We start from the raw sequence: 115,662 nt of genomic DNA, 5'->3' as shown, positions 1-115,662 counted from the left end.
GTTGATCAACTCTTTCTAGTACGTAATTTTACAAATTCACATAGATATTTAACATGTATGATTGGAGATATATTGGCTTTATTTAAATTACTAATTATCACGTAATAATAAGTAGTTAATTTGAACTTGAATTTAACTTTCTCAAATTTATTAAAGAGTAGTACACAATCACTAATGCTCAATTTTATTTTTTTATTAAATTAAAGTTCAATCACTAAATATTTTTTTTTTTAATAATAACCTTGTGATGGTGTATATTTTTGTTATGAACTTTTACTTATTTGGTAAGATTGTATAAAGATTGAGGTAATTTTAATAGTTTCACAACTTGTGAAATTTTAATATTTATGAGCAAAAAATTAAAATTGCATAGCTAAACAAAAATTTAATTTCATCTCATATAATTTTATATCATGATTTCATATCACATGATCAAATAAGCCTGAAAATTTGCCTTTATTCTATAAGACGTTGATTGTCTTTTAGAGAATCATTTAACCATTATACTCAAAAGTCTTTGACGAGATCTTTAGACATTGTTTTGCTTAGTTGCATATATACAATAAAAATATCATTAAGTATAATAATGTAATCATTTATGAATACAATAATGTTACGTTTACTAATGGTTGACAAACATGGCCATGCAAATAAAGACGTCTAGCAACACAAATGATTTTTGACTTTTCCTTCTTAGTTAGCTTACCAACTTGTAGAAAAGGAAAAATGCTTATTTAGATAAATATTTTTTTCACCGTCATTTAAATAGTCTAACAAGCGAATTACTTTTTATCATGCTCAAAAAAATTATTTAAATTTTGTTTGCTTCTTTTGTTTTTATTAGTAGTTCATGGCGAGGACCAACATATTATTAGATTGACATTCCAAACGAGAAGCTTCACCGTATTACAGAAAAGCAATTCAACCTAATTGTAGAGGGAAAAAAATGCCCTATCTTAATATATAATCATTGGAATGACAAACCATTAAATTATAATCTAATGTCAACAAAATTTTAGACTATTATTTTCTCAAAAAAATTCAACTTCTTTTTACAAGATCTTTAAATTGTGATAGTTGTTCGTAAAATTATACAAAAGAAATCTTTGGACCATAATATAAAGAGTTGATAAATTACTGCCAACTCATAGAAAAGGACTAGTTGTGGATAGATCAAAGCCACAAGTTGCACCAAATGGGATGGTACAATGTGAAGTCGCCACATACACTTTGTACAAAAAATAATAATGCAAGAAATAAAGCACGTGGAGTTATGAGGAGGCTATAATGTTAGTACAAGTTTTGATAAAATTCAATAATTTTTGCTCAAACATTATATATTTGTATCAGAAATTTTATTATATAAATATAAATATTTAATTACAAACTCAATAACTAAAATAAGTTATTAGCTAGTTTAAAATTCATTAACTTTAATTATTGACTCAATATCAAATTCGGGGAATAGTGTCCTAAAACCAAAAAAAGAACTAAATGAAAGAGAAATACAACATAGTGAATAACTGGTCTATTCACTATATCAATAATCGAGTCAGATCTAATATATCTTAATGAACATTTCATCGAAAGGGGCCACACAACTATAATGGCCAAAGTTGACTTGTCTCCACGTTTCTTAAAGGAGGAATGAGCTCCATTATTTTTAGGGCAAATTATAGAAATTACATAATATTACTGTAAAATTACAATATATTCCTTAAAATTTTATAATTACAAAAATCCCTCAAACGAATACAATAATATAAGCGTTGATACATTAATCTGATGCGCGAGATACAATAATATAAGCATTGATACATGCGCGAGATATAATAATATAAGCGTTGATACATTAATTTGATGCGCGAGATACAATAATATAAGCGTTGATACACTAATCAGATGCGGGAAAATGAGGGATTTTGGAGATTTGTAAAACTTATAGGGGATAATGGTAATAAGTAAACTAAAAGGTGGAATTTCTGTAGTTTTTTCTTTTTTTAAAAAATTTGAATTAGAAACATCTTAATCATAATATTTAACCTCCAACATAATTTTGTTTTTTCCCAAATAAAAACGAGTTTTTACACCTCTTTGGATGTGCGTGTTGGGCCAATTATAGAGGGCCCAAGAAGTATTGGGCTCTTTGTATCAAGTGAAAGCCAATGGCTGGTCCAGCTCACTAGTACGGCCCAATATAGAAGCCTTTCATACTGTTAGGCCCATCATTACACTGGGCACCGAGTGGTACCTTATAAGAAAAAATAAAATTGGATGAGTATTTTTTAATAAATATTTATTGATTTTAACGATATTTTATTTATTTACTATAATATATAACAATGCATAGTAATATTATGATAAATCTACTATGTATTAAAAATGAATTATGTATGTAATATGGATGTTATACAAGTGTTTTAAAATGTATTATGCTTGTTTGACAATAAATTTATACATTTATAAGTATCACATGAAGAAAAAGATGTTATTGTTATAAATGATAAATATTTTTTTAATATAACATAAATATGTAAGTTTCCCACAGAAAAATATCAGTTGACCATACAACATATTTAGTATAATCTCACAAATGGAATCTAAAAAAGAAAAAAAAGAGTGTATGCAGAAAAATAGTACGTAAGCATTGTGAGTATTTAATTATTAATAATCTTGTTCGATAATGTTTTTGATTTTCTTAAGTTCGTTCTTTAAAAGTTTTAATTTTTTTAAATGAAAATAAGATTTTTAATATTGAGAAAAATAAATTCCTTTTCTACAAGCTTTCATTTTCTTGCTTTCTTGGTGATTCAAGCGTACGACCTTGAGGTGTATTCTGAATATAGCGTAAACAATTAAATAAAGCAATAAGTACTTCTTTTTTTTGCCTTCGTAAAAAGGACAAACTAATGTTCAAAATCTAAGCAACATTCTATTTAGATTTGAAACTTCAGCCCCCCAACTATACAGTGCGTGCACGCTAGATATTGCGTTAGAGTTAAAAAGTAGCATTTAATATTTTTCATAGGGGTCAGTTTTAGATATTATCGGTTCGGTCTATCAATTTTTTAATTTTTAAATATGCTAAATTAATAAGATATTCTTTATCGGTTTTCGATTTATAAATTTTTGGTTATTATCGGTTCGATTTTCGATTTACTCAATAAAAAAATGCTCATAAAATAAATTTATGATTTCTTATTTCTCTAACGATTTGGCACGATATAGTGAGACAATCAAATCAACTATTATTAATGTTTGGGATAAGGGTTTGAAAATTGATCAGATTTACTGTTGCGATACTAAACTTTCATGAGGACCTATTACCTCCCTAGACTATTTAATATCGTATTTTAAACATATATATTTGTCCACGTGGACATAAAAAATAATGCAAAATTATAGATAGTAATGTGTCCCGTGGCCACATATATACCTTTAAAATACACTATTAAATAGTTAAGGGGGTAAAAAATACGGTATTAAATAGTCTAGGGAGGTAATAGGATCTTATGAAAGTTTAGTATCGCAACAGCAAATCCGACCAAAGTTGGGATATTTTTCAGACTCTTATCCCTTAATGTTTTGATATAGTGAAACAATAAATATAATGAAAATTTTCATCAATAAGAGTATATGTAGTACAAAGGCTACAATAACATATTACAACCAAAACATAATATGAAATTTTTGATGTGAAGTAGAAGTATTATGACGTGTGAAGTGTGTAGACCGTAGTGTAGAATACTGATATAGTGTTTAATTATATTAAATTATTAATATTTAATACTTATGAAGGGTATAGTAGTAACTTACTATCCTCTTAGGGGTCGTTTGGTGTGAGGGATAATACCAAATAGTCCCGGGATTAAATTATAGTACCGCTTATTTTGTTGTTTGGTTGGCAAGTTCGGGATAACTTATCCCGGGATTAATAATTAGTACCGGGACAAGTTATCCCTCTCCTTGGGTGGTATAGTAATCCCGGGATAACTTATCCCGGGATAAAATAGGTAAATGACAAAAATGTCTCTTTCAACCCTTTTGTTATATCACTTTTTACATTAATGAAGGGCATTTTTGTAAACAAATAAATTGTTCTTAAAATTTATTATTTTGAATACAACAAACCAAACACTGAATAACAAATAATCCCAACACAACTTATCCCATCATAACTAATCCAACATAACTTATCCCAACATAACTTATCTCATCATAACTCATTTTCAAACAAACGACCCCTTAATGAGTTATAATAACCCAATAGTAAAAATCGATAATCTAATAATTAAAACCATTAAAAATTCGTTAACCCGATAACCCAATAGCAATGACCCAATAACATTTTTGTTCGTTCGATTTATTGATGGATTGGATTTTTGCACACGCCTACTCAAAGATGTTGTCAATTTTTATATTATATGATTTTATGTTAATTTAATTTCAAAAATAGTTTAACAGAAATAACTATTATAATGTAGACATTTGGAAAATAATAAAATTTGAAAACTTCTTTTTTGTCCTTTTTCTTTTTTTACAAACAAAAAATCCACGACCACGAGCAAAGAACAAAATTAGTACTATTTCCTTTTCTTTTTTTCTTATTCGATTTCTTTTTGTTTTTCCCAAGAAGATATAAATATTCTCTAAATAAATCCCGTATTTCGAGGTACATTGATTTCGACTTCATCCCTTACAAATTGGAATTTCAAGTTTCTCTTCTTTTCACTTCGCCATAGCAGAGTTTCTTGAATGGGGTCTCTAGAGCAAGAACAATTTCTTGATTCTCCGCTTAATGTTGACAACTCTGCTTCTGGTCAGTTTATTCTCTGTTTTCGGGTCCATATTTATCTATCTTTTTCTGGGGTTTTCTTCAATTTTTGTAAGGGTCGTTGGGCGTGCAGATATCTCTATTTTTAGTGATTTTTTATTCTTTAAGGGTTTGTGGGTATGCAAATTTCTCTAGCATTCGTGGGTTTGGTTCAAATTTTTATTTTTTTTTCGTATGGTTTCCTTTTGGGTGCATCCATAAAGTAATGTTTGTTCTAAAGGTTGCTGATAATGAAAAAAAGTACATTGAAGGGTTTTTAATGCATTATTTAAGAGGTATCTGGGAATGGGAATAAAAGGAGAAGGGTTGGTCTGGGACTAAACTTATTCCACTGACATCAGATTGGTTGATGAAAAGATGAATAATAGTCAGATGTTTGAAAGAGTATAAAGTTTAAGATGTTAATTTGACTTATATAGTATTTTGTTAATGACAAAAGAAGAAACTATTAAAGTAATTGTTGAAAAGTTAGTGTGATAGAGCAATCATGTTTAAATTCTGAATAGTTTAATAAATTAAAGTTGCATAGTAATTGAATGGTTGCAATTATTTCATGATGTCCCAAAAACTAAAGTGTTACATAGTAATTGAGGTGGGTGGTTACTTGAGTTTATTGAAAATGAGGTGAATTTATGGTGTCATAAGCTATTTGAATTTTGAATGTTGTCGAGCATTCTTGTAATAAGTAAAGTGCTTAATCATGGCATGGATTGTGGATGTATAAATTGTCTAGTTGAAATTTTAACTGATTGGTAGTGAGTTTACTTAGTATTTTATATTTCTGAAAATTGATGGATGTGCTTAATCGGGGGTTGGTTATGAGTTAATCTCAGGAGGTCTAGTTTTGAACTTTAACCACAATGCCAACTCCTTCAGGGTAATAGAGTGATATCTTGTTCAACTTCATTTTTCTAGTATAATCGGTGAATCTGGGCAGAATGTATTACCAATAAATATTAGAACACGACTTGTGAAACCTATGTGTCTAGTGATTTTTATCATGTGAAGGTCTATTTTGAATTTTCAATGTTGTCAAGCATTCTTGTAATCATGGCATAGATTGTGAATTTTGAATGTTGTCAAGCATTCTTGTAATAAGTACTCCCTCCGTCCACTTTTATTTGTCATGTTGTGCTTTTCGAAAGTCAATTTGACTTATTTTCAAAGTTAAATTAGATTACATTAATTCAATTTTTTAAACAAAAAAATTAGATATTCAAAAACTATATAAAAAGTACTATACATTGCAATTTTTTACATATCAATATGATGAAAAAAATATATCATAAAATGTTAGTCAAAGTTTTTATAGTTTGACTCTAAAAATGGAAAGTATGACAATTAATAGTGGACGGAGGGAGTAACACTTTTTCCCAAGATGTTGTGAATGTGTGCTTTTTGGTTCAATATATATACTAGTAATATCCTCATTCTTCTCTTCTCTCCTAAATCTCGCTAAAAATGTAAAAGTTCAGATACGTAATAAATTGTGCTATATATTAATATTTTCCAACCCCATTTGATGTGGCTTGTGAGATAGATTCATGTATTTGGCGGAAAGAAAAATACTTAATATATTTTTACGAAAATAAGGAAGTTTTTTACTTATTTTGCTATATTCGGTGTTGAAGGATGGTACACTATACGTTATAGATTCATCCTCATCCATGGCCATTCGTTCATCCTCCTCGTGCTAATTTACATCTTCATCCATGGCCATTCGTTCATCGATCCACCCATGCCCGCGGGTGGATTTCATCCTAAGTTTCGTTATTCATGGCTATATACTCGTGCATCCACCACCTCCATCACCACCTAAAGGAGACAACTCAAGAAGGAAGAATTAAGAATATTCACTAAAGAAAACAAGTGTTGGATCAATATCATTTTGATTACATATTTGTGAGTTAATTATATATTAACGTCTTTAAGATTCATTGTTCTATGTAGTTATTAGTTTCTATCAATTTTCAATTAAGTAGTTTCGTTTAGTAGGAATGTTGTTTGATTCGACTTATTAAGAAATAAAATCTTGAGTTTTTATTTCTATATGAATTGTTCTCCACTTTAACTTCCTTACTCCTCTTCTCTCTCACGTGACATTTTTCTTTTTAACTAGTTTCACGGCACGTGATATGATGTTGTAAAATAGAATTAATATTACTAAATTATTTTTTTTTAGTAAATAATTATAGTTTAAAGAACATAGGACAAGTGCTTTTAAATGATTAATACAAATTTTTATAGAGTTATTTCAAAATACATTCAAAGTTTAAATATGGGAGAAAGTGGCATTTCTTTAGTGGTATTATTTTTTACTTCACTAAATTTTGCAAGCAAATCTAACCAACAAAATTTTAAAAAAATATCAATACAAAAAATGTCACCAATAGTCTTTCCTCTTGAGGTTATGAACATAAATTATGGACACCATTTAAGTATAATTTTTCTCTTAAATATTCATACTTGAAATTTAGTATGTGTATGACACAAATAAGGATTACCGTAAATATTTCAATATTTTCTCTTTATACACAATCTATCTTTTACTTGTTGTCTAATAAAAGTATCTAGTATCTTATAGAAGTTGTATCGTGATATAAAAATTAAACTTTAAAAAAAATAAAACTTAATAGATGAACAAAATTTAAAGTATTGTTTATAGAATCTTTATTTTGATTTAAGATTATTTTATGATCAATCACTATTTTCCTATCTATTTTATATAGCTAGCAAGGAGTGTATCTTGTGACTTACAATTTTCTCAAATTAAAATGAACACAAATAACAGAAAATTCATACTTAAAAAAATTTCATAGTCAATATAAATATTTTAAAATATATATATGGAACGATACATAGCCAATGAAGAAGGAAGACAAAAATATATGATCATGCTATATTCACTATAGTGTTCCATTTGATTAAAATCTATTGCCACCACCACTTCACTTTCTCCGTTCATTTATCTATTAAAAAGTAATTATTATCATGACTATATTATCATATTATAAGTAAAAGTGAAAATCTATTTTTGAAATAGTGGAATTAACATCAAAACTAATGATTTAATAGACTACATTGATGCCCGTTGTTTTAGCAAAATTAGAAAGAAACTCCTTTATTTGAGGGTAAAAAAATAATTTAAAAAAACAAAAGGAGAAATATCTTACCAAAATCATGTGACTTTTTTCATAATTTTTTATTATTATAGTCTTTCCCACAACTTTTCGTCACTGTTAACTCATGAAAATCGTAAGAAAAAATACGAGTGTGAATTTATGAATGATTTGCTACAATTTGTTCACCAACTCTTTCTTATGTGGTACCTCGAATTTTGTTGAACTTTGAACTTAATCAAATGTTGCAAATATCCCTGAGATTTTTTAAGAAGAAGAAGAGTAGAAAACTTTTAAAAAAATCGTAGTTTAAAAGTGAGAGGAAGTCCCTCTATTTATAGCTAACAAATAGTAATATGAATAGGTGTTAATTGTGCCTTATCAGAAAAGTTACAACCTTTCAAAAAAGTTACTGCTCATCGAAAAAGTCACAACCTTTTGCAAAAGTCACAACTCATCGGAAAAGGAACAACCCTTTGAAAAAATCATAACCCTTCAGAAAAGTCACAACTCATCGAAAATGTCAAAACCCGTAAAAAAAGTAACAACCCTTTGGAAAAGTCACAATTCTTTAATATGAAAGGGTAAATACTTTTAATATAATACAAATAATTAAATTAATAAATTAAATACTTTTAATTAGAGGTATTATAGTAATTTAACATTCAATTTAGGAGTTCATGCTTTTAAGGTAGTATAGATTTAACTAATGTTTAAAACTAAATTGTATTAGATCTAATTCTACATAAAATTAAAATTTAATATTTAAAATCTATATAAAAAATACTTTTAACTTTTATTCTTATGTCAATAAAATTGTAAACATAAAACTTAAATTTAGTATTTAAAATCTATATAAAAAATACTTTTAACTTTTATTCTTATGTCAATAAAATTTTAAGAAATATTTTACAATGTGATCAAAGTTCAATTATTTTCTTTAATAGCTATCTAGAAAATGCAAACTTTGGCTTTCAAGAGTGAGCCTAGCAAAGCAAAAGTTTTTAATGGTGAAGCATTTTAGAATTTTAAATTAAATTATTCAGATTTTTATAGTTATAAATAATATTTTTACATTAACATCTAAGGTAATTGTAATCTTTTTTTAAAAAAAACTAACATCTTATTAAACTAAATTGATATAAATAATCCTTAATATTGTTATAAATAATAATATTATATTAATACTATATTAAAAACAACGATTATGAAAGAAAATGATAATAATTTTATTTTAAGCCATTAATTTTATTGAGATATGTCATGTTCTTAGGTAAATGAAAAGTTGGAAACAAATCCACAAGTTTTCGATAACTGTCGGCCGGAAGGGTGCATCGTGGAAACAAGTTAAAATTAGGAAATGAATTTCTTTACTTATTTTCATAGAGAGCTTAGATGGCTGGGCGACACGTTTATAACTTTTTCATACACGGTTATAATGAAATTAGTAGATAAAACATACTACATAACATCGTTTTATATAGTTATAACTTATAATATAATGAATTAGTGGACATCTTTAATTACTTATTTTCTTCAGCATAAGATATAGTTACATGCACAACATTTGTTTTTTCTTTCCAATATGATATATAATATTTGAGTTGTCCTTAATCTATTGGGGCAGAAAACTCTTGATTGCTTACTGATATTATCAAAGAGATTCGGTATGAGAAAAAAATTAAGAAACACCATTAAATATTTATATAAAATTTTAAACAACACGTTAAGGAAATTAAATAAAACAATATTTTACTTCATTTGCTGATCTTTATGTAAGCAATTATTGGAATATTCTTTCAAAATTAACACCATACTATATGTTTATTTTATTTTATTTCATAAACATTTATTACAAATGTAGATAATGATAATTTAATTATTTTCATGGCTATTTCAGAAATTCCTTAGCAATTTTTCCATTAGCACCCTTAGGATAAAATCCACCAGGCACATGTTCATCTCCAGAACCGTATACGATCCTTAAAATCTCAGCTGGAGTTCTTTTGTAGGAAAGTGAACCAAAATTAGCTGATAATACATTACTTCTAGTCCGATTCTCTGCTCCGAGTGGTGGTTGAATGTATATGCCTTCATCTTTGATCCCGCAATTACCTAATTTATTTCTTAGTCCTGATATACGAGATGTGAAATCAGCCACTGTGTATTGGTAAGGGGAAACTAATTCCGTTGCTCTCTCGTAGAGGTACATCCGGATAACTGCGTCTTGTCCTGATTCAACACCTAATAATCCTGCCAAAAGCTACAAAAGAAAAAAAAGTATTATTTGTAATGAAAAAGGTTATACTTTTTCAATATATTTGTCATTTTTCATCTAACTTTAGAGTCATATTTGTTCGAATCATTTGCTTTTGAGGGTGTAAAATACGTTCTTGTATCTATTGTTCTAGTTCATATCATGCTATTTTCGGGAAAAATAGGAGTCGCGAATCGGAGAAGAATAAGGAAGGTTGTCTTTCTATTAGTATGTAGTTTTTTCTAAGGTTATTTACTATTTCTAGTTTTCCATCCTGGCATATAGGAAATTAATTTTAAAAATGAGCGATCTTGAAGTTTTGACCGTTGTTTGACTCAAGGGAAAACCTTTAGTGTTAAAAGTTAAAATTGTTGAACTTAAAGTTTTGCCAATGTCAAAAGTTTAAGATCACCCGCCTATAAAATCATTCTTCATAAATCATCTAGGGAGGGGGGTGGAGGATTAATACATATATATTTACTTACCCTTTTGGTTTCGTAGCCATTGATATTGGGATTTGTACCAACATAACCAACCAATCCAACATATGGAATTACATAGCAAGATAACATGTAGCTCAAACTGTCTCTGTATGGATCAAATGGAGGTACCAATTTGTGTCCAAAAGCATCGTCAAATATCTTTGCAAAATTTTTAGCAGTAAGATCTAACAAAGGTCTTGGAAAAACACCAACTGTCGAGTTAAGTGACCTACAAAACAACCAAACACACATTACACGACCTAATTATATAAATACTTCGTACCATGGTACATAAAACTTAGTTTTCGTTTGAACATGCAATTTAATATCATGATTTGAAATTTGGATATGCGATGTCAATACTCAAAAAATTTGAATTCACCTTAGATGACCAACTTCTTGATTAGCAAATTCCTTAATAATATTGTTTGTAAGTTGATCAAGATTTGCTTTTCTAGCACCAATAGGAGGAGGCCCAGACATAGGCAAATTTGGTGCAACTACATCAAGCCCAAATCCATAGGAAGCCCATAAAAAGTACTCTGCTTCCAAGAACTCTAAATTCACTGCAAATTGCATTTTGTCTATATCTTCTTTCTCTATTGCCACTCCCTCCTCTGGGTACCCAGATGGACAATAAGTATTTGTTGTATATGAAATTGACATCAAGAAAAATTCATTAAGGACCATGTACGTGACTAAGAAATGGATAAAGAGTAATTTAGAAGACATAATTAAGCTTAATGAAGAATAAGAAAATAATGTTTTTTTCCAAGATGTTGTAAATCTGTGCATTTTGGTTCAATATATATACTAGTAATATTAGTTGGAGGCTTATTCGGGAAACACCAAGAACAAGGTCCTCATTCTCAAAAATTTTAAAATGATAGAGGCACAACAAACAATAGTTGTGTAAGTTTCCACTCAATTTTTGACATTTGGATTTGTGGGTCCATTTGTACTCTTTTACCTCCTACTCACCACCTCACCCAGTTCCCTAATCCACCCACCCATCTTTTTTTTTTCTTTTTCACTTTTCTTTCTAATAATAAAAATAAAATTAACTTCTAAATACAATTAAAAGAAATCAATTTTAGATTGAATTCATGGTACAAATACTTCATTTTATTTTATAGATTTGTCCTACAAAATAAAATCGAAACAAAAAGGAAAAAAATGTCTTCTTTTTCTTATTTTTGTTTATGAGTTTGCTTGTAATTTTTGAATAAGCAGTTATGGAGAAATTTATTTTTTTGTCAAATTGCTAATTATTGCATGCTATTTAGATAAATAGTTTATATTTATTAAAAATAATTGCATCTAATTAATTTATATTCTAAAGTGAATGAAACACAATTAATTTGAGTTTTGACTGACTTTAATACTATTATTTGTGTTTGATTGATACTATTAAAAATATTGGATAATGAGTTTATTTTTTAATATTAACAATTTTAAAGATATTTTAGTTATTCCAACAAATAAGTTATTTATCAATATTCTTTTTAATAAAATACATTATCTCTGCTTCAACATTTTTATCTTTTTATTTCTAAATTTAACTTAAACACTTAAAAAGTGTTTTTAAGTACGTATAACTAAAAATTACTTAAATTTAGCTGAATCAATCATCTTTAATTCTAGTATTTTCATTAATATTTAGTTACGATTAAATATTCTCAGAAACTTTATGAATAAAAAATAGTCAAATAAAATAAATAACTTCTATTATATCGTTCAACCTCATTTATTTATTTTTGTACATAAGTGCATGCTTTAATATATCATTTATTGTCTTTTAGTTTTAACTTTTTTTCAATTACCAAAAGAAAGAATATATTTTTATCATCTTTTGCATTTTCATTTTAAAGAACTGCATTTTGTGGAAAAAAATAATTAAAAAGACAAAAGTAAAGAAAAGGAAAAAAAGAATAGGGGCACGGATGAGGAGAACTGAGTGGGGTGATGAGTGGAAGGTAAAAATGTATAAATGAGCCCACAAATTTAAGTGTCAAAAATTAAATGGAGCCTCATACAATTATGGTTGATTGTGCCTCTACCATCTTAAAATTTTCCCTCAATTCTTCTCTTCTCTCCTAAATCTCGCTAAAAATGTGAAAGTTCAAATACTCAATAAATTGCGCTATTAATATTTTTCAAACCCCATATGATTTGACTTGTGAGGTTCATGTATTTGGTGGAAAGGAAATTATATAAAAAAAGATTATGAAAAACGTTTTTTAGGAAAATAACGAAGGTTTTTACTTATTTTCTTATAATCAGTGCATAAGGGGTGTTGAAGAATAAAGAGGATATAATTAATATGGTATATATGAAGATACGTATACGTTATATATTCATGACTAATATTAGGACAATCATAATTCCACTATTAATTTGTGAATAATATTCATGAAGCAATATTAGGACAATGATATTATTACCAAAAGATTCCAAGCAAAATAATTGGGTTTATTAATTACTGCCAACACATTGCCACCATGCATATATCCCGGATGTTGAATTAGTATAATGAACGGAGGGAGTAGTACTTTCTCTAATTCAATTTATATAAATTGTTCACACCATTTTTATGGTCCAAAATGGATGAATTTTGCAAAATTCAAGAATATATCAAATTAATTCTTTATATATATATATATATATATATTACATTTAATCTAGCAACAAAGTAAGTGCTTATTACTATTCTATGTTTTTTAACTTATTTATTCCCTTATTTATTTCTTATTAAGTTAAATCATCCATAATTTTCAATTTTACAAGCTTTTAGAGGTCGAAAAGTATGATACTTTATTCAAATAAATAAACTTTAAATTTAAATGTATATAATTCTAACTAGCCCTACTAAAGGCTAATCTTGAACTTTAAAAAAAAAAAAAAAACTCAAAAAGAGCATCCATAATTAATTTTCATATGTGTATTTCTTTGTTGGCCTAACTTTAATAAATATTGGCGTACTTTAATGCTGGTCCCTTATAACCTAAGCTGTGTAGATGTCTAGATAACGTACCTCGGACGCTCTAATTAATCTACATACACGCAATCATTTTTCGAGAGGTAATTTTATTAATTTTAAAAACTGCATTAGATTAATTTTGATATTTAAAATTAAAATTAAATTATTCAAAAACTATATAGAAAGTGCTATATATTATAAATTTTCTTATATTAATATGATAAAAATATATTTTAAAATATTTATCAAAATTTATATTATTTTACTCTAAAAAAGAAAATTATAACAAATATTTGAAACAAAGGTAGTATAAGATAAGCTCACCAAAAAAGATATTCCTAAAACACTTCTTCCGGAAGATAATATATATTCGTTTTTCCAACACTAAAGCTGATAAAATTTTAAAATATAAATTTATGATGTCCACATGGGCACATATATATCTTTATGTGTCCACATGGATAAATTACTATTTATAATGATGCAATATTTATGATATTCACGTGGACACATTATATTTTTAAAATACACTATTAAATAGTGCAAGGGATAAAATGTCCTTCCCAAAGTTTGGAATTGTTACGACAATTTCGATCAAAATTTGAATATATATTTCAGACATTTTTCCCAATACATTCTTTACAAGAATATTTTTTATATCTAGAAATCAAATTTCAGATATGTATATTTTGTTAAAGCTAAAACGATAATTAAAATGGATCGAAGTAATATTTTTTTTTTCCAGAAATTTTCCTTAAATGTCACTATATTTTACTAATTAAAAAATTGATTTTATTTGAAAAATACTCATTCAATTATGACTTGCAAAAGTCATTTGTCATCGTCTTCTCAACTTTCAAACTTTCCCCTTTTCCTAGTAATAAATATTACTTCATCTAACATTAATTTGATATTTTAAACAAAAAAAATAGATATTTAAAAATTAATTCGAAAAGTACTATAAATTGTAATCTTTTATAAATCAATATAATGAAAAAATGTATTATAAAATGTTAATCAAAATTTTTATAATTTAATTCCAAAAACAAAAATTATGACAGTTAAAAATGGACGGAAGTATGACTCTTTCTCTAGTAGGATAATTAGAAGACGTGATTAAATGCATTCAAACTAATTTTCTCATGCTGTCTATGTGGCCAATTGTATCCCACAAAAAAAACTAGTGGACTAGTAAAGTTGAATCCTAATTTTTCTAATATTATTAGTTTCTGTCTTGCATTGGAAGAATTTACCTTTTCTCGTCAAATTCCTCACCCTTTTTCTATTTCTATTTTAAAAAACATCTTGTGTTGAAAATTGAAATAAATCATCCATTTGTTGATCAACTCTTTCTAGTACGTAATTTTACAAATTCACATAGATATTTAACATGTATGATTGGAGATAGGATTATTCATGATTATGGTTATAAAATCAAATCGAATGTAATTTTACAAATTCACATAGATATTTAACATGTATGATTGGAGATAGGGTTGTTCATGATTATGGTTATAAAACCAAATCGAACCGCAATCCGAACCAAACCGATTAAAAAAATCGATATTTGGTTTGATTTGGTTGGATTTGGTTTTAATTTTTAAAAAATCGATATTATTTGATTTGATTTTTGTTTTACTAAAAATTAACCGCAAAAATAACCAAACTGAACCGAGAAGTTATATATATAAATTTTACAATTATTTATAAATAAAATATAAGTATTTTACTAAATTTTAATTAACTTAAGTCTTTAATTTTACTATATTCTGAAGCCCAACACTTAAATTTTAGCCCAACTATTAACACCTTAAGCCCAACTTAAATCCCTCAATATGCGTTACTTTAAAGATTACACTTTCTCTGTTCTTTATAAAATTTTCGAACGCAACATTGAATAATTTAAAGCTCAAGCTAAAGAAGATGGTAATTGATTAGTTTTGACTATGAAATATTGGTTTTTTTCTTTTGAGAAGTAATTTCTCAATATTTTAAGGTGTAATTTTATTAAAAAGTCTATTGATAAGATATTGAGATCTCCAGAATATTGAACCAACTTTATGCTATTGACAATGAGTTTTTTAAGTTTCTGAAACTTGGTACATTGGATGAATCACTTTGTTCGTGTAATAGCTTATTTGTGAATTATTCATGCACTAAGTGCTTTTGTCTATCGAGATGCGTATATCCTCAACAAACTTATTACTTTCTAACCGAAAAAAATCTAACCAAACCGACGGTTATTTTTTTATTTGGTTTGGTTTGGTTTTAGAAATTTAAAAACCAATTTATGTTGGTTTGGTTTTGATTTTAATTAATGACCGATCTAAACCGAACCATGAACACCCCTAATTGGAGATACATTGGCTTTATTTAAATTACTAATTATCACGTAAAAATAGGTAATTAATTTGAACTTCAAATTTAACTTTCTCAAATCTATTAAAGAGAAGTACACAATCACTAATGTTCAATTATTATTTTTTATTGAATTAAAGTTCAATCAGTAATTATTGTATTATTATTTTTTTATAATAACTTTGTGACAATGTATTATACTTTTGTTAGGAATTTTTATTTATTTGGTAAGATTGCATATAGATTGAAGTAATTCTAATAGGTTCACAACTTATGAAATTTTAAATATTTATGAATAAAAAAATTAAATTGCATATCCAAACAAAACTTTAATTTCATCCCATATAATTTCATATTAAGATTTCATCTCACATGATCAAACGAGCCTGGAAATTTGCCTTTAGACAATAGAGAATCATTTAACCATTATACTCAAAAGTATCTTTAGACATGCATGGTCTTGCATATATACAATTAAGGAGTCGTTTGGTAGGATGTATTAATTAAAATAGTCCTTGGACTAAAATTTAATTCATTCAATACAATGTTTGGTAGCACATTTCAACTCAAACCCACCTAATACATGGATAACTTAATACACCATATGTGGTCTTATCTAATACCAAGGATACCTAGGGATTACTAATACCATGTTTAATAAGTCTTGGATAAGGCAACAAAATGACTGAACTGCCCCTCAATTTCTTTATACAGTGTTCAGAATTGGTAAAGAAACACAGGATGCCCCTCAACTAAATTTATCATTAATTTTTTTTGACATGACAAAATAAATTATTTTTTATATTATATTCATAATTAAAATAATAAATAAATAAAGTGAACGCAACATATCAATGGCTCTCAAAGTCGTCACTAATCCAGTATTGAATTACGTCCCAATTTATTTACTGAAACTGGCTAGGACAGTAATGAAATTGGCTTGCAATATAATATTAATGGCCTTGGCTAGCAATATTACGCCCCATTTTATTCAGGTAAGGTACTGTTCTTGCTAGTCTGAATCAGAATAATTTAGATCCGCTTATAAACTTCAATTTGTCGAATTTAGTTTAGTAGTTAAACTCTATTAATGTATATATGATATTAAAAATAATTTATTTTACCATATTAAATTTTTTTAATGCTAAATTTAGTCAAGTGATTTTATTGATACAAAGATTAAAGTTGAGTGATTTTATTGATACAAAACAAATTTTAATAACTTTGTTAGCTAAATTTCCCAAATTGAGTGACCTTTTGAGATATTAACTCTTAAAAATGAGATGTATCATTTAAATAATGTCAAAACCATCCAAGACAAATATTGGGGACTATAACAATTCATTTCTCAAAATAATCATATTTGAGGGGATAGGATAATGTGATGAGTAATATTGGCCAATGGAATGCACGGAAGCTCACCAACGGAATGAACATGAAAGTATGTCATAATGCTATACATAAAATAAAAAATCACATAATAATTTAAGGGTATAATTGGAAATAAGCTTCTTGTAGAGTCTTAAACCACACACAAGATTAGGTTAGAAATAATGAACCAAACATTTGATAAAAAATAATCCCTGCATTGCTAATCCATGTATTGCTAATCTCTGCATTGTTAATTCCTGCATTACTAATCCCTGCATTATCACTCTTTCTACCAAACGACCCCTTAAAAGTATCATTAAGTACAATAATGTAATCATTTATGAATACAATAATGTTACGTTTATTAATGGTTGACAAAAATGGATTCGGCTCCTCTTCATTTCCCTTTTCTCTATTTTCCCAAGTTTTTGCTTGTATATGAGACACATGGACATAGATAAAAATTAATAGTTAAGATTTAATAGATTAAAATAATATTCTAATTATGATTTAGATAATTAATATTTCATAAGAAAAATAATAATACCATAATCATAAGTCATAACAATATAATATCTTGTCCATAAATATATTATTTCTTTTTCTTACTAATATTATCTTCTGTTTTTGTCCATAAATATGTTACTAAAGTTATTTCTCTTTTTCTAATCATTTTTTCCCTGCGAGTATTTTTTCTATTAATTATATGTAAACTAATTTCAAAGAGAAAGTTCAAAGTTGCTTTCTAAGACTTACTCTTTTTGTTAAAAAAAAAACGGAAGATAAATACTTGTAGGATTTTTTTTTAGAAAAGAGAACAGTTTTTATAATATATTTATGGACAAGATATTATATTGTTATGACTTATGATTATGCTATTATTATTTTTCTTATGAAATATTAATTATCTAAATCATAATTAGAATATTATTTTAATCTATTAAATCTTAGCCATTGATTTTTATCTATGCCATGTGTCTCACATCCAAGCAAGAACTTGGAAAAAATGGAGGGAAGAGAAATGGAGAGTAGCCGAATCCGACAAAAATCGCCATGCAAATCAAGATCGTCTAGCAACACAAATGATTATTGACTTTTCCTTCTTAGTTTAGCTTACCAACTTGTAGAAAAGGAAAAATGCTTATTTAGACGTATTTTTTTTACCGTTATTTGAATTGTCTAACAGTGAGTTGCTTTTAATCATGCTCGAAAATTTTATTTTAATTTTGTTTGCTTCTCTGTTTTGTAAGCAGTTCATGGCGAGCTGAGACTACTGGACCAACAAATTATTGGATTGACATTCTAAACGAGAAGCTTCACCGTATACAAAAAAAGCAATTCAACCCAAGTGTTGAGGAAAAAATGCCCTAGCTGAAAATATAATCATTAAAATGACAAAACGTTAAATTATAATCTAATGTCAACAAAATTTTAGACTATATTATTTTCTCAAAAAATTTCAACTCTTTTTACAAGATCTTTAAATTGTGAAAAAATTTCGTAAAATTATTAATTTATACAAAGAAATCTTTAGACCGTAATCTAAAGAGTATAAATTACTACCAACTCATAGAAAAGGACTAGTTGTGGATGGATCAAAGCGACAAGTTGCACCAAATGGCATGGTACAATGTGTCGTCGCCTCATACACTTCGTACAAAAAAGAATAATACAAATAATGCAATAAATAAATCACGTGTTGATATGGGGAAGCTATAATGCAAGAAATAAAATTTAATAAATTTTGCTCAAACTTATATATTTGTATCAAAAATTTATTATATGAATATAAATATTTCAATACAAACTCAATAACTATAATAAACTATTAGCCAGTTCAAAATTCATTAACTTTAATTATTGACTCAATATCAAATTTGGGGGAATAGTGTCGTTAAAACCAAAAAAGAACTAAATGAAAGAAAAATACAACATAGAGAATGACTGGTGTATTTCACTCTATCAATAATTGAATCAGATTTGTTGTATTTTAATGAACATTTTACCGAAAGGGGCAAGACAACAATAATGGCCAACGTTGACTTGTTTCCACGTTTCTAAAAGGAGGAATGACCTCCATTTTTTTCATTTTGAATTTAAAACATCTTAATCATACTTAACTTCCAACATAATTTTGTTTTTTCCCTAATAAAAACGAGTTTTTACACCTCTTTGGACGTGAGTGTTGGGCCAAAGATAGAGGGCTCAAGATGTATTGGGCTTTTTGTATCAAGTGAAAGGTAGTGACAAGTCCAGCTCACTAGTACGGCTCAATATGGGAGCCTTTCATACTGTTAGGCCCATCAATACACTGGGCCAGGGTGGACAGTACTGACTACTGAGTAGTTTACCTTATGAGAAAAAAAATACTTCGATGAGTTTTTTTAATAAGTAATTATTGATTTAAAAGGCGATGCGCCGAATAAGAAAGGTTATCTTGCTGATCATCGCTGAAAGTGATAGTGCAAGGATGACAATTGAAGGATCGAAAGGCGAACCAAGGTTGTACTTGGCGTTACGCTGAATGTAAAAGGTAGACTCAAATGAGCTCGCCGATTGAAATTTCATGTGTAGGGGTGAAATTCGGAGATCTATGAAGGAACGCTAAAGGCGAAGGCATCTCTCTAGGTCCCTACTGATGCTGAGGTGCGAAAGCATGGAGAGCGAACATGATTAGATACCCTGATAGTCCATGTCGTAAACGATGAGTGTTCACCCTTGGTCTACGCGGACAGGGGGCCAGCTAATGCGTGAAACACTCCGCCTGGTAACGATATTTTTTTATTTATTACAATATATAGCAATGCATGGCAATATTATGATAATCTACTATGTATTAATAATAAATTAGGTATGTAATATGGATGTATTACAAGTGTTTTAAAATATATTATGCTTGTTTGACAATGAATTTACACATTAAAATTGTATTATAAGCATCCCATGAAGAAAAAACTATTATTGTTATAAATGGTAAATATTTTTTTAATATAACATATATATGTAAGTTTCCCACAAAAAAATAGCACTTGACCATACAACATATTTAGTATAATCTCACAAATGGAATCTAAAAAAGGTAAGAGTGTATGTAGAAAAATAGCACGTAAGCATTGTGAGTATTTAATTATTAATACTTTTTGGGTGTGTTCGATAATATTTTCGATTTTTCTCAAGTTCGTTCTTTAAATTTTTTTTATTCTTTTTTATGAAAATAAGATTCTTAATATTGGAAAATGACTTTTTTCATAAAAGTATAAAAAATAAATTCTTTTTCTATGAGCTTTCATTTTCTCGCTTTCTTGAGGATTCAAGCATATAGCCTTGAGATGTATTCTGAATATGGCGTAAACAATTAAATAAAGCAATAAGTACTTTTTTTTTTTGCCTTCGTAAAAAGGACAAACTATCAACAAACTAATGTTCAAAATCTAAGCAACATTCTATTTTAATTTGAAATTTCATCCCCCAATTATACAGTGCGTGCACGCTAGATATTGCGTTAGAGTTAATAAGAAGCATTTAATATTTCTCATACGGGTGTGCATTGATCGGTTTGGTACAAAGATTATTGGTTCAATTTATCGATTTTCGATTTTTAAATACGTTAAACCAATAAAATATTCTTTATTGATTTACATTTTATCGGATTTTGGTTATTATCTGTTCGATTTTCGGTTTACCACATAAAAAAATGCTCATAAAATAAATTTATGATTTCTCATTTCTCTAACGATTTGGCATGATATAATGAGACAAGCAAATCAACTATTAATGTTTTGATATAGCGAAACAAGAAATATAACGAAAAATTGCATCAATAAGAGTAGATGTAGTACGAAGGCTACAATAACATATTACAACCAAAACATAATACTTCATTCGTTTAAAAAAGAATGACCTAGTTTTCTTTTTAGTCTTTTTCAAAAAGAATGACCCATTTCCTTTTTTGGCAACACTTTAACTTCAACTTTCCACATGACATGTTTAAGACCATAAGATTAAAGGACATTTTGGTATATTTGACATAACTTTAATTTAGAACCACAAGATTGAAAAATCTTATTTCTTTACTTAAACTCCGTTCCAAGTCAAACTAGGCCATTCTTTTTGAAACGAAGGGAGTATGAAATTTCTAATGTGAAGTAGAAGTACTATGATGTGTGAAGTGTGTAGACCGTAATGTAGAATACTGATATAGTGTTTAATTATATTAAATTATTAATATTTATGAAAGGTATAGTAGTAACTTACTATCCTCTTAATGAGTTATAATAACCCAATAGTAAAAATCGATAACCTAGTAATTTTTCTTATAAAATCATTAAAAATCCGTTAACCCGATAGCCCAATAACAATGACCCAATAATATTTTTGTTCGTTCGATTTATTGATGGGTTGGATTTTTGCACACGCCTACTCAAAGATGTTGTCAATTTTTATATTATATGACTTTATGTTAATTTAATTTCAAAAATAGTTTAGCAGAAATAACTATTATAATGTAGACATTTGGAAAATAATAAAATTTGAAAACTTCTTTTTTGCCCTTTTTCTTTTTTTACAAACAAAAAATCCTCGCCCACGAGCAAAGAACAAAATTAGTACTATTTCCTTTTTTTTTTTTTTTTTCTTATTCGATTCTTTTTGTTTTTCCCAAGAAGATATAAATATTCTCTAAATAAATCCCGTATTTCGAGGTACATTGATTTCGACTTCATCCTTTACAAATTGGAATTTCAAGTTTGTTTTCTTTTCACTTCGCCATAGCAGAGTTTCTCGAATGGGGTCTCTAGAGCAAGATCAACTTCTTGATTCTCCGCTTAATGTTGACAACTCTGCTTCTGGTCAGTTTATTCTCTGTTTTCGGGTCTATATTTATCTATCTTTTTCTGGGTTTTTCTTCAATTTTTGTAAGGGCTGTTGGGCGTGCAGATATCTCTATTTTTAGTGATTTTTTGTTCTTTAAGGGTTTGTGGGTATGCAAATTTCTCTAGCATTCGTGGGTTTCGTTCAATTTTTTTTTTCTTTTCGTATGGTTTCTGTTGGTCTCCTTTTGGGTGCATCCATAAAGTAATGCTTGTTCGAAAGGTTGCTGATAATGAAAAAAAGGTACATTGAAGGGGTTTTAATGCATTATTTAAGAGATACCTGGGAATGGGGATAAAAGGAGAAGGGGTGGTCTGGGACTAAACTTCTTCCACTGACATCAGATTGGTTGATGAAAAGATGAATAATAGTTAGGTGTTTGAAAGGGTATAAAGTTTAAGATGTTAATTTGACTTACATATTTTGTTAATGACAAAAGAAGAAACTATTAAAGTAAGTTGAAAAGTTAGCGTGATAAAGGAAACAACACTTTAAAGTTTAAATTCTGAATAGTTTAATAAATTAAAAATTCTTTAAAGTTGCATAGTAATTGAATGGTTGCAATTAGTTTATGATGTCCCAAAAACTTAAGTGTTACATAATTGAGGTGGGAGGTACTTGAGTTTATTGAAAATGAGGTGAATTCATGGATTTACGGTGTCATAAGCTATTTGAATTTTAAATGTTGTCAAGGATTCTTGTAATAAGTAAAGTACTTAATCATGGCATGGATTGTGGATGTATAAATTGTCTAGCCTTTGTAGCTTCTAGTTGAAGTTTTAACTGATTGGTAGTGAGTTTACTTATTTTATATTTCTGGAAATTGATGTGCTTAACCTGGGGTTTGGGTATGAGTTAATCTTAGGAGGTCTAGTTTTGAACTTTGACCACAATGCCAACCCCTTCAGGGTAGTAGAGTGATATCTTGTTCTTCATGTTCAACTTCATTTTTCTAGTATAATCGGTGAATCTGGGCAGAATGTATTACCAATAAATATTAGAACACGACTTGTGAAGCCTACGTGTCTAGTGATTTGATAAAGGTTTATCATGTGAAGGTCTATGTAGTCTCTCATTCATTGTGTAGGATACCCAAAATTAATGCATAGTACCAAAATCTCGAATGGTGACTTTAACTTGGAAAAATGATTTATATATTCCAGCAGGACTCCTTGACAAACACAATAGGGAGCTGGAGCATCTGAGTCTGACGAATCAGCCACTAAAGACAGTTAAATTCTTCTGTTTAGCTGTTCTTAAGTGTCTTCACCAATTTTCAGTTAACACTATCAAGTGCAGCTGTCTAGTGGTCATACTGCTGGCTTCCGCAGGTGGGAGTTTGCTTTTTACACGTGGTAGGGCGTATGAGGAGGTATGTCATTTATTCTTGTGTTACAATGCATTTTGTCATAGTGGAGGATACTATGTGACCTGTAGAGCTTCATTAACACATTTCAACATCCCATTAGTCTGTCATGTTTACTACTAAATCTGGGGCTCTTGAACTTCTTAATATCCTTTTTTGTTATACTAGCATGAAGTTCTTTAGATAGTTATCCTTTGAATTAAAATCAGAGGATTTAGGGTATAGCTCAAGTAAGGAACACTATTTTTTTTTTTTTAAGGCAAGGTGGAGGAGGTAGAAAGTAATGAAGCATTTTATGTTTCCTTTGTTTGAGCATGATGTGCATTCTTAAGAATCGTGGCATCTCTCCCTATATGCATGTTCTTTCAAACTAAATCTACTAACGTAGAATTTAGAAAGTACTTTCTATGTCCATGGAATGATCTTCATCCAGTATTCAACAAATAAGTGAAGAACTGATAACAGCAATTTGAAATTGTTCCTTTTCTTAATTAGACTTATATGTTAATCTTTTCTATTTCATTTTTCTTTCCGAATGTAACGTCACAGTAATAACTTACAAGACTTTTGTCTTCATTAGTTAATAGCTGCAAATATTCTTAGGCCGTAGCCAATGAAATTGATATTATTTGTAGATAAAAGTTTTATCTATCAGCTTACGCAAATAAATTTTTCTTTACCAGTCCATTGGTCTCTTAAAACTTTGAAAATTTGGGAGTTTGTTGTCCAGTGATTGAAGGAAAGAAGCTACAAAAACACAACCATTGATACATTTTATTCCTGCACTGGTGGATTATCTTCCAAACCTCCTTGCCATGCCTGAGTTGTATGCATGCGCGCATCTAACCTTCTACTCTTTTATTTTAATTCTATGCCTGCTTTTCTTCAAGACACTGCAGCCTGTTCAGGAGCTTCTCAGGTATCTACGGTTTGGACTCTGGTGGCTAGTTCTTGGTGTGGCTTCATCAATCGGCCTGGGTGAGTGGACATTTGCTCTTGGTATAATGTTATACAATTTAAAGAAACCTGTTCAGTGTATACTTATAAAAACGTGAGGTCTGTTCAATGTTCTCTGTCAAGTGGGTGCTTGGCTGATAGCATTGTCTTTAAGTCACAGGTTTCTTCTTTGAGATAGTATTTGTGTTCCAACTTTTAATAATGTACTACTAAGGTATGGCTGTCACCTGTAGTCCTGTTTGACCCTTAACCAATCATGAGATCATCTCTAGCAGGAACAGACTATTGTAGGTAATACATATTATTCTTAATTTCTTCAATGCGGTATTTTAGCTGAACCCCATTTGTTTTAATGCACTTCTAAGGTATGATTGTCACTGACGGTCTTATTTGACCCTATCTTAACCCATCATGAGATCATCTCTAGCAGCACAAACTATTGTATGTAATACATATTTTTCTCATTTTCCTCAATGTAGCATTTTATCTGAATTCCTTTTGTGTTTTGTCCAAAGTAAATGAATGACAGGAATATAGAAAATAATTGGCAACTGGACTTGAGTAGCTTTTGATCACATTTTGAAGCAGTTCCAGCTTTTTGTATTTGTAGAGATAGTCCTATTAGTCCTTGGGGGAGCTAGTGTTTGAAGTTTGATGTGTTAGTCTGTGTCAAGAGTATTTCTTATGACCATGCTTATGCTGTTACATAGATATCTGGTGAATCTTTTGCATGATAATCAAAATGTTGTCAAATTCAGTCATGTGGCAGGACACTCATATTCTAAATATTTGAGGCATAATATTAAGCAAGCATCTTAACTGAATTTACTGTTTGGGTGTTTTCTCTGTTAAAATCATGTTTGGTGCAGAATAAGGATCATCATATTAGAATATTTTTGAGTGCGCTGACTATTCTACTGTACATGTTCTGTCATGCTTCTGGATGAGCTTTCTTTATTAGAGAGATCATATTCGGACTTTTAAGTCATTTCAGTTCTGGTTCCTTAACCTAATCTCTCTCAACAGAATATTACTGCTCCATCACTGGTAGTTGAAAGTTTTATTTTTTATTGTTTATAGAATTATCTGGAAGTGACTTTGGTGGTAGTTACAGTTGCAGTTTATTTTACTCTCGCTTATATTTTTGCCATTCCTCACTCATCTTTGTCTCTCTTTGTTCTTAAAGGTTCTGGTCTGCACACTTTCGTCTTGTACTTGGGCCCTCATATTGCTCTATTCACAATAAAATCTGTGAGCTGCGGAAGGGTTGACATAAAAAGTGCTCCATATGATACAATTCAATTAAGAAGTGGTCCTTCATGGCTGGATAAGGACTGTTCTGAATTTGGCCCACCATTATTTTCAGTACCTGGTGCACGGGTACCATTGACCAGCATACTAAACCAGATTCAGTTGGAAGCTATATTGTGGGGTATTGGAACAGCTCTTGGAGAGCTTCCTCCTTACTTCATCTCTAGAGCTGGTAAGCTACATTACCAATGTGATTTCTTCCTGTACAGTGGTGCTTTACATCACATTTGATCTTCTGGAAATGTATTTATTCCAAGTAATTGTATTGCAAGATATTTTTTTCTAAAAGGTTTTTGCAGGACATTTTTATATATGTGATCTGTTTCTTCATATGCTGTTGGGACAAGTCCAGTAACAATCTTTTTGGCAATCATACTCATTATATCTATTTATAACCTTTCCTATTTCTAAAGAGCGGCTAGAAAGATCTTACTTCCAGGAGTCCTTGGGGCAAAGCACAGTTACTTCATAGTAAAGGAAAAGAAAGAGAATTGGATGTTCCTCCTTGATCCTTTTCATTCTGTTGGGAGATATTTTCATGTCTGGCTAAGGGCCTGTTGAAAACTTTACAAGTTTTAGCTCTTTATTAGCCTCTTCCCCTTGGAATTACACCGACTGGTGATCATCCATAGCAAAGTTAATACTCGAATAGGGACTCCAAGGCATCTTCTTTGAGCAGTATTCTATTTTCAGTCTTTCTGCTTGGAGTCCTTCCTCTAGATATGAATACCTCTGGAATGTTATTTCAGCTGAAGGTTTGAGATAGACAATAACCCCTACATCCCTTATCTAAGCCCAATTACCATCTTTCTTCCAGAGCAATAGAACTTTCTTTCTTCAACTTGTTGCATTTTTTTCAGTTCTGCAATGTTTCAAGTTATCCACAAATACTAGTTAAGTTTTGAAGTATAGTTCTAATCATTATCTTATGCAGTACTGCTTTATGGTAATGCATTACTGGTGGAGTGACCGGATTCCAGGTTATGTAATACTGATGTTTCCCGTGCTCTTCAAAATTGCAGCTAGTATATCTGGTCGTGAAGGTGAGCTTATGGAAGATTTGGATTCTGCTTCAAAAGAAGATAGTGGAATTATCAACAACCACTTAAAACAGATAAAAAAGTGGCTTCTTTCTAACCGACAGTATTTGAATTTCTTCACAATTCTAGTTCTTGCGTCGGTAAATCCTCTCTCACTTTTTACAGAGTGTTATGTACTTGTGTCATCAACTTTAGTGATTTTCTTCAAATTATGTCTATTTAATCCCTCCTTTTGGTCTCTAAATTGCTTTATTTGTCAACCCTCATTAAGGGTTTTCAACATAAATTTATGCTAGAACAAGACCACTAACCCCCTCACCCTGGACAGAAAAAGAAAAGTGAGAAAGAAGAACCTTTTACTGCTTGACTGCTTGCTCATTTTTATCACTTGGTAAATAGTGAAATATTCTCTGTTACAGTCTCTGCTTGCTCTGCTATATTGCTCCAATTTAATAACAACAAGAACAAACATTTAGGTTTGATATGTTTTGTTTTCTTCACTTTTCTGATGTTTCTTTTTTCTGTATTTTTGGGGACAATAATACTTCTGTGCACAATGCCCCTTTTTCAAGCTTTGAAGTTAAATTTTTAGTATCTTATGTGCGCATCTCGACTAATTCCACAGGATACCTGCCACCTCCCACCAGTAGGTATCATGTATCTCTGTCCACCAAGGCTAGGACAGATGAGAAGAAATTACCTAGTGTTTTTTCTTTTCTCTGCTGGGATTTGAACTTGAGATCTGATGGTTCTCAACACACTTCATTGACCACTAGGCCATCCCCTTGGGATTTCTTTTGATGCATGTTGCATTTGTTACTGCCCATACATCTTTATGTTTGTGTGGATAACCTATTAAGTGTTCTCTTTGTTTGCTGTGAAGGTGCCAAATCCTCTGTTTGACCTTGCTGGTATCATGTGTGGTCAATTTGGTATTCCATTTTGGAAATTCTTTACAGCAACTCTGATCGGGAAGGCAATTATTAAGACTCACATACAGGTGTGCATCTACCAAATGTTATCTTTTTTAACTGATATAAGTCAAGAAAAAGAAATGCTGAACAAAAGTACATCTGCAAGAAAGAGATTATTACAGATCGTGTGGAAAGCTATGGAAGTTAATTATGTCTTAGGCCTCTTAACAGATTGTCCTTGTCCACATTGCCACCAAAAACAAGCACAGATATAAAATTGTGTCTGAGATTTACAATATTGTCATTCTTATTCTACCCATCAAAAAAATAAATAAACATATTGTCATTTCGTATTCTCAAAAGCTCTAGCATTTCTTTCCTTAAAAAGGGTCCACCCAACAACTTCTGCTAGAGTTCCAAACCCCAATTGAAGCCTTTCCTATGCCGCCATGTGAGCTGCTAAATGTTATCATTTGTTGTTAAGCTGTCAATGCTTCCCTGGTATAAGTATTTGAACGCTAGCCAAACATGTTTGCAAACTTCTTTTGTTAAGTTTGCTTACGATGTTTTAAGGTATAAGACAGGTGGATATACAGCTACCTGGCTCTCCAGCTTCTGCTTTCTTCTCCCTCATGTTTATTCTCACTTCCCTCCACCAGTGTTCAGCCTGCCTGTTCTTCAGTCCGTCCTTACTCTTATTCTCCCTCTTCATGGCATAAGAATCATCAGATACTGCACAATCGCATGTGATTAAATGCAGGATGTTGAGACTCTAAATAAACGGTGAAAACACCCTGTTTACAGATTGACATCACTCTTATATGCTGTTAATTGGATTGATTTTGACAAACTTTACCCACAATCATGTGTGAATTATGAGTGTGCTTTTTGGAGCGTCTTAGAGTAATTGGTCTTCGCTTTTGGTCAAGAGCCAAACAAAGAGGATGTCAAAGAACAGAAAAACAAGCACCCAAGGTTGTGGCCTAGTGACTAGTCAATGAAGTGGGTTGAGAACCATGAGGTCTCATATTCAAATTCCAGCAAAGACAAAAACAATAGGGGACTTCTTCCCATCTGTCCTAGTCTTGATAGACCGAGTTACCTAATACCTGTTGATGGTGGGAGGTGGCAGGTATCCGTGGCATTAGTCGAGGCGAAAGCTGGCCCAAATATCACGGCTATAAAAAGAATGAAAAGAAAAAAACAAACAATAGCTAGCTTTGATTTCTGTGACATGTTAAATTTTGGTCGTTGATTTGAGAAAGTTACTCTGCAGACAGCATTTATTATTTCAGTTTGCAACAATCAACTGATGGACTTCATAGAAAATCAATTAGTTCGGGTGCTTGGTCTCATTCCTGGAGTGGCCTCGTTCCTGCCAAACATCATTTCCAAACTACACATCGCTAGAGAGAAGTACATGGCAGCATCCCCTCCAGTGTCTAGTGCTAAGGTATTACACTTGACTAATAAGGAAAGAAAAATAAATGTAGTTGTAATGCTTACTGTTTCATGCATGCTTTTTTCTATGCTAAAGGTAACTTTAGTCCTTTCGCCTTCTGAGCTGGGATGTATCTGGAACTTAACTGTTGCTTTACAGGTGTAGAAGGTTTGGTTCAAAGAAACTTAGCTGTCATCTAGTTGGCATGCATCGAAATATAGCATAAGCCATTTAACTTGTCCGAAAAAAGGAAAAAAAGGCTAAGCCTTATAGTACCATGTTTATGCAAAAATATTTGTATCATCTGAGGAGAAAAAAATGCTGTTTCACCGTCTGAGAGCCTCTTCAACTTGGCTTACAATAATAAACTTTTAACTAAATAAAACTACTAATCAGAGTATCCGTTCACACCCATAACTTGTCACCTGAAGATCTCCTTGGCTAATGATCTATACCATTAATGTGACCTTGTATGGTATGTAAACCTTCCATGACCCGTCAACCTCATTGTGTCTAGAAAGCCTGTTTTATACAAGGATGCCAACTGTTATGTGTTGAACAAATATGTAATTTATGACCGTGCAAGCATACACGAGTCACGACATAAATCACTTTATGAACTAAAAACCTATGTTCTGCTGCAGGCAAAAAAGTGGGACCTTTCGCTTGGTTCAGTGTGGAACACTGTTGTATGGCTCATGCTGTTGAACTTCTCAGCCAAGATTGTAAATACAACTGCCAAGGGCTATCTTAGAGAGCAACAAGAAAAGGAGCTCGCTGCACTTGAAAATAATCGTGCCAGGGAATGACATATTCATAGTAATTCAGTAGGTGCAAGGCTCCGATTTAGTTGCTGGTAGTTCATTAAAAAAATGATCCTTTTAGCTGCTGGCAATAGATTGTGGTGTACGTTTTTGAAGTGCCATAATCTGATTATTGTATTGGAAGTTCGCCGCATATTTAGAGGGAGAGGCTTCTTTTTATGTCCTCAGCCCCTACTTCCTTTATACACCAAAAATACACCACCATGTACTTGAATCATAATTCAATGACGAAAAAAGTCAGTTTGACAGGATCATCTTATGACACTATGATTTAACGGTCCATCTCTCTACCCTTTTCCATTCAATACCAGATTTTTATTTGCCACAAGACTTGAGTTTGTGACATGCATGTAATCTACACATTACGGTTGAGCTCTTGCCACTAAATCAAAGCTCTTTCATTTATTCTCTTGAAATCAGCTTTTTTTGGTGGAAATATTTCTGTTGCAGTGCTTGTGATATCATCTCAGAATCAGATCGGTGTTTCTGTATAATACAGGCTTTTGTACTGTTTTAAGAATCTATTGGTTTCAATATTGCAATAAATGTTTGCTCATATAGGAGAATTGAGGAATAGTCCCCATAGAACCTGAATGTCTCGTGCAGTTCTCTTGTGAAATGGTAAGCATTATTGACATCAAAAGCAGCAGTAAGAAAGTGCTGTGGTTACATCCAAGAGTTATCAGGTGAATGTGTCATCCAGTTTTTGTTGCGCAGAAGATTGACAGAACATATGTCTCCACAAGTTACTGATAATACAAGTTTTCAATCATTTAGGTGTACATTTTACAAGAATACAGATGGAATTCAACGGTCATACAAGTATTAAAACACAATGTATCTGACTATACATAGTACAAAGTGAATAAACTACATGTATTTACTATGCCGACAGCAACAACAATTCTAATAGACAGATTCATTTCCTCCAATCACTTCAAGGAAGGATCATTATTGAAGCAGACCTACCATTATAGGCAAGCAACCAGATGGGTGATGCGGGAGCAACTCATTGTGACCTCACATCCTTCGTCACTAGTCTCATTACCAGGTAGATCCCTACATTCACACATCTTACCAGGATGACCCTTTCGACATGAACAAGCTAAGTCAACCCTGCCTCCCTCTCCCACCTCAGATCCTCCGAGAATTGTGAGAAAGCAGATCGGGGGTCACCATCTGATACTGCAAAGTAATATTGGGCAGTTTCACCATCAACTTGCATGCTTCTCCTTAGGGAGTCTATCACCCTTTTCTTGCTTCTCTCTGAGGTCAATCTATTTAACATTGTGGTGAGCTTTGGATCAGGGCCACCGTCAAGATACAAAACTGCCACTTCCCTTTTTGCATATATATCCAGCTCTATATAGCAAGTGCCATTGATGAGGCAGTCTGGATTGCTAATAGGAATGAGTAACCTGTCCCTCGAGTATATACCATGGTCACTCATCATATTGTTCAAGCGTTTTATACCCATGACCTGCCAATTAAAGGAAATTCTTAACAAAGTTGCTTCTTAGAGAAGCTAGAAACCCACATCATTAAGCAGCACAAACATATTAGTTTAAGAGAATAAGATCAAGTTATAGCATGTCCACTGAAAATTGTAATAATATCTAAAATAAAGGCCTCTATAATTATTTACAATGCTGCTTCTAGTGTCTGGTAGCTTATTGTCAATCTTATTCATTATGTTTTGAGCCCATTAGTGAAAACAATAATTACACAGGTGTATCCCACATGTTATATGTTGATGATACATTGATTGGGTGGAGCTAGGGAGAAGCAACTAATAAATTCAGACGTAGTGCAAAGGAATATTTCTCATGTCCATAGTATTTGGGCCAAATTTGTGCACTTTCACTAATTCACAGGGTAGCTTATCCATCCCACAATCACAAGCTATCAAGGTCCCACCAAGATTGGAGCATATTCACATCAAGTGTTGCAGTTAGGACTCGAACTTGGGATCCCCACTTGGCGATCCCCTACAGAGTAGTAGTGCTAGTGCCATTTGAGGTTAACTCTGGTCTACATAAACAAAAGGCTCTCCTATTCCCAGTTACTGGAGGTACCACTATTCAGTCTTCTGTCCAGTACATTAGACTGCATAGTACAACTTCCAGCTACAGCCAAAATGCCGAAATGTGTACAGAGCCAGCAAAATACATCATATTGAGCAGAATCATAGAACATACTAGTAGGAACTTATGGGATGAGTTCTACGGAGCTTGGTTAAGTTAATGGTACATTGCAGAAAGAAGAAGTTTTGGCAAGACAGAAGGCACGAGAAACATTTAGAGACAGGTTCCCACATTTATTTACCATGGACATCAACAAAGATGCATATTTTGCAGATCACGGGCAGTTTTGGAGCATCAAATTCTGAAGGAGACTACAAGACTGGGAATTTGAATTAGACTAACTCAAATTTTCAATTAAAACCATATCCTGAATCATTAGGGTGGGAAGGATGTACAATTCATTATTCACTGCTAAGTCGTGCTATGATATGCTACTAAGAAACTCGGGTATAGGAAGGCACAGTGATCTCATTGGCCTAGAAAGTTTAACATAAATCTCCTTCAAGGTGCTTCCTTTACACGGATAGCTACATTTGGGGCTTGTCTAACACATTATAACTTACAGAGAGGTGAGATAAGTATATGTTTTCAGCCTATTATCTGCTTTTTCCAGACATGGTTCCTTCGAAATTCTTAACTGAAAATGTGCCCTGCAAGCTTAGTGTGATTAGCAAGCTAAAACATATACTTAAAATGTGTGTTTTTCTTCTCTAATGTTCATTCTTCACCAGTTTTTCCAACAGTTTTATTTATCTAGAAAGCAAAATAGGACCTTGAATTGAAGATAAAAAACGACTCCTTCAAATGAATTAACAAAAATAAACGGCTACATACGTAACATTCACATACATGACACATATGTATATAGAGAGAGAGGGAGTATACATGGACGGAGTACTTGACGGCGAGGCTAGCAACACTATCACCACGGACGATGCGATGAGAAATGGCAAATTTTGAAAGGCTGTTATCTCTCCAGAAGCTGCCGGAGGAAGGATCGCCTATGACGTCCTTGATCTTCCAAGGATCCTTAAATGCCTTCGTCTGCAGTTCACGATCGGAGGCCACAAAGTTCCAGATTCTACTCACACACGCAGCACGCGCCAAGTCAGGGAGAGCAAGTTTCTCGAGGATGGCGCGTAGAGTATCGTGGCATATCAAGGCTGAAAAGTGAGAATTCATCGGGGATATCACGGCTTCTCCGCCGTGTACGACGGTGGTGGAAGATGCCGACGGCGGAATTTGATCTGAATTTTGGATTTCGGAAGGATTCAGTGGTTGGAGAAGCTGTTCGTCATCATCACAGCAACATCCCATCGCTAGATGATGATAGCAGTGGTGTTAGTGCGCATACGACGTATTTGTATATTGCGTGGATTAACTTAAGCCGCGGGTGGGTTTTGAAGAAATTGTAAAAGAGGGAATTTATATATTGGAAAAGACAAAAGTAGGATTAGAGAATCTTAGTAACTCACTTGTAGGCTATCTGAACTCCCACGTTATTGGTGAGGGTTCAATATCCACATGATAATCCCTTTCCATTTTTTGGAAAAATGTTTTATACCAGTCAAATGGTCAAGGGGTGGGAGTTTGATAGCACTAGGTGATGGAAAGGAGGCGGAGGCAATGAACTTAGAATGTCAATTGAAACTTGTTATCTTTACTTCTATTAGGAAGTCATGTTCCTCATTTTAAAGAAATCCTTTTCAACAAAATATATTGACCAATCAAACATGAAAAAATTGGAAACATTTTCCTCCATGGCAAACACACCCTAATAGTCGATAGACTCAAGAATGAAACGTGAGTGGTTGAGTTCACCTTTGATGCTTTGGATGGATGGTCGAAAGCTGAAACAGGACATAGTGAAGTATACAAGTATTGCATCTTAGATTTTACAAAGAGAGACATGTATTTCAAAGATTTGTGTGAAGCAGCCAGCATCAGTCTGGCTACACCTCAAACTACATTACAAACTCTTGGCTTGATCTGATACATAGTGCCAACACTTGTACAATAACAAAAATTAGATAGCAGAAAAGCTCTGAGCAGTCACCACTATGAAACTGCAGCTAGAGGGGAAAAAAAGAGAGGAATTTAAGGGTATGAATCTAGTCTAGTCTTACAGACTTGGAAAGCAATCAAGAGAGTACATTTTCTAGAAAGCAAATCACATGGCCCACTCTTGACCAAGCCCATATGCATCCATATATCCGGCATGAGCATGTCCATGACCATGATCATGCTCGTGGCCATGGCTATCATGACCGTGGTGGTGGTGGTGATCGCCACTCTTCGCTTCATCAAACATCTTCTGGACATGTTCAGGTACAGGTTCTTCAGTTTGTTTCACATTCTTCGGCAAGGAGGAAACAAATTGATAGATACTTTCAGCTATCTCCTCAGAATTATGCTCCTAAAAATCAGCAAAAAAGATGTTTTAGATCATCTTCAAGCAACATAGATAAATAATTCATTAGTATGTCTACTGTCAAAAAGAAATTAGCCCTATAGGCTATAGCATATGCTTTTTTTTTTTGGTTTTGTTGAGTAAGTGCACCTATACCGTATGTAGGGGAGTACAATTACAACTTTAAAGGAAAAACTGGTGAGTCTTGGCTATTAAGAGGAATACATATAAATCAAGTAAAGAAACTTTTGAAAATTATTCAAGTTCCTTTCCGTTAATAAACATCCAGAGCATGCAACTGATGGATCAGTGCGCCTTTTCACATCATTGTTGCACAAAAGTGGTCTAGGCAAACTACTATACCAACAGATAAGGGGTATATAAGATTGCAAATTGCATGTATCTAAAGAGAATATAAGAGGTGGCTATATAGGAAAGACTTAAATTCTTCAAATATTTTCTATCCAAGGCAGACAACCATTGCTTGGAAAGTTTAAAGCTCAGCCGTAAAAACTTATCAGATGGACACCATGTCAAAACTACGAAGAGACTGTTAAATTCATAAAGAAGATCTGTCTGTCTTTCATGTACAGTTCCAAGTATTCATGAATTGATCTGCAAATGAGGTTGGGAGGACTATAAGTCTATAACCATTCAAGGCTACCATTAAGGAATAAAGCATGGAATCCCCTATTTTCTTTTTCTTTTTTGATAGTAAACCATGTCTACTGTAGATTACAAGAGGAAAGTGTTAAGCAAGCATGACCGGAATACATCCATGAGAAAGCAGCCATGTAGGCCAAATTATGAACTTCATTTTTCAAAAAAAGAGACGAACTTCAGTTACATGACAAACAATTATGCAATTAAATGAATGGAGAACAGAATCAGTCATTACAGCATGAATAACATCATGATATCAATTAAGGATGGCATGGTCAAACACAGTTCTAGAATCAAGGAGGATTCAGCTTGAAGGCATGAGCACTAGGGATTTATATTGTTATTTGATAAGGGGAAAAGGTAGCACCAGATCATCCAGTAAGTAATTAAGGTCTTTTTTTTTCTTGCGTCTGCTGCTTTTATCACAACCTGGTATTCTCTCATTACACCAAAAATAAAAGTGAAACAAAAAGGACCTTTTAATGGTTACACATCTGCTTGAATCATTTGGCCTCGAGACACAATTTCAATATTTTAAGTCTTCTTCTAGAGTTCGGTGTCAAGAAATATTGAAGTAACTGATCTTCACCAGCTGAAAATTATTTGGAATGATTATTCAATTGCTTTATGCTGTCTCATCAGAATTTTCAAGATAAAACTAATTGCTTTAGCATGTAAATTAGAAAAAAACTATCAGTTATGCCTACCCTTCCATGTCTGGGGGAGCCTCATAGTGGTATCTTAACTAGAACCTATGACTTTTAGTACATCAAGCAGGCAGCAAGTGAAAATAGTATCATCGAAATCACATCTCTTTGATACTCTCTAAAACAGATTCAAACTTATAGGAATAAACATTTTCAGACAAAATAGGAATGAAACATCCATGTTCTTGATCCTCACCTGTGGCCATCTCCCACCAGAATGACTGACAAATTTTGCCTGAGGGATTGCATCAGCAACTTGACGTCCCTCCTCGGTCCACTCCTTGGACAAGGCATCAGACCAAATTACTTGCATTGGTAGCCCTTTCACTCCATCCGAAGCAGCCCATTCATTCAAATCAAAACTACAATTCAGGCTCCTCCCCATCCCTACAACAGCTCTTCTTCCATCCCTTCCCTTCAAAAGAATCCTATGACCCTCAGCCTCCAAGCTACCAACCGATCTAGAACAGCACGTTCCAAGTAATCTCCTAAAAGCAAATCCCAATCCCAAAACAGCATCCCTTAACACTGGCATTTCCAACACCCATAATGGCAATGCTGTTCCACTCGGCGCACTATCTAGAACCACCACACTTCTAAGCAATCCCTGGTTCTCCGAAACCCAATTAGCAGTCAAACCCAGTGCAGAATCATGCAAAACCAAATCCACAGGTGACAATCCCATTGTATCAATCACTTGCCCCAACACTTTTCCAATCTCTTCAGTACCCAAATCAACAGCCTTGACAACATTTCTTTTTGAAACCCGGATTTTATTTTCCTCATAGTTCACATACCCCTGCTCAACAAGCTGATCAAACCCCCAAAATATCCCCTTTTCTTGAATTTCATTATACATATCCTTAAGCCTCCCTAGAACCCCATCATCCACATGCTCTTCCTCCACAACCATCGTCTTATCCGAAAACCCAGAACCAGGCAGATCGATAGCAACAGCATGAACACCTCTAACACCCAAAAAATTGACAACTTTTTGAAACGCAAAAGAGCTACATCCTAGTCCATGAACAATAAGTACCTGATCAGAAGACTTTGATGGTCCTTCTTGGATAGCAAAAACTTCAATTTGTGGCTGGTTAGGAGCTGTTTGAACTTTGATATTTCGCCCTTTAGCGTAGTGTTGTCGTAGATTTAGGGGCAGGCTAAGAAACCATGTTTTAGGGTCTTGCGGGTAAAGAGAAGTGAGAATCATGAATATGAGGGTTACAAGAGAGACTGAAATGGTGAAATAGAACCAGAAATGAAATGGGTTTGTCGCATTTGTAGTTTTGGTGGATTTAATGGGTTTTGGGGCGGTTGATTCAGAAGGTTTTGAAGTGGGTTTTCGTTGTTTCAGTGAACTTCGGGAGTCTGGTTCTTCAGTTATGATTGCCATTGTTGATGAGTAGAGCAGAGAGATAGCAGCACGAAGAAGAGTGGATTTTCAAGATTTGCAATGGAGATCAACAAGCGTGAGAAAAGCAAAAAGGGTAGTGTAAAAAGCAGCTTTTTTGTGATTTCAAAGGTGGTTTTAGCTGTAAAATACTATATGTACTGTGTAATGATGGCAAATAAGCTGAAGAATAATGGAGACAGAGACCGGAGAGCAGAGCACCTTAAAAGAGAAATATTTTTATGTAATGATTTGAGGTAAAATATTTTTTTCCACTTAGTGTTCGGTATTGTGCCATCATAGTATCTCTTTTAGAAAACACTCTTTTACATTATTTTTTTCATAGCTAAAGCTTGAATTAAGAACTTTAATTGAGAATTGAGGTAAATTTTTTAAATATTCACTCTGTCCAAGTTTCTTGAAAGTTATAAACTTTAAAATATTTTTCTTCTTGGATTTAAAAATATCTTAATAATTTATTTGATCAAGTTTTCTATAAGCTAAAAGCATTGCAAATTTTTTCTAGGTACTTGACAAAATAAAGTACAATTTTTTTGACAAAGAAATTGTAAATTTTACTTTTTTTTAATGAGTGAAAACATAAAAATATATTTTTCAAAGTAAAAATTTCTTACCAAATTATTCTTCATTAATTTAAGCATATGCTCTTGATTCTTATACACGATATTTACAATAAATCAATCTAATAATACATTTATATTTACAATAAATTAACCTAATAATACACTTGTAACTCATGATATTTAGAGTAAATCAATCTAATAATACACTAATCACTCAATCATGTTAAATAATTTATATTCTAATTTAGAATTTAGTAAAAAATTAAATATAAATTATTTTTACCTAAATAAATATTTAAAACTAGATTTCTATTTAAACAAGCAAGTAGAGTATAAATGATATCCCAAAATTGAGTTGAGTATACGTCTGTCTGTCTGACAGAAATATTTGCGTCTCAAATCAAGATTCCTTTTAGCTTTTGCCCAAACACTTTGGAGTTGTGAATACTCTTATCCATTCTTTCTTCTCCATCAATGGATTCTTCATTATCAGCTTCCACCACCATGCTTACTTGCTCTTCCAAACTTCACCATTATCCACCTCGAAGTTTTCGTTTCCTCTCTTTCTCCCTCCCCATTTTCCGCAAACTCGGAATTTGCCCCAAATTTCTTTCAAAATCTCCAAATCTTACTGTCCGAAGTTCCAGTTCCATCACTGCTAAACCCTCCTGGGAATTTCAGAAAAAGGGTAGAGGAAAAGAACAGGATAACAAGCTACGTGCTCTTCGTGAGATCTTTACTAGGCCTGGTGTTAATGTTGATGCTTATATTATTCCTTCCCAAGACGCCCATCAGGTTTATATTCTTGATTTTCTTGAATTCAAGATCTTATTTTTTTGGGGTTGCGTGGATGGTTGGGGATAGTAATCTTGATTTGCTTTGAAGTTGGGTTGTATTAATGGTATGTTCTTGAGTGGTTAGTGTAAAGTTTGTTGCTTGTTTTTTTTAGTGGACTTCAATTAGTACTTCAATTCCCATTAATTTTCGCCTTTTTGAAGTGTTCTTTGGAAAATCTACTGCTATTTCGAGGTATTGATGATGTTTTTATGTATAGGTCTGGTGATTCAGTTTCAAGATAGTGTTTCTATTATTGGTATTAGTTCCCGTTGAATAGCAGAATCTGTTCTTTATAAAGTAGTTGTTTTGCTAAGATTCTCTGTTTCTAACATAATTGCCTGTTTAGGTTATGATTTACTTACTAATTGAAACAACACTTCACTCATTTAAAGTGATCACTTGGTGCAGTGATATGGTGTGATGTGAAGTGAACTTGTTAGTATTGATTTCATTCCTTGGTAGTTAATCTTACATTCGTGGAAGGTATTAAGTGAGCTCTGGAAGTATCATGTGGATGGGAAGATAGGCATCAAATGGAACTATCTGTCAATTCTTTTTACAAGTTTTGCTAAATGTGAATTTTGTTGATTTGTAGAGTGAGTTCATTGCCGAATGTTATATGCGAAGAGCCTATATATCAGGATTTACGGGAAGTGCAGGCACTGCAGTTGTTACCAAGGATAAAGCAGCCTTGTGGACAGATGGGCGATATTTTTTACAGGTTTGTATTATATGCATGGTTGCTTTAGTTTTACTGATCATTTTCTCAATGGAAGCAAGCTGAATGATTTGGTTAGTATCCTCTGTGTGTATCTGCTGTCTTCTAATTATGTTTTTCTTCTCTTTGGTGTGTGTAAACAGGCTGAGAAGCAGTTGAACTCTAGTTGGGATCTCATGAGAGCTGGTAACATGGGGGTGCCTACTCCTAGTCAGTGGCTTAACACTGTCCTAGCACCTGGTTGCAAGATCGGTATAGATCCTGTAAGTAATGCTCAAATATGCTTTTAGATTTGTGAATTTGTTTAAGTATCAGTAAAAGAAAGTATTGGAATGTGGATATTTTTTTTGATAAAGTATTGGAATGAGGATATGTTTACTTATTGTGGGAAGACAAGATGTTTTCGTCAATGAGTCAACAAGTTCACATATTTTCATGCTCATGCTCATGTGTGGATAATGGGCATGAATCCTCCCTCTCCTCTTGTATCATTCATCAGAGTACCCCTTCTAAGTTCCGGGCTTGGTTAGTCAGAATTCAGAAAATTTAACCTGTATTTCAAGTTCAACAGAGTATTAAGCTAAATCAAATTCAAATTGTCAACTCTGATGTTTTTGTATGTATATATGAAAACAATAGCCCATGATAAGTAATTGTCACATTATTCTGATCTTATCTTTTAAATTTACCCTTAGCTGACTTAGTCTCACTCACAAGACCCCAACTACTAGATGGGCCTGTTTTTTTATTATCTGGAATCGACCCAAGATAAAATTATAAAGTTTGTGATTGACATAATTTGTGTAACTTTGAGAAAAGTATCTACTGTGATTGGATTTTAAGTAGTGAAGTTGTATAGAACATCTATAAAAAGTAATGTTATATGGTAGTAACTGTTAGGCTGCCAAAGTAGATCTAAAATCACATAAAAGGAAATCTGCATATCCTTGGAATCAATGCGAACTTAGCTAACGATAGGCACAAAGGAAGAATAAGATCCATAAAGGTGATATCTACCCCTTCACAGGGTAGAGGTAAGGCTGCGTATACATCGTCCTCCTTAGATCCCACTTGTGGGATTATGACGGGTATGTTCTTGTTTGACACTTTTTGAAGGTCTCCATCATGCCCTTAATGCTAAGGAATGCATACTTACAGTTTCAACAAAAGGTGATCTCTACTAGTTGGAGAATAGGTTTTAGACTTGTTAGGGAACTCTAATAATACTTCTATTTTATTTTATTTTATTTGTTATGATGATGACATGAGTTGAGGATTCATATAACCAACCTCAACTTGTTTGAGTCTGAGGCATAGTTGTTGTTGGTTGGTTGTATGTTACTGCCTTCGTCACAACTTATATGAAATTCTTCCATTTTGGGATATTCTTATATGTTTGATACCATAGCACTAACAACTGACAGTCAACTTAAAAGTCTACTTTTTATCCTCTTGACCGTGAAGCCCATTCTGAAACCTTAGCGATGGTGCTAAGTGGCCCAATGTGGTCGATACCTAAAGTTGTTCGCCAGAAACTTGTAGTTAGTCTTAGTACTTGATTACTGTATTATGGTTATCGTCGCCTATAATTCAGTCACTCTTGTGTTTATTGATGATTGGAAGCCTACTATTTCACCTCTTCTAGTTCAAATTCAAAATTTTCAATCTTGCAAACACTTTTCTATTTGCTTTAAACACCATTAAATCATAATTAACCTTGCATTTTCTTTCCTCTTATATCAGTTCTCTTTGTTTTGATGAAGGGAACAGTTTCTTTTTTCATCTGATGCTGCAAAAGAATTCAAAGAAGACATTTCTAAAGGGAACCATGAGTTGGTCTTTTTGTATGATTTCAACCTTGTAGATGAAATTTGGAAGGAGTCGAGGCCAAATCCTCCAAAGGAACCAATTAGATTGCATGACCTAAAATATGCTGGTGTAAATGTGTCGTCAAAGCTTTCATGCTTGAGATCTGAATTAAGAAATGCTGGTGCATCGGCGATTGTTATCTCCATGCTTGACGAAATTGCATGGCTATTGAACTTGGTAATCCTCTTTGCGCTTCTTTAAAATCTTTGTTAAGTTTTTTTTTTTTTGATAACCGAGAAATCCGTCTGTGACCCACCCTTTGGACCAATCGCAGCCTTCTAAACTCGGTGGATAATGGGCCCGCCCCTCTACCCTTCTCCACTTAAATACCGGGCTTCGCTTTGCATGGTGTGGGGCTTGAACCTGTGACCTAAGCCACAAATCCTCCACCTTTTGCCACTTGAGCTAGGCCTTGGGGGCAAAATCTTTGTTAAGTTTTACTTGATCATATGTGCACAAAGAGATCATTTGTAACCCAGATTCATGCTTGTGTGTGATTTTTTGGTCTGAGGGGTAGGAAGAAACTATCCTTCTCATTTGTTATTAATCCAGTTAACTGGGGAAAAAATGTACGGCTATCAATAGTTCTTACATCTGATAATCTTACTCAGTTGAAGACAGTTCAGATGAGTTGCATTTCAGCGTAATTATCCTTTAAGCTGTGTCTCTTTATCTTTCTCTTCAAATTGTGTTTTCTTAATTTCCCATATGACAAAGCTTCAAGAACAATATCTTGAATATTTTACACTTAACCTCTAAATCAATTTTCCATTTTTGCTCTTGATAAGTTTATAAGACTAGTAACAAATTCTACTCCTATTAATTAGTAAAATTTCTGGGAACCAGCTTCATTCTGATAACCAAACCTAATATTTCTAAAACTTGGCGTTAAAAGTTTGTTTTTTCCAGTGAACAGCTCTTACAGTATTCACTGTATGGGAATAATTTTTGTGATTATGTATTGTATATATCTGTTAATCATATTGTTATCAAAAAATATCTGTTAGCATATTTTAATATTTGAAGCAAAGATGTTTGATATAATTTGATTGTACTACAATGGTGCACCCAGCTTAGACCATTCAAGATCTTTTGATTTTTGCCTGCACACTTATTAATCCTTTGAAAAGATGAGATTGACATATCAATATGTATTTTAGTAAGCGTTTTTATTATGATGGCCCTATAAATGGTTAGTTCATGGATTCTTTGTAAATTTAATAGCTAATAATATTCTTTCTTCAAAGAATATTAATTGTTAACTGCCAATAGTTGGTCTAGTTTCTAGTTCTCAAGGATATTTATAACATTGGAAGTCATATGTCAAGATTTCAACTTCTTATTGTGGATGCGCAACAAATGTATTTACATGCTTTGGGTTGCCGTTGAATGATGACTTAAATTGCTTTCAGTTTCTTATTTGATTAGTTATTTACTTGTGTCTCCAGAGAGGTAATGATATCCGACATTCACCAGTAATGTACGCATATTTAGTTGTGGAGATAGATGGGGCAAAATTGTTCGTAGATGATACTAAAGTAACACCTGAAGTTATGGAACACTTGACAAATGCTGGCATAGAATTGAGAGCATATGAATCCATTCTTTCTGAAATTGAAAGGTGACTTTGCTGCATATTTTTATTTGGAATTTCAAATTTTGTCTACTTGTCAACAGTTCTATGTCTTGTATTTGATATCCTCTGTCAAGGACAACTGCAGTGAGAACTGTGTGTGAGAAGCTTGTGTATATATTTATCTCAGCATTTGAGTGTTCAACTCCACAAACAGCACCCTAGACTTAAAGGCTAATGGTGCTGCAAAATTTTAATGGATTCTGTTTCTAATAGAAGAAATTCCTCAAAAATGAAAGCATTACTAATAGTGTGTTTTTGGAGAGAGTTCTTCCCATAATAAAATTTGACTTCAGAATCGCTCTTTTCAGTTTGGCAGCAAAAGGAGCAAACCTTTGGTTGGACACTTCATCAGTCAATGCTGCTATTGTAAATGCATATGAATCAGCTTGTTACAAATATCTTTGGGATTCTGCAACTAAAAGCAGGAAGAAGAGGACTGCCAACCTTGATTCCAATGGTCAATCTGGGGGACCATGTGCAGTATATAGGAGTTCTCCTGTCTCTCTGAGTAAAGCTGTCAAAAATGATGCTGAGTTAGAAGGGATGCGTAACTGCCATCTAAGGTACTGAAAATCCAATCCAACCTTTTAAACATATGTCAATTGTCAATAACTACTGCCTATTGTATCACGATCTATGTGTCCAAAAGCGTACTATTTCACCACTTCCCACTCTATATGTGATGCTGCTGCCATCTTTACCCAAAAATGTAATGTTGCTGCCATAGAAGTCCTCCAACACTTCCATTATATGCCCTCTATAATTTCTCCCCGTGAGGTAGTCTAATTATTTCCTACCTCCCTCCTGTGTTCCATTTTTGTCTGAAATGACTGTCCTCCAGAGTGATCGCTCCTCCGTATCAAATCTCCATATCCATTTACACAGTGAAACTTCGTTGAAGCCTTATTGGGATCTACATGAAGGTTTTGTCGGTAAACATATTACAATAATAATAACTGTGACTTTGGATCAGTTTCTTCTATTCCATGGAAAACCATAACTGTGACTTCTTTTCTGTACGAGAGATAGTTGCATAGATTTATAGCATTCATTCTTTGTGTGGCCTTTTATGGTGAAGCATTATCTTTTGATGCAGGGATGCAGCTGCATTAGCTCAATTTTGGGCTTGGCTGGAGGATGAAATCCAAAGGGATGTTGTTCTGACAGAAGTAGAAGTTGCAGACAAACTTCTTGAATTTCGCTCACACCAAGATGGCTTTCTTGATACAAGCTTCGACACCATAAGTGGTATATTAGTTTCTATTATCATGATTGAGCCGAATTATGAAACGTATATAGTAGTGAAGAGCTAGTGTTTGTCTTTGTGGACTTTTACTGGATAATAATAGCAGCTTTGTCTCGAATGAAAATGTATTAAGAATATAGATATCAAAATTATATCCCATGCTTGTAGATATTTCTTTCAATTCTGTTTTCCTACCAAAGTTTTTTGAAATTTAGAATGCTTTAGATCTTTTGGAGATGAAAAATTGTTTCTTTGACTTTTGTTTTCCATATTTCTGTTGACGTTGTCAGTAGGAGAATCATTCCAACTTCTAAGGCATATCCTTTTTGTTCTTCCCTCTAATGCTTAAGCTTATTATAGTTGAAGAGTTTTCATAGCACTTTGGGCGTTGTAAATGTACTTGTTAAAGAATGACAAAAGTCCCACATCGGTGGTTAATGAGATGGGTGGACTCCTTATAAGGTTTGGGCAATCCTCCTCCCTTTGAGCTAGCTTTGGGGTGTGAGTTAGGCTTAAGACCTAATTTAACATGGTATCAGAGCAGGGCCCGTCTCACCCGATGTTGGGGCCCCCAAAATAAAAAATTGCCCACGCACCAGATGCTAAGCACTGGGCGTGAGGTGGGGTGTTAAAGAATGACAAAAGTCCCACATCGGTGGTTAATGAGATGGGTGGACTCCTTATAAGGTTTGGGCAATCCTCCTCCCTTTGAGCTAGCTTTGGCGTGTGAGTTAGGCTTAAGACCTAATTTAACAGTACTTTTGAATGGTCAAAGACAATAGTAAACATTTGTACTCCCTCCATCCCAAACTGATAATTTCCTTTTTGACTAAGCATTTATATTAAGAGGGGAATTGAAATGTAAATATGTAATACCTTAGTATTAGCTAGCAAAAGGTGTGGGCCCCTATATTGACTTTTGTGCTTCTAAGGAATAAAATATAGGAAAACCTTGTATTGGAAAGAGGTAGTCCAATAATAGCTCGAGCTATATAATGTATTGGTACGTCCCTTTTGAGGATAATGATACTATTTTCATGCTGGAAATGTTGGACTACCTGATTAAAAAAATGTTGGACTATGTTCTAAAAGTTGGACATAGGGAGTAGTTGACGACTTTGGGATGAAATGGTGGATATTTGTTAATGAGTCATTTTGCATTGTCCTTTTCATACTGTAGATTCCAAAAAAATATAATACAATACTCATCTTGATTTGATGTCACCAACACAATTTCTATGGTAGTTTATCTTTCGTTTTTCTCTGGATTCTACTCGTTCAATGGTCCACGTATGTCTTATTGTCCATATGCATTCAAGAAATCTTGAATTCATCCTAGTAATGGAAAAACTTTGGTTTCCATTATGTTCAGAGCCATGTCCTGTGCATTCAATGCCCTGTGGCCATCAGGTAAAGGTCACCATGGAAATTGCTACTTGACAGTTTGTAAAGTATGTACACTTTTTCCTAACTAACTTTTTCCAGATGTCCAGCACTTTCCTGTATTGAGTTTTCTGTAATGGAGTGAGTTTCAATTTTCCTTCATGGAAGCATGTGCACCACAATTTTAGATCACTTGTTATGAGATGCTGATAGAAGAGATGTCTGAGTCAACATAAAATGATCAGTGACAGTGCAGAATTATTGACAAGCTGGTCTTTCTCCCCAGTCATATTCATTTTTACTAAATTTACCTGTAGGTTCGGGTGCCAATGGTGCTATAATTCATTACAAGCCAGAGTCAGATAGTTGTAGCACTGTGGATGGGAAGAAACTCTTCCTTTTAGACAGTGGAGGCCAATATATTGATGGAACGACTGATATTACGAGGACAGTGCATTTTGGTGAACCATCTGCAAGAGAAAGAGAATGTTTCACCCGAGTACTACAGGTAAACTATATCTTTCTGCCAGCAATGATACATTATGTTATACTTAGGACAGGAGTATGGTAGAGTTATTCTTGAATTGGATTGTTCTTCAATTCAAGTTCTTACTGATAGGGAACTTGATCTTGTTCAATGCTGACGGGCAGACTTACATTTCAAATATCTAATGTCTGAGTTGATACTTCTGAACACAAGAATTAGCTTCACCACAGATACTTAGCCGTTTCAAAAAAGATACAATGGTTTCTGATTCCCTCGAGCTTAAGGGTCAATCAGATGGAACTGATGGATTGAGTAGGGAAACAGTGAAAGGAACCTATAAAATACCTCATAATTTTAGCAAAGTTAAAGTAATTAATTTTGTTGATATAAAATCAACTCATCAATTATATTCCTTCCAAGTTGTCAGTTCAAATGTTACCCTTTGAAGTACATGTTTTGGAGTTGTGTTCTTGGTATTCTGTGGTAACTCAGTTTGTGGCATAGAGATAAGTGATTCTGTAATTGTTTCGATAGGTTGTACAGTTGTAGTTGATCAAAACATTTGCAGGGTCACATAGCACTCGACCAAGCAGTTTTCCCTGAGAATACTCCTGGTTTCGTGTTGGATGCATTTGCACGGTCCTCCTTATGGAAGGTTGGCCTTGATTACCGGCATGGTAGGTGTGCTCAAAGTTCTGTTTACTTATGATATTAGGAGCTTTTAGTAACTTACATTATTTCCTTTACATGATCTCTTTATTTATTCTAGGAACTGGGCATGGTGTTGGAGCTGCACTAAATGTTCATGAAGGCCCACATAGCATTAGTTTCCGCTTTGGAAATATCACTCCTTTGTTGACAGGCATGATTGTCAGCAATGAACCAGGTTACTATGAAGACCATCATTTTGGTATTCGAATTGAGGTACTTTACCCATTTTTCTGTATATGTACCTATAAGAACTGAAAACTATTTTCTTTTTTGGTTTTTTCATGAGTACCTCTAGTATTTAAATGTTTTATCATTTGAGCCCACAAACGGATTCCTCGTGAAGCTTCTCTTCCTTTTCTCTTAGAGAAGTTCTCTATACAGGTTCTAGTAGATCGACTGCTATAATTTGATGTTAAAACCTCCACCGATTTATAAGTTAAAGCATATGAGTGTGTGCACTTGCTTATTTTCTGTTGGAACCTAAAGAGGTATCTGAGGAACTTTAGATCTCATCTAAAATTTAGGTCAAGTTCATTATTAAACACTAAAGAAGAATTGTTCGCTAAATGCTGATATTAAAATCTCCATCTTGGTAAAAGAAGAATATGTCACAGAAAAAATAGCGACCATTCCTGTTAAAACTTGAACTATAGAAGTGGCATGTAGAGATTCTTTTTCTGCGTCAGTTTGATTTGATTGTAAAAGAATTCTGTCAGGACGTCATGCTGTTCTTTGATGCTCTATTGGCATTAGTGTGCTATACTCTGTGGTTTGTAATGTAGTCAAGTTTATCCTTCCATGTTCAATTTCTTCAGCCTAATGCAAGTTACCTCTGGTTTTCATTGTGTTATCTGATTTTAACTCTTTCTTGTTATCCAGAATCTTCTCTACGTTAAAGAAGAAGATACACCAAATCGTTTTGGAGGAATAGGATATCTGGGATTTGAAAAGCTTACTTTTGTTCCCATACAGGTAAGACAACTCATAATTAATCTTTCTTTGCTTTTACTAATGAATTTTGTCTCTGCTGTTATACACTAGGAAATTGGTTTTGGCAATTCTAGGTTGTACAGTTTCTACTGTGCACAAAGGTGGCATGGTCAATCTGTTTATTTCTGCCGTAGTCTCTGCCATGTAAAATTAGGAACTGACTTTAGGAAACTAACTAATTCAAAAAGCATAAAAATTATCATTGAGATATGGATGAAACAAAGATGAACCATTGAGAAATAATTACTCTACATCAGAGAGTGCAGGAAGTTAAGTATGCATTTGACATTCCTAAAGAGTAAATACTCATATGTTGTAAGGTGTAACATGACATATCATGTATGAGTATACATAAGCTTAAGTCACGAATTTAGATTTCGTATCCATCTTCAGATAACTAATAAAAGAATCCCATTGTTTACCCTTCTGTTTTCGTGACCTGCACTGATGTCAATCATGTCTAAAATCAACTCATTCCGGAATGTATGCACTATGCTCCAACCTCTTCTGCCTTAATTTCTAGTGATATGACTATTTTGTTGCTTCTTATCATCCAGACTAACTTGGTAGACATATCTTTGCTCTCTGTTGCGGAAGTAGAGTGGCTCAATAGTTACCATTTGCAAGTTTGGGAGAAGGTAAGCATCCAAGACGATTTATTTTGTTCTTCTTTCTCTTCCCATGATCTATAGTATGTTTTGTGCAGAATGAACAAGAACCTCATTTGACTACCAATTGGTGATTATATTCCATGCATAGAAAACCTGTGCAATCACTTTACACCTGTAATCTAGAATATCATAAGAGTCTAGGTTATGTCGTTGTAGCAGGTTACTGGTGCAGCTGACATATGATTCCCCTTATGCTGTTATTGTGCAATCATTTGATTTAGGTTGAGGCATTTTAAGAAGCTGCTCGTTTGTCACCATAGTTGTTTTGGTCCAACCTCCCTCCCTCCCCCCCCCCCCCCCCCCCCAAAAAAAAAAAAAGAAAAAAAAGAGCAGACTTTGTGGTTGCTTTTTTCATGTTTAAGACTGTTATTTGCTAACTGGAGATCATCTTTAGGTTTCACCTCTGCTGGATGGTTCTGCACGCCAATGGCTTTGGAACAACACACAGCCTATTACAAAGCTGTAATTTCTTTATACATGCTGTCAATAATACGTTATTCTATCCTTCATCCATTCTTGTACATAAGAGATCAATAATTTGATAATTTAGAGTAACAGCTACTGATACACAGTATAGACAGGCAAACGAACTTTGTTGTACAATAAACTAAGAACTGTTTTTAACATTATTATTAAGGGATGTTAAAGGACCTCCGCAAATGTACAATATTGTGCTGCACTTTTCTTCTTCCTGTTATCTGCCTCAACCCCCGACCCACCCCACCGCACACACACCATTTTCTTCTTCGGTTTCCCAAACCTGAGCACCATTACTGCCATGCATGTTACCATAGTTTTGCTGATACAAGACTTAAGGCACAGCGCGATCTGAACTATCTTTCCAGGAGCGCAATCACAACTTGATATACAAATGCACAGTTAACTCCCAACACCTTTTTGTTACCCCCATCTTCAACCAACCATAACGTTTGCAATGCCATTCTGCCCTCCAGGGCCTTTGCTGTCTTAGGCTAACCGGCTTGTATTAGATGTCCTTTTGAGTCCAAGCTTGAATAGCAGTTCGAATTCAGTTTTTCTATCGACATGTGTGAGCCATTCAGAGGCTCGATGCACAGAGAGCAGTCAACAGCTACACAGTTAAATTTTTAAAAATTCCATCCCATTTATCTGACCAATTACATGCTTTATTAACAAATTTGCCATCAAAATCCAGATTAAGCTGTCGAGGTTATTATTATTTATATCTCAGAAAAGATTTAGTTGAATTTAAATTATTTGAGCATTGTACATACTACAACAAGAAATCTATAAACTCAAGATTAAAAAAATCCTCTGTGAGCTTACTATTCTACAATAATCATTTTGATTGGTATTTATTTTGAAGGGAAAGTGTGTGGGTGAACAGCTGAAGCTTTCTCGACTGCATTTGGTCATAGTGATTTCTGGGATGCTGGATCTGATGTAGAGAGCTCCTTATACATGTCAGATATTGCTTTGGCAAAATAAGCCTTCGCCTGAGGCCTCTTGACCTGGAAATTGAAACAGAAGAGAAGTACATTAACAAAGACATTTTTACCCATAAAATTTAGAACATTGAAAAATGCAAGTGAAATTACCTTGAACGTGGGAGTGAGAAGGCCATTTTCGATTGTGAAAGGCTCAATAACCAATGTTACAGCTTTTGCAAATTCGAAACCTCTCAACTGTGTATTGCAGCAAAGAGAGAGCATCATTTACCGGATCAATTGAGAGATCACTTCAGCATTTTAAGAAACTAAAAGCCAGGTAAAGTAAAACAAAGCCAAAGTCAAACAGATTACCTGAGCTTCCCTTCCAACTGCATCCATCTCAGCAAGAACAGCAGCCCTTACTCTTGGATCATTGCATAGTTGTCCCAAATCTTCATACTGGAGACATCATATTAAAACCAAGGGAAACAAATCAGCCAGCTTCTTAGAGAATGACAAACAAATATCTTCAACACCACAGCCTAAAATTTCATTTGGTTACAGCTATTCCGTAAAACTAAATTCTGAAGAACAGGTCAGATGACTGAATTTTGTATTGCTGAATGATTTTAGTAACTGAATACCAAGTACTGAAAACATTAGGCTGAACTGTTTGAAACTTACCACTGAACGTAGAACTTTACATCTCCTCCAATGGATGATAGAAAACCAAATCCACAAACTAATGAGTTTAAGATGTCTTACAAGTTCATATTTCAAAAGTTCTGTTTTTTTTAGATGAAGTAATGTATTCCATTGAAAAGCATCAAGAAGGATTTATTGGTTGTGTCAGTTAGATGTCTTATATTTGCTTTAGTGGCTTTATGTAATATCATGACTAGATTAGTTATTGTGCTTAGCGAAATGTGTCAATTTCCAAGATTTTACTTGACCAAGGGAAAATCAATGAGGAATGTATCGAAATTAGCCATCAGCAGGATCAAAAGTTAGCCAGACATTAATTACCAGTATATTTTATGGGAAGCTCTAGAAGCAAGTTGCAATTTATTTTTACAACCGTGGTGTCAGGGCAAGCTTGTGCACACCTCGACTAATTCCACAGGATACCTACCACCAAGGTAGGAACAGGTACAAGGTAACCTTGTCCACCAAGGGCCAAGGCTAGATGGGAAGAAATAGCAAGTTGTAATTTTCTACCTGTGTGAATATAAGCGCAGCTGATGTGCTCTGTGCAGAGTTAATGATAACACACTCAAAATATGAAGGTTAATGTAATGCAACACGAAACTCCAATGATGACCTTGGCACAAGTTTGCTTTAAGTGAAGCATTTCACAAGATGTAAATGCAATGACTAAATGTTGAAAATTAAGAGCTACCTTGATTCCCTCAGATGATGCCCATTCCTTCAAGACATCTGGCTCTACACAAATTATTGCTACTAAAGAGGAATTAAAGCTATCACCTGTGAATGTTGCAACAGTGAGCAGAGGACATTATAGTGAGCAAAGGACATGGTTTAATGATTCCATAAGAGAGAATTCCATTATCTGCTTACCATAGACGAAGCATTGTGCAATAAATTTGCATTTAGCATAAACATTCTCAATTTTCTCAGGAGCTATGTATTCGCCCTGTGCCAACTTGAAGATATTCTTCTTCCTGTCCACAATGACCATTCAGAGATCATTCTACCATGGAAGACAAGCAAGGCACAGAAAGATAGATGTTCTAATATCAAAAGGGGTAAATTAACGTTGAGAACGATGTAACTACATCATAATTTTAAAAAAATTGATGGAAATGGTAGGGTTGACAGAAATCCTCGCCAACCACTAGGTGCCCACAAATAAATGGGTGGGGTGGGAAAAAGTTGTTTTGTATCTCAAATTAAAAATATCTAAGGTTCTCTCCTGATCAACTCGAATAGATTCTACCTGTCAATAATCTTCAAGCGGCCTCCAGGTAACCATAATCCAATATCACCAGTATGCAGCCAACCATCATCATCAACTACCTCCTTCCTGTTGACTACTAGGTCAGGCAAATTATCTTGGAGAAACTCATAGCAATGACAAAACAAGAAATGAAATATCAATGTGTAAGGTATGTACGTCTGCACTTCATCTTTGTAATAGCCTTCAAAAACAATAGGACCTCTAACACAAATCTCTCCACGAGGATGAGGCTGATCCTCTGATGTGTAACTCATTTCGGGGACATCCACGAGCTTTATCTCTGAAAATAGCAGTGTCGTAGACAAGTTAAACTCAGTTACAGCTTGTATTTAGCAATCATTAAGTTAACTATAGCGCTGCAAAAAAGTAATAGAAGTACAGGAACCACACAAAAGAAAGTCGACACACTCTTTAGCAAATTCAACATGGGAATGTGCAGTTCACTTATAGTACTACGACATTTTGTGCAAGGTAATTCTTCATATTAACCTTGTTGGCATTTAAAGTTTTAAGCCTTAATTTTCTCTTGCAAGCTTCTAATTTCGCGGATATACTTATCAGCACAAACTTTTTAGTGGAAATCTTGGCCCTCCTAGACTGCTATACACAATTAGGAACTTTTTCATGAATTTCTCCCATGTTGTTAAGCTTCTATAAACAAATTATTAACCTTCCAATGGTCATGAAAACCTTTTCTATGCCTCAAACAGCCTTTAAATTCAGCTTAACAAGGAGAATAATATCGAAGGAAAAGCAAATCAAGAACCGTAACTAGTAAAGAAGTTTATATGCCATCATTAATTAAAACCTCACCACATGCTGGATTCGGAGAACCAACATGACCAGTTAAGTTATCAGTCTCGTCCATTGAGCTTATGACACATGAAGTCTCAGTCATGCCATACCCTTCCATTACTAGGCAGCCAAAACATCTGCAGGAAGGAATTTATTCAGAGCAAAGCCAACTACTGGAAGTCCTCAGCACCAACAAGAGCCAGAATTTGATGAATAAAATCTCCCAGTACTTTAGAACAGCAATAATGGTCAACTTACACTCTCAAGAACTCCAACACGTCAGGGGACAATGGTGAGGCACCTGAGGTCATAAGACGAACTCGTCCGCCCAGTTTGTCCTTTATTTTGTTGAACACCAACCTATCCCACATTGGTGATGGCTTTCTACCTGAAAATATGAGATTCTGTTAAAAGAGAGATAGAAACTCATAAAGATATGCCACAAAAGTAAGCAAAAGTATTTACTGCTGATATGCACAATCCGTGATAACATCAGATTTCGTCCAAGCCAGTAACACTTATAAACCAATGCATGACCAAATAGCTTTCTAGCACGAGTTAATTATATTGCCTAGGCACCCACACCTCGCTCATTTAAGGTGACCTACTGCTTGATAAATGGATTAGTCCAAGACCCTTACTACTCTCAAGGGATTTGAGATAACTAAAGGAATCCCTTCAGAGTATTAGTAATAATTTTAATTTGCATGCGCTACTCTTTCCAGGTTGTACATACTACACTTACTAGCTGATAGAAAGTAATTCACTTTTCATTTAAAAGCTTAAGCACACTAGACTCTTAAAACCTCTTTCCAGCACAACAGAACAGAATCGGAGAACTCAGCTTTGTGGCATGAACAGTAAATTATACTTCTACAGGGGGTAAATGAGTTTTAGTCTGACCACTCGAAAAAGAAAGTCCTCTTAAAAAAATACAATAAGATAAAATCTGATTTAATTTCTGTTATAACAGCTCAGAAACTGCTACTCTTCCTCAAAGAAAAGAAGGAAAATCTAAGAGCTCATAATCAATTCCCACTGAATGAAATTCCAGTACATCACATCTTTTATGCCCTTAACTTTTAAACATTTCCAACTGTTATTGAAATAAATAATTTGCATTGGATATTTTTCCGGTTATAGGTAGTCACGTGATTTGAAAAAGGAAAATTTCTCAAATGGCAAATACTATAAATAATCATTTGATTAAATGCTCTATAACAGCTCAACCCCTACAACCCTCATCCGCGTCACAAAAGAAAAGATTGAAATAGGTAAGAAAGCCTTTGTTCTTCTCTTTTATGCTTTAACTTTTCTAACAAGTCCTAGTCTTATATAAGGAATTAAAAAAACTTACGGCAGTCACAAACCATTAAACACTTTTAAAATGTTAATTGGCTCGCCATATTATGAGAATGAGACAGGTTTCCAAACAATGTGTTAAATAAGGAAGACGAGATGGAAACTCGTGTCAACTTCTCTCTTTATTATTTGAGAAGTGTTCTAGATTCATGAAGTGTGCATTCTCAATTTGATAATTGAGCCACCAAAGTTCCCTAGAATAATTTGTGAGGCAGGACATAAGTTGTTAAGCAAGGAGAAACAGAGTTCTAGCAGTGATAGACAGAAGCCAATGTGTTGCATATCATCATGCTATTGAGGGATCGTCTTTTTCTAGATGAGTGTATGTTGCAATCATCTAACGCAACCAGAGGAGAATCACAAATAAAATTGAAATAACTCACCGTTCATCACAGCTTGCTTCTTGGAGTTGTAGGCAGCATTAAACAGTCTCTGCTTCAGTACACCAGAAGTTTGTACGGCATTTGCGATCCTATAATGAGGAAGATTGGCAAAATCTAAGACCCCAGTCTACAAAGATATACACTACTTAGCACCCAAGGGGGGTGCGACCCTAGTGGTCGATGAAGTGGGTTGAGAACCATGAGGTCTCAGGTTAAATGTCTCGCGGATACAAAAACACTAGGTGATTTCTTTCCATCTGTCTAGTCCTTGGTGGTCAGAGATACCCGTACATGGAAGGTAACCGGTACCCTGTGGAATAAGTCGAGGTGCACGCAAGCTAGCCTGAATACCACAATTAACCAAAAAAAAAAAAAAAAGGATAAACACTATTTAGCAGATCACATAAATATTACCCAGCATATATCCTGTTGAAGAGACGAGGAACACTGCTAAATATTGTAGGTCTAAGTGTCACCAAATCATCCATCAATTTCAGATTGTCCTGCAAAGTAGAAATGCTAATGGTAAGTAATGCTGTGCAAAACAGATCAATGAATTATGTGATGTCTGTAGGATCCTTTTTAGAGCTTATACTTCATAAACTGAATTAGCGTAGAGCTAAAAGCAACTCATTTAATCTCTACAAAACGTTTACAAAAACTACATATGAATTGAAAAAAAGACACTTCTATTAAACCCAGTTTGCTCGTTGATCATGAATCCAGGATCAGAGGTCTAAGAAAACAAGGCTACACCAAGAAGCTAAGACTAAATAAGTACTTAATATCCAATTAACTGGCATACCCCCTGGTAGAATCCAACAGCAACACCATAATATACCGATGTAATTTGGTTGGCACGTTCATAGATGTGTGCCAGGGGAAGATAGGATATGTATCTGTAAAAATATTCACATAGTGCACACTAAATCAGGAATAAATCAAATATGCCTTATATAGACAAACATTTTTAGGCCAACTCACATGTCAGATGGATAAAACTTGATTGCAAGGGTCATGCCTGCAACACTTGCTATCAGGTTTGCATGGGATAATACGACACCCTTTCAAGAGAGGAAAAAAAATCAGGGCCTGACAAGATCTTGTTAACAAGAGAAATAACCACTACAGGTACTGGTCGAGTTAGAAGATTCTGAAGTTGAAGAAGTATAAGCAATACCTTTGGTGTCCCCGTAGTACCACTTGTATAGCATATGGTAGCAATATCTTCAGGCTTGGGAGGGCAAAAGGGTTGCATACTGCTGCGGCCCTATTGGTAAGCATGTAGATCAGTCATTGTAAAGTTTCTACAGAAGTATAGTTAAGTTGTAGGAAAAGAGCTAATGATGTGCAAGAATGTCCATAATGTAAAATGAAAGTAGAGAGAATACACGACATTAGAACAAATTCTGATTACAACTTTAAAGTAATTCCCAAAATTACTTTAATAGACTCAAAACATGAAAAGGCCTGTCTCTCTCTAACACCCCCACCCCCCTCCCCAAAAATCCCGTAGGTCCTTCACAAAACTTCATATAAAGATAGAAGCAGTGTTTCAAAAGGTGGGGGCGCGAGGTGAGACATTTTATGCAGCACAAGGCGATGTGAATCTACGAGGTGTATATCTCATGTATCATCAATTTTATAATTTTCTTACAAAAAAATAATAATAATAATAAGCAAAAGTCAAATTTTCAATAATTCTGCAAATAAATTCAATTAAATCACCGACAAGATAGAAAAAATATTTTAATTATTATCTGAGAAAGGTAACAACATAAAAAATTATAATAACTGAGATAATCTTCAAAAATAAAATCATCACCATTTCATCATCGATCTCCACATCTATTAGTCCTTCCCCCCCTAACTTAATATTTGCATTGATTATTGTTTATAGATTATAAAGAAGGAGAAGAATAGAAAGTGTAAGAGCAATGACAAAAAAATGGATAAAGTTGCCTCAAAACATAGTACTATGGAATCTCTATCCTATCAATTTCATGCATGATTATGTAAAAACTATTTATGTGTCAGCTTCTATGAGAGTTACTTTCTTTATTTATATATTTTATGAAAAGTCACTACAACATGAAAACATAATAGCCTTAAGTATAAATATCATTACACCAATAATAAAAACATGATTTATAACAAAAATACTTTTAAAACAATAAAAAACAAATTTAATGTCCAAGGGACCAAGGCGTACGCTTTTACTCCCGGGACATATGCCCCAAATTCTAGGGGTGTATGCCTATGGATCTACACCTTTCATTTATGCCCCGGGGAATTTTTGGTGCGCCCTGGACCAAGACTCGCCCCAAAAACACCTTCGAAAACATGAGACATAAGGAAGCATAGGTGACACAAGGTATTTGAAAAAAAAAAACTAGGTAAAACAACGCAAATCAATTTTGCTAGAAGGAAAAAAAGAAGAAATTTCATTGGTGCGGTGAGAGATAGTCACATCACCTAAAAAATAGGGGAGGTCTTGGAATTAACGATTTTAAGTTCTTTAATAAATCTTTATTGGGCAAATGGCTTTGGAGATTCAAGGTGGAGGTACAAGCTTTGTGGAGGAGGTGATTGTTGATAAATATGGGATTTTGGAAGGGGGTGGAGAAACGAGAGATATCACTTTGTTGTACGGTTGTGGTGTGTGGAAGAATATCTTGAAGGGATAGGATTATTTTTTTTAAAACACCGCATTCAAGGTTGGAGACGGAAAGAGAATTGATTTTTGGAGACATAGGTGGTGTGGAGACAAATTTTTGAAAGATGATTTTCAGAGATTGTACAGGGTATCTTGGCAAAAGGACTTGATGATTCAGCATATTAGAGGGGAATCATGGTGGAGGGACTTTTTAGGACTTGAGGTTTAGAAGGGAATTTACCGATTGAGAAGTGACTAAGTTTCAAAGATTGTTAGCCTTACTACATAGGCAGATCAATCCGGCACATAACACCGGTGTTTGGTGAGAGGGCCCAGGGAATAATGGAGTGTTGACTGTGAACTCATTTTATGAGAAGGGTGAAGGAGGAACATGTTATCCCATGTAATGCAATATGGATCCATAAGGTGTCGAGGAAGGTGTGCTTTCTTAGTTTGCTAGCTGCTAGAGGCGTGATTTTTCCAGCGGAAAACCATTAGAAAGTGAAAGTTTGTTTGGGTCAATTGGTGTTACATGTGTAAGGAGGCGGGCGAGAATGTGGATCATCTTCTTCTTCGTTGTGGGCTAACCATGAGGTTATGGTGGGATATGTTTAGGTGGTTCGCACTCCTTGGGTGATGTCAACAACTGTGAGAGATCTGATGTTTAGTTGGAAGAGCGGGGGAAGGAGGAGAAGACAAAGGGCCTGGAATTTTGTTCCACTTGCATTAATGTGAGTTGTTTTGAGAGAGGGAAATAGGAGAGTTTTTGAAGGAGTATAGTCGAGTTTCGTCCCATTGAGAAGTAGCTCCAGTCCCTTAATTTTCTTTTGGTGCGCACAAAAAAGTTCCTTTTTGTATAGATGATAGAGCGGAGTTTGTATAGAATGCCCTTCAGTAGATTTTTCACCTTTTTGGTATACCACTTGCAAACGACCAGTTTGGCCATGTTTATAAATGAAATTCATTTACTTGATCAAAAAAAAAAAAGAGAGAAAGAGAAGATCTACAACATAAATAGCATCTTAAAACTGGTCTCGCCTTCTGTGTAATGATGCTCCTTCACTATCAAACATAAGACAAAATCTAGCTCAAAAGGTGAGGTCAATTAGGGCAGGGAGGGAGGCAACATCTACCAAATATATCCCACTGAATTCAGGCTGACACCACCAAGTGCAAAACATTAATGGTCCAAGTAATAATTATTTATGAATATCATTTAATGTACCTGACTCAGAAGCCTTGTATATGATAAGAGCTTCATTCCCGTTGTAGATGGAAGAGATGGGAGATGTTCATCTATCCCACCCACTACCTACACCATCAAAGACAGTAGCTAAACTAACAAAAATATAACAAGCTGCTGTTACATATTATATAATAATCGGACCTAAAATGGACAATTAGTAGCTCTTACCACAATCAAACGTACAGATGGAATCTCTGATAAAAAGGTCAACAACTGAAAATTCCATGAAAGAAAGGTCAGACAATCGAGAACTTCAACAAGTTTCACCATTAACACAAACATGATTATAGAAAAAAGAAAATCAGATTAGGTGGGTACAAAATAAACTATTGTAGTCTCAGAGAAAGAGCATTGCACTAGTCTTCCAAACATAATTATAAGGATCTTTTTACAGATGAAATCCAGCTAAAATTGGGAGAAGCAAGCACGTGAAAAAATGTGAAACTTGAAAAACAAGAATTAGGATATTCTTTATTCTTTCTTCTTTTTTCCTTTTTGGAAAAGGAAGGAACTAGCATTTGTTTTAAAGCAGCATTCAGAGGAATAGAGAAACATGACAATATCACCAGACAAGATGGAAAAGGCAAGGTAGCTAAATAACGACAAATGAACTAAAAACAAGGATTATAGTGAAGCATTAAACTGAGTCGTCAATCAGTATCACCGTCTTAAAAGGTCATTAACTGTAACTCGAGGAGTTTTTTTGACTTTTAAAGCTTTGCATTAAATAATAACTGGAGAGGTTTCTTTGACTGTGAAACATTTCATTAGTAAAGATTATCACTCAATACGAACATGCTACTGAGAGGTATTTTAGAATTATTTTTTTTCTCAAACTGATATTAGTAGACTATGAGCAACTCCAACAGAGTCCTCAAAAGTTTTTCATGTTGTTGATGTGTCTAAGAACTCAAGTTGATCAGAATAATGTTAAGATTAATGCCTCATACTGATGTGATTTGGAAGCATATTAAAGGAGTATACTCTGTTTAGGGGAGGAATTTCACTCACAGTGTTCAACGTAGTTGGCACACAAATAATGGCTTGTACATCAGCATGATTGACAATATATTTAACAGCGTCAGGACCTGCAGACAAAAAACATAACAAGTTTAATATATTTACCAGCCAAGGAAAACTTTCATGAAAACGCCACCTACACACCAAGAGTGTCATATAGAGGGACTGAAGTATATGAATATGCCGCGCAAGCATGGTCTACAATCATCCACTCAGGGCTATTTATGAAGTAAAGTCCCACACGAGCACCCTGGTCCATCAAAATTGGAAAAGGTCAATGATTAATTATATTGTCATTGAAGTACAATGGCACGTTTGTCTGAGTCAAATAGACTGAGCAAAAAAGGGTTAATCAGAAAACGTCAACGTCCAGAAATCAAACAAGATGATGAGTTTATCACACTAACATACCCCAAATAAGCAGACATATCCTATTTGGTGTTAAAACAGAACAAGGAGGTTCAGAAAAATGTGATGTGGTGATCTCTTTCTTACATTAGTAGATGAATGCATGTAAGTTACGAATATGTACTGATCCGAGTATGACATACCGGTTGTAATCCATAATAGTGAAGTCCAGAACCAATTGCAGTCCGAGCAGTCCCTGCCTCTCCATATGTCATCCATTTGTACCTATGGCATGGATGAAAAAATAAACGAGTAATTAGGAAACTTCTCCAATTCATCTCATCCAACAAAACATTGTTAAATCGGTGCAAAATGCTCACTCTCCAACAGTTCCATCTACCCGAATGCGTGAACCCAAATATTTGTAATCCTGAAAGGTTTGAACCGCATGTCTGAACACAAAATATTATCAGATAAAACAGAAGATGTACTCAACAAAATAATGCAGACAATACTAAAACGTAAGCAGCATATCTCCTTTATGAACAATTAAAATAAGAGTGTATACAAGGGGTGATGAGATACTATTGTTGCAGTGATCGTGGACTACACCGCACACCAAATGTAGAAAAGGAAATTGAAAAAAAAAATTGTGCAAGTAAATGGCACGGCAACCTAATTCTTCTTTATATTTAAAGCAATTAAAAGCAAAAAGCTAAAGACGAGATTCTTACTCAAAGTTATCGTGTAGTGTCCCAATTTCAGGATGATCGGGAAATCTAGTAACAAGCTTAAGAGGAGATCGTGCAGATCTGCAATAATCATCACTTAGTTCCTCGTATGACTTAGAAAGTTATAATTATACATAAATAATTACATATGCAGTATACCCATAGAGATATTATATGCAAGTGATGTGTGGATTATATGTGCATCCACACCTGTGAACATGTAATTAAGAAACCATCATGTGTATCTTGCGGCTGAAGTAGAAAATACACGTACCTGTATACATTCCATTTTCCTGTCTGCAATTTCTCAGGAAGAACTACGCTGAACCCCTGACCTGATCATACTTTAAGGTGTGATTAACTAAGTAAACAATGAGAAAGAGTAAACACAACAATGAATGAACAAAAAAAGAAAAGCAGAAAACCACTGCATAAAAGGCAGCAAGACGTGCTGGAGTCTATGCAAAGCCATATCATGTCAGATACAAAATACCAGACAACCTTGTAACTATTTTTCTTCTATTTTTTGTACATCAAATAATAAATCTGCTTAAAGGAGTGCACAAGAACTATTAAGATAGAATATACAATCTCTAAGACGAAGCTCACAAGTTTATAGAGCACCATTATAATATGCTTACCTACCTTTATACATCTTGTACAGTTTGTTTGTTCATGATTTAAACTTGCATTACTTCAGGATACTCCTTGTACAAAAAAGGACCACACACGTTCAACAGGAGATCATCAGGACTCGCGTTACTGTATATGTATTATATTCCAGTAATAATCAATATTCAGCTAGAATAATAAGGATAGAATGCTTACTGTTCCAGACAGCTAAATACCTTTGCACATATACCTAACATGAAGGCATAAGTACATGAGACTACTTCAATGCTTTTCAAACTAATAGACAAATATGCTTCAAAAAGGGAAGGAAATACAACCATCGTACATTTGTATGTTTTCTTTTTCATCACAGGGGTGCCTTTCGTGAGCAACACGGTCTTTCTTTTTTTTTTTTAGATGATGGTGGTGTAAGCTAGTGTGCACCGCGACTATTCCATCATGTACCTACTATCCCCCACCAAATCAGATACCCAGTAACTTTGCTCCCCAAAACTAAGATATATGGAAAGAAGTCACCAAAATATTTTTTGCCTCTGCTAAAATTTAAACACGAGACCTCATGGTTCTCCTCCCACCTCATTAACCACTAAACCCTCATGACTAACACTATCTTCAAAAGCTTGGATTATGTGAGAATCTACATGATTCACTTTCTTAGCTTAAATTGAAAGCTGAAAAATAGTTTCATGGACTCTCCGTGACTCAAGGCTCTCACTGAGAAGTGTATTAGAGTCTCAGAAACTATTTTCTACTCAATGTCTCCATATTAGTGCAAAGAAACATTCTTGTTAAAGGAGATGCTGTAATGGAATGCCAAAATCTACTCACCCTAACTCAAGCTGGGGGTTACTAAAGTCTAAAATATACCTATATGTTTGAGTTTGAAGAATATGCCTCATAAAGCATTGTCAAACACTGTCCATGTTTATAAAAAAAAAATTGTTCCTCAAAAATAAAAAGCATTTTCAAACACTAGCTATATTCCATGGGATTCCTCTACAGTGCAATTCACAAAAACAAGCATTTTCTCAGGCTGCAGCATACGACTAGCATGGAACGCCCCCGTGATCCCACAAAATTTCTTACAGGCCAACAGAAACACCTAGTAGCAAACAGCCAGCAAAGAAATAATTCCCCCAACCATATTTTCCACAAGATCAAAACCTTCATGGTCGAACACAGATTTTTTAACCAAGCAACAACCCTCCCGTCTCTGATTCCATATTTCTCCTCCATCTGCCACCTCACCCAAAAGAAAAAAGGTGTGGGATGGGGGGTGGGAGAAGGTTATTATCTATCAATATGGACTATATTTTCCTTCCAGGTACCAAAAGAGAGCTGATAGCTAAATCTCAAGATTCTCAGGAGTCAAAATTTTCAAACAGTAAAGCTCTAACAGGTTCTCAACGTTATAACAACACCCTTTTAATAATTTGGAATGAGAAAGACTTCACTGAAGTCAGTGGTCTAAAAAGACAACATCTTCCACCCATAAAATAGATTCATATCCAATAAAGAGTCCCAGAAACCAAAAATCATAACCCAACCCACTATCCACTATTCTGATCTGGGGATTCATCTTTAAACATTGTACCTTCACAAATCTACAAAATTTCCATTTTTTCCCACAATCGTACAACTCCACACATCACATCTACATTCTATGCCTACACAAACGTAAAAAACAAACAATTGAATAATCAGAAAGTGAAGTACCTAGTAAAAATTCGCCGGCAGTTGGGTTTGAACGGATCAATGAGCGAGACACGTCATCGGTGGCCGGAACAAGATGGCTTTGAATAGCTTTCAGGCGTCGCTCTGCCGATGATTCCATTTTTTCCCCAAAAAAAAATCTCAATAAAGTTTCCCTTTTAGAATATACCCAGTTGAATCCACTACTATATTATACTTCTCCGTTTTTAGGATTTTACGGTAGGCTGGAATTGTAGTATATTATTGTGATAAAGTTAATACGACAAATATATATATATATATATATACGTATAGATAGATATGATTGGCACGCTATTCGATGATGACGCCACGAGGGAGAGCGTGGAGGAAGAAGAGAATAGTTACATTATTAGCTTAAACTTTATCTTATTACATAGTATAAGAAAAGTTTTATTTTGTCTATCAATTTATTTGTATGATGATTATGCTATTACTTTAATATATTTTTTTCATTCTACTCTTGTTTTATTTTATTTTTCTTGCATAAATGTTTCTTTTAAAGTATTAATCCGTGATATTATGCAACGCTAAAAAATGAAAACAATCTATTCACTAATCATATCATATATATATAAAATAGAATCTTAGGTTCGTCTATGTGGCGTCACCACAAACTAGAATTCTCTTTTGATTTATTTATTTCCAAAACTAGTCTTCCCTCTCGTGAAAAGTTGCGACTTTAATGAAAAGTTGCGACTTTAATTTAATGATAAGTTGCGACTATTATGAAAAGTTGTGACTTTTCTGAAAAGTTGCGATTTTTATGAAAGGTTGTGACATTTTCGAAGGGTTGTAACTTTTCGAAATAGTTATAACATTTCCGATAAGGCACAATAAACATTTGTTCACTCTAGCCTTTATTGTCTATAAATAGAGGGTTTCTCTAATTTTAAAACAACAAAAATTCTGAACATCTTCATCTTCTTCTTCTTTACAATTAAATATTTGTGTACTTTGCTCATGTTGAGTGACTCACTTACACCATTGTTTATGTTACAGATCCTGATATGTATTTTTACAGTCATTAATTTATGCTTATGTTATTAATGATAAGTAATAAGATGTAATAATTTTTATTTTACTTTACATTATTAATGTTTGTTACTATGTAATCTTGTATGTAAATTAATATAATGTTTTAGTTTTAATGACTGATAGATTTTAAAATTATTTTATAAATTTTGTCAAATTAAATTTTTATGTGAAGCGCGAATAATTTTATTAGTATAATATATTATAAAATAATACATAACAATTATTCAGACAAAGTGTTAGGATAGTGGTCGTTGTTTTTAGCGGATAGTGAAATACAATTTGCCGAAAGAGGTTAAAGAAAAGGTCATGGCTAACGTTCGCCGGCTAGGTACAGCGCCATGAAGATTTGACTTGCGCTAAAGTGAGCCACATGAACACTACGCAGCAGCCATGGGGGTGCGGGTGGGTGGGGTCTATTATTTCGGTTGACAAGTTTGGTTAAACTTTTTTGTATTTTTTTTTTTTGCGTAGAAAAATATTTATTCAAAATTTAAGGTTTAATTTATAGATTTATCACTTAATTTTGAAATTAAAAAAAGATGTATCACTTTATATAACTATTAAGAAAGTAATTGAACTATTTTCTTATAACAAAAAAAGTTATTTAATTTTATTTAAATATCACAAAATCATTAATAGCTAAAATACTGGTAATTTATGTGATACTTAGGTGAATTTGAGTTTGTTAGAAATATATTGATTGGTTTTATAATTTTAACGTGAAGTTGAGTGTTTCGTTATAAAAAAATAAATTAATTTGATTATCTAAGTGTTGATTAATCATTAAAGAAATTAAACTTAATACTACTATATTGAATTATTGATGTAAGAAAGGATGTCGAGAATTATTTTTATTTTATTTCACTAATCATTGATATGTAGTTTAAAAGTTGGAATATATGTCTTGAAAATTACGTGTTGAGTTAAATGTCATAATATAAAAAACAATTAATATGAAAAAAAGGTACTACACGTAAGTTACTCAAAAAGGTAAATCAATATAATCGACTATAGTTAAGGCCCTCATTAATATTTTAAGAAAATGGAACATGAATGTCCGAAAACTAATATGCATTAATTTATTTAAATTGCTTAAAACAGTTGGTTTAAGGGGGTGGACGACAATTAATGCACAAATCATCTGAAAAAAATGCTTTGAATGATATGGTTCATCGAAATAGTTAGTTAGCTTAAATTTCAATCATGTCACTATAAATTGAGACGGGTGAAGTGATAATGAGTGTATATTGACATCATTTGAGGTGTATAAAAATATTAGTAATTAGTTTGATATTTCTTTTGTTATTACTGTATCTCGTGTAAATATTATATTGATATTCCATGTCTTGTTGGTTTGTAGAAGGTTGATTTAAGAGACAAACTAAGCATTTATGTGAACTTCAAAATAAAACTTTCACATTTATGTGGATCCTCTTTTTTGAAAGATCCGTTATCCAATTTTAAGTTTACTATTAAAAAAAAAAAATTAATTTTTTGTTCTGTATAAGTTATTTAACTTTACAATTTTTCACGAAAAAATCATTTTTCTATTTCCTATAATATAGAAGTCGTTTAATTTCAAAACTTATTGGACATAAGTCGGTATTTTTTCGTATATAAAAGTCATTTAATTTTGATAAATAACTAAAAAGCAAATTTCATCGAATTTTATATTTTGTATTGAAAATATGACATGACATTCTAAAATAAATTAATTATGTTTGAGATAATTTTAAAAACTTTTTTAGTATTAATTCGCTTCATAACACTAATCTTTGTTTTTACGATATTGTTTTTAGTTCCTTATTTTGATGTTTCAATAATAATTTCAACTCATTATTATTATTATTATTATTATTATTAATAATAATAATAATAAATAAATTAATTATGTTTGAGATAATTTTAAAAACTCTTTTAGTATTTCGCTTCATAACACTAATCTTCGTTATGATTTATGATATTGTTTTTAGTTCCTTATTTTGATATTTCAATAATAATTTCAACTCATTATTATTATTAATATAAGAAATATGTTTTGACTATTTTGTTCTTACTAATATACTCATTTGTTTGGTAAATTCATAAACATTTTTTTTAATTAACAAAAGCTATGTTCTCAGTCTATCAAAAAAAAAACACATGCTTTGCAAGGTTGATGCGATCCATGACTTCAAATTGTTACGAGGAAATCAAAATAAAAAGATAAAAACAATTTTATAAACTGCAAAGAAGATCAGTGTTAAGAAAAAATAGCTTAATACACAAAATATTCTATTAAGCTAATTAGCTACTTTGGAGAGGCATGTTATATTTTGATATAAAATATAGAAATTCAATTGAAGTTTTACCTTTTATGCAACATAAAAAAAAATGTTGAAAAACTTTAAAATTGAGTCACTTTTATATGATTTTTTTAAAATTATTTTCTTTAAAAAAAAGTGATTTTATACTGTAAACTTTAATTTGTTATGTCATTAGAGTTCAATGGATTTAATAACACAAATCCTACGAATTTGATATGATTTATGTCTTCAAATTCAAAGAAATTTAAGTAAATAGATAAATAAAATTTTGTAAATCACGAAAAAAAAGACTAGCTAGTGTTGGCAAAAAAAATCAAAAGAATAATTTCTAAAATCAAGCTATTACATTTAAAATTTTAAATCTTGACCGTGAATTTGGACATAGAAGTTTTAAGTTTATATATATGTATGTGAACTACGTAAAAAGTACTATAAATAATAATAATTAACAACTTAAATTTTTAAAAAACATAAAAAGATTTAGACGAAAAAATTGATCAACTCTGAAAATTTTAGTTATATCACATAAATTAAGATGAAGGGGTTGTATATTTTATGCATTTAAAATAAATTAACAAGTTCTTTAAATTTAAAAATATCATGACAATGTAATTGTGTAGACCTTTAAATGTGTTTTTATTGTGATAGCTAGTAGTTGATAGTGATATTTTGTTTGGTGTGTGAGTGGGAATTTTCATGAAGTTTAATACCAACAAGAAAAGGCACAAGGACAAATTCACATAAAAAATCTTTCATTAGGATAGACTAATTAAAAATCTCTTATCAATGTTATGTGTGACAATGACACACATAACATCAATCAAATTCACTATATGTGGTATAGAGTATAGACTACTTGTGCTTCTATATTGAGAGAGAGAGATGGATAAAAAAAAAAAGATAAGACTAGAGTAAAAAAAAAATTAAAATTATTCTTCATTATGATTTCAATTAATATCTAATTAGTTAATAATAATTAATAGCAGAAACCAAATACACCATATGGGAGGAGGAGGAGGGTGGGGGGTACATGTTTATTAATCTCTTGGTTATAGTTTTTTTTTCTTTATTCATTATGATATTTGATTAAATGCGTATCAATTTAGTGAGATTTTACCGTATTTTGTTTGCAATCTACTTGGGGGTTCATTCGAACCTCTTCGATGGAAAATATTATTATTTATACATAGCTAAAATTATTTTTTAGGTATGTATAATAGATGTCGAACTCTCTTTCACTAGTTTGTGTGTTTACTTCTCAGATTTTAAATCCCCTTATTAAAAATTTTGGTTCCGCCACGATTTGCAATCCAATTATTGTTCTTAAAGGTTCCCTATAATAGGCCACTTGGGTCCTACTTAAGATCCTGGACCAAATCTTTTGTTCATATTCATAAAGTCTAGTATAATGTCCTAGCCTATCCAACTCATGACCAGTAAAATATTTGAATCTATACCATAGATAATTAAGCAAGTGATCATTTTCCTCTTAATATAGACTTCCTCTGTTTGGAAAAGAATTTGCTAGGCATAAAATTTATTTTATTTTCGATGTTATTCTTCCATCAAAATCGAAACAATCAAATAGAATATCAATCATTTTCATTTAATAATAAAATGAATAAGTTAAATAAAAGTCTAAATTTTTTCATCGAACAATTTTGAATTTCAACTTTAAAATTTTGATGTGTTCTAATTGTGAATAATTTTGAGTGGATAAATATTAGAATATCGAGAGGAGCTTATATCCAAAATTTGAGTTGTTTAGAAAAAAATTGAGCTGATATTTATTAAGAGCAGTTGTTGAAGAGCAATTTAGAATTATTTTCTTAAGCAATGCACTTTAAATTGTTTTGTAGTGTGAAATTCCCCAAAATTAATGTTAGCTAAGTGTACCGCCCCGCAAGGAGCTACGTTAAATTCCAGCAGTTCCGGGGGCGACGCGAGTTCAAGTTGCGCTTCAGCGAGTCTCGGGCAGCGTATCGATTATTTTCCCACTTGTGGAGGTGACTTGGAGACGTTGAAGGAGCAGGTGGGAGCCAAGACTTTCCAGCCACAAAAGGGCCCTAGACAAAGGGACAAGGCTGCCTTAAATTAAGGAACACTCTACATTTTTCCCACCATACCTTTGACTATCAAAGTCAAGCTTGTAGTCCATTATTTTTGGGGAACTTGTCCCCAACGTTTTTAGCTTTCTTTTCAGCTTTTAGACATATATGGTAGTGGTTCATTTGTATGTAGAACACTTAGAGAAAATATCAAGAAAATTGGCACTTGCCTCCCAAAGCTTGCTTCCTTTTTATTGCTTTCTAGTTGGCTGTTTTAGACGAATTGTTGTTGCACGTTTGAGTGCTTGTTTGTGTTAGGACTGAGCATACGAAGAGCTGTGCAAGCCTTCATTTGCTGTTCCACGAGCCCACGAAAAATAGGCCCGTGACAAGTGGTATCAGAGCAACGGTTAGAGCATGACGTCGAAGTCTCAACGCAACGAAGAAGGAGAACAAGAGGTTCGCAGGGACACTGCCAAGAAACGTGACAAGAGCAGGGTAAAAGAATCCTCATCCAACCCTCTTGTTTGTGGCAGGAGCCTTGGGGAAGAAGGGAAAGTTTCCGATACCAGCCAACTCGACGAGAAGATTCTCGGAGTTGAGGCTGGTTTGTCGGCCTTGAATAGGCAGCTTGTGGTTTTCGAAAACAATTTCACTTCTCTTGAAACGGTTGCTCTTGAAGGCCTCGATGAGGTAAAAAGTAACCTTGAGGAGCTTGAAGAGGTTAACAAGGAAGGACTGACCAACCTCGAGCTCAAGCTCACCGAAGCTCTCTCCTCTCTTCACCAAGAGTTCGAGACTTTGAAGAGGCAGGTTGATGAGACTGCCACTGCGGGAGTTGCTGGTCCCGTTACTGTACGTGAAACTCGTATCGAAGCTCCTAAGCCAAAGGAGTTTCGTAGTGAAAGGAGTGCCCAAGATGTTGAGAACTTCTTGTGGCAGATGGATGCTTATTTTGAGCATGTTTGTATGACCAGTGAAGCTGCCAAAATACGGACAACAGCTATGTATTTAAGCGACACCGCTATGCTGTGGTGGCGGAGGAAAAAGGCGGACATGGAAAAGGGGGTTTGCACCATCGATGATTGGGAGCAGTTCAAAGGAGAATTAAAGCGACAATTTTACCCTCAAAACGTGGTGCATAAAGCTCGTCCGAAGTTGAGGGAATTGGAGCAAACATCCTCCATTCGTGACTATGTGAAAGAATTCACGAGACTCACTCTCCAAATCCCGAACCTGACCAGTGAAGACTTGTTGTTTTACTTCTTGGATGGCCTCCAAAATTGGGCCAAACAAGAACTTCAAAGGCGACAAGTTCGTGATGTTGATGAGGCGATCGTAGTGGCAGAATCGCTCACAGATTTTCGAGCAGATGCAGCAAAGAGAACGGACAATCGGAGCAAAAATGTTCCTCCCAAGGGAGATAGCAGCAGGAACAAGAACAAGTCAGTTCCCAACCGAGGCAGCGATACTAGAGGTAACAATCGTAACCAACTTTCTAATTTCCGCAAAAACTATGAAGATCGCAAGAAAGGTGCTCCACATCGCGAAGGTTGTTATATTTGTGGTAAGACTACTCACGCTGCCCGTTACTGTTCGTCGTTGAGCAAATTGAGCGCAATGGTTGCTGCCCAAAAGCAGCAAGAGCAAACTGCTGCGCAAACCGAAAGGTCATCCGGGAAGCAATCTGGGCAGACTGGTGGGACGGACAGGAGCAAAAACGTTGTTGTTGGGATGTTTAATCACATGGCGTTATTTAATCATACGACTATTGCTGCGTTGGCTGCCCAGCCAGCTAGTGTAAAGCCGCGCGAATCACTGTTTGTCAATGCTAAGTTGAATGGCAAAGACGTTAGAATTATGGTGGACACCGGTGCAACTCACAATTTTGTAACGAAGGAAAGGGCCACAGACCTTCGTTTAAATTATGTTGCTAGTGATACTATGTTGAAAACTGTTAACGCCCTCCCCATCACTGTCCATGGTTTCGCTCCTAAAGTCCCCATCGATTTAGGAGGGTGGAAGGGGTTTACGGATTTTACAATTGCGCCCATGGACGTGTTTGACGTTATTCTGGGGCTAGATTTTTGGTATGAGGTTAATGCGTTTATTTCACCACGCCTCAACCAATTGTACATTAGCGATGCTGGAGGATCTTGCGTGGTACCCTTTATTCGGGTACCACAAAACGAAGTGCACTTATCCGCCATACAGTTTGTCAAAGGCTTCAAAAGAGGGGAACCAACCTTCATTGCTGCCCTTGTTGGAGGCGTCGAAGACTCGATTGAGGCAGCAGTCTTGCCTCACTGTATTGAGCAAGTCCTTTTTTATAATAGGGACGTGATGCCGGAAGAACTTCCCCAACGGTTGCCACCACGAAGGGAAGTTGATCACCAAATCGAACTAGTTCCCGGGGTAAAGCCACTTGCCATGACGCCTTATCGTATGGCACCCCCGGAATTGGAAGAACTGAGGAAGCAGCTCAAGGAGTTGCTGGACGCGGGACATATTATGCCGTCTAAGGCGCCTTTTGGTGCACCTGTTTTGTTCTAAAAGAAGAATGAAGGAACGTTGCGGTTATGTATTGATTACCGAGCCCTCAACAAGGTCACGGTGAAGAACAAGTATCATATTCCTTTGATTGCATATTTATTTGATCGTTTGAGACAGGCCAAGGTGTTCACAAAGATGGACTTGAGAAAGGGTTATTATCAAGTCTGGATTGCCGAGGGTGACGAACCAAAGACAACTTGTGTCACTCAGTATGGTGTTTTTGAGTGGCTGGTCATGCCTTCCGGCATAACGAACGCTCCAGCCACGTTTTGTACATTAATGAACAAGATGTTCCATCCATTTTTGGATCAGTTTGTAGTCATTTATTTGGACGATATAGTCGTTTACAGCAACAACATAGAGGAGCATGTTGAGCACTTGTGCATAGTGTTCAAGGTGTTGCGTGACAAAGACTTGTGTGTGAAGAGGGAAAAATGCAGTTTCGCCCAGCCCACTGTCCAGTTTCTTGGTCACACGATCAGCCATGGCGAAATAAGGATGGACAGTGACAAAGTGGAGGCAATTCGGGATTGGGAGGCCCCAACGAAGGTACCAGAATTGCGGTCCTTCCTTGGCCTCGCCAATTACTATCAACGCTTCAAATTTGGATATTTTGCTATTGCTACTCCACTCACCGACTTGCTGAAAAAGAGTCGTGAGTGGGAGTGGACTGTTTCGTGTCAAACAGCCTTTGAAAATCTGAAAGCAGCCATTATCGATGAACCGGTCTTGGCGCTACCAGATTTCACCAAGGCGTTCAAAATTCATACCGACGCGTCTGACTTTGCTATTGGTGATGTCCTAATGCAAAAGGGCCACCCGATAGCGTTTGAGAGTAGGAAGTTAAATGACGCAGAGCGACGCTATTCTGCCCATGAAAGGGAGATGACGGTTGTGGTCCATTGCTTATGGACTTGGCGTCATTATGTATTGGGTGCTCACTTTGTTGTTAAGATGGACAACGTCGCGATAACTTACTTTCAGTACCAAAAGAAGCTTACTGCCAAGCAGGCCCGTTGGCAAGACTTCTTGGTTGAATTCAATTTCACGTTGGAGTACAAGCCGGGGAAGGCTAATGTTTTAGCCGACGCGCTTAGTCGCAAGGCTGCCCTTGCCGCGATTATCAGTTCGACATGCAGCAGCGTTATCGATAATATTAAAGAGGTATGCAACATGATCCAGTGGCAAAACAACTTCTCGTTTTGGCCCAACAAGGCAAGACGAAGAAGTTTTGGGAAGAGGATGACTTGTTGTACACCACAGACAGACGTGTGTATGTGCCGAAATGGGCTAGTCTTCGGCGTACTTTGATCAAGGAGGGTCATGATACAATGTGGGCTGGTCATCCGGGACAGAAGAGGACGTTGGCACTACTGGAGTCTTCTTATTATTAGCCTCGAATGCGGGATGACATTGCGGTCTATGTGCGTACTTGCCTCATTTGTCAACAAGACAAAGTTGAAATGAAGGCGCCGGGTGGGCTACTTGAGCCACTGCCTATTGCTGAGAAACCATGGGACAACGTCACCATGGATTTCATCACTTGCTTGCCGAATTCAGAGGGGTTCGGGACCATCATGGTCGTTGTTGATCGCTTCTCATAATACGCAACATTCACTGCCACGACAGCCAGCTGCAAAGCCAAAGAGGCAGCCAGTATATTCTTGCGTGACGTCGTGAAACATTGGGGTATACCCAAGCACATTATTAGTGATCGAGACCCTCGATTCACTGGTGCATTTTGGAGAGAATTACAGCTTGCTTGGGTCAGAATTACACTTTTCGACCAGCTTTCACCCCCAAACGGACGGACAGACGGAGCGGATCAACGCACTATTAGAGTGCTATTTGCGGCACTATGTTAGTGCCAATCAGAAGGACTGGGCAAAGTTGTTGGACACTGCTCAGTTCTCCTATAATTTGCAGCGAAGTGAGGCGACGGGAAGAAGTCCATTTGAGTTGGCTACCGGGCAGCAGCCCAACACGCCACAATCCTTGCCCGTCGATGTCGGTTTGAAGAGTCCGGGTGCCTATCACATGGCAAAGGCCTGGGAGGAACAGGTCGACCTTGCACGGTCTTATCTTGATAAGGCAGCCCGGAAAATGAAGAAGTTTGCTGATCGGAAGCGACGGCCAGTCGACTATCGAATTGGGGATCGAGTTATGGTGAAACTGAACCCTAGACAATTCAAGTCGTTGTGTGGGGTGAGTCAAAGTCTGATTCGCCGCTATGAAGGTCCATTTGAGATTATTGCCAAGGCTGGCAAAATCTCGTATCGGGTTGATATGCCCCATTACTTGAAGATACATCCAGTCTTCCATGCGAGTCAATTGAAACCGTATTTCGAAGACGAGGGTCGGGGGCAGGCCGGTAGAGCTCAAATATTCATCACTCCACCCGTCGTGGACAAACAGATCGAGGCAATTATTGATCACCAGCTGGTTCGCGGCAAAGGCTGGAATAATTTGAGCTCGCAGTTCCTCGTCCATTGGAAGGGAACTGCATCGGAGGAGGCAACATGGGAGAAGTACGAGGACTTGTGGCAGTTCCGCGACAAGGTCCATTCTTATTTGCAGGTGTGTGGCGCCGGGGTCGTCGCCAACTCAGGTGGGGGAGCGTTTACCGCCCCGCAAGGAGCTACGTTAAATTCCAGCAGTTTCGGGGGCGATGCGAGTTCAAGTTGCTCTTCAGCGAGTCTAGGGCAGCGTATCGATTATTTTCCCGTTTGCGGAGGTGACTTGGAGACGTTGAAGGAGCAGGTGGCAGCCAAGACTTTCCAGCCACAAAAGGGCCCTAGACAAAGGGACAAGGCTGCCTTAAATTAAGGAACACTTTACCTTTTTCCCACCATACCTTTGACTTGCAAAGTCAAGCTTGTAGTCCATTATTTTTGGGGAACTTGTCCCCAACGTTTTTAGCTTTCTTTTCAGCTTTTAGACATATATGGTAGTGGTTCATTTGTATGTAGAACACTTAGAGAAAATATCAAGAAAATTGGCACTTGCCTCCCAAAGCTTGCTTCCTTTTTATTGCTTTCTAGTTGGCTGTTTTAGTGGACTGTTTTAGACGAATTGTTGCTGCACGTTTGAGTGCTTGTTTGTGTTAGGACTGAGCATACGAAGAGCTGTGCAAGCCTTCATTTGCTGTCCCACGAGCCCACGAAAAATAGGCCCGTGACATAAGCCTCATGTGTGATGACATATGTACTTTCTACCAAATACCTATCGAGATAAATTAATCTTCAATAAGTAGATTATATTTTTGCATGTTAGACTGAATTTATTAATATAAAAAATAATTGGAGAGACATGATCATTGAATGCCTTTGGACCACATATTTGGTAATTTGTATCACTAATATGTCTTATTTGCTTTCACTGCATTTCGGGAACAATTACTAGTTAGGTACACCACTAATTCTAAGATATTATAAGCCTTTTGTGAACATCGTTTCTTCATATGTACTAACGTATATTTTATCATTTTAAAAAATTATTTTCACTCTTTATATAATATTGTACATTCGGAATGATTCACAGGATATGACCATTTTTTTAAAAAATATTCTTTATGTGTATTATTTGTAACGTTTGTTATATATAAGATAATAATTAATTATATCTGAATTATGTGACCGCATATATTTTAATATTTGCATTCCTACAATACTAAAAATTTTTGAATAAAGGAGAAGTGACGATAAAGAGAAGGACTCATTTAATTTTCCAAATAGCATAGGCTAGGGGTGTGCAAAAACCGATTTAACCAATAAATCGAACCGAAAAAAATACTATTGGTTTATTGATATTGGGTTATTGGGCTAACGGTTTTTAAACGGTTTTGCAAAAAATTTTATTGGGTTATTGGTTCGGTTTCCGGTTTTATAATTTTTGTTAATGGTTAAACCGATAACCCAATAAGACTATACTAAATTTACTAGTCTTATTGTTAATGGTTAAACGATTGTTACTTTCACATTTTTTGTTAATGGTTAAACGATTGTTACTTTCACACTTTTTCCTTTGAATGTGTCTAGTGTCTAAACTTGCAAGAAAAATGATTGTTACTTTTATGATTATTACTTTCATGCCAAATGCTGGAAAAATCATATGGTTTATTTGAAAATTTTCTTATCGTGTATATAATATATATGAGTATTTTCTTATTGGTTAAACCGAAAACCGAACAGTCAAGTACCATAAACCGATAAGAAATATGTTATTGGTTTGGTTATCGATTTTAAGTATTTACAAATCGAAAACCGATAAACCGGACCAATAACACCTAAAACCGAATCGAACCGACCAATGCGCACCCCTAGCAAAGGCTGTTACTCTCTCTAGTCCAGATTAAGTGGATTGTTCAAGTATGACATATCCTTTAAGAAAAATATTTAAAGATATACATTAATTTTTTTTATTTTACTATTATACTTTTCATTGTTTAGTCTCCTTGAAAATGTAAATTAATAAAGAATCTCATTAAATAACAGGCAACAATGAGAAAAAATCCTAACAATCTTCTTAAACATTGAATAGTCCACTTATCTATCTATATATAAAAAGAGAAGAAAAAGTGACACGTGTCAGCACCACAAAATTTGTAGATATATTAAATAATAAATAACAATTTAAATAACAAAACATTTTAAAAAAAAAACAGAAATTAAAAACAGTTTTTAAAAAATTGTCAGTTTTTAACGTAATCTTTTTTTTTTGTTTAAATAAAATGAATATTTTTGTTCCTAATAAAATGCTAACTGCCTTTTTTAAAAATAAATTTAAAAAATATAAAAGTTAAAATTGAAACTAAAATTAAAATTATACATGATATATAGATAATGATGCTAAATTTTAGGTTCAAGTAACAATAAAATACTTAAAAATTAAATTCCTTCAAAAAATGAGCAGTTTTTTTAAAGATTTTTTTCCTTTTCTTTTAATAGACTATATTTCATACATAAAATAAATAAAATAAAATAATTCAAAGACCAAAAATAGGAACTTTAAAAAACTTCTCCGACATAACTTTTAACAATATTAAAATATACTCAAATTCATTTGCCATTTATTTGAAAATTTTAAAAAAATCGCCAATTTATTTGAAGAAAATAAAACCTTTGCATAATAAATTTTACATAAATAAAAATAAATAAAAAATAGAACCATTTTTTTCTATATACAGAAACCTATTGATAATAGACCATCTCATCCATATCTATTTATATATATAAAGAAAAATGGCATATGTGTCATCACCACAATTAATCTTCAAATTTCAGTATTTAAAATCAAATTAAAAAAGAAATATGTTTTTTTTTTAAAAAAAAAAAAAAACACATGTCAAAAACACAACTGCATCATTTTGAGGAGCATAAATAGCATGTCTCTCTAACAAACAAACAAAAGGCAACAAAGAGCATTCTTCTCTTTCCAAACAGGAAAATTACCGGATTGTGATGAGACCAGCAAAAAAAAATAAAAATAGGTATAGTCGATCTTTTTCTTAAATATAAGCTTTTCTATTTCTTTCTTTTTCTTTAGGTTTTCTTATGAAATTGTTTTTTCTTAGATTAAAGATATGTAAAATCAATAATCTATATAATATTAATTTTATCAATATAATTTTTATGCAAGCCAATGTCTAGGAATGCCGCAGGAAATGTTGCAAAAGAAATTTGCAATGAAACAGAAAGATTAAAGCCGTATTATCGGAACATGGTTCTCCCTTAATAGTATTTATTCTTATAAAGAGTTTCTACTATTTATTGATGTAAATTTGTTTCCGGATTTTAACTATATTATTTTATGTATATATTATTTATGATTGCTTAAAACAATAATACTTATGAGTTTATTTCGACTTTTTAGATAATACAAGTTTAGACTATCAAATCGGGGATGCCTACAATGAGATGATTTGCGTTATACAAGATATTTCTGTAACTTTTAGGATTAAAATCTATATATGTCATCGCCAGAAAAAAACAGTATTTTTAAAAAATAATAAAATTGTCTTTGAAAATAAAAAGGTGTAATGGTAGTTAATTATTTCAAAATTAGTGGGATTAGTTTAAAATTTATGTATACGTGTAAACTTACACAACAGTAACTATTATAAAATTTCGAATCCTAAAAAAAGATTTAAAAAAAAAAACAAAAATACTTTAATTAAATTTCAAAATAGAAATGCTATTTTTTTGGTTTTCAAGTTTAAAATAAAAAATCTTAACTTTGAAAATATAAAAATAAAAAACACACGGAAGTTCTGCATCTAAAATTTAGTTTTTGAGCCTAATTATTTTATAGAACTATCAAGCATTATCTAATTTTATGGAACTATCAAGTATTATCCTTTGAAATATCTTAATTTAAATTATTAAAACTAATTAGATATCCTCATATTATAAACCTACATATATAAGTTTCTTTTAAAATTCATCATTTAAATAATATTTAATATTTTGAAGTTTTATATCAATTTCTTTTTTGTTATTTGTATTTTAAAATAAATATTTTTTTAAGGAAAATACAACATATAATCTCTAAGTTTTATCCTACTTCTAAACAAATTGAAAAACTTTTAAATTAATATTATTTATAAAACTAGGTATGGAAGTTTCTTTTAAAATTTATCATTTAAATATTATTGAATATTTTAACTTTTATATCAGTTTTTTTCCTTATAAAACATAATCTATGTTCTATCTTTACTTAAATATATATATATATATAATCGAACAATATAACTTATAATCTATATGTTCTATCTTTACGTATACATAAAAAAAAAATGAACTAATGATAATGATAATAATAATAATATATTAATGTACTAATTTTTTTAAAAAAAACAGCCAACTAAATATGTCGTTTTAATCTTATTTTGAAAAAAATAGTAATAATTATCCAACTAACTAGGATGTTTTAAAACTTCCTATTACACTCCCACTTCTAACCAAATTGAAAAACGTTTAAATTAAAATTATTTATTTTAAAAAAAAAACACGTATGGAAAAAATATATGGTGTTTTAATATTTATTTTGTAAAAAAAATAATTACCCAACTAAATCGGGAATTTTAAAACTTCCCATTACACTCCTACTTCTTTTAAAATTTATCATTTAAATATTATTTAATATTTTAAATTTTATTTCAGGTTTTTTTATTTGCATTTTAAAATAAATATTTTTTTAATAAGATAGAACCTATAATCTAAAAAATATAACTACTACTACTACTACTACTACTACTACTACTACTACTACTAATAATAATAATAATAATAATAATAATAATAAGTATAATGTTATGATAAACATAATTTAATGTCTTTTATGTTTATTATTATTATTATTTATTTATTTTTACAGATTTTCAACCTTAGCACAAGATACATGAGGAATCGTCATAGCAAAAAATTATTAAAATGATAGTCTTTATCACTATCATAAACATAGAAGGTATTAAGTTATGTTTTCATAATATTACTTTTAAAGGACAATCAAATTTCAAAATTGGAAATAATTTTATGAGAAATAAAATTTAAACTTTTGAATTTATCATTTAAATATTATATGCATAAAATTTATATTTAAAATAAATATAAATTTAAATATTTATATGCATACGTTTAAAATTTATATTTTAACTATTTAAAATAAAATTTATATGCATACGTTTTCTGATATAATTCAAATTAAAATTTAATATATCATCTACATACATTGATTAAATCTAATATAGTGATTGTACTAATTAAGATTATTTTTAATTTTATATTATATTTTACACAAATTAATACAATAAATAATATTTTGAATCTTTAAAATTTGAATAAACATATATAAAATGTTTCAACATGTTATATAGTCTTATGATATCAAATATTTCATATGGAAGGTTAGAATTGATAAATTATTAACATAATTTTATGATTCAAACTACATAAAAGAATAAATTTTATATATATATAAAAAAAAAAAAATTGTGTACTAATGATATTAATTTAATATTGCTCAAATACACACGTTAATGATTTGTATTATTATATTGTTATTACAATAAATTAAATATATTATTTAAGTGCATTATACATTTTATTAGTTATTTTTAATTATAAAATTATTACATTTTAAATCATCCGCACAACGCGCGGCACGTATACTAATTTTAAATTATGATAATAGTTCAAACAATTTGCTTAATATGACACATTGGAGTATAACATGCATTAAAGGAAGTATATTGGAGTAATTCCCTCTTTCCAATTCATATCCCCCAATAAATTAATCGAAATTCGTATGCCAGCCAAACAAGGATAGAAAAAATCGCACTAATATTTCTAGTTTAAAATTTTAGTAATCAATATACTCAATTTTTATTTTCTCTCCGATCCCCTATTGCCATAAGTTTGTTTTTTTTCCTAATTATCCGGACAAACCTCACTTACCTAATCTAGGAAGTAATCGAACTCAAATAGTAGGTTTGTTGTGTCGTTGTCTTGCTTTTCGAGAGATTTGGTCTTATCTATTACTTTTTTTGTCTAACAATAATTGTTCATTATTGTCTTGACACATCTCTTAAGAAATAATAAATAATAGAGATAATAATACTATATTATTCTTTGGTTTTATTAAATTTAGTGCTTTAAGAAATGTGTTAGATGATAAATAAAATATTTAATAGTAAAAGTAAAATAGACATAAAAAAATAAATTATCTCTTAATTTTCTAACTTAAATAAATATCATTAAAACACTACTTTTAATAGTATAACTTACATAAATCTCATAGTGTAAGGACATAAATTACATTTTATCCCTACTCTTTTTCAATTTACAAAAATCCCTTAAAATCAATGCTATCCGGATACATAGCAAACAAGTCGGATACACTAAATCTGATACATTAAAACAAATTCAGTTACACTTTTAAAGGAAGGAGAATATAAAATTGATTGTGAGTTTCCCAAATTACTCTAATCTAGTTGATTTAAATCTCTTCCAAATCTTAAAAAAGATTCAATCAAATCAAAATTTAAATTTTCTTTTTTCAGTTCTCTTTCAAATCCACTCACCTTCAATTCAAAATTCAATTTTTCTTCTCTCAATTCTATTCCAAATTGTCTAGCTTCAAACAAATTCAAATTTTCTCCTTTCAATTCTTACCCAAATCGTAATATATTAAAAAAGTCGAAAACAATAGTTGATACGTGATGAATACATTCAAGAATTTGGGAAAACAAGGTGAGTTATGAACGATACATAAGTGTTGGATTTCACATTTCTTCTCCCAATTCGTCGAAGATCCTTTTAATTTTGACTCAAAATTATCAAAAAAATATAAGAAGATACATTATAAATATTTTGATTTTGCTGAGACAATGAAGAATCTGAAGAAAAAAATAATCTGACATTCAAGAATATGGAAAAAAATATGAGCCTCGATTTGTAATGTATAAAATAGATAAGAGTTTTAATTTCACCGTAAAATAGATCTGACAATCAGAGGTATGAAATTACATATATTGTGTTGTTAATTTGATTTTTTGTTTGTGTTTTCAATATGACTATACAAGCGTGATACATTAGTATTTATTTATCTTGTATAAATTGATAAGTACTATACTCCTATTAATTAGATACATTAGTATTTGTTTGTGATTGATTTATAGAAATAACTATTTTATGGAATGTTTCACTAATTTCTTTAATGTTAACAGGTTGTTGCATCATCTGAGTATCTTTATTCAGTCTATGATTCTGGAAGAAGATACATTATTTGCCTTGAAAGATAAATATGCAGTTGTAGAAGAATTCAAGTTGTTAAGATACATTTTTTAGATAATGTATTATTTTATAGTTTATATTAATGTATCTGATACAATAAGATTGTGAAAGAAGGTGTATGTAAGCTAAAATAAAATGTATATATAAATGTATCATTTTGTAGTTGATAATCATGTATTTGATACAATAATAATATCAGTTTTTATGTATTTATGTATCAAAATACTTAATTTGATACACAATCCTTTATCAAAATAAACTAGATATATTGAAAATTAAGTATCATATGCATAGAACAAAAAAAGATTGTAGTAGTGATGTATCGAATCAGTAATAACACTAATAAAGATTAATTTAAGATCCAAGATTAAATTATGTATCAGCGTTTTCAAGAACACAAAAAAATGAAAAATCAAAAGATGAACAGAGAGGAGATACCTAAATTGAAGTTGAAATAGTTTTGACAGTTGAGAAACTGATTTTGAATATTAAACGTGAATGAGAGATACAATAATAATATCAGTTTTTATGTATTTATGTATCAAAATACTTAATTTGATACACAATCCTTTATCAAAATAAACTAGATACATTGAAAATTAAGTATCATATGCATAGAACAAAAAAAGATTGTAGTAGTGATGTATCGAATCAGTAATAACACTAATAAAGATTAATTTAAGATCCAAGATTAAATTATGTATCAGCGTTTTCAAGAACACAAAAAAATGAAAAATCAAAAGATGAACAGAGAGGAGATACCTAAATTGAAGTTGAAATAGTTTTGACAGTTGAGAAACTGATTTTGAATATTAAACGTGAATGAGAAAATAATTGCTAAGATTGTGTGACTAAAAATAGGAAGTGATTTGTGAAGTGAAATAAGGAAGGGATAACATTATTTTTGGGAGTTAGGATTTATAAGGCATTTTGGAGGATTCCTAGCTGGAGGAGTAACTCCCGTGCCTTAAAGGCTAATAATAAAAAATTATTGAATGGTCACTTTCCATTACTAATTTCCTCAGAAATGCACTATTTGGAAATCTTGCAAATGAGCAAGTCTTTAACGAGCTATAGTCAAGGTTTAAAACGTATCCATGGGTATTGAGCTTTGGTTTGTCGTAGATTTTGAAGTTTGAAACTAAAAAATTTGAGTTTTAAAAATTGTGATTTTTAAAACTTGAAATTTTATAAGTGAAATTGGAGCTTTTTCTTTTTAGGATAGATTTTTAAAATCTGATACAAAATCTATTATCAAACGCTCACTTAATTTAAAAATTTTGATATAAAAAACTTACAATTATATAAAAGATGTCCCCCAGTAACGTGGAACAAGAAAGAAAATATATGTAATGAATTATAAAATTAAATTCATTAATCGGAAAGAGAAAAGATTTGAAATTAAAAAATAGATTAATGAAAGTAACTGTGGAGAGATTTGTGGAGTGAAAAAAGGAAGGAAAATCATGAGTAGGAGATTTCAAATTAATGTATCCAGAAAAATGAATGATGGGAGCAAAAAACGGGATTTTTAATATTTTTTGAAATGATAAGAAAAATTAGAAAATATAATAATAAATGATGTATAGTTAAGTAATTTTTCCTTTTTAATAGAGTGAACAACTATGCACATCAATTTCATTGTTATGTTGTTTTTTTGTTGTTCAAAGAAAACAGGATAGGTGATGCGTCCAACCCCTTATACCAAACTGAGATTTATCCAAAAATCAAAAAGAAGAAATAGACAAGCTTGAGAGGGTCCCACCACAAACAAGAATTGCGGGACCCAATTTTCTTTGAAATCACGTGGAGTCGTCAACAATGGGACAAGAACAACCTCTTCCATAAAGTAGTAGCACTGATGATGGAATCATCATTTTCTCCGAATCCCCATTGTGTTGTGATAAAAGAGAAGATTAAGGTTGTTCTTTAGGGTTTCTTGAATGGTGAAGACAGTGTTGGATAAAGGGTGGTTAGCTGCCCGATCCACTGAAGTTGAAATCAATGGAGTACAGCTCACTACTACTCAACCTCCAACACAACCTCTTAACTCTCCTTGGATGGAAGCTGCTGTTCCTGGAACGTAATGTTTCTCTTTTTAGTCAAATCAGTGGAATCTGGTCACGGGTTTTCTTGAATATGTGAAAGTTCACTCTTAAAAATTGTTGCTTTTTGGGGCTCAAATGACTGAAATCTTGATGATAATTGTTAGGGTGATTTTGAACAATTGATTTAGTTATTTCACTTTAGTATGCCTTTTGTAGTTAATTAAAGATGTACAATCTTTTGTAATGATATGACTTGATTCTTGTTTGGTCACTTCACATTCACCACTTGAAAGAGTTTTGGTGTTGTAGTTTAAACTTCATAACCCCCATTTGGTATGGTAGCTAACATCTGGAGGAAAGTGGTGTCCTGAAAAAAATAAATAGCATTTTCTTGAAGGGCTTGATATGATGTTTAAATTTAAGCATTGTGGAGATGGTGCTTTGTATTGTTATATTTTCACTTTGTAGTTCAACTTTTTGCAGTGTTTTAGGAACTCTGTTAAAGAACAAGCTTATTCCTGATCCTTTCTATGGGTTGGAAAATGAATCAATTATTGACATTGCGAATTCAGGGAGGGAACACTACACTTTCTGGTTTTTCACTACCTTTGAATGTAAGCTGGTATGTATACATAGTATCTGATCTGTCTCATTTTCATTCGGTGACTCCTTTTCTGTAATGGGTGTTTGTTTCTTATCTAATATGTTCTCCACATTGAGTAGCTCAAGCATATTTATTTAGTCTGCCGAGTGAATGTTACAACTCTTTCTTCATTTCCTTTGTGATTTTGGAACTATTCCCTGTGTTCATTGCCGCTAATAAGTAATTGATTAATTATTATTTTTCAGTCAAATAATCAACATGTGGATCTTAATTTTCGGGCTATTAACTATTCTGCTGAAGTCTATCTGAATGGGCACAAGGAGGTGCTTCCAAAGGGAATGTTTAGGAGGCATTCTATTGATATTACTGATATTCTGCATCCGGATGGTCAGAATCTGCTGGCTGTGCTTGTCTATCCTCCTGATCATCCAGGGCGTATTCCTCCTGGGGGTGGTCAAGGTGGTGATCATGAGGTATTCTTCAAATTAAACTTGAGACAAATCATTTTGGAAGTGTTTTCTGGGGGCACATTATGATTATTCTCTCATGGGAGACATCAATACAATCACACAAAAAATATATGCTGGATATCATGTTCTCCTTGAGGAGGTCATTTTCTGGTGTTTGATTAGGAAAATATTTTCCACCTAAAGGGAAAAATGACTTCCCTCACTATGGGGAAGTTATTTCAGAACTATCTTAACTTTTAACTTCATATTACTTGCTCCAACTAACACTTAGACATCATAAATTTGGTGTAGGTTCTCTTCTTTTGGTATATGTCTTGTATACAATCAGTTTGGTTGTGTTTCCTCAATAGTTGTGTTATTTATAGTAAACTCGTTTTAACCAGAAAGTGTTCCTGTTTCATTGTCTCATTTGCAAAAGATCAGTAGTGAAAACATATGCTTCTCTATGATGTGTGGAACCGGCTCTAATTTTCTCTTCTCCACATCTTAGATTGGGAAAGATGTTGCTGCACAATATGTTGAAGGTTGGGATTGGATGACTCCAATAAGGTGTGGACGGATTTACTGTTTCCGAGCTAGTTTTTAATCAATTTCTTCACTGTAACACTTCTCTTTTGACATTTGGAATTACCATATGAATATATATATATATATATATATATATATATAGAAGTATCTCAGTTAGATGAAACATAGCATTTATGAGATTTTAGCCTGCATTTTTACATAAATAACCTCATCTTTGCATATTTGAGTTTAAACATAGCGGGTGACAGCTTAGAAAAAAGGTGAAGGGATTCAGTAGGTTGATGTGGAAAAACCTTCCTTTCAGTGTATCAGCGTTATACCAAAAAGTAGAGAAACCTACCCAAGATGTTTTTACATATATAATGTTTAGAAATTTGCGTCTGGGATATGTTTTTTGTGCTATAAATTTGATCAACTGATCTCAATCATAAAAATTGCCAAATCTCTGTATTGAACTCAGATTCAAATAAACCTGGACTTTCCTTTCTCCTCTTTCGAAGAGTTTATTAACCAATTATATAGTGCACAATTTCAATTTTTCGTCTTTCTAAAATTTCTGTAGATTTAGGGTCGATGGACTCTTTGTTCAGCAACTTTCAATGAAATATTCATATGAATAACTTGCATATAAACTGTAGTTTTCAGGCCCCACCAAAAAATATTGTTTTATAAACCTCCCAAGAAGTTAAGGTGGAGAAATTTTGTTCTAAAAAGTATGCAATGACCTTATCATCTTATAAATTTATTTCATTAAATATGAAGTCCAAAACTCTTATTTGAGTGTTTGCATTGATATTGTTCCTCCCGATTTCTTGGATTGAATAAATTCACAACAACTATTGCCAAGTGCAGTATTTCTGAAACAAAATTAAGCAGGATTGTTTCACTGTAAATGTTAATGTTGTGTGATATTCACATTATTACAGGGATAGGAACACTGGTATCTGGGATGAGGTATCCATTACTGTTACAGGGGTAAGATTTCAATCAAAATTTAGTTCTGGCTCATGAATCTTTAGTCTGTTTCTTTGAATAGTCATTGGAAATTCTTATGGTTCTGTTGTGAACTTCGCTTTTTAGACCTGTGTACTTTCAACCAGAAAACTGTTTTCAACTATTTGTGTGTACAATTTTGGGTGTTAGTGGTCAACTTTACCTATCCTCTCTCTTTTTTTGTTTTTTGTTTTGTGATGTTATGTTGCGTCTTTTAGAATTTGTCTACAAACGCCATCAAATCCGTAGCTCTGAGATATTATGTGCTGAGTTTTACCTGTCGTGGTTAATATATAGTTCCTGATTCAGATTAAATACCAATTCTGGTGCAGCCAGTGAAAATAGTAGATCCCCACTTGGCCTCGTCTTTTTTTGATGGCTACAAGAGAGTATATTTGCATTCTACGGTAGAGTTGGTCAACAAAAATGCCTTGGTAGCTGAATGCTCGCTGAACATCCAAGTGTCAACTGAACTCCAAGACGGTACTTTCTTAGTTGAGCATCTTGAGACACAGCATGTGTCTATTTCTGCGGGTGCAACCATTCATTACACATTTCCTCAAGTTAGTTTCTTCTCTCTCTCTTTTGTTTTGTTACTTTCTTTTTTTCTTTGATTCTAATAGTAATATTGATATATGTATTTCTTCATCCTTTTCATAAAAATAGTATAAAAAATGTTGTGGAGATATAAATTCTAATTCCAGTCCTATAAAACATCTTGTAGTGTCTCAAGCTTGTATACAAAGTCACTTTTTAATGGCCGAATTTGGTCTATGGTTGAGAAAATCATGAGTAGGACACGGTACAGTGCACTTCCTAGTTAAGGTCTTATAGTACTATTTTAAAAGAATGCAATTCACCAGTTTATGTTGGCATATTTGTAAAAAATCCAAGTGATGGTTGCACACCCTCTGGCTTTAGTCTACTGGATGCTTTCCTTGGTGATCTGGATAATAATCCATGTGGGAGGGGCTGTGAAAGTTTCTGTTACTGAGTTTCAGTGTTACCTCCAATATTTCTTCCAGTTGAATAAATCATAGAGTTATACAGTACTGAGAGAATATGCTTGAGATGGTAATCCAATAACTTGTTACGATTTATCTTAATACCAATTACAATGAGGATGTTGGTTTGACCAAGGATTGTCTAAACTTTGCAAGTTTTTCTCACGTTTCTGTTCTTAGAACGTTGTCTTTTATTCACTCTTTGAAGTTGGTGAACAATGGTGTAATGAAACAGGACAATAAAGTGCCTCATGAAAAACAAATCCTGTTTGGATGTTTGATCCAGTTCAAGTGCTGAATTAGCACATGCTCTAAATCGAGTACTCCACTCTATATGAAGTTCGTTATTTTTGTTGTTGGTTTTTAGATGTTTGTCTTTTCTGGGTGTATCTATTCATTGTGCCTCCTTGTTCTGCTCTCCTCGCCTTTAACTTGGTTTTGGTGTACTTGAGCTGAGGGTCTTTCGGAAACAGCCTCTCTACCTCCACGAGGTAGTGGCAAGGTCTGCGTACACTCTACCCTCCCCAGACCCCACTTAGTGGGATTCCACTGGGTATGTTGTTGTTGTTGTTGTTGTTGCCTTTGCTGAATTAACTATTTGTTTGAAAATCAGTCTTCTCCATTGTACTGCTCGTCAACTTATCTCAGGTTTATTCTGTTAAAAGGAGAACTAAATGAAAAGCTTATAGTCTAAGTGGATTAAATCTTCCCATTGCAGCTTTATTTCTATAAACCCAATTTATGGTGGCCTAATGGCATGGGAAAGCAACATCTGTACAATGTCGAGATAACTGTTAATGTGAAAGGTTATGGAGAATCGGATACATGGAGTCATCATTTTGGCTTTCGCAAAATTGAGAGTCATATAGATAGTGTCACAGGTGGAAGGTAAATCTCCTCCCTTTATCTTCTCCAGAGAAATTTGTCTCGTCCGTTAATATAATGGTCTTTCTTTTGGCTTTGTTTTCATGACAGGCTCTTTAAGGTAAATGATCAGCCAATATTCATTCGTGGGGGTAATTGGATCCTCTCAGATGGATTATTGCGGCTTTCAAAGGAAAGATACAAGACAGATATCAGATTCCATGCTGATATGAACTTCAACATGATGCGTTGTTGGGGTGGGGGACTGGCTGAGAGACCTGAGTTTTATCATTATTGTGACTTGTATGGTTTACTGGTGAGAACAATCACTTCTAACCCCACCTCTCTGTGTTTGTGGGTTCTAACTTGTTATTTACGTGTTGATGTGCTCTGGCTTGTGTGTGCATGTTCTAATTTGTGTAGTTGGAAAGGTGACCTCTTGATTACAGAACCAGATGCCAATGTCTTAAGGAACAACTTTATTGATGTGAGCGTGAATCACTCTCTATATGATTGTTATATAAAAGGTAGAAAATCTCCTTATCAAAATAAAGAAACAAGAAAAGGTAGAAGATCTAGACAAGATAAAGGATTTTTCACAAATAGCATGTGTCATAGGTGTACTAAAATGCCATAGAACTCTCCCATATTTTCATTGTTCTCCTGAATAGACCTCTCCTATAAGGCAATGGAATCAGAGCATTCCTCAGTAAGCCCCCTCTTGAGTTTATGTTTATCTAAATTTTAAGCTGTAGAGCGCTCCTCTTTACCCTGCTTCGTATGCCTGTGTCAGCTTCCTTTGAATTTCTAGATCATACGGATTGAAACTTGAAAGTGAAACAGAAGCCGACTTGCTTTATCGTTTCTAAAGGGTAACTTGACTCAGAGATAAAATATCTGGATGGTTTTGTTGGCAACTATTATGACATTTTTTTATTTTTTTTTGGCGATGGTGATTATTACAACATTTGTTGTGGATGTCCACATATCTTGCTACGCTGATGAAGCTACATACTTAATTGGACTCTTTAGAGCAGAGGCATTCATTGGTCTTCATGTACAGAGTATATATAATTTGGTTCTCGCAGAATCTTGCACTGATTATTTGCTTTTACTATAGAAAGTTGCTACTTCTATTCAGTGTGTGGAGTTCCATGCAACAGTCCATGGATAGACACATAAAATTGGCATCTGCTTCAAATACAATTTAAAATGTTATAAGTAGAGTTACTTGGAGATGAAGTGCATTTATAAATTAGCTCCCTGTAGAATAAAAGAGGATCACAGTGTGAATATCTCATTCTTTGGCAGGTTTGGCAAGAGTTCTGGATTACCGGAGACTGTGATGGACGAGGTGACCCTGTGTCAAACCCAGATGGCCCACTTGACCATGATCTTTTCTTGCTATGTGCAAGAGATACCATTAAGCTTTTGAGGAACCATCCTAGTCTTGCCTTGTGGGTTGGGGGAAATGAACAAGTTCCACCACCTGACATCAATTCTGCTTTGAAGAATGATCTACAACTCCATCCATATTATATGAATTCAAACAACAGTGGCACCTCAACAATTACTCCTGTGATAAAGGACCCAAGTCAATATCTAGATGGTACTAGAGTTTACGTTCAAGGGTCTATGTGGGATGGGTTTGCAGATGGGAAAGGGGACTTCAGCGATGGTCCTTACGAAATTCAGAACCCCGAGGACTTCTTCAAGCATGACTACTACCAGTATGGCTTTAATCCCGAGGTCGGTAACGTGGGGATGCCAGTAGCGGCTACTATCAGAGCAACTATGCCTCCAGAAGGGTGGCAAATTCCTCTGTTCAAAAAATTATCAAATGGCTACATTGAAGAAGTTCCCAATCCTATATGGACTTATCATAAATACATTCCCTATTCCAAACCAGAAAAGGTTCATGACCAGATATTATCATATGGGAAACCAAAAGATCTGGATGATTTTTGTCTGAAGGTGAGTGGAATGTTTCATTGATTTGCAAACTATTTTTCATTGTTTCTGCGTTTGACTTATTCTGTAAATAAATCATATACAGGCACAGCTTGTTAACTATGTTCAGTACAGAGCTCTTTTAGAAGGCTACACTTCCCAAATGTGGAGCAAATATACAGGTGTTTTGATATGGAAAACTCAAAACCCATGGACTGGTCTAAGAGGCCAGTTTTATGATCATCTCCTCGACCAAACAGCAGGATTCTATGGCTGCCGCTCTGCAGCAGAACCAATTCATGTTCAGCTTAATCTGGCAACATATTCTGTAGAGGTAATCATTTGTCTAGCATTATTAGAGGATAAGTCTGATACTTTGGCTTAAATAATAGGAAGTGGATATACTTGAACTTTTATAATAAATATTGGAGGCTAGAATTCAGAACCTGAAGTCTGTGGCATTGATCAGACTTTTTTTTTATCTTTTTGGAACTTCTCCTTCTGCTTGCCTTTTCAGATAGGGAAATAAATGTAGTAGGTATTACTTCTTCCATATCACCTAGACTTAAATGTGCAACTTTTGCATCCAAAAAATTGATAATGCAGGAACTAGCATAAGATTTGGCGGAATTTTACTGTTTTCATGATTATTTTACTGTCTGTAGGTAGTGAACACTACGTCAGAGGAACTTTCTAACGTTGCTATAGAAGCCTCAGTTTGGGATTTGGAAGGCGAATGTCCATACTACAAAACCTCTGAAAAACTTACTGTGCCACCCAAAAAAGCTATATCTACGTTTGAGATGAAGTATCCGAAGTCAAAGAATCCAAAGCCAGTTTACTTTCTTCTTCTCAAACTCTATGATGTGTTCGATAATCGCATATACTCGAGGAATTTTTACTGGTTGCACCTAACTGGTGGTGATTACAAGCTTTTGGAACCATTCAGGGAGAGAAGACCACCCCTCAAGATAACTTCTCTAACCTTTATAAAAGGGTCGAGCTATGAAATGCGCATGCATATTCAGAACACATCAAAGAAGCCAGATTCTAACGCTCCACTGTATAGAAATAACTTTATCAGAAGAAACGGCAGCTGTGATGAATTGGCTTCATCAGAATCTTTTGACCTTTTGGATGGGGAGAAACATGAAATCAGTTTATACGAGAAGATTAGGAGGAACTTTTCAAGGGAGCACAACAAGGCCAAGGTTTCTGAAGTTAATGGAACAGGGAAAGGAGTTGCTTTCTTTCTTCATTTCTCTGTTCATGCTTCAAAGGAGGAAAACAAGAAAGGTGAAGACACACGTATCCTTCCTGTTCATTACTCCGACAACTATTTTTCACTGGTACCTGGTGAAGTGATGACAGTGACCATTTCCTTCGAAGTACCTCCTGGTGTCACTCCTCGGGTCACACTGCATGGCTGGAACCACCATGATGTGCATACCGTACTTTAAGTCAGTCATCTCCTTGCTCCAGTTTGTTTACAGGTGTTGTTGTACAATAGTAGTAGTTCATGTCATCGTTAGTTCTGGATGTCAAAATGTTCACTCTTTTGGTGCTTTGTACTGAAGTTTATCCTTTAACACTGTAAAAGAAGTTGACTCTGAGGGAACGAGTCTGAAAATAAGAGCTCTAATGCTTGTCGAAAACAGCCCAGCTGTGCACCATAGTAGTTCTGACATTTTGATCAATAAAATCGTTGTAATTTCCATTTAATGCTATGTGCATGAGTACTCCTACCTGTGGAACTGCATTTTTGAAATTTTCAATATAGTTTGTCAAACATGGTCAAATAATACTGAAAATACAAAAAAGTTCCTCAAGTCTGGGCTCAAGAAAAACAGACAAGGATGGAACAATAAAAGAGTTGGTCACCTAAACAAGAATTTAGCAGTATGCTCATCTCACTCAACATAACATAAATATAATGTAGCAGGTATAATTAGGCACATAATTCTTTACTAATTGATTATGTTATTGACCATTAAGATGCTTGATCTCTTACAAGTTCTTTCCATCATCAGTTTCTTGGTTCTTCTGAAGAGTGATGCTCAGGTAATGCTTGAAGTTCCTTCATTGATGAAATGCAAATTTGACAAAATATATCAGTTGGGTGACTCACTTTCTGATACTGGAAACTTCATCAGAGAGAGCTTCCTTGGAGCTTTCTCCCCATTTGCAAAACTTCCTTATGGTCAACACTTTCCTCAGAATAAATCAACTGGACGATGTTCTGATGGTTTGCTCATGATCGATTTCATAGGTACACAACTTCAACATTCTCTATGATTTTCCAAACTTTTCTGATGGTTTGCTCATTCATCTGTATCAGTAAAGTCACAAAACTACATTTTGTATCGTTAAAGTCATTGAACTTTACCCGTTATATCATTTAAAATGCTTTTTTTAATGATATGTTGTTATACAGCACTGGGATGTGGTCTTCCTCTGCTAAATCCCTACAAGGATCAAAATGGAAATTTTACACATGGAGCAAATTTTGCAGTAGCTGGAGCTACTGCTTTACCAGCAGAAATCCTGATAGATAAGAAGATAAATTCTAATTCACTGATTACCATTAGTTCATTAAATGTGCAACTTGATTGGATGTTTACTCATTTCAAATCCACTTGCTCTACTGGTAATTACATTTAAAAGGAATTATAATTAATTACTATATAAAGTTTTTTTTTTTTTTCTAATTTACTTTCCTTGTTCCTTTTATATGCTAGATTGCTCGAAATACCTAAAGAATGCACTTTTCCTGGTTGGAGAAATAGGAGGAAATGAGTTTAATTATGGTTTATTGCAAGGTAAAACGTTGGAGGAGTTGAGAGCTATGGTTCCTGAAGTTGTTCAGATCATTATCAATGCTGTTAAAGTATGTTTTTTTTTCCTTCTCCATTTCCTATGCTTTTAATACGCGAAACTTACTAAAGGTGTTTATATTCACGAACATTAAAAATTATGTCCACTCATCAATATTTGTATAATTAGATCAATAAATGCATGATATACGTGTTTTACATAAATTTTAGTACTTTTTGTGATCAATCGTCCTTTTTTCGGCTTGCTAATTAATTTGTTATTTCTTCTTTCAGACAGTCATTGGTTTTGGGGCTGTCCGAATTGTTATTCCTGGAAATTTTCCAATTGGTTGTATACCGAATTTGCTGACAATATTTTTTACCAATAATTCAACTGCATACGATGAATACCATTGCTTGAAAGATTTAAATAACTTGGCATTATTCTACAATCATCATTTGCAAAAAGCCATTCAAGAACTGGAGAAAGAGTATCCAATCATTACACTCATTTATGGTGACTACTACAATGGTTATGTATGGCTTCTGCAAAATGCCACAAGTCTTGGTAAGTACTCAAAATGTAATTCTTTATATTTTATGATTATAACCATACTTCATTATTAGCGGAGCCAGAAATTCTAGTAAAGAAATTTTTAAAAAAATGTTAAGAATGTGATGCATGATATATATTTGAACATGCGTTATATACTTTCCTTCTGTAAAAGGGATTCAACAATTTATATATATATATCGAAAAATCACATGTCACGATTGAAATGTGCAGGATTTGACAAATACTGTCTATGGAAAGCATGTTGCGGAATAGGAGGATCATATAATTATGATAAAAGTAGAATATGTGGAGCTCCAGGAGTTCCAATATGTGGTAACCCTGCTACTTACATAAATTGGAATGGAGTTCATTTGACACAAGCAGCATATAAATTGTTGGCAATATGGCTAATCGATGACATGTTACCTAAACTAAACTGCCCACTTTAGGATTATTTTTTTCTACTTTGCAAAGTTCAATGTATGGAGCGACCAATGACTCTTCATTTTTCTTGGAAAAGAATGTACACTTTGTTTTATTTTACTCTACTCGGGTTGAATTGATACCATTTTTAAGAAAACTTTTATTAGAGGTGCATTTTATTAAACTAAAAACTTTATTAATGACACTTTAGAAGTCAAAAGGTGACTTCTACTACTGCCTCCGTTCAACTTCATTTGTTACGTTTCACTTTGTGAGAGTCAAATTGTATAGACTTTGACTAACATTTTAATTTTAGTATATATTTTTCTCTATCATATTAATATGAATAAAAGTTATAACTTGTATTATTTTTCGTATAGTTTTTTAATATCAAAATTTTAAAATAGTGAATTAATTTAATTCAATTCAGCTTCAAAAATTAGTCAAATCTGACCAGTGTTTTAAAAGGCGGGAGCGTGAAGCGAGGCGTTTTACTTAGTATAGGGCGAGGCGTAAGTTTCGAGACGTGGGGCGTAAGCACTATGAATCTTTAAATTTTTAATTTATAATATAGTATAATATATAATAACACAAAATTATAAAAATAAATCAATAGTTTGAAATAAATACAAATATGATTAAATAAACTAATAGAAAATAAAAGTTCTAACATGATTATACAAGGATAAATAATCTAATACCTTAACTTTATAATAATAAAAGAATCATTATTTCTCAAAAGTATTTTTTTTTATCATACTATACAATTTTCCCCCCTAAAAGAAAATAATTAATAACCTTACTGGTATTACAATAAAAACATCACTACATCATGTTATTAAAAATAAAATTACTTTCAAATAGCTAAATAAAATATAATAATTTTGAGACATGACAAAACCATGAAGACCAATGATAAGTGAAAAAGCAAATTTTGCGACGTATTTTTAAAAGAAATGTTACATAATACTCCCTCCGTCCCTATTTAGTTGTCCACTTTAGAAATGACACACAGATTAAGGTAACAATAATTAGTTTAGTGAAGTTACAATTTTACCCTTATAATACAATTTACAATTCCAAAATAAATTCACTCAAGATAACTAATCAATGCTAGGAAGTTCATAAGTTTATTTACTTTATTTATGACAACTTTATTTAAATAAGGGTATAATAGAAAAAAAATTGTTGTCCTTTCTTGATTTGTCAAAATGGACAACTAAATAGGGACAACTAAAAGAGGAAATATGGACAACTAAATAGGGATGGAGGGAGTATATAATTACTTTCACAGTGTTACCAAATAGGAAAGATGAGATACTAAAACTTGTTATTTGAGTTATTCTCAATCCTCTTATCTCTAAGATTAAAAATTATTAAGTATCATTCAATTATTCATGAATTATGAGGGTCAACAATGTTAACTAAAGATTTTAACACATAATTTGTGTAAGATCTGTTAGGCGAGCCTCGAGGGTTGGGCATTGGACGTGCTTAAAGCATATAGTCGGGCGCTTGGGGCGTAAGTCTTACAGAACTAAGCCCCACACTTGAGTCTCGGAGCGTTTTGCTAGAGCCCCGCCCTAGGACGAGCCCCGAGGCGAGTCCCAACAAAGTTTTTTAAAACACTGAACCTGACTCTCATGAATCTAAATATAAGTGGCAAATAAAAAATGAATGGAGGAGAGAGTAATCTTTAATATAATTGTTTAATACTATTAATGATGGTATGAAGAAACAGTAATAAAATTCAATTAATTTGCTAAAATAGACAAATAAAATGATTTTTTAAAAAATACAAAGTCAAATAAAATGAAACGGAGGGAGCAGATGATCACATGGAAATTAATGTTTCTAAAAAGATAACGTACGTAAACAGGATGGAGTGTGCAACATTAGTCTTCACGTGGTGGCTTTCAACATGTTTAAACGTGTAATTTATCATGTTTAAACAAAAAATGTTTTGACTTATAAAGACGTGTACCAGGCAAATAGTATTTTTAAAATACAAAATGAAGGTTAGCGTGATAAAAATAATAATCAAGGAAATCTAGCATTTAAATACACAGAATTATACACACACACACACATATATATATATATATATATACACTTTTTTTACTCTATTTACATCATAACATACTTTTCTTTTTAATTATTTAAAAAAGAATGATCTATTTTTATATTTAATAAGTAACAGTTTAATTTTAAAATTATCGATAATAAAATGATTATAATTTATAGTTACACAAATATCTCACATTTCTTAAACTCTTCTCTTTGCCAAGTCAAATAATAACATCACATTAATTCGAAGTAGTATTTATAAAGAAAGCTGCACGGATTTTCATTCCCAAAATCTGGCCATGGCGTTAACGATAGGGTCATTTGGTTGGGAACAAGCTATCTCAAAATTAGTTATCTTCGGATTAGCTATTTTGGAATACTATTTTCTTATCCCATCACTATTTATTTTTATCTCTCACCCTGAGAGTACTGCTAGATCTCATTCTCATTTATAGTTCTTTCAATGATTAGTTCTTCAACAACTACATAAAGCTTCAAAACCAAGTTTCATAAGTTAACTGCAAGCTCATTATCTCCTCCTCACCCTCGAGCCCAATCCAACCCCACTTCCCATCTGCTTAATGTTTTCTAATAGTCATTGCATATAATTAAAATATTACATAATTGCAACTCCAGTATTAAAATAAATAACTATTTCATTTAAAGAAGAAATACACAATTGGTACTTCATTAGTATTTTCAACAAAACTAATTTTATTTAATTAAATGATAAAGTTCTAGGCAAAGTTTTTTTCTCTTTTTTTTTTTTCCAAATCGGCCTAACAAAAATAGAATAAAAATAAAACGCATCAATGTATTCTCCGTTTTTAAAAAAATATGTATGTCAACGTGATAGTCAAGCAAATCTGGCAAGCTGTCATTTTAGATAAACAAAATCATCATCATTATTATTATTATTGTAATATTTAATCAATCAAGATATCATTGTATATATAGTGTAGATTACGTTTACTGTTTACTGTACTTATAAATAAAGTTCAAGTTTCATTTTCATAATTGGATAGAGTCATGGCATTGACAATTAGAGTACTGATTCTTTTGATAATCATGAGTTTTGTGGTTCTTCAACAGAAAGGAGATGCACAAAAGCATAAAAAAACTGAAGGATTATTGATGAATTGCAGATTTGATAAAATATATCAATTAGGCAACTCAATTTCTGATACCGGCAATTGTCTGAGAGAGAGCCTTTGTGGAACTCATTCTTCATGTAGAAGATTTCCTTATGGAATTAATTTTTTCCATAACGTGACAGGACGATGTTCTGATGGAATGTTGATGATTGATTTCATAGGTATATATCGATCTGTAATTACCTTATAAATAAATTATCTGTATTGAATATAATGTATGTATGTATGTATGTTTTTTTTTTATAGCTCGGGAAGCTGGTCTTCCTTTTCTAAATCCGTTCAAGGATCGAAATGCAGATTTTAGTCATGGTGTGAATTTTGCAGTAGCAGGGGCTACTGCTTTATCAGTTGAATCACTTGCAGAGAAGAACATTGCTATGTCTTTCACAAATAGTTCATTAAGTGTGCAGCTTCATTGGATGTCTTCTCATTTCAAATCCATTAGCTCTCCTGGTAAGGAATTCATTAACTACATTCGATTAATTTAGTCATCGCGTTGATGAATCGATATGCTTTCTCAGAAGAAAAATTGAAGAAATCACTTTTCCTAGTTGGAGAAATAGGAGGAAATGACTTCAATTATGGCATAAGCCAAGGTAAATCCATCAAAGAGGCTCGAAAAATGGTGCCAGAAGTTGTTCAAACTATCATTCATGGTGTTAAAGTGAGGTTTTGATCTTGACTTTAGATAATAACTCTGTTATCTAAATTTTGTTTCATCATAATCATGAATTTGTTATTTTCAGAGGGTTATCGATTTTGGGGCTACTCGAATTATTATTCCAGGCAATTTCCCAATTGGTTGTGTCACGGCTATGTTAACAAAATTCCAGACCAACAAAATAACGGCCTACGATGAGTATCATTGCGTAAAAGATTTAAATAGCCTTGTAAGATACTTCAATCATCATCTGCAACAAGCCATTCACGAGATGAAGAAAAAGTATCCAAACATTATACTGATTTATGGTGATTACTACAATGCCTATTTGTGGCTTCTACGAAATGCAGTCTCTCTTGGTAAATATAATTCTTTCTACCTATTTTTAATCATAAGTTTTTTTTTTTCCACTTTACTTGTCCGGTAAATTGTAAAGTTTCATAAATTAACTAATTCATTTACTGTTCTTGATTGAAATGTATTTTCAGGATTTGACAAAAACTCGCTACAGAAAGCTTGTTGTGGAACAAGTGGAAAATATAATTATAACACAAGTAGAACATGTGGTGCACCAGGAGTCCCAGTGTGTGTTGATCCGAGTACTCATATTAGTTGGGATGGAATTCATTTGACACAAGAAGCATATAAATGGTTGGCAAGATGGCTAATTGATGACATGTTACCTCAATTGAATTGTCAAGTTTAAGTTATTAATTTCATATATAGGCAATTCATGTTTGACTTGCCAAGAAAACCTAAAGATATTTATGTTTGAATTTAACTTGACACTTTTCAACTTTAGACAAGTATGTCCCAAATATGTTGTCGTGCTGCAATTACACGTCCCTATTTACATGTCCAATTTTAACTGGACATACCTATTAAGAAAATAATAATTTACTTAATAAATTTATCATTTTATCTCTATGAATGGATAGAATATAAAATTGTGAGTAAATATAACTTTTGGTTAAATATGGTTTGGGTAAAATGATTGTTACCCACTTTAATCTCCTAAAACCAAAAAATATTAAATCAAAACAAAATTGTTAATACCTCAACCCCTACCATCCCACCCCACCCCACCCTATATTATTATTTTTTACCCTGTACGGCTGTACCCCCAACCCCCAAATTTTTTTTGGAAAAATTATCTAACTATACATTTTTTCTTACCCTATTTTCTATTATTCCCTACCATTTTAAAAAATTACAAAAATCCTTCTTTTTTCTCAAATTCTCTCATTTCCAGATACATAACTTTCAATCTTCCAACTCCACCATTTTCTCCCTTTTATCATGCCTGTTGACACCCAATTTCGAACCTCCACAATATAGATTAATCATCGAGCTTCTTTAATTTTAAACGATTTCAAATAATTAGCTTTAGAAAATTAAAAAAAAAAACAAACTAAAAATATTTTCAAGTCATTTTAAATAGTATATCACTTATTTATAATTTTTAATAATATATATGTTACATATATAATTGGTACATTTTTTATAAACATTCGAAAATGGTCTCAAAAAGATTTTAGTTTTACTTAAATACTTTATTAAATTAATTTTGTCCAAATTAGTAGTTTATATTTTTGAGTCGTTAGTTCATTAGGCAAATTATTTTATTTCGTAAAAATTAAGAAGCTCGTTAATTAGCTATATTTATTCATTTCGTTTAAGCTCTAGCCGAATTCATTGATTACCTAAGTGGCACAACATAACACCCTATAGACTAAATTAGCAAGAAATAGCCACTTTTAATTTTTTAGCAAGAAAAAGACTTTGTTTTATTTATTTGGCATTGAATAGTTATTTTTCTTTTTTTTAAATATATTTTTGTTCTCCTTATTTTTCTCAAACACACGTTCTAAAAAAATATTGTTTTATTATCCCTATTTTATCTCTTTTTTAATTTATTTTGTCAACACTTTTAAAATAGATAAAATTCTTCTCTTTTTTGTCTCCTTTTTCTCTTTCCAGAATTCTTTTCATACGTAATTCTCTCCCTAATTTCAATTCTTCTCCTTAATTCAATCTGTTTATGAAAATCAGATATAACAATATGTTTTTTCATGGATATTTATAAAAATCATATTTATATATAATCTTGTTTTTGTCAAATTAATTGTTGAATTTCATCATTTGTAGAATTGAAGTTCTTTCAATTTTGTTTTTTGCGAAAATTTAGGTTATTCAACCTTCTTTTGTTTTCTTTCTAAAATCCCTTTCATATGTATATTTGCTTCTCTTCTAAATTTTCTCTTATTCTCCTTAATTTACTCTGTCTATGCAAATCAGTTATAACTGTATGTTTATTGATTGATCCTTCCAATAATTTCTTTTAATATATAATTATGTAGCATTTCTTGCCCCATTAATTTTGAAAATTCGTGATTTGTGGAACTAAAGTTTTTAAAACTTTTTTGGCGAAAATTCAGGTAATAGTTTTTTGAAATTTTTGTTCTCAATTTCATGGGTAAGAAAGATCTTCGTAAAAAATCAGAATGTTGATTTTGATGAATACAACCCAATGTATACCAATGAATTCCAATCTCATTTTAAATGAAAGTATACAAGTTTATTATGTGAATACAAATCACTGAATACACGATGAATATGAACTAATGTATACATAGTGCAGTTACCGTATACATAAACAAAATCACATGTACAATTAATGAATAAAATTTATATATGTATCATATTAATCTCATTCTTGTATTCATTATAGTAATACGTATAATTGATGGTAATATTCTTATGTATCCAATATAAAGTTTATGTACACATGCTACAATTACTGTATACATCAATAAAATCTACACGTCTATTTTTATGAATATTTTTTTGTGTATACATATTTTTTTTAATGTATACATTATGTAATTGCAACTTTAATTATTGTATAATTTATGCATATGTATTATTACAGTTACTAATAAAATGCCATTTAATATTATTTGATTAATTATTGTCGATTATGTGATAATTAATACATGTTAGAGCATTAATAATACATTTTCTTACCTTAAAAGTAGTCACAATCTTTTAATAAGTTATTTAAAGAATTTAAAAAAATTCATTCCTTAAAAGTTGGTGTAACCTTTTTTTTAATGGGTTAATTAATATATATATATATATATCACTTCTTAAAAGTAGGCAATGATTTTCTAATAAACTAATTATTGTTGTTTGGTAAAAAAAAAAATTCATAAAATTACAATAAAATATATCTTTATGTTTCTGCGTTACTATTTTTTTTAAATAGACGGTTAAATAAAGTTGAGTTTAAAAATTTAAAGAAACTGAAAAGCTAACTTCCTTAATTATAGGAGTTAAAAACAAGGAAGAAAAAATAATCTCAAATCTCCTTAATTAATGCGGGTTGGTTGCAGTTGATAAAAAGAATAAAACTATAAAAAGTTAGTTTTATTTCTTTTAGGCTAATACGTGCTAATTTTGTTTGAGGCTATTAATTGCTAATTAATATTAGGCTATATATTGCCAATTATATATAATAGTTGTATGTCTGTGTCAATTCCTCAAATTTGTTTGAGTTGTATAACTTAATGGGCTAGATTTGCTGTCCAATGGCCATTTTTTTGGCAAGACCCATTTTGAGGCTTTCTATTTGCAATTGCAGCCCCCCACCCTTTTAATTCCCCAAACCCAACAAAATTAATAACAACAACAACAACGTACAACAGCCAACACCAATACCCAACCGACCAACAACCCAACTCTCTCAATTCCCAGCCCATTCCCCTGATCCGACCCAAGCCCTTTATTCCAGCGTGAACATCACAATGTACAAGACCCAGAAACAGTCCAAAACGCTAACATACAGTAGCGAGGAACAGAGAGAGGACGCTGCAATTTTGTCGTCTCCCTTTCGTCCATGTCCGCATTAATATCGCAACAGCAGGCATCAAGTACGCGATTTCTCCTTTTTCCTCTTCCGAAATGGGTTGAAATCACAAGTAAAAAAGGTGCCTCACCCGAATCGTGAAAGTGTTTGGGGAGTTTTGAATTTCGAATTGGCCCCCTTCTTATCGTTTTCTGTCCGTTTTCCCTCCATCCAGGAACCCTATAATCCCCTATATATATTCTCTTCTTACTCATTGATGAGGAGGGAAGTTTTTGGAGTTGGAAAATTTTGTGTTGAAGAAAAAATATTGGGAAAAGCTCGGAAGAAAAACAGAAAGAGGAATACCTAGAGAACAACTCAAAGTATAGTGATAGAACATACGAAACACGTCTGATAAAAGATAAAAGACAACTAGTGTCGGTCGGAGGGTCACTCTTCTCTCTCGTTTTGTTATCGTTGACCAACTTTTGTGAGTTTGAGATTCTGCCCGAATCACTTACTCATTGTTTGTATTTGAGCTTTCTTGTGGTGGAAGGTTGCTCTCCTGCTCGTCTTGCCCCATATCGATGCATTTAAGAAGGTAAACTCCGTTTCAATTCCAACTCTTTAGTGGATGTGTCGTTTTGACAAGTTGTGGTTGTTGACATGCTAGTTTTTCTCTCTTTCTTGACTGCCTTCATTCTCTCCGTTTCATTACTGATTATGTGATAGACAAGTTATTAGAGGGGAGTTATCATGTTAAATGGTCTGTTTCCGTCCAATGAAATATCGAGCATATATGTGATGTTGCTGGTTTGTCTCGTGTATAGTTCTCTGTTCATTTTAATTTATGATGTTGTGCCTTAAGATCCTTGTCGAAATGCTTCGGTTTAGCTAAAAATCTCAGTGCCTAGATTTTAAAAATGGTTCTCTCATGCCGTCCGATTCAAAGCATCCATTAGGAGTATACTTGTTCCTCAGTTTAGTTGGGTTTATCGATGCGATGTCATCTTCTTGAATATTTTATTTATTTTCATTTGCCTATGCTTGTGTTCATCTTTGTACTCAACAGTGGAGAGATTTGTACGTTACTAAATTTTTGAGATATTTGGTGAAAGGTAGAGAAATTTGTGTATTGATGACATAATGGCTTTTGAAACAGAAAGGAGTTGTGCTTTTGCAGGTCATGTGGTGTGTGTATATAAAATTCGATATATTTAGATAGTTGCTTTTGTTCTGTGTTCTGGTAAGATACGAGTTGCCCCATATATCCACTACCATACCATAGGAATGAAGATAGTAACAGATCTCTAACGTTGCTTTTGTACAGTGAACGAGATTCCCTAGAATTTTTTATTTGAACTCCGATGCGCCTCTTTGGATTGTCTGTAATAATAATACCCCATCCCATTAATTAGTGAGAATATTATAGATGAGACTGTAGCTTTATGTTTTGTTTCTGCCTAATCACTTTGCTTTTCAACATTTTGAGGAATTACCTCTGTAATTTTCTATTTGCTTCCCAAAATGACTATGAGACTTGCTGTTTGTTGATTTTAACATAAACCAAGTGTAGGATTTTGATGACAGTATTTTCTAGCTGACTACCTCTCTCCCCAATATAGATTATGTGGTCATTATCTAAAGGGCAAATTACAGAAATCACATACTTTTAAGGCAAAATTACAATCTATCCCTTAAAAGTTTATAATTACAGAAATCCCTCAAACGGATACAATAAAATAAGCGCTAATACATTAATCTAATGCGCGAGATACATTAATCGTTATGTAAGATACATTACATTTTAAACATGATACACTAATCTGATGTACATTTTATACATGATACACTAATCTGATGCGCAAGATACAATAGTATAAGCACTGATACATTAATCTGATGCGCGAAAATGAGGGATTTTGGAAATTTGTAAAACTTATAGGGGATAATGGTAATAAGTAAACTAAAATGTGGAATTTCTATAATTTTTCCTTATTTAACGCATCTAATAGTTGGGTTTTTCTATTATCACATTTCGATTTTGAAATGCCTTAATAACTTCTATTTTTTTTAGTCATATCTTAATTACTTCTTCATTTCGTATGCTAATTCCTTGCCTTCTTTTGCATGTGAAATTTGCCCGAATTCTTCATGAACTCCTATCTCTTTCCCTTGCATTTTGAGAGAGCCATAAAGGTTCCAAATTCTTTTATCGAGTCAATCGGCCAGCTATAAAAATTGACGAACAAGTTTCGGAGTTGAAAGAATATGCAGCAGATCGAGAAATTGAAAAGATTGGGCCAAAGGCCCACTCTTAATTCCAAAGAATTGTATTTTGTTACTTTTGGCCTAAGCCCTTTATCATTTTAATTGTTATTTATGTGTTAGTCTAGGACAGGTGGAAGAATTGGACCTAAGGCCCAAAGAGAAAATATTCTGGACAAATTACTTAACTACACTCCTTTACTTACCTTAATATCCATTTATCCCTACTTATTTCAAAAATTTCAAAAATCCATTATTTACTTATGTATCCCGCATATATCCCGTGCACAACGTTATGAATCCCGCTATATGGAATGTATCAAACGCTATGTATCCCGCATGTATTCCGTGCACAACGCTATGTATCCCGCTATGTGAAATGTATCAAACATAATGTATCCTGTGCATAACGCTACGTATCCCGCTATGTGGAATGTATCAAACCTAATGTATCCCGTGCACAACACTATGTATCCCGCAAACATCATTTTTAAGGGATTTTTGGTAAATAAAAAACTAGAAGGGATATGATATTATTTAGTACTTATATTATGTTATATAGGACAGGTACAAATGATTTTGATGGGCCAAAGGCCCAAAACTGAAATTAGGCCCAAGTATTGGTCCAGACAGACAGAAAAAAATCAAACTTGGGCCCAAGTCTCTTTCCCTCTTTGCTTTCGTTGTGTTCATTTACTTATCAATATCTGCTACTTAATCTTAATGTTTTAAAAATTCAAAGTCTCCAAGAGACACCCATTTTGAATTAATTACTTAACTAAACTATTCAACTCTTACTTGACCTAATAAATAAATAAATAAATAAGTTTACAATATACTTCATTTGGATAATATTTTAATATTTTTTCTTTTTTCTCTTAAAATGGTCCTAACTATAAAAATTGTTCAATTCAAGTTAATTTAAAATATTTTAGCCAAATAATTAATTGTTGGATAACCGCGTATTAGCAGGCATTTCAGATGCTTTCAAACCCTTCCTGAAATGCTAATAAGAACCCCGAGCCCCTTTTAAGTTTTCATTAGATTTCTGTTTTAGTCTTTTGAAAACAATAGTTTTCTTGATTTTTCTTAAAAATTAAGTGGCGACTCTAAAATCAGTCTAAAATATATTTTTCTAATAAAACAATGCCTATAATCACTCCTTTATTTTGAATTTAAATGTTTCCTCTCTCCAGTTAATGATTTAAAGTTAATCAAGAGCTAGTTTTTCATTTATTTTTTTCTTTCTAGTTCTTTTTTTTTTACAAGAAAATCATGTGAATATTGGGGTAATTTTTCATACACAAAGACAAGCGTTTTACTGTTAGAGAGATGGTTAGAATGTAAACTCAATAAATCACCCATACATGGACATGACAAAACAAACATGGAGAAAATTAGGACAACAACGAATCATAAAAAGTGTCACTTATATATATGGGTATGTATCATATGTTTGTTATGTATGTGCAATACTATTTTATAACTAAATCATTGTTTATCATATTCATACTTTTTTTTTGTATATGATGCATAGCTACGTCAAATTATACGGGCATGATACATAAATACTAATTTATACTAAATGTATCGATCTCAAACCAAACAACTTATGGGAAACAATTACATGTTTAATGTATTCCGTAACAATACAATACTTATCAATTTAAACGAGATACATAAATAGTAATGTATCATGCACTAATATTTTAGATATGATACGTAAATTTGAATTTATACTAAATGTATTAATTACATAGCAATTACCACACAGTAATGTATCAATCTCAAATCTAACATCTTATGGGCAACAATTACTTATTTAAAGTATCTAGTGTAGATACAATACTTATCAATTTAAATGAGATGTATAAAAAGTAATGTATCATGCACTAATTTTTAAGATATGATACGTAAATTCGAATTTATACTAAATGTATCAATTGCATAGCAATTATCACAGTAATGTATCGATCTCAAATCTAACATCTTATGAGCAACAATTATTTATTTAATGTATCTAGTATAAATACAATATTTATCAATTTAAACAAGATACATAAATAGTAAAATGCTAAGTAGCAAAGATATTCGTAATGTATCTTCTCAAAAATTTTGAATTGAAAGGATCTTCAATAAACTAGGAGAAAAATTTTGAATCTCAAAATTTTCAACAATTTTGAATCAAAATTGAAAGGATCTTCGATGAACTGGAGAAGAAAAAATCTTGAATCTCAATTTTTTTAACAATCTTGAATCAAAATTGAAAGGATCTTCGATGAACTTGAAGATTCAAAAGAAAATCGTTTGTCCAACAACAATTCCATCACTTTTGTATCCTTCATAACTCACCTCGCTTACCCAAAATTTTGACAAAAGTTTTTTAATCAAATCTGAAAGGTTTCTTCGTTGATGGGGGGAACAATTTGAAATTTTGAATTTCTTCATTCTGATACGATTTGTCTCTGTATGATTGATAGTAAGAAGAAACGTAAACGTAGTTTATGGGATATAATTAATTTTCAGATTTTATTCCCTTTTTAGCGCAATAGAAAGATTCTTCTTGTATTAGAATTAATGTATACGGATGGTGACTTATGTATCCGAAAGGTACAAATTTTAAGGAATTATTGTAATTGGAAAAAGAGTAAGGATATGATGTAATTTACTCTTTATACTATGAAATTTGTGTAAGTTATTTTTTTTTTAAAAAAAAACATTTTTTTAAAACACCACCCCCGGCACACCCCCACCTCCCACAACCTCCCCCCCCCCCCCCCCCCAAAAAAAAAAATAAATTAAAAACTTCATTTTTAAAAAAAAAAGAAAAGAAATTGTCAACCCTACCCTCCTCCCACCCCCACGGGACACCTACTACCCACACCCAAAAAATTTCCAAAAATAAAAAATAAAAATTTCCCCCACCCATCCTTCCAACACCCCCACCCCCACCCCTCAATTTTTTATTTTTTATTTTCAAAAACAAATACTGCAATTAGGGATTTTTATTATTATAGGTGAGTGATATATGTATATATATGGATTCTCATGTTTATCCATTTTGTCCATATTTTTATGAGCTTAAATAGGTTGGAGTCCATATTTACCTATTTAAAAAAATATGAGTGATCCATTTAATTTAATATGAGATAAATTGATTCATTTCACTTATATGAGCTGAAATTGCCACTCCTACCCCCCACATATTTAAATAAATATGATTATCAATACATTATACAAAATAAATAATTAGATAAACAAATTTCCCAACTAAAAAATTGATTTGAAAAACTAGTCAAAAGAAGAATTAATAAAAAGTGAAAGGGAAGAAATACAAAAAAAAAAGAAAAAAGAGAAGGTGAGGAGAAAAGGAGAAGAGAAATGAAGTTGAGAAAGGTAGGATCCACATATTATTCAATTAAAAAAGTAATTTTTCACATAACTTTTGGGCAGCGGTATGGATTTGACAAGTTATTTTTTGGGTAGAGTTATTTTTTTGGATTATAATTTTTTGGCAGTATTTTGAAAGATAGATTAGTGGTTTAGAAATTAATTCTAGGTGGTTTAACGACATTTTAGATGATTTTTTTTTTTTATATACCGCAATATTCTTGTCACGAAAATACCCCAAAAATAAGATCATGTCAATTCGTGTCAAATATATTTTCTGAAGTTGTTATAGTCTATTAATAGCCATCCCCTTACAATATTCTGTTTTCTCGTCACTCGATCGCATGGGAATTCAATTACGATTTAAATTAATTAATTACAATGTTTTAAAACTTTAAAAAAGACGTGGTGGCGTGTAATGTAACGCTGACTTAATTCTATGATTACCCCACATGCCCAAAGAAATATGATTATAAGTAGGGATATACAAGTCAAATTGTAAAGTCAAACTGAACCGACGAATCAAATCAAATCAAAAAAAGAAATCGATTTGTGGTTTGGTTTGGTTGGTTTGGCGATTGAAAAAAAAAACCGACCATTCTTGATTTGGTTTGGTATTAAAAGAAAAAAAGTCAATCGAACCCAAACCAAACCGACATAATATATATATATATATATATATATATATATATATAAATTTATTTTATTTATAGATAAAGAAATATTATTTGTAATCTACTTTGTTAATATATTTTTAGTTAGTTTATAGTTTTCAATGTTCATGTATTTTATTTCAAATTTGGGCTTGTAAAATTTTGTAAATATTATAGATATAATTTTATTTTATTTATAGATAAAAAATATTATTTATAATCTACTTGTTAATATATTTTTAGTTAGTTTATAGTTTTCAATGTTTATATATTTTATTTCAAATTTGGGCTTGTAAAATTTGTAAATATTTTATTTTGTATTAAGATCCGAAGTTACAATTATATTGTTATAGTTTTTCAAATTCGAAGTTAACAATTAACTTTGTAAATATTTTGTTTTGTATTTAGTTTGACTGTATCCTTTAATCTTATTAATTTAACATAATGAACGTTGATATTTAAAAAAATAATAATTTGTACTCATGTGAATTTTACCGTCTTTACGAAAATTTCTATTCATTTAACATTTCTTAAGTTTAGCTTATCACACAAGTAAGTGGAAATATATTTGATCTCTTTTTCAAACACCGTATAGTTGTAAAAAACCGAAAAAACTGACTAAAACCAAAACCAATTTTGAATGGTTTGATTTGGTTTTTAGATTTAATAAACCAACATAATTAATTTAATTTTTTTTTAATGAAAAACCAAACCAAACCGACCTATGTACACCCCTAATTATAAGTAAATAAATTATACAAACGGGATCATTAAGCAAATAGTTGATTGGATTTGCCATTTATATTTTTCTTAATTAATATACATTGATTATATACCTTTATGTTTAATTAATTTTTGTGGTTAGGTAAATGACTATTTATATTCATTAATGATCTTAATTTACATCCAAATGACTAATTAAGTTGATTAATTCTTGATTTAGATCTATATATTTTAGCAAGTAAACTCGCCAGCAAATCGTTAGCCTTCCTCTATAATGGGTAGAAGTGTGGATAAATCGACATTAAATATAGGATTATCGTTATACATTATCTCTATTTTAGTAGTCCTAACTATCGATTTCAATAGGGTGTTCGTGCCAATCCATTCACAAGGGTACCTTCCTTTCGAATTGAGAGAAGCAATATATTAATATTGCCGTGCAACCCATCCGTCGATATTATAATTTTTCAATAATTTAACGTACAAATTGTCACGCTAGGAAATCTGATACTCTCTTCTTCCAAATTTATTGTGACACCGTTTGATTTGATACAAAATTAAATAAATAAATAAAAAGACTTTTGAAATTTGTGATTTAAAAGACTTTTGAAATTTGTATGGTTATAAATTATTTCATTAAGAGTGAAGAGAGAATTTTAAAAGTTAAATTATTTCCTACTATGCAAATGTGATATTCATCTTTTAGAAACAGACTAAAAAAATTGTGTCTAATAGAGGGTGTAAATTATTTTAAAAGAAAAAAAAAAGAGAGGAAAGAATTAATACGAAGTCAAGATGTTGACTTCTTATTAAAAATACAGTCAGTATTCATCGTGTATAGTGCAACACTTTTAAATTGCTAGCGAGTTTGGTAGCGAAGGAACAATAGTATGCATAAAAAAAATATGATTCTCAAAATCAATAGGAGAATAACAATGAATAGTTTTTAAAAAATACTAATATTATAATAATCCAGATTGAAGGCTTATAAATTAAAGCTGAAGTTTGGGTGTTTCATTTTTCATAATTAGTAAAAAAAGGTGAATGGCGTTGGCAATAAGAGTAATATTTTATGTCATACTTCTTTGTTTGTTGATTTTTCAACAGAAAAGTGATGCAGAAGAATTAATAAAACTTGAAAAACCAAGATTGAGAAATTGCAAATTTGATAGCATATATCAGTTTGGTGACTCAATTTCTGATACCGGCAATTGCATGAGAGAGAGTTTTTGTAAAGCTCATAGTAAATGTGGAAAACTTCCTTATGGAATTAATTTTTATCAGAATGCATCAGGACGTTGTTCCAATGGCATGCTCATGATTGATTTCATAGGTATGTATATATGCATAATGCTTTCGAAACAAAAATATTTGTTCGTAAAAAAATATGACCAGTTTATTTCATAATCATTTAAATTTGTTTCATGATATTGTGACAGCATTGGAATCGGGTCTTCCGCTCCTAAATCCATACAAGGATCGAAGTGCAAATTTCAGACATGGTGTGAATTTTGCAGTTGCAGGGGCTACTGCTTTATCCAATGAAATAATGGCAGATAAGAAGATTTTAAATAAAGTTACCAATAGTTCATTGAGTGTGCAACTTGATTGGTTTTCTTCCCATTTTGAAACCACCTGCTCCACTGGTAATTAATTGATTTTGTTAAATATTAGTATAAACTAGGGGTAAAGAGGCAAATACATCCCTTAATTTTACAATTCAGAACAAATATTTTCTTCCTTAAGAAAATGGTGCATTCATACATTGTTGTCTAAATAGATGAAGAATTGTGTTTATTAGATAAGAAAACGTCATCATATACCATCCAACTTTGTCATTTAGAGCAGATATATACACTCATAACAAACATATACATCTCTATAGTTACAAAAGTGTCTGACATATATTCTTACCATTACAAAAAAATGATTCACATATACTTTAACGGAAGTGAAAAATGATTTTTTTATTTTTTAAAAAATTCATCTAGGACTAGGAGTATATTGTTGTTGAGAAAGTAAAATAATATACCCATACATGAATTTTTTTACTAGCAAAGTTCAAGGTTATGTTTAATGCTTTTTACACATGAATTATTTTTCGACTTCTTTGATTATCGTTATTTGAGTTTCATTCTTATTTTTTTATGTTATTTTTTGGTGGAAAAATAAGAAAATAAAAAAAAGAAGTGTGAATGAAAAAAAGAGAAAAAAAAAATTAAACTACTTTATTGCGGCTATATTGCAATTTAGTTTTTATATTTATAAAAAAAATCTAGGGCATGTATGATTAATTTACAAGAAAAGTTGTGAAAAAAAATTAAATTTGGTCATCAAAATAATAAATCTAAATTAATCGTTGAAACAAAAAATTAAAAAAAAAATTATATGTGAGAATGATCAAATATACCCTTATATAGATTTTCTTTTAATAAAAAACTTTAAAAATATTTTAGAGAAAACAGGTATATGTGAGTCATTTGTGTAACAATATATATATATATGAGTAATTTCCCTGAATAGTCACCCATGTTTGGGAAATTATTTTGGAATATCACTTATGTTTGTTTTAGGACTACAATATCACCCAACTTTATCTTTTTTCCTCAAAATATACTTACACAAAAAAAACATTATATCTTTCCTAATAGGATGCCATGTCACATTATTCCTTTTTCATTATTAACATTTTTTTTAAAAAAAATTAGACAACCCATATTACCTAGTAAAATAAAATTACATAGCCCAAAATTTTTTACCTTAGTTCTAGGGGATTAGGCGGCAAATCCAAATATGAGCTCCTCCGATTCTTCAAGAAAATATGTGGCTTCCTCCGATTTTTCAAGCGAGATAATGTTTTATATGGGCACTAATGGGCAATGGCACCTTTTTGTTGAGTCCAGAGCCAAAAGTGCAACTTTTTTCTTTAAAAAACAAAAACGGCACATCAAAAAAAAAATAACCAAAAGGGCAAAATCGCTCTTGACGGAGCGATTTTGTTCTGACAAAAATTGACGCCGCTCTGCTAAAAGAAATAAAAATCGCTGCCAATTTTCTCAAAAAAATATTTTTCTTTAAAATTGCTGCTATAACAGCGTTTTTATATTTAAAAAAATAATAATTAAAATAGCAGCGATTTTGTTTAAAAAATTATTTTTTTTAAAAAAAATCCTACCCTTGAAGAGAATTTAATAAAAAAATTAAAAAAAATTAAAATTGAAGCCAGCGATTTTCATAAAAAGCTTTTTTTTAAAAAATCTTTACCCTTTCAGCGATTTAAATGAAAATTAAAACTGAAAATCGCTGCTTCGGCAGTGATTTTTTCTTTTAAAAACTTGTTTTTTTTTTAAATGGCTGCCGCTGAAAATTTATGTAATTTAAAACTTGTTCTTTATGTTTTTTTTTAATTCCTTAACAACAGTGATTTTACTTTTTTTTTTTTTAATAAAAGCGCTACTATTTGCAGCGATTTTCATTTCTTTTAACGGAACGACGTCATTTTTTGTCAGAAGAAAATCGATCCGTCAGGAGGGATTTTTTCCTTTTGGTTATTTTTTTTTTTTGAAGGAAAAAAATGACCCTTTTAGCTTCGGACTCCCTTTTTGTTGATATTTTAATTCATTAGAGTAATAAGGTAACCATATTGTCAAACTACAAATGATATAATATTTTTAAAGAATAATAAAAAATGTTAATAATAAAAAAGGAATAATGTGACATGGCATCCTATTAGGAGAGAGATAATTTTTTTTTTGTGTCAAGTATATTTTGAGGAAAAGAGGTAAAGTTGGGTGATATTGTGGTCATAAAACAAGCATAAGTGATATTCTTAGGTAATTTCCCAAACATGGGTGACTATCTAGGGAAATTACTCATATATATATATATATATATATATGAGCACTTTCATAATGGGGATTATAATAAGTCTAAAAGACAAAGTTGAGGATATATCAAATCGTTTTTTCTATTTTTATTGGGTCAGGTCTAGGTGCATAGAAAAATGGAGGGAGTAAAAAAAATTTGTTTATTTTTTTTAATTCATCTGTTAACGAGAAAGGTATATATACACCATTTGTAGACACAGATGATATATATGCCCAATTTGTTAAATAAGAGTATACATACACTACTTTTTAACGAGATATATCTGCTCTAATCATAAAGTTGACGAGTATATTAGTGGCAAGTTAAATTGACATTGACGTTTTCTTGATGTTGCTGGTAGATTGCCGAGAAAAATTAAAAAAGTCACTTTTCCTGGTTGGAGAAATCGGAGGAAATGAATTTAATTTTGGCTTATCGCAAGGTAAAACCATCGAAGAATTGCGAAAAATAGTGCCAGAAGTTGTTCAGACCATCATTCATGCTGTTAAAGTGAGGTTTTGAGCTTAAATTTTCAACAACACTATGATTATACACTTATATTTGTCTAATTTTATTTCCTAATGATCAATTGTTATTTTCAGAGGGTCATTGATTTTGGAGCAACTCGAATTATAGTTCCAGGCAATTTTCCAATTGGTTGTATGTCGGGTATGTTAACGCAATTCATGACTAATAAAACAACAGCGTACGACGAATATCATTGCTTGAAAGATTTAAATAATTTTGCAATCTTTTACAACAATCATTTACGACAAGCCATTGATGAATTGAAGAAAAAGTATCCAAACATTACACTCATTTATGGTGACTACTACAATGCCTATATGTGGCTTCTACAAAATGCCATAAGACTTGGTAAGTGTTACAACGTTGTTTGTTTTTCCTATTTTAGAGGTCAAATTACCCCCCACCCCACATACACATCTATTTATAAAGAGAGATAGAAGTGACAAAAATCATATGAATTTAAGAGTTTTCTCGATTGAAATATATTTTCAGGATTCGATAAAAACTTTCTACCAAAAGCATGTTGTGGAACAGGAGGCGACTATAATTATAACATACATAAAAGATGTGGATCTCAAGGAGTTCAAGTGTGTACTAACCCAAATACTTACATCAATTGGGATGGAGTTCATTTGACACAAAAAGCATATAAATGGTTGACAAATTGGTTAATTGATGACATGTTATCCAAATTAAACTGTGATGTTTAAATTCAATAATTATAGTACAAATAACAAATAAATCATCTGTAAATCTCATTTTCTATCTATTTATTTGTAACATATATTACTATTCTCTGCACATGATGACTAATTGTTGAGTCTTTGAATGAGCTCTACAATTCTTCGATATATTAGATTATAGCTAAATTAACATTGATTGATGACAACTGACTTAAATTAAGATGCTAACTTTATGATTTTGTTTCTTCTTTCCTTGGCAAAATTGATCAATCAAAATGTATATTGATTGAGAATTTTACATCTTAACCAATATTTTTTGAAAATGTTAAGTGCTTTTGAGAAAATTTATTTTAAAAAATAAGTTCTTTAAAAATTACGATAATGACTTCATAATAGTGAAAAGTAAATTTCAAAATTTGAATTTCAAGCTCTTTGTCTCTCCTTATATCTGAATCAAAATACCCCCAACGGCCCAACCCATACCCTTTGACCCCCCGATCCCCTGCTCTCCACACAAGCCCGCCTACTTAATGTTTTTTGCGATAGTATGTTTTTGTTTACTTATCAAATATGTGAAATTTAAAAAATAAATCACTTATTTTAAGATATATTACTTTACGATAAAACTTTTTTTTAACAAAAACACCCTCAAGAGTCAAGTACCAACTTTTTCCAAAGTCCAGGTGACCCAAATGCTTCCTCTGAATAGGCTTAATGCAGTGCGAATTCAAATTAATTGTATTTCAATATGAATATCAGACATCAGACGAAATTTTTTTAAAAAAAATTGCTTCACCAAAGCTTCTTTTTTTTTATAAAAAAAATTTCGTCTCAAATTTAGTGGTTTAATTTAAAATGTGAACTTTGAAAACCTAAAAAGTTTTATTTTACCATTTTACTTTCATTTGAGGATATTTTTTGTGGCTTGGAAAGAAAAAGAACATCCCTTTTGCGCGTTTTTCATTTCATTGTTATGATATGTAGCCAACTGCAAAACAATTAATTTTTTTTATTAGATAACTTACTCACACTTTACTCTGTAATTAATATATTTAATAACCTTATTATTGTTTTGAATAATAATTTTTTAATATCTGAATATTAAATTGGTGCATTGGTGAGAGTGTTTCTCTCTTAACCAGAGGTCTCAGGTTCGAGCCCTGGGTATGGAGAAAATCCTGTTGGGAGCGCCACCCCTGAATGGGCCCTGCAGAGCGCGATCCAAATTTAGTCGAAGCTCCAATGTGGGCTCTGGACACTAGGTAAGAAATCAAAAAAAAAAAAAAACATATAGCAAAAACCTAAAAATTGTAGAATTCTTACTTTTTAATGAATTTTATATTCTACATATTTTCAATATTTGTTCTTTGACATAATTGTCTTCCCAATATCAGTTGAATTTTCATGGATTAGTCAAATATCATTTTCTCTAAAAAACAATTTATATGTGAATATAAAATATTCAATTTGATATCGTATTATTCATTCTTAATGGGGCAATAACCGAAAGATTTCCTTGCTCTTCATGTTACCGTCCATAAAATGCCTAAATATGTTGTAATAAATTTTTTATGCGATAGATATCAGCCCTCGTACTCTCAAATGTGTATTGTAATTACCGTACTTTGCAGATACGCCTAAAAATGCCATAATAAGGACTTGTTGCTCTCTGCCAACTGAACCTCCCTTTCAAACATTACACATTTATTTTGTTGTTTTCCTAGCATGATATTAGAAGCTAATATCTTCATTTTAAAATAATTAAATTGTTAGAACTATTTCAGATCCTTTAAGAAAAGAAGATTAGGATATAAGTTAAATATTATTTTATATTTTTATTCTTATTAATTATTATCAAATTAATCTTTAGAATAATTAAATGTTAATCATAATAATTAATTCTAATCATCACGTAAAAAATAATTCAAAGGAATTAAAGTTTCTTGAACTTATCACATAGAAAATCTCAATGAAGGGTAAAAATGAAAGAATATTCTAGAAGTAATTTTGAAAATTGAACAATCAAATTAATATAAAATATGAAAAATGTCTCAATAATTCAATTATTTTGAAATGGAGGAGTGATATATTCTACTTCATGTAAAGAGAATATATCATATATTCTCTTATTATATAAGAGGGAGTTTATGATGGGACATTGTAATGTCCAATCATACATCCCTATATAATATATAATATATAATATAATAAATCATTTTTTCTACTATATAATATATATTTATTTTTCTACTATAAGGGAGTTTATATAATATATAATATATAATAATATAATATAATAAATCATTTACAAATGACTTAAAATATTTAATATTTAAAAGATATATAATAAAATAGGTTGACTCTCAAAATTTTATCCGGGTCACATATATTGGGACAGAAAAAATAACATATATCATTTCAAAATTACCAAAAAAGTATTATAAATAATAATAATTAACAACTTAAAATATCTGAAAGACATTTTAAAAGGGTTAATTTTGTAAGTTTATTCATATCACATAAATTAGGACAAAGTGACCATCAATGTAAGTTATTTGAAAGTTACATAAAAATATTATAAATCACAATAATTAATAACTTAGAACATTTTTAAAAAAAATGCAAATTTGGATGACTCTCCAAATTTCATTTGTGTCACATAGATTGAGACAACAAAAATAACACATATTGCGTCCATTTTAATTTATTTGTCTTAATTTTTTTTATATTTAAAAATTGCGTAAAAATACTATAAATCATGATAATTGACAACATAAAATATTTCAAAAATAAATACATATAAAAAAATTTGATTAATTCTTGAAATTAATCTATCGTTAAAAATTATGTATAAAATACAATAAATCGTGATTTTGACCACTTAAAATATTTATTAAAAAAACAGAAAAAAAAATTGACTGATTCTTAAAATTAATCTATCAATGTCACATAAAATGAGACAAAAGTAGTAATATGTATTGTTTAATGTGAAATTATTGAAAACAACGTAAAATGTATTATAAATGTT

At 32.4% G+C, this 115,662-nt stretch overlaps 10 protein-coding genes across 18 annotated transcripts; 6 read left to right on the top strand and 4 right to left on the bottom strand.

Annotated features, from left to right (window-relative positions):
• The first annotated feature begins 4,669 nt into the window (after positions 1 to 4,669).
• LOC125816021 (vacuole membrane protein KMS1-like) lies at positions 4,670 to 30,258 on the top strand. 8 transcript variants are annotated; one of them, XM_049495612.1, is made up of 8 exons: positions 4,670 to 4,819; positions 23,434 to 23,642; positions 24,536 to 24,614; positions 25,780 to 26,076; positions 26,927 to 27,084; positions 27,828 to 27,944; positions 29,135 to 29,311; positions 29,944 to 30,258. In XM_049495612.1, exons 1-8 carry the CDS (start codon positions 4,756 to 4,758, stop codon positions 30,106 to 30,108), a joined length of 1,266 nt encoding a protein of 421 aa, XP_049351569.1. In that variant the 5' UTR covers positions 4,670 to 4,755; the 3' UTR covers positions 30,109 to 30,258. The 8 variants fall into 8 exon arrangements, with proteins under 8 accessions (XP_049351569.1, XP_049351565.1, XP_049351571.1 ...); XM_049495608.1 differs by having other exon boundaries at positions 24,527 to 24,614; XM_049495614.1 differs by having other exon boundaries at positions 4,677 to 4,819; positions 23,437 to 23,642.
• Positions 9,821 to 11,424, bottom strand: LOC125816038 (desiccation-related protein PCC13-62-like). The gene is made up of 3 exons (XM_049495633.1): positions 11,075 to 11,424; positions 10,696 to 10,921; positions 9,821 to 10,216 (listed from the first exon to the last, which is right to left on the bottom strand). Exons 1-3 carry the CDS (start codon positions 11,422 to 11,424, stop codon positions 9,845 to 9,847), a joined length of 948 nt encoding a protein of 315 aa, XP_049351590.1. The 3' UTR covers positions 9,821 to 9,844.
• A 611-nt stretch (positions 30,259 to 30,869) lies between the features above and the next one.
• Positions 30,870 to 33,558, bottom strand: LOC125816042 (F-box protein At1g55000). Its single transcript, XM_049495638.1, has 2 exons — positions 33,093 to 33,558; positions 30,870 to 31,603 (listed from the first exon to the last, which is right to left on the bottom strand). Exons 1-2 carry the CDS (start codon positions 33,522 to 33,524, stop codon positions 31,229 to 31,231), a joined length of 807 nt encoding a protein of 268 aa, XP_049351595.1. The 5' UTR covers positions 33,525 to 33,558; the 3' UTR covers positions 30,870 to 31,228.
• A 520-nt stretch (positions 33,559 to 34,078) lies between these two features.
• LOC125816014 (protein AUXIN RESPONSE 4) lies at positions 34,079 to 37,523 on the bottom strand. Its single transcript, XM_049495601.1, has 2 exons — positions 36,184 to 37,523; positions 34,079 to 34,623 (listed from the first exon to the last, which is right to left on the bottom strand). Exons 1-2 carry the CDS (start codon positions 37,381 to 37,383, stop codon positions 34,378 to 34,380), a joined length of 1,446 nt encoding a protein of 481 aa, XP_049351558.1. The 5' UTR covers positions 37,384 to 37,523; the 3' UTR covers positions 34,079 to 34,377.
• Positions 37,524 to 38,345: 822 nt separating this feature from the next.
• Positions 38,346 to 49,144, top strand: LOC125816003 (aminopeptidase P2). Its single transcript, XM_049495590.1, has 13 exons — positions 38,346 to 38,759; positions 39,397 to 39,522; positions 39,663 to 39,782; positions 41,290 to 41,565; positions 42,837 to 43,009; positions 43,333 to 43,587; positions 44,121 to 44,272; positions 45,971 to 46,161; positions 46,709 to 46,817; positions 46,910 to 47,064; positions 47,731 to 47,823; positions 48,399 to 48,479; positions 48,907 to 49,144. Exons 1-13 carry the CDS (start codon positions 38,439 to 38,441, stop codon positions 48,976 to 48,978), a joined length of 2,124 nt encoding a protein of 707 aa, XP_049351547.1. The 5' UTR covers positions 38,346 to 38,438; the 3' UTR covers positions 48,979 to 49,144.
• Positions 49,145 to 49,681: 537 nt separating this feature from the next.
• On the bottom strand, positions 49,682 to 63,134 carry LOC125816005 (long chain acyl-CoA synthetase 6, peroxisomal-like). The gene is made up of 23 exons (XM_049495591.1): positions 62,790 to 63,134; positions 60,715 to 60,775; positions 60,444 to 60,521; positions 60,090 to 60,161; positions 59,913 to 59,994; positions 59,506 to 59,611; positions 59,353 to 59,429; positions 58,510 to 58,554; positions 58,321 to 58,407; positions 55,620 to 55,709; positions 55,424 to 55,503; positions 55,245 to 55,338; positions 54,854 to 54,942; positions 54,440 to 54,528; positions 52,953 to 53,082; positions 52,713 to 52,831; positions 52,056 to 52,179; positions 51,879 to 51,965; positions 51,500 to 51,603; positions 51,321 to 51,406; positions 50,294 to 50,380; positions 50,090 to 50,176; positions 49,682 to 50,002 (listed from the first exon to the last, which is right to left on the bottom strand). Exons 1-23 carry the CDS (start codon positions 62,905 to 62,907, stop codon positions 49,904 to 49,906), a joined length of 2,091 nt encoding a protein of 696 aa, XP_049351548.1. The 5' UTR covers positions 62,908 to 63,134; the 3' UTR covers positions 49,682 to 49,903.
• Positions 63,135 to 82,386: 19,252 nt separating this feature from the next.
• LOC125815996 (mannosylglycoprotein endo-beta-mannosidase) lies at positions 82,387 to 90,723 on the top strand. Its single transcript, XM_049495577.1, has 11 exons — positions 82,387 to 82,623; positions 83,072 to 83,210; positions 83,438 to 83,665; positions 84,153 to 84,211; positions 85,117 to 85,165; positions 85,516 to 85,746; positions 86,906 to 87,075; positions 87,163 to 87,367; positions 88,363 to 89,025; positions 89,108 to 89,335; positions 89,667 to 90,723. Exons 1-11 carry the CDS (start codon positions 82,484 to 82,486, stop codon positions 90,459 to 90,461), a joined length of 2,907 nt encoding a protein of 968 aa, XP_049351534.1. The 5' UTR covers positions 82,387 to 82,483; the 3' UTR covers positions 90,462 to 90,723.
• A 43-nt stretch (positions 90,724 to 90,766) lies between these two features.
• Positions 90,767 to 92,853, top strand: LOC125816027 (acetylajmalan esterase-like). 2 transcript variants are annotated; one of them, XM_049495622.1, is made up of 6 exons: positions 90,767 to 90,943; positions 91,032 to 91,270; positions 91,436 to 91,648; positions 91,740 to 91,888; positions 92,109 to 92,382; positions 92,602 to 92,853. In XM_049495622.1, exons 2-6 carry the CDS (start codon positions 91,066 to 91,068, stop codon positions 92,817 to 92,819), a joined length of 1,059 nt encoding a protein of 352 aa, XP_049351579.1. In that variant the 5' UTR covers positions 90,767 to 90,943; positions 91,032 to 91,065; the 3' UTR covers positions 92,820 to 92,853. The 2 variants fall into 2 exon arrangements, with proteins under 2 accessions (XP_049351579.1, XP_049351578.1); XM_049495621.1 differs by having other exon boundaries at positions 90,767 to 91,270.
• Positions 92,854 to 95,889: 3,036 nt separating this feature from the next.
• Positions 95,890 to 97,381, top strand: LOC125816030 (acetylajmalan esterase-like). Its single transcript, XM_049495624.1, has 5 exons — positions 95,890 to 96,175; positions 96,261 to 96,467; positions 96,536 to 96,678; positions 96,761 to 97,034; positions 97,164 to 97,381. Exons 1-5 carry the CDS (start codon positions 95,890 to 95,892, stop codon positions 97,379 to 97,381), a joined length of 1,128 nt encoding a protein of 375 aa, XP_049351581.1.
• Positions 97,382 to 108,600: 11,219 nt separating this feature from the next.
• On the top strand, positions 108,601 to 112,661 carry LOC125816031 (GDSL esterase/lipase At5g03980-like). The gene is made up of 5 exons (XM_049495625.1): positions 108,601 to 108,889; positions 108,996 to 109,202; positions 111,785 to 111,933; positions 112,026 to 112,299; positions 112,444 to 112,661. The coding sequence occupies exons 1-5, from the start codon at positions 108,601 to 108,603 to the stop codon at positions 112,659 to 112,661; spliced, it is 1,137 nt and encodes a 378-aa protein (XP_049351582.1).
• The last annotated feature ends 3,001 nt before the right edge of the window (positions 112,662 to 115,662 follow it).

Source organism: Solanum verrucosum, unplaced genomic scaffold (assembly GCF_900185275.1).
Source record: "Solanum verrucosum unplaced genomic scaffold, falcon-dt-bn FXZP01000261.1, whole genome shotgun sequence".
Lineage (NCBI taxonomy): Eukaryota > Viridiplantae > Streptophyta > Magnoliopsida > Solanales > Solanaceae > Solanum > Solanum verrucosum.
The sequence above is the reverse complement of the archived record's forward strand: the minus strand, read 5'-3'. Positions and strand labels throughout refer to the sequence as shown.

What these genes read in the sequence shown, in the direction of transcription:
- LOC125816021 (XM_049495608.1), top strand. Translation starts at nt 4,756, where the DNA reads ATGGGGTCTCTAGAGCAAGAACAATTTCTTGATTCTCCGCTTAATGTT. An exon ending in CAATTCTAGTTCTTGCGTCG is followed by an intron (nt 27,085 to 27,827) that starts GTAAATCCTCTC and finishes TTTGCTGTGAAG; the next exon opens with GTGCCAAATCCTCTGTTTGA. An exon ending in CTCCAGTGTCTAGTGCTAAG is followed by an intron (nt 29,312 to 29,943) that starts GTATTACACTTG and finishes GTTCTGCTGCAG; the next exon opens with GCAAAAAAGTGGGACCTTTC.
- LOC125816038 (XM_049495633.1), bottom strand. Translation starts at nt 11,424, where the DNA reads ATGTCTTCTAAATTACTCTTTATCCATTTCTTAGTCACGTACATGGTC. An exon ending in CAAGAAGTTGGTCATCTAAG is followed by an intron (nt 10,922 to 11,074) that starts GTGAATTCAAAT and finishes GTTGTTTTGTAG; the next exon opens with GTCACTTAACTCGACAGTTG. An exon ending in ATGGCTACGAAACCAAAAGG is followed by an intron (nt 10,217 to 10,695) that starts GTAAGTAAATAT and finishes TTTCTTTTGTAG; the next exon opens with CTTTTGGCAGGATTATTAGG.
- LOC125816042 (XM_049495638.1), bottom strand. Translation starts at nt 33,524, where the DNA reads ATGGGATGTTGCTGTGATGATGACGAACAGCTTCTCCAACCACTGAAT. An exon ending in CCGTCAAGTACTCCGTCCAT is followed by an intron (nt 31,604 to 33,092) that starts GTATACTCCCTC and finishes TTTAATTGGCAG; the next exon opens with GTCATGGGTATAAAACGCTT.
- LOC125816014 (XM_049495601.1), bottom strand. Translation starts at nt 37,383, where the DNA reads ATGGCAATCATAACTGAAGAACCAGACTCCCGAAGTTCACTGAAACAA. An exon ending in CTGGTGGGAGATGGCCACAG is followed by an intron (nt 34,624 to 36,183) that starts GTGAGGATCAAG and finishes GCTGATTTTTAG; the next exon opens with GAGCATAATTCTGAGGAGAT.
- LOC125816003 (XM_049495590.1), top strand. Translation starts at nt 38,439, where the DNA reads ATGGATTCTTCATTATCAGCTTCCACCACCATGCTTACTTGCTCTTCC. An exon ending in GTTTCACCCGAGTACTACAG is followed by an intron (nt 46,162 to 46,708) that starts GTAAACTATATC and finishes AAACATTTGCAG; the next exon opens with GGTCACATAGCACTCGACCA. An exon ending in TGGCCTTGATTACCGGCATG is followed by an intron (nt 46,818 to 46,909) that starts GTAGGTGTGCTC and finishes TATTTATTCTAG; the next exon opens with GAACTGGGCATGGTGTTGGA.
- LOC125816005 (XM_049495591.1), bottom strand. Translation starts at nt 62,907, where the DNA reads ATGGAATCATCGGCAGAGCGACGCCTGAAAGCTATTCAAAGCCATCTT. An exon ending in GTGTTGGAGTTCTTGAGAGT is followed by an intron (nt 52,832 to 52,952) that starts GTAAGTTGACCA and finishes TCCTTCCTGCAG; the next exon opens with ATGTTTTGGCTGCCTAGTAA. An exon ending in CAGTTGGAAGGGAAGCTCAG is followed by an intron (nt 50,177 to 50,293) that starts GTAATCTGTTTG and finishes TGCAATACACAG; the next exon opens with TTGAGAGGTTTCGAATTTGC.
- LOC125815996 (XM_049495577.1), top strand. Translation starts at nt 82,484, where the DNA reads ATGGTGAAGACAGTGTTGGATAAAGGGTGGTTAGCTGCCCGATCCACT. An exon ending in GATTGGATGACTCCAATAAG is followed by an intron (nt 84,212 to 85,116) that starts GTGTGGACGGAT and finishes ACATTATTACAG; the next exon opens with GGATAGGAACACTGGTATCT. An exon ending in TGGATGATTTTTGTCTGAAG is followed by an intron (nt 89,026 to 89,107) that starts GTGAGTGGAATG and finishes AATCATATACAG; the next exon opens with GCACAGCTTGTTAACTATGT.
- LOC125816027 (XM_049495621.1), top strand. Translation starts at nt 90,979, where the DNA reads ATGTTATTGACCATTAAGATGCTTGATCTCTTACAAGTTCTTTCCATC. An exon ending in CAAATCCACTTGCTCTACTG is followed by an intron (nt 91,649 to 91,739) that starts GTAATTACATTT and finishes TTTATATGCTAG; the next exon opens with ATTGCTCGAAATACCTAAAG. An exon ending in TCATTATCAATGCTGTTAAA is followed by an intron (nt 91,889 to 92,108) that starts GTATGTTTTTTT and finishes TTCTTCTTTCAG; the next exon opens with ACAGTCATTGGTTTTGGGGC.
- LOC125816030 (XM_049495624.1), top strand. Translation starts at nt 95,890, where the DNA reads ATGGCATTGACAATTAGAGTACTGATTCTTTTGATAATCATGAGTTTT. An exon ending in GTTGATGATTGATTTCATAG is followed by an intron (nt 96,176 to 96,260) that starts GTATATATCGAT and finishes TTTTTTTTATAG; the next exon opens with CTCGGGAAGCTGGTCTTCCT. An exon ending in ACGAAATGCAGTCTCTCTTG is followed by an intron (nt 97,035 to 97,163) that starts GTAAATATAATT and finishes ATGTATTTTCAG; the next exon opens with GATTTGACAAAAACTCGCTA.
- LOC125816031 (XM_049495625.1), top strand. Translation starts at nt 108,601, where the DNA reads ATGGCGTTGGCAATAAGAGTAATATTTTATGTCATACTTCTTTGTTTG. An exon ending in TGAAACCACCTGCTCCACTG is followed by an intron (nt 109,203 to 111,784) that starts GTAATTAATTGA and finishes TGTTGCTGGTAG; the next exon opens with ATTGCCGAGAAAAATTAAAA. An exon ending in CCATCATTCATGCTGTTAAA is followed by an intron (nt 111,934 to 112,025) that starts GTGAGGTTTTGA and finishes TGTTATTTTCAG; the next exon opens with AGGGTCATTGATTTTGGAGC.